A 110,076-nucleotide genomic window follows, 5' to 3' on the forward strand; every position below is an offset into this window, starting at 1 on the left:
CCCAGGGCCAGGAGTCTGTGGATACCTTTTGCTAGGCCACTTCATCAGAGGCCAGTTACACGTCAGTGGTCAGTGTGTCGTGAGTAAGTCCTCCCCAGGCTGTTATACTCTGGTGTGCAGCTCTGAGAAGCTGGAGAATCCCACCTTTGAACCTGGTCTTCCAGGTCACTGAAAGGTATATTCATAAAGGAATGAAGACAGGATCTTTTTTTAAAAATATGTTTTTAGTTGAAGATAAACACAATATCTTTATTTTACTTATTTTTACGTGGTGCTGAGAGTCGAACCCAGTGCCTCATATGTGCTAGGCAAGTGCTCTACCACTGAGCCCCAGCCACAGCCCCAGCCCCAGGATCATTTCATCTTTGTTTTTGTGGTACAGGAAATCAGTCCCAAGAACATTCTACCACATAGTCTTGCTAAGCTGCCCTGGCTGACCAACTTGCAATCCTCCTGGCTCAGCCTGCCAAGTCTGGGATTACAGTATACACCATCAACCTGGCCAAGCAGAATGTTTTGTCTATTAGCTTGACATATAACATACATTTATATTCACAGCATGCGAGCCTTATTTGTACTTTGAACCCATTGCAAATGTTAGTACTATATTAAGAATATTCTCTGCCAGTGCACAGTGGCACACACCTATAATCCCAAAGATTTGGGAGGCTGATGCAGAAGGACTGCAAGTTTGAGGCCAGCCTCACCAACTGACTAAGCAACTCAAGGACACCCTGTCATGAGCCATCCATGGGCTGTATGTAGGCTGCCTGTGCATTGAAGCCTATTGAATAGGAGAATCTGGTGTCTGGGAATGACCAGTGGACCTTTCCTCTGGTTGACCACCCTGACTCATTGTGATCCCTATTCAAGCTCTGCAACAGGTTCCACGCAAGCACTGGAGAGGGGGTGACCTGCTGTAGCCACCCAGCCCCTCTGAGAAGGGTATGACCTGCCAAGGTGCCAGTCAGCCTTCTGACTGTAAGACATCATGAAGCAAGACTCGGCCCTTGAAGCCTCGTCCCTGCCTTTGATGTTCCCCCTTAAATAAACCACAGAGCCACCTTCTTTGTCTAGCTCCAGCTCTTGTGTGGACGGTGTCTACCAGGGGCTCTGCTTTTGAAAGTGTATTTCTGGCTCTCTGTCTTTTGTTCTTCACTGATTATTCCAGACTTTAATTTCTCAGGTGGCTTATACCCTCCTCAGCAGGAAGAAGAATCCCCCATTGAGACACTGGCCGTCACCCCATAAGACCCTGCTCAAAATTTTAAAAATGAAAAGGCTTGGGACTATAATGCAGTGGTAAAGTGCCACTGGGGCCAACCCCCAGTGACCCCCCCAAAAAAGGTTCTCTACCCCCAAGGGGCGTGTCCAGTGCCTCACATTCTCTCACAGTCCGCCCTCCAGCGCGTCAGAACAGCCCTTCCCAGTGTGGGCTCCTCAGGGTGACTGAGCAGCAGGGGCCAGTGGAGAGAGGGAGAAGTGGGCAGGGCGGTGGGACAGGTGGGCCCTGAGGCCAACTGCAGGGCTTTGAGTCAGCCCAGTGGCCCTGAGCAACCTGGGCCCCAGGTGCCCCTCTATCTAAAGCAGGGATGGTGCTGACCACAGACATGCTTTCTGGGGCTGCTGTGAGGACTGGAGGCCGAAGAATGGGTGAAATGGTGAACAGAGGAGTCTTCAGTCGGGGAGGCCTAGCAGGGGGCGGAATGATGTTTTCTTTCTTTATCTGGGTAAGGAGAAATGGTACCCCATTAGGAGCCCAGGGCTGTGGAGATTCAGAATGGTGCCTCACCAGCAGCCTCTGGAGGCCAGGAGCCTTGGGGGACTCTCTCAGAAGGAAGCAGGTAACCAGGGCTGGGTAAGCAGGTCAGAGGTCTGGTCAAGATGGTTTCCGACTCAGGTGTTTGGATGCCCGAGCAGTTCAACCTACACACAGGAGCTTTGGAACATCAGCTCCTTAGGGACCAGGACTCCGTTCTGCTGGATGCCCTACTTGGTTTTCCCAAGATTAGCCTGTGACAGCAGGCAGTGTGGTTGGTGTGACGGTGAAGAGTCCATGCTTTAGAGACAGAGCCTGGGTCAGGGTCCCCACTCTGCCACATCCCAGATGTACAATCCACATACACATCCTCAGTGGGCCACGCTGGGTCAGATTCCTCATCTACAAAATAGGGGTGTAACTGCTGCCTACTACTTGGGATTCCTGTCAAGTTTAAAGACATTGTACGCAAAGCATTTAATTAGGTGCCTGGAGTACAGTGAGCCATCGCCAAATGTTGACTTTTAAAAGGTGACATTAGAGGCTTGGTGTGCAGTTCAGTGGTAGGACACCTGCCTAGTGTGGGAGACCCAGTAATGCATGATGGAAAAAAAAGGAAGAGTAATATACGTGGCATGAAACGGTTAATTCCCAACAAAGGCAGAAAATCAGCACCAATTCCTTTTGCCCAGAGTTCTTCCTTCCAGGGTCCATGATCTGTCCACTGGCTTCTCCTCTGGAATGGTGCTATTTTTACCTGCTTCTTAAAGTCCACAGCAGGAGCCAGGTCTGGTGGTGCACACCTGTAATCCCATTAGCTGGGGAGGGTGAGGCAGTAGGATCGAGAGTTCAAAGCCAGCCTCAGCAACTTAAGGAGGCCCTAACCAACTCAGTGAGACCCTGTCTCTAAATAAAACACAAAATAGGGCTGGGGTTGGGGCTCAGTGGTCAAGTGCGCAAGTTCAATCCCTGGTGCCCCCTAACAAGAACAACAAAAAAACCCAAAACAGCAGGAGAAAATCAATATGCAATTATTTAAGCTCAAAATCACTCAGCTAAAACGTTTACTAGAACACATGGATATTGCTTTCTATCCTTTTCTTTTTTTGTAGTGCTGGGAATCGAACCCAGGGCCTCGTATTTGCTAGGTAAGTGCTCTACCACTGAGCTAAAATCTAACCTCCTGGGTATTTTCTTTCTCTCTCTTTTTTTTTTTTGGTACCAAGGATTGAACCCAAGGGCACCCTACCACTGAGCTACATCCCCAGCCCTTTTTATTTTGAGACAGGGTCTTGCTAAGTTGCTGAGGCTGGCTTTGAACTTGTGATTCTCCCTGCCTCAGCCTCCTAAGCCACTGGGATTACTCATGTGTATTTAAAAAAAAAAGTTGTTGTAGATGGACAGCATGCCATTATTTATTTATTTAATTTTTATGTGGTGCTAAGGATTCAACCCAGTGCCTCTCGTGCTCTACCACTGAGCCCCGAGCCCCATCCCCATCCCCTCGTGTGTCTTTTTGCACCGGGATTGAACTCAGGGGCACTCGACCACTGAGCCACATCCCCAGCCCTATTGTGTATTTTATTTAGAGACAGGGTCTCACTGAGTTGCCATTGCTGAAGCTGGCTTTGGACTTGCGTAACACCCGTGGCCTCTATTCACTAGATACCATAGTCATTTCCATCTCAGTTGCGACAACCAAAAATGTCCCAGGACATTGCCACGTCCCATTTGTCCTGAGCCGCCGGGATTACAGGCATGTGCCGCCGTGCCTGGCTTCATGTGTATTTCTTAATCAAGATAAATTCTTTAAGCAAACTTGAATTAGGTTTATGAAGGGAAGATTGCAAAAGCTTTAAGCAAGGACTGGCAGTTTCTAGGAGATGGAAATTGACTCATATAAAAAATATCTTCAAGGGCTCAATCTTCAGTTGAGCACTAGACAACGGCAGCTTGCGTCAGGAGACAGGCACTTTTTACAATACTAAAATCACTTTTGGCAGAATCCTTCACATTCCTTCTCCTCCTTCTTTTGCTGTGGACATTCCAGGAACAATTTAGATTCCGTTTATTTTCTTTTGTCCTTTTCCTTTCCCTCCTACCCTCTATACTTTCCGTGTGTGTGGGGGCTTGATGAGGATGAACCTCATCCTTGGGCATGCTGTGAGCATCTGTCCCATCACAGAGCTACACCCCAGCTCTCCGCAAACTTCTGAAATTCAAAAGCAGGCATACTACACGTTTGTCAAATTCAATGAACCATCCTGGTCTTCTGAAGAAATAAAATTTTGTCTGAAACATATTCTAGTTTGTTGCCAAGGTACAAATGCCGTCTAATACTGATTCACCTTTCAAAATGCTAAATTGGCAGTTTCTTAAACAAGGCGGAGCTGGCCCTTTCTTACCCAGAAATCCTGGGATAGTCTCCTTCAAAAGATGGCTAAGCAGATCTTTTTTTTTTTTTTTTTTTTTTTTAATAGGTAAGTCAAAGAAAGCAGGAAGTACCTGCCACAGACTGACTCTGGGCCCACCTCTGCTGCCAAGCTGAACACAGCCTTCTGTAAGGGTTTAGCCTGTTTAGTTCAGGGTTTCTCAGCCTCTGCACCCTGACATTTGGCTCTAGAAATTCCTTGCTTGGGGGTTGTTTAGTAGCATCTGTGGCCCCTACCCACTAGATTAAAAACCACTGTTGTTGGCAGCAGGTTGAAGAACACTGCTCTAAACAAAACCCTGGCAATGCCTGCTCTAAAGACAGGGACTCTCTGCTGACCCTCCCAGGAGGGAGAACTTTTGTTCTTCACTAACATACCTGGAGAACAGTCCAGCAGAAATGAGCAGTTTTCCTTCAAGGAATTAATAAAGATGACAATCAGTTGCAACAGTGGATTTTTTTTTCTTTTTTTGGTACTAGGGATTGAACCCAGGGGCACTCAACCACCGACCCACACCTCCATCTGTTTTTTATTTTTTATTTAGAGACTGGTTCTCACTATACTGCTTTGGGCCTTGCTAAATTGCTGAGTCTGATTTTGAACTTGCGATCCCCTTGCCTCAGCCTCCTGAGCCACTGGGATTACATGCGTGGGCCATCGCACCTGGCAACAGTGGAATATTTTAAGTACAATAATGATTTACATATATATTTTTACATATATATATTTGGAATATTTTGGAAAGAATGAGTTCTGAATTCTAAGGCAGACAATCTGAGCCTTGATTTTACTGTCCTTATCTGTGTGAACCACAGAATTGCTCATCAGGGCCCTGCTGGCTCCCGTGCCAGGCTGCTGTCATCCACCTTCATGCCAGTGGAGGGGTCTGTTCTCGTGGACACCAAACAAACACTGGTCAAACTAACTAATAAAGTGGATTCAAGCCATGACGGGGTTTTCTACCTCTTTTTTTTTTTTTTAATGAAAATTAAGACCCACAATTAATATTCTCCCATTAATAATTACATTTGTTAAACACACAGGCCAAATTTTACCTCCACCTGAAAACTACAAGCTTGTATCACCCATGAGGTCAGACTCAAGCTAATCCAAAACTGTGGTTTGGTGTATATTTTTAATCACTACATTAAAAACAGGTTTACTTTTTAAAACTTTATTGATTTACCACCTGATCAAAGCATGGGATATTTTAACAGTATTATACATAATATTTTTACATAGAAAACTTTACATAGCATTTCATATTATATAATTCTGCTTTATCTTTCAAAAATGTATACATCCACTGGGCAAGGAATGCTTTTCATTAAATTACCAATATTAAATGCACTTAATCATTGTGTATAGATTAACCAAAGTAGCTATTAACTAACTTTTAGGCATTTTAAGGAGGTAAAACATACATTTTGCACATAAAGAAATATTTGATGTAAATATGCAGATAATTTTTTTAAAAAAATTAGAATACTGAGAAAACTACACCTTTGATGAGTGTCATTTTTTTGAGAGCAAGGATTTCCAGATATAGTCATTCTTTTAAAATAATTCAGTTTTGGTTTCTTTGTTTTCCAAACTGCAAAGCTGCTGGTAGCAGAACTCCAGGGTTTCGTGTGAGTTCAAGCTGTGTCTACCTTAACAAAGGTACTAAAACAGAATTCAGAAGGAACCAGCTTTTATTGAAACCAATACCTGTTTGCATCATAACAACAAACGTCTGGATGTGAGGGCCATACTTGCATTTATTAGCAGATCACTGAAATAACTATAAAGACTATTAAACGTAGAGCCGTAATCACCACAGAATAACAAAAAAGGTTCGTTTTTTTTATTTGTTTGTTTTTGCATTTTGTACAAAAGTTACCTATCAGAGGAAAATGTTGTTTCCAGATAATATTATACAATTTTTATAATGTATATTCTTTGGTTGTACATGAAGAGTACAAGGAAAAGGTATACTTGACATTAAAGGTGCATATTAGAAATAAAATTTACCATCCACCGTTTGTCGTTAAGATGCCAAAGCTGGTGATTTCCCTAACAGACAATGAAGAAAAACAAAATTGCTCAAGCAGCAGTATTATAACAAAAACTTTTCTCTAGAAACCCAGCACAAATAACCAACACTTAATAAAGCATTCTGAGAAAGAAATAAGGCCTTGGAAATGCTTTGCTCTCCTCAGTGACTTTTTAAATACTAAATAGCATCCTGGCCGATGCTGCTGACTGCACACGCCCTTTTCACTAGTGTTTGTGTGGCCCAAGCCACATTCACCACGAGAGGACAGACTTATTCACAGAAAGGAACTTAGGCTGAATGGCTTGTTACTGGAGGTAAGGGATTTCCTCTGTTTGTCATTGTCCAGTGACAAGAAAAATTACCCTGAATGGTTTTACATCTAGTCTTTAAAAGGTCCATTGCTGGTACAATTTAAAGGATTCGTTCTGAAAATTAATTTTTTTTCTTGTGGTGCTGGGGATTTGAACCCAGGGCCTTGTGCACGCAAGGCAAGCACTCTAACAAGTGAGCTGTATCCCCAGCCCCCAAATCTTTTAAATTAAAAGAAATGCAAGCCTAAACGTTTCAGCAAGTCATAAAACACAATGACATATTTCCAACCTGTGAGAGGCAAAAGTTAAAGAGAAGGCAGGAGGACCCTGGAGAAATTCTGACAAACAAAATGCCACCTGAGAGCCTCAGAAGGAAAGGAAAGCCACCTGTCGGGGTGGAGCTGTGGGCAGGACACAGTGACGAGCAAACACACAGGTTCCCACCTACACCTCAGCACAAACGTCAGTGGGGACAAGTGACTCGCGGAGGTTGTGACGAGCCACACCGCCTGGCGCAGGTTTCCAGTGCAGCATCAAGATGCAGCGGATCCCAGGACCAGTCAGTGCGCGGCTCAGCCTCCCGCACAGGAAAACCTCCCGCAGTCCCTCCCTGCTCCACTGCTCAGCTTCTCCTGCCTTCGGACGAAAATAAGGTGAAAACCTAAGCCTGCTTTTGTTCTTTGGTAGAGAAATCAAAACACTTTTTGGGAAAGAAAAAAGTAGGTAAGAGTACTGCCGGCCAAAGTCAGGACATTTCTCAAGGCTGTTAAAAACAACAACAAGAAACTTAAGAAATCGGTCTCTCAGTAATAAGCAAAAGCACCAGAAATCCTTCTCTAGAAAGAAAAAACATCTGATTTTACAGATAAGATTCCCAAACAACTAACTTCTAAGGCACCAGAGTTGACATCGACACACCCCGATCTTCAGGACTAGAGTGCAGGTGGAAGCCTGAATGTCCCCCGCCACACTGGAGACCCTTCTGCACTCCGCGCTGCCCAGGCGGAGAGTGAGCAGAGTTCTCTTCTCACAGTGCAGCCGCTGCCCCTGCCACGGCGCTGCGCAGAACCCCCTCGCCAGGCCGCGCACAGAGGAGCTGGAAGCTCTCCTTGCCAAGGCATGCAGCTCCTCACCGAGAGCAGCCAGTGCCAGGCGCCTGCCGCCTGCGGCCACTGTCCCAGTTCACCTGTGCTGGCCCCAGCTGTTCTGGTTCCACCGTGATGTCAGCTGAGGAAGCTCATGGCAGCAACCCTTCTCATGCACTGTTACTGTCCCTCTGTCTCAAGGTCCCTCTGATGAGGACCGTGCAAGGCAGCAACACGAACCATCAGTACACTCACTCTCCTGAGGTAAAAATCAAAGGTTTACTCAAAGATAAATGAACTCTGGGTCAATTACGACTTCATATATTAGATTTCAGTGTGTGTGAGATGAACAATGTATTCTGGAAACTTTAACTGAACACCCATCCACAAATACTTACACCAAGGAAGGTCCACCATTTCATTAAATTGTTCACTTTTTCCCTAAAGACTTTTTCTCCCCACGTTACTAAAACAGAGAGCCACGAGGCACTACATTTTTTTTAACCTTGCAAGCTCTTAATTCTAAATAAACTCTGCCTTCAATCAAATCTTCAATAATATCTCTTTGTAAAATACTTTAAAAAATCACTCAGACACAAAACAAAACATAAAAACAACCCTCCTCTCCTACCTTTCCCCAGACTAAGCTAACGACAGCTGACTGGCACTGACAAGAGCACTCAGACTTATCTGACACACTCAAACGACAACAAAGAACCCAGCGTATTTTAGGTGGCCGTTAGCCGTTACAAGAAATTTTATTAATATACTCTCTAATAGTCACGAACCTATACAGCTATGTTCAGTATTTTCAAGGAGAGTGACTTCCTCTGACAAAACATTGACAGCCAGTCATGGGACTTGGCTAGGAAATAATGGCATTTGCAGTGACAGATTTGACAGTTTGATCAGTAAAATGGAATGACCCACGAAACAGAATCCCCACCAACTGTGCTACCTGGGTATACAACAAAGTAATGAAATGCCACAAGCCTTAGTTGGGGACTTTGATAGGGCCAGCAGAGAGGCCATCCTTATCCAGGCCATCTGAGACCCAAGGCGGCAGCTCCTTGTTTCCGTGTGACTCTTCACAAGCTGTGCCAGTCAGAGGTGGCTTGACGGATGTTCTGCAGAGCTGCAGCAGTGGCCTGCAGGGATCAGGGCTACCACACTGGTGACAGTGTCGGTGCTACCTGCGATGGCTCTTCTGGGATCCATATTTTATACACGACACCTATCCGTAGGAAGAACTTTCGCAGAACTGCTCGGAGCTCAGGGATCAGGTCAAACTGCATAATCTCACACAAGTAGGGATAGTACATTGAAGCATGTGCTTTGAACTTGAGGTGGGAGAGAAGAGAGAAAATTAGACATAGGGCCTTTTTCTTTTTTTGCACCAAAGATGTAAAAGTACTCTAATAACACTAATATAACAATCATTATTATTATTAGTTTGTGGTACTGGGGATTGAATCCAGGGATGCTCTGCTCTACCACTGAGTGCATTATTAAATTTTAACTATTGGGTATCCTTTTTTGGTACCAGGAATTGAACCCAGGGGCACTCAACTACTCACATCCCCAGCCCTTTTTCATATTTTATTTTGAGACAGGTCTCACTGAGTTGTTTAGGGCCTCAGTAAGTTGCTGAGGCTGGCTTTGAAGCCATAATCCTCCTGCCTCAGTCTCCTGAGCCACTGAGATTACAGGCTGCACCACCATGCCTGGCTTTTTATTTTGAGACAGAGCCTCACTAAATTGCCCCGACTGGTCTCAAACCTGTGATCCTCCTATCTCAACCTCCCAAATTGCTGGGATTACAGGTTGCACCACCATGCTCACTTATAATTAACTTCTTTTAATTATATTAGGATACTTTTGCTACCAAAAGTCAACAGCCCTGTCATTTTGTAAAGCAGGTTCCTAGGTTTAAACCAAGATCTCACAATCTGAACCCTCTCTTCCTGCACTGAGAATCACTGTGCTGTTACAACAGCCACACGTGTGACTTGAACCTTAGCCTTTCTAAACTGGGGTTCTTTCAGAGAAAAAGCCCTTCTGTCTGAAGGCATCAGTGGTTTGTAATGAGTTAATTTCCCCTCAGTGCATCTAGAATGGTGTTGGTTATGTAGCCATTACTGGGAGAATTCAGAAAATAGCAACTTCAATTCAGAATGAAAAGCCACCCAGCCAGGTACAGTGGTGCACACCCATAACCCCAGACGCTTGGGAGGCTGAGGCAGGAGGATGGCAAGTTTGAGGCCAGCAGCAGCAACTCAGTGAGACCCTGTCTCAAAATAAAAAGGCCTGTGGATGAGGCTCAGTAGTAAAGTGGCCCTAGGTTCAATCCCCAGTACCACACAAAACAAAACAAAAAAAACCCCAAAGCCTCCCAGACTTCCCATCCTAGAGGAGCTATCAGAGTTCACTTGTTTATTGTACCTTTTCATCATTTATTTTGAGGGTCTTAGTTAGAAGTAACAACAGGAGGCTTGTCCAGGCCTCCCGATGGCTTTCAGAATTCACCGTGATGAAATAGGCCAGCGCTTCGCTGCACACACTGGAGTGAGAAAGGAGAGGCACACCTGGTTAGCATCTCACGGCTGGGAGGACCCCCCAGTGCCTGCAATGAGTGTTCCCTGAGCACCCACTCTGGCTGTGCCCTCAGGGGCAAATCACTGAGTCCTAGTTTCTTCAGCTGCAAACTGGGAGAAAGTGACTGTACCAAACCCAAGGGATTGCTGCAGGGATGAACAGATACCTGTCAAGAAACAGCTCAGCTCTGGCTGGCACCCGGTAAGGGCTGGGATCCGGCAATGCTTGTAGCGCAATAAGCACAAGAACTGATTATTCCTAGTTTATTACATGATTGTCTTTCCTCTCAAAGCACATACAGTTTTTTGTTTTTTGTTTTTTTTTTAGCATGTTAGAGGTAGAAAACCCCGTCATGGCTTGAATTCACTTTATTAGTTAGTTTGACCAGTGTTTGGTGTCCATGAGAACAGACCCCCTCTTTTTTTTTTATGAAAATTAAGACCCTTTATCTCCTTTAGGGAAACTTTTATGAGCCTATATAGGTAATTCTCTTTTGGATTTGATTTAAGAAATGAACCAATAGTGTTTTCTTTAATTAATTCTTTTTTCGGCAATAGCTTATTAGTTGGTACTCTCATTGTAAGACAATTGGGAAATGCATAAAGTTAGACAGGAGCAAAAAATTATAAAACAGAAAAAAAGTTCTGTCATTCTAAGGGATATATGACAATATTTTGGCATACTTCTGTTTGTTTGTTTTTTCCCTTGGGTCTGGTGCTAGGGATCGAACCTAGGGCCTCATGCATGCTGGGCAAGTGCTCTACCACTGAGCTCCTTCCCTAGACCTGAGAAATTTCACTTTTACTGGCTGTAAGTATCCCATCAGAGGTTATACTGTAATTTAGTTATTCATTCCACTGTTTAAATTTTTTTACTAAATTACACCTACAGTAAGTATTCTCTGTGGGAATCCTGGTTCATATTTCTAAAATAAAGAGATTCTATAATAATAGAACTACTGAATCAAGGAGAGTAAACATTTTAGGGCTCTTGGTATATAATCCCACTGCTTTTCAGAAAGATCATGTCACTGTGCACCCCCACCAGCTGTGCATGGGACTGTGGGCATCACCGACCCTGTGGTTCCAGTGCTTCACGTCATCATTTTTAAATCTTAAAGAGGCAAAGCGAGGCTGCGAGCCAGGGGGTGTCTGGCAGTGGAGTATGCTTTGCATGCACAAGGCCTTGGGTTCAAAGAGGCGCAGACATCATTATTTTGCTGATGGACAGGAAGTGGGTTACAAAACTGTACTTTTCTGTCTGGGCTTTTTTCTCTGGGGTGCCACTGTCTCCCCACATGTGCATATCTACATTGAACGACTAGGCATCTCCTGGTATCCATGTGATTCATTTTTCTTGGAAAGGAGGAATAATGGGATGTGGACTGACAACAACTCTAAAGAGGACCTAGTCCCAAGAGGGCACTGACCTGGCCAAAGCTAAAGGGCTACAGCCAGAGTCGGGAACTCATTCCTGCCTGCAGACTCAGGCTGCAGAGCTTCTTGTTGCTCATGATTCTGTGCCTGAGGGAGGTCTGTGAGTGAAACAGAGGAGGCCCTGACCTCTCTTCAGGACACCAACAGGACAGAGTGTGGGAACACCAGCCTATAGGTATCTTTCCCCTGCTCTTCAATTCACAGTGCTGTGTCATGTGTTCTGTACATGACAGATACAAATGCAATGGGAAACCAATCTTCTTACGTTAAAAGTCGCTGCTGTATTTCACCCCAGGAATCCCTGCGGTTTTCATCGACATACATCCGAAACAGGATCCTCAGACAACAGGCCAGGCTGCTGGTTTCTTGTTTGAGAAGGTTAGGTTTTGATTTGCCCTTAAAACCTAGAGATCAGACAGTCATATAAGCAGTGCAAAAAAAAGGCAATGCTGAGAATCCTGTGAGCGCCCGTCAGCTATTCCCTTTAGGAAACACTGGAGCATCCCACGGCCTCAGTGTAGCTCAGGTGTGATCTTGGATGAAAGCAGTCACGACTCTCCAGAAGTTGTCCTCTGTAGGAATGCCCTGCCTTGTTTATTTGATTGTAAAACCATTGGCTACTTCTTCAGGTGTTAACAGCTTGGAAGAACTCTAGCATTTTTCTAAGTTGCAAGATTCACGCCCCTGCCCCCGCCCCACTAAAGCACATATAAGAAGAGTTTTCTAGGGCTGGGGCTGTGGCTCAGAGAAAGAGCGCTCGCATAGCATGTGTGAGGCACTGGGTTCGATCCTCAGCACCGAATAAAAATAAAATAAAGGTATTGTGTCTACCCACAACTAAAAGACAAAAATGTTTAAAAAACCCCCCAAAACAGTTTTCTAAACAAAGTAATACCAATCTGCCAAAGAGACATGTGCACACCAGTCTTAAAAGCAAAACCTCATTACAGACTAAGACATAAAACACCTGCATATTTTAGAATGACACTCCTTATTTGTGGATTAAAATAGGCATTTGGGGAAATTTTAAGTAATGGTAATATTACTAAAAAAAGTGTCACTTTTGTGCAAATAATGAGACTATTCAAAAAAATGAGAATCTCACCATGGGGGGGGCAATGGGTTTAATATATATATTTAGGGGCTGGGGCTTGGTGGTAGTGCACTTGCCTGGCATGTGTGAGGTACTGAGTTCGATTCTCAGCACCACATATAAATATATAAATAAAATAAAAGTCTATCAACAAATTATATATATATATATATATATATATATATATATATATATATATATATATATATATTATTTTACCCTGGGATTTATGCATTTATTTTTGGAAGCAAGATTTAGAGAGAAACTCTAAAGCCTCAGAAAACTGTATGAATACTGTTTCTTAAGACACCACACTTTTCATATCATAACTATTTAAAAAAATTTTTTTTGTTGTTGTAAATGGACAGAATGCCTTTATTTTATTTGTTTATTTTTATGTGGTGCTGAGGATCAAACCCAGTACCTAATGCATGCTAGGCAAGTGCTCTGCCACTGAGCTACAGCCCCAGCCCATGTCATAATTAACTTTTAATGTAAAATTTATGACCACCAAGAGAATTAAATTCTCCAACTTTCATTTTGCTTTTCCATCAAATACTTCCTGAGAATCTATCATGTGCCAGGCAGTGTTTTGGTACTGGGATGAAATCTACCCAAAGTCAAACATAAAAATGTCTAAATTATTTGAGCTACATTTAAAATACCAGAAATATCTGGAAGGCTTTAATGTTTTAGTTTGGTAACCAGCGTGGCCTCACCTGCTCGCCACAAGACAGTCCGCTGCTCATAGTTGGAGTTGAAGGCCTTTGAGAATGAATGGGACTCCTGCAAGCAGTCCAAGAGCTTGAAGAGGTGCTGGGAAGACATGTACTTGTACATGCCCTGATCCTCCGTGGCGATGTGGATATCTGCATCCAGTGTGTCTTGCTGAAGAAAGATGACAGAAGAACTCAGTGAAGTCATGCAGTGATTCTGGACACAGTGAGAGTGGACAAAGGCAGTGGGGACTGTCCAAAGGTGATCTTCTTGCAGGATGCCCTCTAGTCCTCAATGCCCCAACCATTTCCATCTGGAGCTTGCTCACAGGTAGGCGAAGGCATGTCCTGTGCTACTGAGTGATGGGTGAAAGGCTGGCCAATTTTTTGGTTTTGTCAGTACTGCCTTTATTGAATGACCAGCGGTGTTGTGTCTCTGGATATTTCACTACAGTGTTGTATTTTTTCATTGCATGAAGAAAGTGAAAAATAAGAAAATAAAAGTGTAATAAATATACAAAAAGGCTTGCGTTTCAAAGCACAGTAACCAAAAGATAGAAACTGGTAAGCAAATCTAAGGGACATCCTGACCTTCAGTCAGATGATATATAACCAGTAAGCTCAATGACTGTATTTTTCAACTGTGAAAGAAAAAACTACAAAACATGGATGAAATGCTCAAAAATTTTATTGAACATGTTGCCTAAAATCTGAGACATAATTAGGGTGTTTTTTTTTTTAAATTTCTTGATATTTCCAGAAACAAACCCATCTTCCTTATAAGCCAGGAGTCACAAAAATGGACTGTGTAATACTTCCCAAATTGATCTGTTAAGTTCAATGTAATCCTTATCAAGATCCCAGATGATTCCATTGCAGACACTGACAAGCTGATTCTAAAATTCATATGAAAGTGCAAGTGACCCAGCATAGCCAAAACAATCTTGAAAAAGACCACCACCACACGAGAGCTCACATTCCCCAACCTGCAAACTCACTTGGAAGCAACAGCAATCAGGACAGTATGGTACTGGCATACAGACAGAGATGCACCCACAAAACAGATGGAGAGGCCAGGAGCAAAACCTTACAGTTTATAGATCAAGTGGTTTCTAACCCAAGTGCCAAGAAAATTCACTGGGGAAAGAACAGACATTTCAATAAATGGTGTTGAGACAACTGAACATCACAGATGAAGAAAGCTGGATCCCTGCCGTGATTAGCAAGGATGAGCTAAATGCATCAGAGATCTAAAAGAGCCAAAGTTGTAAAAGTCTTAGAACACAGCCTCAAGTGTGACTCTGATTAGGCAATGCTTTCTTAGAACTGACACCAAAGCACAAGGGACTAAAGAAAAATAGATAAGGTAAAAGACTTTTGTGCTTCAAAGGACACCAGAAATTGAAAAGACAACACATGAAATGGGAGAAAATAGTTGCAAATCACACACCTGACAAGGGACTATTATGTTAGCATATATAAAAACTTAAAATCAACAGGAGGTAAGTTTAAAAATGAGCAAAGGATTTGAGTAGATATTTTCAAAGATACAGAGATGACCAGTAACCACATAAGTTGCCCGACATCATTAGTCATTAGTGCAATGCCAATCATCCACAATGAGACACCATTCCACATGCACCAGGACGGCTCTGGTCATAACTTTTTTTTTTTTTTTTTTAAAGAGAGAGAAAAAGAGAGAGAGAGAATTTTTAATATTTATTTTTTAGTTTTCGGCGGACACAACATCTTTGTTTGTATGTGGTGCTGAGGATTGAACCCGGGCCGCACGCATGCCAGGTGAGCGCGCTACCACTTGAGCCACACCCCCAGCCCCTGGTCATAACTTTAAAAGGGCAACACCACTACCGAGGGGATGTGGAAAAACAGACCCTCACACACTGCTGGCGGTGATGTAAACGGTGTGGTTGCCGGCACAGCAAACTGGCAATTTCTCAAAAAGGCAAAGAACATGGCCAGACACCTGCACTCAGGATATACCTAAGACACACGTGTCCTATGAGAACTTGTGCACAGTGCTCGTGATGGTACCATTTGCAACAACCACAATGGAATCCACCCAGAGGTCTATTAACTGATGAGTCGATGAGCAAAAGGTGGCTAAAGGGTTGGTGTCCAGCCAGACATAAAAGAATGAGGTGCTGATACATGGACACTGTGTAACGTGAATGAACCCAGAAACATTCTGCCAAGTAGGAAGCCAGACACAGATTGTATGGTTCCGAAAGTCCAGAAGAGGCAAATTCATCGAGACAGAAAGCAGCCAAGCAGGGGCTGGAAGGAGAGGGACTGGCCAGGACTGCTGGTGTGCACAGCATCTCTTCTTACAGCGATCAAAATATCCTCAAATCAGACAATGGCAACGTCTGTACAACTTGCAAATATGCAAAAAACATGGGATTACACACCTAAAAAAGGGCCGACCTGGGTGTGGAGGGCCTGTGGTACAAGCAGCTGCCCCCTCCTCTGTGGCAACAGGGCAGACCGGGAGGTGGCTGCTGCTCTGCCTGGTCTAGGAAGTTGTGTTGCCCACTGTCTCCACCCTGCCCACCTCCCCAGTCACAGGGTCTACTGCCCCCAAGGACGTTAAGGTATAATGTCCCATGGCATGAGGTTACTGTCCAACTTCTGGACTCTCCTCCTGTTTCAAGAGTCCCTTCTATAGAGAAAGCTGCATATACAAAACAGAAACACACTTTCTGAAGGAAAAACTGGGATCTTTATGTACAAATCTTCCCTCTCAATTATTTATGGTGAAACTGTATATCAAAGGTACAGAATAATGACAAGTAACACTTTTCCTGTAAGCACCTAAGTAGGGGTGGCAACTAGGCAGAGATATGCTGGTAAATAGGCTTTAGGGGCATAAAAAAAGAAGTGTTTGCTGGTATCTGTGGTGTCAATAAGTTCCATTGTGGCCAATTTCAAGCGACCAATAGGACATTTTTGAATGTAGGCCTGGAAAGAGATGAGGGGTATGGGGGTGGGAGGGCTGATGGATAGCCAGCCAGGCTGCTCCAGCATGCCACTGCCCCTGAGCAACCCCAGGGACAGTGTGCCCAGGGCCGCGGTGTTACCTGGGCAGCGACCATGTGCTCGGCGTCCTCCTTCTTGCTGGTGGCGGGGTAGAACACAATGTTGTCAATGGTCTGAATCAGTTCCAGCTGGACCACACACTTGATGAGGAGACTGGCAAACAGCTTCTGATCTACATCAGATAGTGAAGAGTAATAAAGACCCAGCCCAAACCACACGAGCGAGCAGTCAGCGCGGCAGTCCCACCATGTGCCTGGCACAATTCTTGAGGTGGTGGCCAGCAATGAATGAAGTGGACAAACCCCCAGCTCCCATGGCACTGACTGACAGGTAAGATTTAAGGTGAAAAAGAGTATCAAATGATACTATGAGGGAGAGGCGATAGGAAGCAGCAGGGCCAGGCTGCAAGTTTAAATAAGCAGAAGTTTCAATAGCTTCAAATCTCCCTCTAAGACGTGGTCCCTGAGCAAAGACCTGAAGAAGAGGAGGGAATTAGCTCTGCAGGCTGTGTGTACTCCAGCAAGTTTCTATCACCCCGGGGCCACCCCTATGAGCAGCTCTGGATTGTGCCCTGATCACATGGGTTTCAGGTCCCTGCAGTGACTAGCCTCTTTTGAGGACAAAACCTCAGCTCTGCACAGGTACGGGGACAGCTCTTCTGAGTTTTCACTTTCTGTCCAACTAGAAGCAGGAGCAGCTTTTCCTGCACTTTCTATTTATTTTTTTGGTGGGGGAGGTGGTTACCAGGGTTTGAACTCAGGGGCCCTTGACCACTGAGCCACACCCCCAGCCCTATTTTGTTTTTAGAGACAGGGTCTCACTGAGTTGCTTAGGGCCTTGCCGCTGTTGAGGGTGGCTTTGAACTCGTGATCCCCCTGAGCTGCTGGGATCACGGTGTGTGTGGCTGCACTTTCTACTTCTGTATACTTCACAACTTTTACCACCTGGAGTGGTTAGCAACCTTGACTAGTCAATAATTCTCCATTCTGAATCTCCCCTGTTCAAATCACAGTGCAGTTTCTGCCTACTGACTAGACTCTGACCACCCATCTTTGCCTTCTCGATTGCCTGGGGATCAAGGGTATCCTATGTAGAGATCTTCCCAAGTGTTGGTTGACTTGACTACAGTAAAAGCAGGGGTTCCTTGTGACTTATTGTTATAGAATCAGAGTATGGAAAAAGTTTACGTGAAAGAAAACAAGATGGCTAAGCTGTCTTCAAGTTTTTGACAGTGATTATGAAATTACTTAAACATAACAATTCTCCCTGCAGAATGTTTTAACTTCTGAGAGGCTGGGGATGTAGCTCAGTGGTATAGTGCTTGCCTAGCATGTACAAGGCACTAGTTCAATCTCTAATAGTGTAAAAGAAAATAACAACAACAAAAACGTGGGTATTTTTTTTTTTTTTTTTTTTTTTGGTATTGGCTATTGAACTCAGGGGCGCTTTACCTCTGAGCTACATCCTCAACCCTTTTTTCTTTTGAAATGGGGTCTCACGAAGTTGCTGAGGATCTCATTAAATTGTGAGGCTGGCTTTGAACCTGTGATCCTCCTGCCTTAGCCTCCCAAATTGCTGGGATTACAGGTAAGTGCCACTGTACCTGGCTTAAGGGAAAAATGTTTTAACTTTATTTATATATATGTGTGTGTGTACACACACACACACACACACACACACATATATGGTGAAACTGCAGATGTTAAAAAGGAAGAAAATATGAACAGTGCAAAATTTCACCTACCTGAGCTCACACCCAGAAGGGAGCCTGAGATGGGAGTGAGAACAAAATGCCCATTCCCTGCACAGGAGGTGGGAATTGAGTCTCAGCCCCGCCCCCCAACACGTGCAGGCATCTTGCTGCATTGACAATGGCTGTCCTGTGAAAGACAGGCCCACCTGGCTCCACCCAAAAACTCACCACTTCATCTGGAGCTGACCATGAGACATGCCATCCACCACTGGACCCCGGAGGGGACTGCTATGAAGCAGTTCCTAAGTGACAGTACTACCATCCCAACAAGGTGCCTTTTAAATGGTTTTCAAAGGTGACTACTTTACTCTGAAGGAAAACCTTAGAAGAGAACAGTGACCACATGCTGCTTTTGTATTGTGTGCTGCTTCAGAAATTAACTTCAATGTCAACACCTACAGCCTGGCGTGATAAGAATGGGGAAGGACCATTATGAAGACAAAAAATGGGGCATGCAACCTCAAAAAGACCAGAAGAATGCTTTAAAAGTTCTGCTTCCTCACAATGCCAAAGGGTGTCCGAGTACTTCACGTTGGCAAGTCACATTATCTAAATCCTGGTTCACTCTTCCAAGGCTAGTGTAAGGATTAAATGAGACACACATAGGAAACAGGGCACAGTCCCCCACACACTGTCACTGTCATCAGAGCTGTTGATACTATTTTTAAAAATAAGATACAGTAAAATACATCATAAGCTGTAACATTAAGAGACAAACTGTCTAAAGTAATTTCAAAATGTGTATGCAGAAAAAGGAGTTCTGAAATATAAGTGGCTCCTCCAAACCACTAAGGATTAACAACCACTCCACTACAAAATGAGCAAAGATGAACAGAAAAAGAAATGTCTTTTTTTTTTTTTTTTTAAAGTGGTATTGGAGACTAAACCAAGGGGTGCTCTATCACTAGCCTCACACAGTTGCCCAGGCTGGCCTTGAACTTGCCACAGCCTCCTCAGCTGCTGAGACTACAGGCATGAGCCAACATGCCTGGCTAGAAGTTGTTCAAAACATATTAAAAAACCCATTCTTATTTCAATCATAATTAAAAAATTGTAAATCCAGGTATTCGCAAAGATAATGTAAGCAGGTATAGACTTAATGAATGGCAATCTAGAAATACCTATCAAAATAACAAACATGCTTATCCACTAACCCTACAATTCTAAGAATTTACTATATAAACTAATAAGCAAAGCAGTATTATTTGTAACAGAAAAAACTATAAATGAAACAATAATAATATAAATGTCCACTATTAGGGATCTAATTTAATAGACACACCTACATACCAGAATAACAACAGTAAAAACTTTTTAAGTACTGATTTTGAACGAGCTCTAAAGTATATTAAGCAAAAACAGAATAATTCATGTATTCCATGATTTATATAAGCAGGAGAGGAGAATTCAGATGGGCACCTATGGGCATGGGCCAATGTATATGTGTATATACTTTTTGGCATGTGAATAAAATGACCGCAGAAGGCACATGAGAAACTGGCAGCACTGCCAACACGGGGAAGGGCACAGGTCATCCACCATTGGACCCCAGAGGGGATTGCTATGAAGCAGTTCCTAAGTGACAGTACTGCCATCCCAACATGGTTCTTTTTAAATGGTTTTCCAAGGTGAAGGCCCAACGGGGAAAGAGGTTTACCCTGTTTAAATTTCTGAATCACACAAATGTGTTACCTGCTTAAAATAAAGAACAAATGAAAACAAACCAACATGGGAAGGGCCTTACTTGCGTATGGTCTGCCCTTCCAGCTGTCGTCAGTCGGGTTGGAGAGCTGGCTCTGGCCTCGCTCTGAGGCATTTTTATCTATGCTGCTTAAAGACTGGCGGTCCAGGTCCACGTCCTACAGGTAAACCAGAGAAAAGCACCAGGTTCACTTCTCTTCCTACCCGGGCAGATGAGTTTCTGACACTGGAGGCCTGGCCTGAATTTCAGTGCCTTCTGGACAAATGAGTTATGCTGCATGTTTCACCCAGACTCCTCAATGCTGCCAGGAGTGGGGACTCAACTGGGCCCCCTGCCACTGACGTTTCACGTTTTCCTGTTCTAATTCAGGACACTTCGCTACACACTGTGACGTAACAACGAGTGGGACAAATTTCCAATATGCTCAAATTCAAAACTTAGTGAACACTAGCTAGGTTTTGTTCTGTGTTGTGTGTTGACAGCAGAAAAGAATTTAGAAAACAGAAATATTAAAATAGTATGCTTCACTTTTAAGTCATTGCATCCTAAATGCCTTTTAAAATCTATGATTTTATAGTTATCTGGAAATAAAAGTTAATAAGTCAATTTTTTAAAAAAAAATTTAATTATCTATTTTAGTTGTTGATGGACCTTTATTCTTTATTAATATGCAGTGCTGAGAATCAAATCCAGTGCCTCACACAATCAAGGCAAGCACTCTACCACTGTGTCACAACCCCAGCCCTGTTAATTCAATTTTTACCCTCCACAACTACCCAGTAAAGCAAAATATCCTGTCTTTGTGGTCTCACACAAAAAGCAAGAACTACTATTTTCTTTGGAGGCAAGAAAAGCACTATTAATTTAGAAGGGTAATAAGCAAGGCTAGTCACACCAAGGAGCTATTTACTATTTATTTATTTAAATATTTATTTTGCAGTTGTAGATGGACACAATACCTTTATTTTATTTTATTTTTTACAAGGTGCTAAGGATCGAACTCAGGGCCTCGCACGTGCTAGGTGAGCACTCTACCGCTGAGCCACAATCCAGCCCCAAAGTGCTATTTGTAACAGTGAAACATAAGAACTTACCCAGAGTCCATCTTTTCAGGGAAAACCAAGGAATTATGTCAACATGCAGTCATTGAAAAGACTATTCTCGAAGAACATAGAAAAATGCTCCCAATGTTATTAATGTTGTGTGCCTAGTGATCCCTTGCAATTGTGTGTGGGTCTATTAGGTGTGCATAGTGCACAGACACCCAAAGATAAAACCACAAATGTAAGTTGTGCTTTTTTCAGAGTTGGGCCTTCTACATACTAGGCAAGTGCTCTACCAGTAAGCGTAACCTCAGCCCTAACCTGTACTTTTTGTTGGGTTAGAAGACTTATTTTTTAAAATACTTTCCTCTTCTTCATTTTTGAAATACGGAATACTTTATGAATTTGCATATAATCCTTGCATGGGGCCATACTGATCTCCACTGTATCATTCCAACTTTTAGTATATGTGTTGCCGGGGCGAGCACTACTTTCCTATTTTTTTAAGAAATAAGAAGAAGGAAAAGATACCAACAACAACAAAATCCTACCAAATGTTTTTCTGATGTGTCTTCCTCCATTCCTGCAGGTTTCCATGTCAGCAAACTGAAGGGAATGGAAGAGATGGAAAATGGTCAACCTCAAAGGCAATGAGGAGCTTTACGACACCAACTGAGTGTGTGAAATAAAGTGTAGCAACTGCATCAACACTTACACATGTGGGATGGTGGTTTTGAAAATATCCAACATACAGGTGCATGTTTCATCCCAGACGTCAGGACTGAATTTTTCCCCATTGGAAATTACTAAGTTTTCTAAGCAATTCGTACCTGATCGAGCCAACTGTTCATTATCTACAAAATAAACATTATCTGTCATTACACTTGAACAGAAGTTTGGATGCCAACCAGGTCACAGATGCTTTTTATAGTGAAGTAAGAGACTGTAGCTGGAGGGTTTGTAGGATTTTAATTAATGAAACAATGCTATAGAGAGCATTAAAAGTTTTATAGCTTAATTATGCTACGAAGAGATAAAATGATTTAAGCCGGGCATGATGGTACACACCTATAAACTCAGTAACTTGGGAGGCTAAAGCCCTAAGTAACTTAGCAACACCCTGTCTCAAAATAAAAAAGGGCTGGGAATGTATGTAGCCCAGTGGTTTGAATCCCCAATACTGAGGAATTGGTGGGGGGGAGGTAAAATGATTTATCATAGTTTTTTGTTTGTTTGTGTGATACTGGGGTTTGAACCCAGGGCCTCATATATGCTAACCAAGTTCTCTATCTTTGAGCTATATCCCCATCCCTTTTTGAATTTTATGTTGAGACAGGATCTTACTAGGTTGTCAGGGTTGGCTTCAAACTCACAATTCTCCTGCTTGAGACTCCCAAGTAGCTGGGATTACAGGAGTGACCATTGTGCCCAGCTTGACTTATCATAGTTTTATTGCTAGGAATAGAAGAAAGCAATCTTGTCACTTTAACTGACTCACATATGGAAAATAGTAAAAGAAAATGGAACAGCCAGGTGCAGTAGCACACACCTGCATCCCAGAGACGCAGGGGTCTGAGGCAGGAAAATAACAAGTTTGAGGCTAGCCTCAGCAACTTAGTGAGATCCTGTATCAAAATAAAAATGGGCTGGGGGAGTTATTCAATGGTAAAGTACCTTTGGGTTCAATCCCCAGTAACACACCCTTCACCATAAGATGGAACACAGTGTTTCTGAAAACTCAGTCACTTACACACTACATTTCCAATTTTTGTCATCTAAATAGTATCCATTAAATTGGGAGCAGTGGCGCATGCCTAGGTGGGCTGATGGAGGAAGACTGCAAATTCAAGGCCAGCCTCAGCAACTTGGCAAGGCCCTAACACACACACACACACACATACACAAACACACACACTCCACTGTTTTTTGTCACATATTTAAAATTTGAGTCACTTTTTGAAAGCCTTCTAAATTTAGCCTTGCCCTATACCAAAATTATCTATAGAATTCAGGTCTTCAGTGCTAAATGACCCCTTTTTATGATTTACTCAGACAAAAAAAAAAGTTTACTGATGCAGGCTGTTGATCTTGACTCCAAAGTTAAAAAGCTTCTTTAATGTGTATTTCTTCACCAGTCCTCAAGCAAATTAGTAAAATTACAAATAGAAAATCAAAACATAATCATCATATTATACAAGATATTTCATTTTCCTTCAATAACAATCTGTTTCAAAGCACTTCTTTCCAGAATGTGTAGATGCAACAAATGTGCATTTTAAAAAGTTATTTTAATACAGAAAATTTCAAACATAAAAAGCGGAGAGACTAAATACGTAAATTTAAATTTTAAATTTACTAATATGTAAATTTGCTTTTTTTTTTTTTTTTTTGGTACCAGGGTTTGAACCTAGGGATGCTTAACCACTAAACACATCCCCAGATCTTTAATTTTTTATTTTTATTTACTTATTTTTGTGGTGCTGGGGATTGAACCCAGGGCCTTGAGCATGCAAGGCAAATACTCTACCAACTGAGCTATATCTCCAGCCCTTATTTTTTTAATTTATTTTTAAAAAATATCTATTTTATTTAATTATTTTATGTGGTGCTGAGGATTGAATTCAGTGCCTCACGCATGCAAGGCAAGCGCTCAACCACTAAGCTACAACCCCAGCCCCTTATTTTTTTATTTTTGAGATAGGGTCTCGCTGAGTTGCTTAGGGTCTCGAAAAGTTGCTGAGGCTGGCTTTGAACTCATGGTCCACTTGCCCCAATCTCCCAAGCCATTGGGATTACAGGTATGCATGACCCCCACCCCTAGCTAAAGATACATTTTAAAAAACGCAATAACTACATCACATTTTAAGTGCTTTACAAACTGCTTGAGAGGACTGTTTTATGTTCTAACTAAATTTGAAAACATACATTTTCACCAAATTAAATTGTTCACTGGATTCCTTGGCATTACACCCACGCTTTTATGTACTGAAAAAAGTAACCTCTCATGAGGACTATGTAAAACGATACCTAAAGACTTAAAGAATACCTTGTTTAACACACCACTGCAATTGTGCAAATACATCAGAAAGAAGCACTTCATTCAAAGCTTCATAGAACTGGGTAAATACGTCACAAATAGCATAAAGTGCATGATTGCAGGTTGTTGTCATCCACTCAGATTTCTGGAAGAACAATAAAAAAGATAATTCTTAAAGCCACTCTCTCAACAACAAGAACGGTATTCTTGTATCCCACTGGCAAAACTACCCTGGAAAGCGATTTAGCAATACTTATCAGTAGTCTTAAAAATGTCCACATCCACTCACTTAGTAACACTGCTTCCAGGAATGCATCCTAAAGAAATAATAGCACTTGCCTCGAATGTGCAAGGCCCTGGGTGCAATCCTTGGTGCCACCAAAAAGAAACAAGAAGAAGAAGTGAAGATTTGCGGGTAAAAGTCTATGAAGAAAGGTGTTTACTGCAATGGCATCCCGAGACTGAAAACATGGTACACCTGACACCTTGCAATGTGGGCATTAAACTAAGTAGACCAACATGAAAAAATATTAAACAGTCATTCAAAATGGTAGTGTTAATGGTCAGTAAAAAGTGAACAAGAGATTATACTAAACACTTATATCTGACACCAAATATCTAAATATTAAAAATGATGCCATGAATTTACCAGAAAAATATACAGGGATATTTATGAAGTCATGGCAAAGGGAAGGGTCTCTAAGTGAGATTCCAAAAGTGGGAGCCAGAAAGGAAAAGCTGGGAGAATTGGTTATTTAAAAACTAAATTTTTTTCCAAGTAAAAAGGAAATAAGAAAAAGTGAGCAAAGTCAGTTGCAGTTTATAGAAGTATATTACGACTTCCTTAGAAACCAACCAGTGGGCGGACTCATAAAAGAAGGAGAAATAAACACTCAATGATACAAGGAGAAATATGAAGCTTGCTAACAACTAAGAAAACTTTTCAGTGTGATGTCTTGGCCTATCAGTTAACCATAATGGAACAAATGAGAAGCTGCAGTGGATGTGGAGAAATAGGAGCGCTCGACTTTGCTGGACAAGTGCAATCAGCTAGATTTATTTGGAGGTCAGTTTAGAAGAACATATCAAAAGGCTCAGTACATTCATGCCCAAACCTGGCAGTGAGGCTACCTGTCCTAAGGAAAAAGAACTAAAGAACATAAATACAAGCATTGCTGCAAAACATGTTCCTTTTAAGGGCTGGGCGTGGAGGCCTGCACTTATATCTCAGAGACTCTGAAGGATGAGGCAGGAGGATCTAAAGTTTGAGGCCAGCTTCAGTTACTTAGCAAGACCCTGTCTCAAAATAAAAAGGGCTGGGGGTATGGCTCTGAGGCCTTGGGTTAATCCCTGGCACTGCCATAAAAAGTTCATTTCAGTGCTATCTCAAAGAAAAACTAGAAACAACCTAAAAGCCATGGAATATTTATAACTTGGAATATTTTGTAGCCACAACACAGTCAGAGGGCTGGGAATGTAGCTCAGTGTGCTTTTCCAGCATGAGACCGTGGGCCCAGGGTTCAATTCCTAGTACTGTCAAAAGGAAAAAAAAGTTACAGTTGCAGGAAAACTCTCATGTATTAAGAAAGCAGAGTACACGGGTGTGCTGGGAAATTGCTTTTGTAAAAAGAAAAAGAGGTGTCTGTCTCACACAAACACAGCATCTGGAGGAGTTAATAAGGGTTGCCCACAGAAGTGGGACTGCGGGTGTTTATTTTTGTATTTTCTGATTTTTCTGTAATGAATATTATTTGTTTTATAATGGGGAAAAACTTTATATTTTAAAACTAAAGAAGATCAGCTGGGCAGTGGTGGTGCATGCCTGTAGTCTCACTGACCAGGAGGCAGAGGCAAGAGATCACAAGTTTAAGGCCAGTCTCAGCAACTTGTCGAGGTCCTAAGCAACTTAGCAAGATCCTGTCTCAAAATAAAAAATAAAAAGGGCTGGGGATGTGGCTCCCCAGTTAAGCATCCCTGAGTTCAATCTCTGATACCAAAAAAAGGAGGGGGGGTGAGATTAGAAAACTTTGTACTATGATTTCAACCATATTTTAGACCATGTAGAAGATGAAGCAAATTTGCCAAAACGTTAATTCTAGTGTCTGGATGGCAGAAGCATGAATTCTTTCATATACCCAATATTCCATGTTACGCACATACTACTTTCACATTGGGGCGAGGGAGAAAAGGTGTTCTTGAAAGAATGGTTCAGAGAGCCTTATATCTTCTCCATCTTTAAATTCATGATAAAGAGAGGGTCCAAATATACCCCCTCTCTATTGGTGGCCCAGAAGTCTGTGAAGGAACAAAACAACTAAGACAACCTGCTAGGAGCTGCTGAGCTGGCAGACAGGGTCCACAGGCCAAGTAGCAGACTGTGTGATGTCCCTCCCGGGTGGGGAGTCTCTTGCGACTAGCTGATGCTGTCCAGGAGGGCCAGGAGGGGAGGCTTCTGTTTTTAGAACCCCTTGAGAAGCCCAGTACTTCAAAGGCAGAGGACGATGCAACCCCGTGAAGGGGACAGCCCTCCAACCCTCAGTCCCCAGGCCCACAGTGCTGTCGCTGTCACCTACCTCTGACTGCTGCTCAGGCAGCTTCATGTTGTCAAAAATCCGAAACACAATTCTGAACAGGTCCTGCCACCAGTGCTTTTCAAAGGTGTGGCCATAGCTCTTCATGATCTCAAACATGACCGTGAGCCCCCTGGGGAAGCAAGCCAGGCACAGAGGATGGGCAAGAGGAGAGCAGGAGGAAACAGGGTCAGGAGGGTGGGCCAGGAGCACCTCACGCCCACTCTGGGGACCTGCTCACCTTGTCCGCACATCCAACTTGCACCTATTGATGATGCAGGAGAGCTCAAATAAGATGGGGAACCAGCCTCGGACCCAGACTCTGTCACCAGGAGCAACATTCATGTCGTCGCTTGTATATTCTTGTAGCACCTACAGTGACAGTCACATCTTAGATGTGAAGCAAGCAGGAAGAAGGAACGAAAGGGGACTGCACCAAAACTGAGGGTCCACACATTTTCCTCTCCTAGAATTTCCCACTCAGCAGGGTACCATGGGGAATTCCAGAGACAGTGACAGTCACCTGTCTGAAGGAGAAGTTTTCCCAATGAACCTATGGATCTCTGTAAGTTTTAGAACAAGTCAAGGGGGGCAGACCCCAAGACCCCTGGGGACAGAAGGTGTTTCACAGGAAGATCACTAAAGATCAAATAGTATCAGTAAAATATCCAGGATGATGCAATACTGTAGGTCTTCTGCACAGAGTTTTAAAATAATATCAGCAGGGTTGGGCGTACCCCTATAATCCCGGCAGCTTGGGAGGCTAAGACAGGAGGACCATGAGTTCAAAGCCAGCCTCAGCAACTTAGTAAGGCCCTAAGCAACTCAGTGAGACCCTGTCTCTAAATAAAATACAAAAAAAGGACTGGGGATGTGGCTCAGTGGTAAAGTGCCCTTGGGTTCAATCCGTGGTACCGGGAAAAAACAAATAAGTAAATAAAATAATAGCAGCAGTAGCTACTATTTACTAAGTGCTTGTTATGGGCCAGGAACTGCTCAAGGGCTTTTTGTGGATTAACAATTCTCAACAATCCCCAACAGGCAGATAAAAATAATGTCCCCACTTCACAGGTGACTCAACAGGGGTTCCAAAAGCTTAAGTAAGATGCCCAGGATTCTGCCACCAGGGCCTGTAGTCTTTCCACATTCTAGATGCGAATCCCTACCTTTCCCTGTCCCTGGGATTCAATCACTCTGCTCTGTAACAGTTCTTAAAATGGTATTAGAGTTTCTTTCATCCCTCTTCTTTTTCTTTTTTTCCCTCTAGTACTGGGCACTGAATCCAGGGCCTCTCGCATGCTAGGTAAATATGCTCTACCACTGAGCTACAGAACTAATCCTTTTATTTTTTATTTTGAGACAGGGTCTTGCTAATTTGCTGAGGCTGAACTCCTGCCTCAGGCCTCTGGGTTGCTGGGACCACAGGTGTGCACCACCACTGCGGCAGGTGCCACCCTTGGTCTTTAAGACAACATCTTGCTTCTGTTCTCTGGTCCCAATTTAATCACCTGTATAATGGGAACACTGGCAAAGTAATACGTAGAAGAGCATCCAAGTCCCCCAACCCTACTGCTGGGGACTGAACACCGGGATGCTCTACCACTGAGTCACATCCCAGCACTTTTTGAGAAAGGGACTAAATCAATCAACCCACAGGATGCATCCAGAATGGTGCCCGACAGGTACCAAGCACTCACCACTGCCTCTCACTGTAATCACATCTAAGCGGCTATCGGGACTGGACAGGGTGGACAGGGTGTACAGTTCTGTACAGAATTCTTAGGGGAGCTCTGCACAGGCCAGCGGAGTTCAGGTGTGTTTTCCACCCAGTCTCCTTGCTTTAGGCTGTTGCTTAAGCCAAACCATTCAGAAAGCTGAGACAGGACAGAAAAGCCCCAGACATTTTCAGGAGAAAGTGCAAGGTGATTTTTGTTGTTGTCCTCGATGTTGGGAATGGAAACCAGGACCTTGGACATGCTAAGCAGGTGCTCTGCCACTGAACCCCTGCCCCAGCCCTAAAGGCAGGAGGCTTGTTTTCTTTCAAAAGAAAGGTGAGCTTCAAAGCTATTACAAAATATAAAACTCTAAGTATTATTATCTTCTATAACTTGCAATGCTACATAAAACTTTGGTATGAATAAAATACTTTCACATACAAACTATATTGAAAGGCATAACCATGCAATGGCAGCGTTTGAAACAACACCTAGCCTAGGGCTAACACGCCTTCTAAAGCTGTCCAGGAAGCGCTCTGCCAGGAGAATGGGGTTTTCCCCGACCTGCACCCCACCCAGAAGCTAGGAGGGGACGCACTCGCGGCCTCTCAGAGACGTATTTCCCGCAGGAGCGGATGAGCCGGATGGCCTCCATGCTGGTGTCGGGGAAGGCGGCGTTGCAGGCGAACTCCGACAAGCACTTCACGGCGTCCTGGAAGGAGTCGATGGCTGCCGGGAAATGGTGTTGGAAAATGGTTGCTGGGGAGACACAAGGCACAATTGTTTTTTTAAAGAAGCACAAGGTTTAGAAATGGAAATTAAACACACACACACACACACACACACACACACACACACACACACACACAATCAGAGACTCACCTATGTAGAAATCTAAGAAAAGCATGTCAGTAACCTAGAAGACAACTTTTCTTCTTAAATTATTCAAGAATGCAGTGCTGATTCAACTTGGGTTAAACTATGTCCTGAACTGGAGCAGAGATGGAAAGGCCCAAGTAGCCACTCACTCAACACCTACTGAGCACCAACTATGCACAAAGCTGACAACAGGGCTGAATGATTTCCAAGTGAACTTTGGTAACGTGATCAAAGGCAGGCCAGGGCCTCCCGAGCAGTCCACAGTGAGTGACACTGTGACACTGCACTCACCCTCACTCGGGGCTGATTGCTGGGTGGGAGCCCTGGCTCCATCCCTTCCAGATGTGTGACTTGGGCAAGCCAGTTCTGCTTTAGTTTTCTGTGCCCTAGTTTCCTCTTTGGTAAAGTGGGGGAAACACGGTACAATTGGTCCCTGTTAGTCACAGTAGCTGTGTTCTTTACAGCTGTCATGAACACTGAATTAGAAAGTACTAACCTCTGTCCCCAGGAGAAATATGGGTTCCTCCAGGTCTCTGGTTGTATTTTCATCAACCAATCACTATACAGCTTTGTTGCAGGTGTTTCTCTTTAAAGACACCTTGCTGAATAGATGCTATTGATGCAGTAACTAAACTCACAGCCAGTGGCACCGCAGGCCTGAAGGGAGCACATCTAACGCGAGCATTCTCTCCAAGACACTGCAGCCCCTCTGTGCTCAGATCACTAGTTGGCAACCAGCACTGTTCTCAGGGGCCTATGTAAACAGTGAAATCGCCAACAAAAAGCAGGAGAATCTGGGAAACTCGCACTCAACAGACTGCAGAAAGGACCCTGGCTCCTGCGTGACCACTGAAAACAGAAGATCTTGCTCCTCCTCAGTGGGAACACGCACCGCGGGGGCTATGTCCTCTGCTGCTCTGTGTATGAATGCCTTTGGAGACGACCACAAAAGCACCATGAGCACTGGTTTTGGGGTTACTTGTACACTTTGGTGAGGTGGCAGATTCCCAAAGATGGGATCTGCCAGCAACGAGGCCTGAGTTTCCTTGCAGGGCTGCCGTGAAGCACCTAGAACACGGCCCAGCTCCCATACACCACCCAGAGGCAAAGCCGGGAAGCCCCTGCAGGTAGCAGACAGCACACTGTGGGGACCTGCAGTGGGCATCTGAGGAAGAAACAGAAGCACTCACTGACAATGTGACCTGTAGTCTGGAAAGCCAGCTCCACGATGTTCCCGTCGTGGTCGGAGGCTGCCTGGTGGAACACGGCAAAGATGTTCTTCCAACCTGAGCGGATGTTGGCTGCCTGGGAATTCACCATCTGGGCGACACAGCGGATCACCATGTCCCGAATGGTCGGAGACCTGAGGGAGGAACGGGACGGCCATGTCATCTGTGCTAAAGAAGGGGCTGTGGGAAGAGAACTGGGCACAGCTCGTCGCTCACAGGCAGCATGGGTAAAAGCACATCTGGAAGCAGATGGTGATCACACTCATTTAGGCTCTGCCCCTTTCCTCTTGCTCCATCCTGAATCCAGCAAGATGTCAGCACCAGTGCTGCTGTCCTGCCACCAGGACACACTTGATGAAAAGCCGACCCTGTGGATGGCTGAACTAAGCCTGGTTTGCAAAGGCCACCAGGGCTTAGGAACCAGAGCTGGGACTGCCCGCCTGACTTTGTGAGTCAACAGTGTACAGCCTGTGGCTGAAGCCACTATTGGTTGGGTTTTCTGGTTCAAAGCATTAAAGCTAATGTACTTAGAGTTCTGCCACCCAGAAAGAACTGTTACTAAATTCTTGGTCTCTATTCTCTAAGAATTTTTTGGGCAGGGATATCATCAACATATAAACATGGATTGGAGCACACATACATAATTTAAGATGCAATATTTTAAATTATTACCAAACAACACCTGAACATTGAAAAATGGCCCACGTTCTCAAACAGTGGCAAGTTAAACACAGTGTGGCCTGAAGACACGCCGCAGATTGGCATGTACATGTACGTTCGGGGGGGCTCTGCCATCCCACCAACAGCAAGAAGGAGCTCTGCAGAGACCTACTCCTATAGCACCAGCCTGAAAGTTCCTAGGATGGACTGGGCATCGAGTCAACTTTCCAGGAACAGCATTCCTGTCTGTGTGGTGGACCGGGTTAACTCATCACGGGAAAAGCCATTCAGAGAAGGCCCGGATGAAGTCAGAGCAGAGTCAGGAAAGTGCTGAAAGCCCACCAAGCAAACATGTCACCTGCAGATAACAGAGCACTGGCTACCTACCTCGGGAACTGCAATACGTAAATAAAACTGAATTTGTGGTTATCAAAATTGTGGAGTGATGCAACTTTTTGGCAAGAGCTCAATATATTTATTCTATTTTATTTTTGTGTGGTGCTGGAACTGAACCCAGGACTTTGCATAAGCTATGTCCCCAGCCCTTAAACTACATATGTTATACCAGATTTTGCCCACTTGTTAAAAGTGATATATGACAACAATAAGTTTTTAAATATTTATTTTTTTAGTTGTAGTTGGACATAATACCTTTATTTTATTTATTTATTTTTATGTGGTGTTAAGGATCGAGCCCAGGGCCCTGCATGTGCGAGGTGAGCGCTCTACCACTGAGCCACAACCCCAGCCTCGATAATAAGTTTTTTAAAATGCAGATAAAGTACAATAAGAATTTCCCCAACATTTTTCACAGTCAAGCAATATACCTGGCTGTGGCTTTAATACTTGAACAGTTAGGTGTTTTGTTCTTTAAAGAACTATTCTGTGTGATTCACAGTGTTTTACTGTATCTCCAACTAAGTCCTCGAGAGAGCTATGGAGGTGTGGGACTGCTGTGTCAAATGGCAAAAGATGCTAAGGTTTCTGATGCACTTTATCAAAGTGCTTTTGCAAATGCTTTAGCAAGATGCAGTCTGAGTGACAGTAGCTGGCTGCAACGTGAGATTCTAGCTCATTCTGTCCCTCTGAAAATGCTGGGTGGGCAGGAAAAGGACAAGGAAGGACGTCAGGGCACAGGGGTTCTGGAGCCAGTAGGCTAGAGCACACTGCTTAGCCATGGAGGTCTCCAGTCTCCCCAGAACTGTCTGTGTTTCCATGCAGAGAAGCATATTATTTTGTACACTTGGCCCAAACCAGGGGTGACATCAGATTCTGGAATGGGCTTGACTTGGAGTCTCTTAAAACGAGAAATAAGACAAGAACACAGACCCCATGAGAGGGACACGCCAAGGAGACTTCTGCTGTCTGAGTCACGACCCCACAGTCCCATCTGGCCTCAAACCTCCCAGCTTGTCAGCTTCCTTGTCTTTGCAGACATGCAGCATGATTTTGGGAGGAGGACAACTCAAAGGGTCATGCCCCGAGTCACCCTTGATGACTTTTCCTCCCATACTGTGCAGCCAACCCATCAGCCCGTGCTGGCGGTTCCCCTTCAAAATGCTCAGAGTCCAGTCCAAAACCACCACTGCCCTGTGCAAACCTAGAAGTCTGCGGTGGCCTCCTAATTCCCTCTGTTGCTTCTCATCTTCATGGATAAACACAGGGGGGCTTTTAAAACGTGTCACACCACTTTATATTGCTCCTTAGAATCCTCCCTCAGCTTCCGCCTCTCACCCAGAGCAAGCCAAAGTGCTTGCAAAGGTGGTCAGTTGTTACATGATGCAGGCACCCTGCTGCCCTGGGAGGGACTTCATCTTCTATGACTTCTTGCCGTGTTCACCAAGCCCTGGGTGCGCTGGCCTGCCATGGGGCGACAGCCCTAGCTCAGCACCCTGACCCCACCCTCTTGCCAAGACGGCACAGAGCCGCTCTGGGCTCGCTCCTCTCTTCCCATAGGTCCTGCCTAAGGGCCACCTTGCCAAACAGAGCAGAGCTGACTGCCCCGCAAGGAGGGCTGCACCCCGATTTCCTTGCCACCATCTAACGTTGGTCACAGCACCCGTCTCCACTGGTTTGCTAATTCCCCTGGGATGTAAACAGAAATTTGGTTTTTGATTTTATTATGGAAAATTTTAAACATGTAGGAAAATGGACAGGATAGCACATGGAACTCCTGTGTACTCACTGCGTAGCTGCAACTTTCATCAATTCAAAGCCCCCCAAACTGAGAGTTTTCACTGTTGTGTTCTCTGCACTTAATGGTACCCAGCAGAGGGCAGGCCAAGAGCATATGTAAATGACTGCTTCACAGGAACGGGGGACCTGCCCTCTCTTATCGTCTCCCTGGGGCAAAAACACCAGGTCACCTAATTCCTGAACTGCTTCCACAGTGGCTTTCTCTAAATTCTCTCAGCATTGGCCCCATAAGAGCATGTGACATATTTCTACCAGTTGTATAAGTGTCACCTATCTTTCTGGGAGGGGATACTCATAGACCTTGGTGACAAGTGGTATGAACCACAATCTGTTCAGTCAACAAGGGAGGGATTTTTGGACCCCAATGGGGAATGTAACAAAGGGTTTTCCTTAGCAATAAACATTACCTGTTCTTCTTCATAATATGCTCAAAGGGCCTCAGAAAATCTTTCTGGAAACGGAAGTTGGCTAATTCACCCTTCTCCAGAAACTTCATGGAGAGTTGCCGTAGCGAATCAACAGCAAAGATGGCCACGTCTTCATTAGGGTTGCAGCCAACCTGAGCAAGAACAGGAAGTGCAGTGAAAGAGGGACAGTGTCACAGTGGCTGTGGCTCCAAATGTCAAAGATGGATACCCTACCTGCAAAACAAGCACTCTGGGAAAAGATACCCACGGAGAAAGAAAATGCAATTTCTTGGCCACAATCTATCCTATTTTATCTAAGTACAATGATGAAAAGAAAGGCCAGCATCACACTTTCTTTTAAATAAAACTTTTTTTTTTTTTTTTTAGTTGTAGATAGCCACAATACCTTTATTTTATCTATTTATCTGTCTATGGTGCTGAGAATCAAACCCAGGGCCTCACACACGCTAGGTGAGTGCTCTTCCACTGAGCCACAGCCCCAGACCCAGAATTACACTTTGAATTAAAGTGTAATTTAATTACCGTGGTGGGCATGGTAGCTTATGCCTATAATCCCAGTGACTTGGGAGACTGAGGCAGGAGGATCCCAAGTTCAAAGCTAGCCTCAGCAAAAAGTAAGGCGCTAAACAACTCAGTGAGACCCTGTCTCTCTAAAAAAAATACAAACCCCCTGCTAGAGACTGAACCTTGATAAGCCACACCCCGCCAGGCCTTTACCTTAACCATTTCTAAAGGTCTAGTTCAGGTCTATACACATTCGGTATAAAAAATCTCTAGATTTCATCTTGCAAAATGAAATTCTGTATCTAGTTTACAACTCTCTAGGTACTATTTAATTTTACCCAAAAATATATGAGGGGGTCAAAAGACTTTACAGTGTATAGAAAGCTCCCTGTCCCATACTCCAGTACTTGGGATTGAACCAGGGATGCTCTGCCTGGGCTACATCTCTATTCCTTTTTATTTGTAGATGGTCTCACTAAGTTGCTGAGGCTGGCCTTGAACTTATGATCCTCCTGCTTCAGCCTCCCAAGTGGCTGGGATTACAGGTGTGCACCACATACCAGGCTTAGAAAGACTTGTAATACTTTCCCAGTATCTGCCACTAAAGCAAAAGACAACAAGTGAATACACCATCAGCCCTGGAAAATCCTACAGAAACACTAAGCTTTTCAATTTCCTAAGAATTATACTTATTTATGATTCACCTCCCTTTAGGGACTAGAGTTATGGGCATATAGTCAGTTGGGGTATTTCAGACTTTCCCCTTAAGAAAAATCCCTAAAAGCAGAGCAGGGCAGTGTTTCCCATCAGTTCCATGTCAAGGGATCTGGGGGCATCCTGCAGACCTGCGTGAGAAATTTTGCTAATATGTGGTCTGATCTGAACAAGGCTGTTTTTGTTTTGTGGTGCCTGATAAAATCCAGGGCCTCATGCATGCTAGGCAACTGCTGAACGACATTCCAAGCCCCTGAAAATGTTTTATTTTTTAACCAAAGTAATACAGCAACATCGTTGTTTTCCCCCGTGCTGGTAATAGAACTCAGGGGCACTCTACCACTGAGCTAAATCCCCAGCCCTTTTTATTTTTTTATTTTGAGACAGGGTCTCACAAGGTTGCCTAGGCTTGTCTTGAACTTGAGATCTTCTTTCAGCCTCTGGAGTGGCTGAGATTATAGGCCTGTGCCACCAGGCCCAGTGCAGCATATCATTTATACTCAGAAAAACTGGAAACAACAATATGAAAACCGCTACTTAATGGTATGTGCATATATGCAGACTATGTCTGGTGGTTAAGACAGTAAACTCAGCCTTAAAAAGGAAGGAAATTCTTTGCAGTCCTAGGGATCAAACCCAGGGTCTTGAACATGCTAGCCAAGCACTCTGCCACTGAGCTACATCCCCAGCCCCAAAAGGAAGAAAATTACGACATCATAATGTAGATGAAACTGAAGGACGTTATGCAGAGGGAAATAAGCCAGTTATAAAAGACAAATGTTGTCTGATTTCACTTAAGACGAGACACCTGGAATCCTGAGGACAGCCTGGTGGCCACCAGGGGGTAAGGGGAGGGGAGAATGGGGAGTTTGTGTGTAATGGGGACAGTTTCAGTCTCACAAGATGTGGAGTCCTGGAGACCTGCTGCACAACGTGAACCTCCTGAACACTACCGAACTGTGCATTTAGAGTAAAGAAACCAAGACAATGCTCTCTATGCTCCCATTAGCACACAGACATGTATGTGCATAACAATGTCTGTCTGGGGAAAGATATTTCCTGACTTGATGAGAATAATCCGCTTCAGGAAGGGCCTGCTGTGTGTGCGGGTGGTCAAAAGTATTTTCAGTTGTAACTTCTTTTAAAGGGACCACATTTTTACAATGTTCATGTAATTAGAGACTATATATAAGAATATTCTCCTCCTAAAAATTTATGTAAAACAGATGCCTTGGCACAGGCCACGCTTACTTTGCAGCTTCGCTTGGCCCAGGCTGCAGCACCTGCTGCTGTCTACTTCTGACGAAGAGCTTCACCTTGCTAAGTTACAGCTGTACTGAGAGTTAGGTTAGAGCTGTGTTCCACCACCCACATTTCTTCAGACCCATGAGAATGTTATGTGGCCTAGTTCATAGCAGGAAGCAGAACATCTTTCCAAAAAGTAGAAAAACTGAGAGTCTCTCAGTGAGGGACTGAATTTTCCATGACTTGTTTATCAGCACTGATTAGATGGAACAGACATTTATAATGAAGCTGACGACCATGAAATATCTAATTACTACCTACCAGCCTAAGTCTCAAGTTTGCCTGTAAATGGCCCTCGGGTAACCGAGAACTGCACACATGAGTCCTGACAGGTGGGAAGAGTAACTTGCTCAAAATGATGTTCTTTCCCAACAGAGTCCCAATGAAAACGATATCTAGACTTGGAGGAGTTGGGAGCATGTTCATCAACGATCTTCTGGACAGTCGTTCCTGAGAGGACAGCTGTCAGCCAAAACATCTTGTGGAATGAACGAGCAGTGTTTGTTCTGCTCAGCTGCCACCGGCCTGGACGAGGCACAGCAATGGTAATGATTCCCACTGTCTTCCTCAAGCAAGCTCACAGCTCCTCCATGGTCCAGCAGGAGCCTGTGCACCCTCAGTGAGAAAGCTGGTGCTGAGGGGCTACTACCTTAGATGCACATATTCCCTTTGACTGAAGCCATTGCTCAGGGCCACCTCCAGAGAGTGACCCAAGAACCTGACCCACTGCATGACCTGACCCTTTCCTCAGCTACTGTATCATAAAATGTGGGCCAACCCACATAGATAGAGTCCACTGCCCCAGGAGATGAGTTCTGTTACACAGAGGGGTCCTGATGTGAGCCAATAAGGAAACACAGACTGCCAAGAGTTGCTATAAAGATAAAATGGCCATAATGGACACTGGAGCAGGTGAGCAACCACCTGAGAGCGAATGGTGCCCCACTCTTCCCTATTCCGTGTAAACTGGCATTACGCTGCCAGCTTCAAATGGGCCACAGGGAGACCTTCACACCATGAAAATTGGCAGATGCTACAAATCATTTACCAGTACCCAGTGATTGTTTTAGCTATACCCCAGTGGCAGCCTACTTTGACATCCTGTCTTGAATTGCTTTTTTAAAATTTTTTTGTAGTTGTAGATGGACAGCATGCCTTTATTTTATTGGCTTATTTTTATATACGGTGCTAAGGATGGAACCCAGTGCCTCACCCATGCTAGGCAACCACTCTGCCACTGGGCTCCAGCACCAGCCCTTGAATGTTTTTTATTAAAACTATTTCCAAGCATCTGTTATAACTCTGTATTTCTAGGCCAGAAAAAATTTCAAGATCATGAAATGTGTTTTGGTAGGAAAACAGTATTATTAAGCAATTATATCTCCATTAGGAAGCAAATGACATCAAGCACACCAACACACTTAGATCCTTTTGACTGTTCCCCCTCTTAATTTTTTTATTTTGGAAAAGTATATATTTGAATTTTAAATTTCTGTATGTGCATAATGAAACCTGTAGTGGACAGAGAGTTCATTCTGGCTTACTCCCAGCAACTGTGAGTTTCAGAAGAGTTATCAATTGGTCTTTTGTGTGTTTCTGATTTAAAAACCAATGTTTGGGCTGGGGATGTGGCTCAAGCGGTAGTGCGCTTGCCTGGCATGCATGCGGCCCGGGTTCGATCCTCAGCACTACATACAAACTAAGATGTTGTGTCCGCCGAAAACTAAAAAAAAAATTAATAAATATAAAAGAAAAAAACTTAAAAAAAAAAAAAACAAACCCAATGTTAATTTTTTCCAACAAAAGTTTCAAAAGAGTAGTGGTGACAGGAGTCAGAATACAAGAAGTTGTGACATTTGAAGGTGAAACTATATGGAATATAACTCTCACATCACTAAAGAGGGATTCCAGGATTTCACAAAGCTTTCGAGTACCAAGATATTTGTCTAGCAACTTAATGCTGCCTGCCTCCATCCCAGATGTGGGATGAAAGTTACCTTATTGAAGTGATCTCCAATCACATGCCATATCCGGGACCACTGCAGTCGGATCCGATTCATGTTGTAGTAGGATATCTCCACGATCTTCTGCAGGCTGAACATGCGAGGATGGTGGGGGGAAGCCAGTTCATCCATGGACACAGCACACAGCCAGCGGACAAAGTCAACTACAGGCCAGAGCCAACAACACACGCAAAGCCTCATTAGTAACAGTGGGATGGTCACACACGAGGCTTCTGCAGTGTCACAGGCGAGTCACGTACATACCTATTGCATTTCCATCCAGTCTGGTAGAGCCAGTAAAAATTCTAGGGAGATTAAAAAAATAAATATTAGACCTGGAAGTTTCTCAAATACTTAGAGCAGGCAGAGAGAAAAGGCTTCAAATCTGGCCCTTCACCAAAAATCAGTGATGAGGAATCAAAAAGAACTGGTCAGTGAGAGAGCAGAAAAGTCTACCCCGAGTACAAGAGGAAGGGACACCTCCATAGGGCAGGGAGGTGACCTGATGGCAGTGGGGACTAGTGGAGTGAGAACCTCCCCAAAGCTGCTCTTCAGTAAGAGCAATAAGAATGCTGGCCAAAATTATCAAAATTAACTTTTCCACAGTGAAACTTTTAAAATTAACTGCAAGCTAACAAAAATCTGCGGGGTGTTTTTATTTTTGTTTTTTAAGAAAATGGTTGAATCTTGATCTGAATGGTGAGTGCTGTGGTGGCTCAGCCCCCTCCATTCCTACCCTCACCTCCCCAGCTCAACTGGAAGCCTACAACCAAAGCATCCTGCACAGCCACTGGAAGGAGCAGAACACGGTTCTCAAAAAGCTCCCATCACCTGACCCGACCTGGTCCTCACTCAGGGCAGCCAGCTCTCCCCCAGGAGGCAGCAGAACAGTCGGGACAACAAGCCCCTGGCCAAAGACTTGCAAGGCAAAGCAGGGGTGGGACGGCCACAGGAGGCTGGGAAAAGCTCCCACGGGCTGCTGGGAATGCAGACTGCCAGCATGGGTGCAGGGCTTGGCACACCCAGGAGACTATGATAAGAAGGGGCTCTCATCTGCAGGTGGCCTTGAGTCCTGCGTGAACCAGAGGCAAAAGCAAAGGCAGAGCATTTGAGGAGCGCCCCCAACATGTCCAGAGTCCTCAGCACGCAAAGGCTGGGAGACGTAACCAAGGCCCAAGGCAGCGAAGGAAATCTGAGCATTAAAGCCAACCCAGTAGAGACTTCGGAGGCCACATGTGGAAAAGAACACAGACGTTACACAGTTCAGGAAAGTCACTAAACAAATTGCACTGATGACAACAAAGCCCCTGGGCTGGGAGCTGAGCCCCAAAGTCGCCATCATGTTACTATAAATGTCCAATTTTCAACAACAAAAAAATAGGACATGCAAAGAAGCAAGAAAGGATGCTGCTCATAGGGAGAGGATCAGCTCTCAGAAAGTGCCCCTGAGGAAGCCCAGACGTAAGATTTTCTAGACAAAGTGCTTTTATTTTTGGTACCAGGAACTGAACCCAGGGTTGCTCTACCACTGAGCCACCCAGCCCTTTTTAAATTTTTGAGACAGTTGATGAGGCTGGCTTTGAACTTGTGATTCTCCTGCCTCAGCCTCCCAAGCCACTGGGATTAAAGGCATGCACCACTGTGCCAGGCCTAGAAAGATTTTTTAGGTTAGTTATTTTGACTATGTCTAAAGAGTAAGGATATTATGTCCAATTAAAGAAAGACGTAAGGACAATCTCTCACCAAATAGAGAATAGTAACAAAGACACAGGAAAAATGTTAATTAAACATTCTGGAGTTGAAAATAATAAAGCTATAATGAAAAATTCACTACAGAGGCTAAACAACAGTTTTCAGCTGGAAGAAGAAAAAAAATTAGTAAACTGGAGGACGAGTCAAATGAGACCATCTGATGTCACGAGCAGAAATAAAGAATTTAAAAACCAAACAGCTTCAGAGTCCTATAGGCCACCATCAGGCGTACCAACATGCACATAATGGAAGTTCCAGAAGAGAGGAACTAAAAGAACATGTGAAGAAATAATGGCTGAAAACTTCCCACATTTGATGAAAAATAACAATCTATACCTCTCAGAAACTAAACAAATTTCAATGAGGATAAGCCCAAAGAAAGTCACACCCAGAAATATCATAATCAAACCTCTGAGAGCCAGAGTCGGCAAGAGAATCGTGAAAGCAGCAGGGCCGCAGATCATCGCAGACAAGGCTCCCTCGAGAAGATGAACAGCTCATTTCTACAGGAGACCACAGAGGCCAAAAAGCATGGGATGTAATGGTTCAAGGGCTGAAAGAGAGATCATCAACCAAGAATCCTATATCCAGCAAGACTACCCTTCAAAAATGAAGAAGGAAGACATTCCGAGGTGGGGGGGCCTCAAAAAACACTGTGACAATTCCTCACCAGCAGACTTCCCCTGTGAGAAACACTCAAGGAAGTCCTTCACGTGGAAAGGAAACTAGAGAACAACTTAAGACCGTACGAAGAAATGAATGAAGAAAACAAAAGAAGGAGTTAAAGAGAAAACAGACAATTCAAATATTTAGAACAGGAAAATCTATATAAAATAGAGCAGTGGCCAGAGGCATGAGAAGATGAGGAGGGGGAACAGGAAGTGGGGAGCAAACGTGAATAAGCATGAGGCTTGTCTGTGGGGTGGGGTGGTAACTGGTAGGGAACTAGACAGGGGTAATGGCCGCACGACTCTGAGCACACTACAACACTCTCTAACCTGTACATTTTAAAACAACCATATCCAATGGCATGGGAGCTATGGATCAAAAAAAAAAAAAAAAAAAAGGTACAGCAGAAAAAGGTACTGAGCAAGATCTCTACTGTCAACTGTCTGGCTAAGGCAGAGAAACAGGAAAACAAATAAAGATAATGGGAAAACCCAATCTTCATCAGGTGCAGGGACATGAGCCTGTAGTCCAGCTACTTAGAGGCTGAGGGAGGAGGCTGACTGAGCCCAGGACCAGCCTGGGCAACGCAGTGAGACCCTGACTCATAAAAATTAATTTTTTTATTTTTGTTGTTGTTGTTCTGTAAGTCTAAATTGAAATAGGATTGGGGGAAAACTGTCAAAATTATGCCACAGACAATATCTTTGTTGAAAAAAAAAAAGCAAAGAAGCAACTGAAACAAGGTGATTAAAATAAGCAGGGGGCTGGGGATGTGGCTCAAGCGGTAGCGCGCTCTCCTGGCATGCGTGCGGCCTGGGTTCGATCTTCAGCACCACATACAAACAAAGATGTTGTATCCGCCGATAACTAAAAAATAAATATTAAAATTCTCTCTCTCTCTCTCTTCCCTCTCTCACTCTCTCTTTAAAAAAAAAATAAAATAAAATAAAATAAGCAGACAAAAGTTTATAGCAGAAAAAGATTATTCCAAGAATAATCCAAATTATTTAGAAAATCTGTACTGCTAACACCCCAGAACTAACTATATTTAATGTCCTGGAAGAGATCATTAAACAGGATAAGCAGTGGTTCCTTTGATATTCATTCAATGTAATTTTTAGGAGTTTGTTGATTTTAAGGAAATCCCTATTTTATTAAGCACTTGAACATCACAAGTATCTTCAAATAAGAATACCTATACCTCTCCTGGATTGTTAGGCCAAGTTTCAAGTAAACAAATAGTGAAAAGGCTTTGAGGAAGAATTCATGGAAACTCAAACTTGGGCCAATTTTCACTCATGAGTATGCTTTCAATCCCAAACTCTTCTGAGATTTTTCAAAAGTAACTTCCACTAAGAAAACATGGTAATTTAAACATCGGTATGAGCAAAAGCTCATTTATGATGTTACAATGTTAAAATTATAATTTTTTAAAAAGGCACAATGCAATTCAAGGTCAAAATTTGAAGAAAGGTGACAGTTACTGATAGTTGGGTCAAGTGCACTATCTTTTTTAAAAATATTTTTGTAGGTGTAGGGTGGACACAATATCTTTGTTTATTTTTATGTGGTTCCTGGGATGGAACCCAGTGCCTCACACATGTCAGGCAAGTGCTATACCTCTGAGCTACAACCCCAGCCCCGCCATCTTTTGTCTTTCTAGAGCCAAGAGCATAGCCAACAAATTAGGAGTCATCCTGCCCAGTCACCACACAGATGACCCCATTCAAATCACGGGGTAGTCCAGCCTTACTAAGAAGAGAATCATTACCTGTCCACGGCGACAACCACACTCTGTGAGCTGGTCTCACCCACAGACTCCTGGAAGCTGGCCATCTGTCTCTTATCCACGCCACCACTCACCAAATTGCCTGGAACACGATGCACAAAATTAGCAAACTTCAAAGAGGCACGGATTTACAACAAAGTATCCTTTGCATCAACATGCAGAGACAAGGGGCAGAAATGAAAAGGTTCCACAGGCAAAAACAAAAACCCACTGAAGACAGAATACAATCACACATGTTTTGGTATTTAAAACACGCCCTTATTACAAGCTCTCTTGTTTGGTACCAGCCACCTCCCAATCTCTACAGTATTTTACCTTTTTATAGTATTGAAGGCCCATGTTTAAGAAAACCAAATAGATTCAACGGACACTCACGCAGAGCTCCGGAACCCGCAATGGCTCCCATCTGCTGGATGCCTGCCGTGCTCTAGTGTCAGCGCAGCTACCCTCACAAGCACCCTGAGAGGTAGGTCTGTCACACCCTTGCTTCCCAAGAGCCCAGGCTTTTATCTGCTGACTTGTGCTGCTCCAACCCCTGTGCTCTGGAGCCCCAGGCAGGAGGATTGCAAGTTCAAGGCCAGCCGAAGCAGTTTAGCAAGACCCTGTCTCAAAATAAGTGGAGAGGGGCTGGGGGTGCGCTCACCTAGCATGTGTGGGTTGTTCAATCCCCAGGACTGGGAGAGGGTGAAGGTACAGTGAAGACAAATTACTCTCATCTTCTTATCAACCACACACACACAGGCTCTAGCAGCCTCTTCCCTGCATTGGGATGGCGAGGCTTGAACCCTGCCTCTGCTACTTCCTTGCCGTGTGACCTTGCTCAAGTCACTCACCCTGGGCTTCAGTTTTCTCAATCACAAAACAGGGAGGATAAGACTTCCAATGCCACTGGGTTGTTAAGAGGATTAACTGAGTTAAAATATAAACAGAGGGGCAGGGGATATAGCTCAGTTGATAGAGTGCTTGCCTCGCATGCACAAGGCCCTGAGTTCAAATCCCACCACCAAAAAAAAAAAAGAAGAAGAAGAAGTTATACACATACACACACATATATACATAGAAGCTGAGTGCTCAGAACTTGACCATCTGTTATTCTGTACATCACTGACAGAAGAATCTCTCAACCTACTGTGGAGCCAGAAATAACTCCACTTGAGCTAGCATGCTGTTTAACAAAGCCCCCAGGAACATGATGAGATGCGGGATCTACTCTCCAAGTTCTAGAGACCCACAGGTGTGGCCTCTCACACCAGAAACTGGCGTGGGCTTCAGAAAGCACGAAGGCTTCTTCCAGGGATGTCACAGGAACAAAAAGAACAGTAATGCACCCTGCAGATTTTGGTAAAATAGACACTTTACTCAACATTCAAGCACAATCAGGAGCTGAGGCAGCACGTCCACCTGCATTCACAGACGTGCTGTCAGCGGGCGCGTAAGGAAGAGACGGTTTATGGGACAGTCCTGACGAGACAAGAAGGGCTTCATGCTGGTTAGCTTGCCAGTCTGTGGCGGTCAGCCGTGGGGCTTGCTGTCTTACCGAGGCCGAGGCCCATGAACTCTTCTCCTGCCAACACGTGGCCTTTCAGGCTCCCTTCTCTTTCGCGCCCAGTCCCAGACAGGTAGCGGGTCTTCACCCCGGTTCCTATCAGCTGAGCGAGCTCCAGCTGGCTGATGCACTTCAAGATCTGAGGAAAGGGCAGTGAAGACAAGAGCTCCCACCACGCAGGGCGCAGGCTGGAAGGGCGCTGCTACCTACGCCAGCCATCCAGGCATTCTCTGAACCCAGTGCCTTCCATGTGAGAGCAAAATGAGGGCTAAGGGTGTTTCCCCTAGAGGGCAAAAGGACTGGCCAAGCAGCGGCAAGTGTCCTGAGAAGACAGACCACCAGTGTGCTACCTCTTTCTAATTATTAAAAACAAGAGACTGATGCACCAAAGTTGGTATGCTGGGATTCCACCATACTGAAGTTTATATAACTTGGCACGGATTCAACAGAGGAAACAATTTGAGTGGAGCAGAGGATTCCACCCCGTCCAGGTAGTCTGCCCCACCCCCACCCCATCCGCTGCCCTGCCATCCACAACACACCAGCCTCCCTGGCCTGCACAGGACTCTTTACCTTGCCACCGCTGGTCCCACCCAGGGCCTTTGCTCCTGCCATTCCTTACATGGAGTACCTACCCCGTGGATTCCCAGATCAGCCCCAGAGAAAGCTTCCAGCTCTCCTGACCCTGCTCCCATCACCACCCCCTGGTCCTATGTAAAGGTCTCCTGAGCACTCACCACTTCTTGGCATTGCACCCTAGTTGTTCATTCTTCCCTGTGTTAAGTGTAAGAGGGCATTATCAACCGTCTTCCTGGCTATCTTTCAGATTCATGAGGAAGTTAGGCTTGGTCTCAGGAAAAATGGAACAGACCCGGAGGAAGCAACCCTGGAAAGGCAAAAGACCCACCTCGTGCCAAGAGTTCCCGAGGTAGTTGCCATCCGTGTGAGCCACTGTAATAAGTGTCTTTATGGTGTCAATGTTTTTTTGCTTCATCTCTGTGATGCTGGAGCTGGCCGTCAGCAGGGAGAAGCGAGCCAGGGCCTGAACGTAGGCATCTCGTTCCAGCTGCAAGAAACCCAGGAGAACCCAAGTCCAGCCCAGTGCAGCCACTTTCTCGTCTGTGGGGCTGGGCTGAAGGAATGTCCACAGGCACACAGCAGGCTTTCTGCACATCAGCACACCATCCGTGCTGGTGTCCTGCTACTGGATACCCCTGAGGCTCCCTGGGCACTGCCACATGCCTGAGAACTAGCTCAATTCACCTGGCCTCAAGCACGCTGACCTGTCCTGTGTTCCAAGATTTGCTGAAGGCCAAGAGTCAATATATAAATTCTAGTATCTACAACAATCCTGTGAGGCAGTTCATTTTCTCAAGTGTACGAGTAAGGATATGAGCAATGTCTTACAAGTTAGCTGGGCCAGGGCACAGGGCCAGAGAAGCACCAGAGCTGGGTTTGAAACCATGACTGTCTGACTTCAAAGCCTGGCACAATAAAAAATCTAACTGTAAAATGAAGGGGAATAGAAGACTGGGTTTTATTTGTTTGTTTGAAACAAATGGGTAAAACAATTACTGACTTAGAAAGTAATGCAAAGGACTGACAACCTTCTGTGACAACTTCCATAACAGTTTTAGAATTGTATTTCATCTATTCATTGAACTTTTTAAGATTTCAAAAAGATTTATAGACATTCACTTTGCATTCAACTATGTTTTGCCAGAGAAAAAAATGGGAAATTATAATAAAAATGGATCTTAAGAGGAAAAAGCAATTTTGCAGGAGTTGTTGGGGCTTAAACCCAAGGTCAAATGCATACTGGCAATGCATTCTACCATTTAGCTACACCACTCAGAATAAACGTATTTTAAGTACCAAGGCAGTAAGTAAGTTAGGCATCAAGTAGTTTGGGTCCTATTCATGGTTTAAAAAAGTTTTGATCTAGGCTGGTTGTGGTGGCACACCCTGTAATCCCAATAGTTTGGGAGGCTGAGGCAGGAGGATTGTGAGTTCAAATCCAGCCTCAGTAAAAGCAAGGTGCTAAGCAACTCAGTGAGACCCTGTCTCTAAATACAATTTAAAATAGGGCTGGGGATGCGACTCAGTGGCAGAGTGCCTGAGTTCAATCCTCAGCACTGAAGAAAAAAAAAAAAGGCTTTGATCTAAATCTCCAGCATCCTCCCCTGATGGGGTTGTGGTCAACACAGAGCAATGGGAAGAAACCAGCAGTGTGCTAAGATGCTGGCTCACCGAGAAGTTTCCGACAGTGTCTGGCTTTTGCTGACTCTACAGGAACAGAGCGCACACACACTCCACTCACCTGCATCCCAAAGATGCAGGCAATTCGGATGGCACAGCGGATGCCTTCCAAACATAGGGAGGCCACTTCAGTGTCGTCACAGTTCTGCAGTCCAATGCTGTAGGCTGCCAGCAGCGGCGTCCACACCAGCTACCAGAGAAGGCAGGTTTCAATAATAGCCAGAATGTCAGCGTGGGAAGTGTTCTTGCAGGACATGTTGTAGGTTAGGGGGAGAGCTGGGGTGTCAGGTTCACTGCTATTTAGATTTCAATCTATCCCCCTCCCAAGGTAAGGCAGTCCCTCCTATCACTACAGGCTTGCTAGTTACTGAACACTCGATTTAAAAGGAAGGATGAGCACCACTGCCCCTCCTGGGTATATGGCAGACACCACTAATTAACCAAAGACCCCATTCCCTGCTGAATGTCTATGAGTTCAAGAATCCCTCCTCACACAGACACCAGCCAGCCATTACCAATGGTGCAAAATAAAACCTGCAAGAGACATATGGACTATAAACTGAGTTTACTGAAAGGCTCCCACTTCAAATTATCTAGACTTTACTTTTTTCTCCAACTTTCACATGAATTCCTTAGAAATAAGGTCATGGAAGTCCAGAATTAATTACCTAACAGGACAGTAACAGTTTTTATAAAAACTTATAAAAAATGATGTGCTATGTAGGCAGAACATGTATCTTTTAAAGATATATTTAAAATACAGATTTCATCTAGTCTTTTTCTTTCACCTAAACTCATCTGATAAACTGAGGCCACTGAGGTGAGATGTCCCAATCACACTGTCCTTTCCTCTACAGCCCAAATAACTATTCATTAATTCATTCAAGCCCCTCCCTGGCTGCCCTCACAGCAATCCTATAGGTCCCCATTTTACAGATGATGAACGGGGAGGGGGAGTCAACTGGCCAAGGCTATAGAGTGACAAAGTGACAAAGCCAGAACTCAAAGCCAGATGGTCTGATGGCAGAGTCCAGTGTGGTGCTGGAGCTTTCCCAGCATCGCCAAAGGACAACGCGAGAGACTTGCGTTAGTTCCTGCTCAGACAAGAAGCACCCCAACTGGGCCTTTCCTCCTGCCATCTCCTTAACACTGGGATCCTGCAGGTCACCTTCCAGCTGGACAAGTCCAGCACTGGATCTAGCCAGACTCGCCTAACCCCTGAGAACACTCACTTTGAACATGGGCCGGACGTGGTCCAAGTGTGTGGCACTGGTGAAGGGGGCTTTGGCGTGGCTCACGGCCTCCATCAGCGCCTTGGCCGTTTTAGCCATCTGCTCCATCTCCAAGTTGTAGAGCAGCCGCCGCTGCTTCTCACTGGCCACGTCTGCGAAGAAGCCTGAGCGTGAGCGGCAGCTGGCTGGGGACTGCCCTGCCAGGAGCCACTTAAAAGGTGCACAGCAATCGCTCCATCTCATGGCCTATGGATATTATCACCACTTTACAGTTGAGAAAAAACAAGCCAGAGAAGTTGGGAGACTTGCTCAAGGTCACAGACACCACTATTTAACCAAAGACCCCATTCTCTGCTGAATGTCTATGGAGTTCAAGAATCCCTCCTCACACAGACACCAGCCAGCATTACTGGGACTTGATCCAGCAGCACAGGTCCAAGGCCTGCACTCTCCACCCTGCACTCCACTGCCACTCAGAGAAACTGACAGCTTCACAGGTCCCTGATTAATCAAATTCTAATCAAGTATGGCACAATCACCACTAAAATTAAAGCTAAGTTTTAAGGAATATGTTTTTGGAAGGTAATTAAGTTCCCTGATTACTTCTTTTAAATTCCCTTTTGTTCCTAATCAAAACTTAGCAAGATAGTGATATTATGAAAGAACCAACATAATCATAATCATAATAATTAATCACACTTCCTACTCAGATACTTAATATGCAAATTAATTCACCACCAACCTAATTAACCACAGCCCTGACACCCCGCAGAGCTAGCGTAGGGGGCCCTGTTGCCATTGGACCTTACTCTGCTTGGTGGATTTGGTCGCCATGGTGTGCTCTTTTGTTTCTTTCATTGCAATTTTCTTGCCTTCTATCTCTTCGTAGATGCTGGAGAGATATTCTTCTGGTAGATCTTTACTATCATTAATACCCCGATTCATTTTAATATACTGTTCTTTTGTCATTTTATTTTTTACCTGAAATTTTAAAGAACATAAAGACCATTTAAAAAATATTCAGTTGTCCCCAAATAATACAAAGTCCCTCCCCGCAAAATTCCTTAGCCCAAACCTCTTCCTTATCTGCCACAGAACCCGGGCCCTTGGAGCGAGTACCTGAGGGCTGTGCAAGTCTGTCGTGAGCATGATGATGGAGTAGGCCAGGACGTACGCCGTGTCGGCACTAGCAAACAAAGTTTGCCTGCAAGGAAAGAGCCTCATGTAAAGGACAGTGGCACGGACGATTCTGGAAGGCACAGTGCTCACTGGAGGCGGCCCATGTTCCACCTGGAGCCTAGTGTGTGACAGTAGCCATGCTTTCACCATCACCGAGCATGGAAACAGCTAACTAAGGATATGTCTTAGTTAGAGTCTAGGCTTCTTTGAAGAAAGTTGCTTCAATGTTATTTTATTATTATTATTATTGTTTTTGGTATGGGGGATTGAACCTGGGAGGTCTCTGAGAACGTTTCCAGCCCCCTGCTTTTTAAATTTTAGTTGTAGATGCACACAATACTTGTATTGTATTTATTTTTATGTGGTGCTGAGAAGATCGAACCCAGTGCCTCACATGTGCTAGGCAGGCGTTCTACCACTGAGCTATGACCCCAGGCCCTCCCAGCCCTTTTTATTTTTTGTTTTGAGACAGGGTCTCACTAAGTTGCTTAGGGCCTTACTAAGTTGCTGAGGCTGGCTGTGAACTCTCACTCTTCCTGCCTCAGCCTCCTCAGCCACTGGGATTACAGGGCCACCATGCCTGGTGCAAATTAAAAAAAAAACAAACCCTTGCAGAACGTCCTGGGCCATGCTTTTTTTGCCTTACACAATAAGAGAAAGACACAAAGAAGTTGATGGGTAGCCTCATATAACATGTGGCCAGCAAAACTGGTCTGTCCTAACTGCCCCAATAGGAAAAGGAGGGGTGTCAAGGATACACAATGAGAGACAACTGGGGCACATACTTGGAGCAGGGATAACAGAGCAAGGCTTCCAGGTCCATACAGGTGTGACATCTAATTATGCCTTCACAGTAAAGTGAACCAGATGCCACCTTTGCTGCTCAGGTCATCTCCTGAGGACAGCTGGCTACACACTCAGAGGAGGGGACCAATTAACATGAAAATGGAATTGAGAGGCAAAATTATTATCAGAATGTTCCCACTGAATGATTCCTCATCATCCTCATGTAATCCAGTGTGTTCAGACGTCCACTCCAGGAGTGGTGGAAAGAGCACGCACCTCTGAGTTAGGACACACCCAGGCTCAGCCCAGCTGCTTACTAGCTGGTTAGTTTTTGACAGGTAGCTCATCTATAAAACAGGGAGGCCACCCAGGCTTGCCACTGACCAGGTGCAGGGCATGCAAGACAGCCACCCATCAAAAAGAACTCAAGATGCAATCACATACTTGTGGGGGTTGAAGTTACTCAGCCATTTCTATAGCTTGTTGATCAGTAAGCAACCAAACAAAACCAAAACCTTCAGATCTAGTCCACACATTAAATCAGGGAGCTATTCTTAATTAGAAAAGAGGCACCCAATTACCTCCTCTCAACTCACAAAATTATACTTTTTAAACTAGGGTGGCCAGTTCAGAAGGCAGGATGACCACAAGTTCGAGGCCAACCTCAACAATTTAGTGAGACCCTGTCTCAAAATAAAAATATAAAGGTGTGGCTCAGTGGTACAATGCCCTGGTACCAGTCCCTGGTACCCAAACAAGACAAAACACACACAAAAAAACAGTGAAGTAGTTAATAGCCTGGGCTTTAGCTGTGTCATCTCAGGTGAATTTCTTAACCCCCCTATTCCCCAATCTCCTTGTCAACAGAATGGGGACACGAACAAGGCTGCTGTGAGACAATCCCTGAGCACAAAGCCAGGTCTGCAGTGAACAGAAACCTCAGTTGCTTGGCACAGTTTTAGAAAGATTAAACCCACACCCCAAGCAGATCAAGACTAGTGTCCTGAGGCAAAAAGCTGAGGCGCCAGGCTGGAGGGTGGGCTCACCCCTGGTTGCACTCTATGTATCTAGCAGCAAACTTCTCCATCAGCCGGTCAATCTTCTGGGCTTCCCCAGGGAGGCGGAAACCTTCCAGGAACGTCCGCAGGGCAGAGACGAACTCCTTCTCACAGAAGTCCAGCTGGTCCACGTAGGCGTACATTACCTCCTTGTTGAACCTCGTGCTGTCTCCCAGAAAATCGCCTACCTGAGTCTGAAACACGCAGAACACACTCGCTCACTTCAAATAAGAACCCACAGCAGAGGACACTGCCCCCGGGGATCAGGGCCTGGATGTCCACAACAGGCTGAACTGCCTCCTGCTTCCAGACCCGGGCTGTTGCCGTGGAGGGAGGACGAGGAGGACGGGCAAGAGACTCAACAGTTGGGCTGGGGATGTGGCTCAAGCGGTAGCGCGCTCGCATGGTGTGCGTGCGGCCCGGTTCGATCCTCAGCACCACATACAAAAACAAAGATGTTGTGTCCGTCGAGAACTAAAAAATAAATATTAAAAAAAAAAAAAAAAAAGAGAGACTCAACAGTGCAGGGAGCCCTCACTGGGCTGCCTCACGAGAGGAGCAGGGGCAGATGGGGCCAGCTAAGGGACATTTCTGACAGTTCCACCAAATAAGCAACCGCTGCTGGGCAGCTTGTTTCCTCTCATGGCTGTGATGAGGAACATGTACGACACTGATGGAAAGTGGGCCCAGCTAGGAGGGCGCAGAAGCACAAAGCAGAAACTCCTGCAAGCACAGAGCCCCAGACTCACAGAATCCAGGCGCTCCTCCTGATGCAGGAACTGGGCGATGTCTTCCACCGTCGTTCCCAGCATGCCCTGCTCCTGGAGAAACTGGATGCCCCTCTTGGGTTTCTTGTTGAAGCTGTTTCAAGAAGAGATGGGACACAGGAGGCTTATTTCAAAACCCAGAGCACAGACAGAGCTGGTACCTGGGGTAATTACACACATCACCATGAACAAGCCATCATATATAAGTTAGCAAGGTCCTGTGCGTCCCCGTAGCTTTTCCAAACTCCAACTTCATTTCTGACTGAGCAACAACAGAGTCTGATGGCTGTCACCTCACCGCCACTCTCCCCTTCTTCACCAGTAACAGGACTCTAGCTGTTCAGTGGAAGAAAACCTGCATCTCCCTGGCTCCCTAGACATGGAACATGGAGGTTCAAGCCAGCGAGATAGAAGCAGAAATGGTGTCAGTACTTCTGGGAAGTCTCCTTAAATGAAGCTGACCAAGGCCGCTCCTTTGGCCCTTCCTCCCTTCTTCCTCTCTGGAATGTATGTGTGAAGGCTAGTGCTCCAGCAGTCATCCTTACCCATGAGGCAACCCTGAAGATGACAATCATGTGCCTCGGGTGGTAAAGCAGACACACAGAAGGAGGCTGGATCCCTCCCTGAGATTCACCGCAATAACGCAGACTGTCCACTTTGGGATTTCCTTTTCTTTGTTCTTAAGAAATATATAATCTAGGTACTGTTACTTTATGTTTCCTATTAAAGGAAGGCAAAGCTTGCTAATGTAAATTAACTTTTTACCTGGCCTTGCACTAAAGAGTGAGGTTTGTGTCAGTGCAAAGTGGCGAGTCTGAAAGACACAAAGGGGGCGCAGGCGGAGATGGCCTCAGGGCTTGTTTAGAAGGTGTGGTCCCGAGGCCTCTCTGAGGGGGATCTCTGCCTCATCTGAGGGGTCAGAGAGCCCAGCATTCCAAGGAGGGCTCGGTGGCGAAACAGATGGAGGTGTCTGAGGACCAAGAGCCCATGGTGTGGCTCAGGGGACTTAGCGGGAGTGAGGTCACCAGGAAGCCTGGTGTGATTCAGGTGGTGGTGACAAGGCTAAAGGGGGTTGCCAGAGCGGCAGCCACACTCACAGCTCGATGCCATGTTCGATGATTTCCTTCTGTTGCTTGATGACCTCGAACTGCTCTGGGTCATCCTGAACAGTTGTCTGGGTCCCAGAGGACACTGTGGACTCCATGGACGTCACACTGCTCCTTCTTGTCATGTCCAGGCCTTTGCCATCCCCCATTTCCTGATCTGTGAGCCTCTCCTGACCTGCAGTGACGTAGAAACAGAGGACACCAGGTGAGCAGGTGGGGTACAGCCATGGCCCCACAGTACTGGGCAGGATCCCCCAGCCCACGTCGAACAAGTCTCTGCTCTAGGATCACAGCACGGACCTTAGACCATCAGAAACGTTTTTCATGGAACCTGAAGAACAAATTAAAAACTTCACACAAAAAAGTAAGAGGATGTGAACAGTGAATAGAGAGCAGAACAGGGCCCGCTCCCCCAGGCATCCAGACTGACACAGCTTGGACAATTTAGAAAGCGGGCGTCCGTGCGAGAACGAACAAATTAACAGAATAGAATAGAAAGTCACAGAGACAGACACACTCACAGGAGAACCTGGCATGTCATAAAGGACCCTGGAATCACTGAGGGAAGGGAAGCTACCAGCAAAGAGGAACAAAAGCGTCACACTGCTCCTCCAACACTCCAGGCCCATGAAATAGCACGGGTGTGAGCTGCAGAGTGTGTGCCTGGTTCCAAGACCACCGACCCGACCCTGCGGGAGGAGGCAGGCGGGGCTCTCACCGAGGCTGGCCTGGTGGTTGGGATTCACGTACAGGTCCTTGCTCCACTCCACCATGCACTTGAGAATGGACACAAGGCACTCCAGACCTTTCTTCCTCAGACTCAGCTCCTACAGAACAAAAGTGACACAGCACAGAGGTGCAGGTAAGCCAAGAACAGGCGTCCAGGAGCTCACACATCAGAGAATCAGTGGTATCAGTACTGAAGGATGAAACCCAGGGAAAGGCAACAGGGTACAATACGTGTTAAGTCACATCAGCACCTGGCCTCTCCTCAGGTGTTCATTGCGAACATCCCAGTACAACACCAGCTGCGCGCTGTCCTAAGGCCAACAAAGTTTAAGAGAGAGTTCTGGGGGGTGGGAGTGGCTGGGGCTGTGGCTCAGCAGTAGTGCACTTGCTTGGCACGTGTAAGACACTGGGTTTGATTCTCAGCACCGCATATAAATAAATAATAAAGGTCTATCAACAACTAAAAGAAAAAAATCTTTAAAAAAGAAAAGAAAGTTCTCAGGGCTGGGGCTAGGGCTCAGTGGTAGAGCGCTCACCTAACACATGTGAGGCACAGGATTCAACCCTTAGCACCATATACAAATAAATAAATTGAAGTATTGTGTCCATCTACAACTAAAACATATTTGAAAAAAAATAGGAAAATTCTCATTCATTGGTTGTGGAATTAAAAGAAAAACCTGAAAACTTTAAATAACAGGGTCTTAAACCATAACCCTGAAAAGAGAGGAAAAAAACCTGGAATTATGCAGCAAGGGAGTTATTTTGAACAGAATTTATCCCCTAAAAACTTGCAGATGTGTTCTACTTTAAGGTTCACATTACAGGTAAATGAAAACACCTGTTTTTTAAAAAAAGTATTTATTTCTTAGATGTACATAATATCTTTATTTAATTCATTTATTTATATGTGGTGCTAAGGATCGAACCCAGGGCCTCGTACATGCTAGGTGAGCGCTCTACCACTGAGCTGCAACCCCAGCCCCACCCCCGGAAAACACTGATTTTTAAAAATAAATAGTATTTTTTAAATAGAAAATTACAGGTTATAGATTATCTTTTTTAAAAAAAGGCACATTTTAGATTCATAACCACATCAGAGGCAGCACAGATCTGTCAGTCTGATAAAAATTATGACTTTATTCAAGAAAAAAGCCAGAATCCTGTGCCCCATTCCAGGGTGCAAAGACCCTGTGAACCCACTGATCAGGGGCTCTAAGAACCCCTCTTTCCTCGACGGCACTCCAATAATATGGCAACTTCCTACCAACAGGCAGTCTCCTCTCCTACACATAGGCTGGGGTCCTGCTCTCCACACTACTGCTGGAAGGTGACTGGGGGTCTCAGGTCAATGTCACCTTCTCAGGGACACCACTTGATGACCCCTTCACTTATCCCAACCCCCCATGTCCAGTACTTCTTCTCGACGGTCCTGCTTATTGTTCTCTGCAGTGCTTGTCCCCTCTGGCTGACTGCCTTCCTTGCAGTAACCCCACGATAGCAGGAGCTGTGCGCGTGCTCATGTGAGCTCTGTGCTGTTCACGCCACGTCCCCCCATCTCCACGTCCCCCCACTCCCCCGCCAGTGCCTGGTGTGTGGTGGTGCTCAGTAAATGTTTCATGAAATGAGAGAATGTATCTTACCTGCAGAGGTGTCATTCCCAACTCATGGCCACTTCTTCCCTGAGCAATTTTGGATAAATCATTTACTAGACGCTCGAAAATGTTAGCAGCATTTAGGTCACAGTCATAGTTGACATAAATATCCACAACACACTGGGCATCTTGGAAAATAACATACGAGTATCAGAATTCTGATCAAAGACAAATAGCAGTTATACTTTCTTATTGTTTAAACAAGACTTCTTTGCCAAAAAATTTTCCGAGAACTGATCAGGTGGCTAAGCCTTATTCAGGAAAGACACAGCAGAAGTACTAGGACGGGGTGGTTTCAGGCCTGCCTCTACGCTAACCAAAACCTCAGCAGTTGGTCCCAGCAATCTAAGGTTGAATTTCCTCTTCAGAAAAGGAGCTACACCAGGCATGATGGCACACGCCTGTAATCCCAGTGACTCGGGAGGCTGAGGAAGGAGGCCTGCTTCAACAATTTAACAAGGCACTAATCAATTTAGCAAGTCCTGTCTCAAAATAAAAAATAAAAAGGGCAGGAAATGTGGCTCAGTGGAAAAATGCCCCCGGGTTCAGTCTCCCATAAAAAAAGCAGGGCTAATGGGGCTCAGGAAGTGGTTCAGTACCTGCCTAGAAGACGGAGGCCTTGGATTCGACCCCCAGCAGGGCAGAAACAAAAAAGGAAGGGGCTAATAACTGCCCTACCTATAACTGCCCTACCCATCCCCTAGAGTCACTATGGAGCACAGTTAGGTTAGATGGCTTAGTTTGTGCGATGCTTAGTTTGAAGTCCCATACCTAACTGCGTGGCGTAAGGCATTCCAAATTTACTTCACACCGAGTCACGGTTGGCCACACAACAACTTGCAGGTACGATGGCCAGGTGTCCCAGTGTGCCGGGATTAGGGGGTTTCTGGGACACAGGACTTGTAGTGTCAATACCAGAAAGTCCTGGGAAAATGGCCTGAGCTGGAGCTGGGGCTCAGCGGTAGAGCACTTGCCTAGCCCGTGTGAGGGCCTGGGTTCAATCCTCCACACCACATAAAAATAAATGAATAAAATAAAGCTATAAAAAAAAGTTAAAAAGAAAAGAAAAAAAAAAAAAAAAGAAAATGGACTGAGCCAGTCATTCTTTAAAAGAGGAGGAAGTGGACTCTCATCAGGCCAAAGTGGCCTTTCAGGGAACGACCTTCCCAGCACCTCTTAAAGCTCCGCAGAGCGGTCACGGTTTTCGTCTGGCTTTGGCAGATGAAAGCAAAGGAAGTGGCTCTGAGTGCTCTGAAGGAAGACGCCTTGGGGGAGCGTACCTGCACAGATCCTCGTCAGGGTCTGAATGACCATCCACCTGTGCTCAAAAGAACTTGTGGACGTTTCTAGAATGTTCAGGAAAATCTCTTTGAAAAAAACCTAAACAACACGGAGACAAAGGAGGATGCTAATTAACAGTTTGGGTTAGGAGTCAAACACCCTGATCCTGCACGGAAGGTGGCCTGCACAGAGACAAGAGGCACACACTTCCTGCTCAAGAGCCTGGGAACCCTGGCCTGACCAGGGGGCAGCTCACGGGGCCAGGCCCTGTCGGGAAGCAGCCCAATGCTAGGCTCCCGCCCAGAACTGCCACATGCAAACCCAGGACCATCTGTGTTCCTGATTTTTTGAGAGAAACCAGAAATGTGGATTTTTGTGTAAAATATGATTTCTCAATTTGGCAACTAATTCAAATTATTTCAAATGATCCCAGAACAAACAGATGGAGGGACTGAGCCCAGCACACAAGCCACACACCTTAAAATTCTGATCAAAATAGATGGTGCACAAGAGTTGGGGGCAGAACTGTTACGAGTGAAAAATATTCTCTCACTGATTCAAAAATTCCTCTCCCGAATGCCAGCAAATAGATTGTATAACTTTAGTGCTGGTGGGTTTCTCATCTGGCACAAATGTCATCAAGTAAGAAAAAATGAACTTGGAGTCCGTACCTCTATCTGCATTTTCAAGTGCATTTTAAAGTTTGAAAGAAGAGTAAGAAAAATGGCGAGAGAGAGCTCAAAGACATCAGGCACTGAAGAGACGCCGTTTTTGGACAAGGCCACACAGAGATACTGCTTGATCGCATTGATGAACATCTCGTGTGTCCTGAAGACGGGACCAGCGTTCTGCAACACGGACAAGAGCAGCTGCAGGGAAACCACCTTGGACCGCAGCTCGTGGGATCTGGCAAAGAGAGTGGAAAACAATGACAGTTTCTCTAGAAGAGAAACTGTTCCAGGCGTCTCCTGGGAGGCCCTGCCTGCTCCTCCACCGTGCACAGGACCTTGTGAGGCCTCGGGTTAAGTTAGCCACTGCACCTGAACGTCAGGAGAGGGAGGGCACAGGGCACAGGGCAGAGGTGGGGGCTCCTGGCACCTGCAGGCCCTTTGGGAACAAAAGTAGCCAATTCCTATTCTTTTGTCTCCTAACAGGGAACAGGAGCAAAGTGAGTGACCAGTGCGTCTGGAGAGCCAGCTCTGCAGCTGACGAGCCGCAGTCAGTACCTCGCATCATCTGTGAGAGGTAGAGACCTTGCCCTCCACTCTCTTCACCCCGGAGGATGCTGTTCTCTCCACCAGCCTCACAAGCCTCCTTCCACCCATCCCCTGAGATCAGGGATGGTAAGAAATGGAAGAATATGGTAAGAATGTTATGGTAAGAAATGTTCCTAACATTTGTCACCATACCAGCAGCATTCTATTTTATTTTATTTTTTTAAGTCATAACGGACCCAATACCTTTATTTATTTATTTTTATGTGCTGGGGACTGAACCCAGTGCCTGACACATGCTAGGCCAGCGCTCTACCACTGAGCCCCAGTCCCCAGAAGCATTCTTTCGTTTTGTTTTGTTTTGTTTTGGTACGAGGGATTGAACTCAAGGCACTCGACCACTGAGCCACATCCGCAGCCCTATTTTGTATTTTATTTAGAGACAGGGTATCACTGAGTTGCTTAAAGCCTCACTTTTGCTGAGGCTGGCTTTGAATTTGCAATCCTCCTGCCTCAGCCTCCCCAGCTGCTGGGATTACAGGCATGTGCCACAGCACCCAGCCAGCAGCATTCATAATAAAAGAACTGAGGATTATTAATGAGCAGTACTAATAACAGCAGTAATAACAGTGACTATAAAGTGCCTAAGGGCCTGTGCTCAGGGCAACACCCATCTCATTTCACTTAATCAATCCTGCAGGCTGATTCTTGGTTTGTAACTTAAAAATAGTTGGTATATAGAAGATGTACCTTCTTTTTTACTTGCTAATAGATTAGAGCGGGGGTCCTGGGAATTGAGCCTAGTCCGCCACTCCTATGGAGGAGCTCTCTCTGGCCAGCCTCTGCACCCTTCACCTCTCAGCAGGCACGCCCTAAGGCTTGTGTATTCACTACAGAGAAGCATTTGGCTTCCCTGGGTTGAATCTGGTGCTTAAATCTTTATCCATGAAACACAAGTTTCCAAACAGGGCAGGGCACATATTCTACAAGCACTCTGTTCCTCCATATCCCCATCAGAAGATTAAATTAGGCCAGGTGTGGTGCACACCTGTAATCTATAACACTGGCAATTCAGGAGGCTGAGGCAGGAGGATTCTATTCAAAAGCCAGCCTTAGCACCTTGGTGAGACCCTGTCTCAAAATAAAAAAGGACTGGGGACTTAGCTCAGTGGCAAAGCACTCCTAGGTTCAATTTCCAGTACCTGCTCCCCCCCAATCTATTAGTAAGTTAAAAAGAAGGTATATCTTCTATATACTAATTGGGTTTTTTTAATATTTATTTTTTAGTTGTAGGTGGACGCAATACCTTTATTTTCATGTGGTGCTGAGGATCGAACCGAGTGCCCCATACATGCCAAGCGAGCACTCTACTTCTGAGCCACAACCTCAGCCCCAATATACTGATTGTTTTAAAGAATAAAAACCAAGAAAAGAAAAACTAGGCAAAATCTTGGTTAGTGGAGACACACGATTCAACAGGAAAGGAGGGCAGGGCGGCAGGGCCTAAAGAGCTGCGGAGCAATGGACTTGTGGGAAGTCAGGAAGGACAGGCACAGAGCCTGCGCTCCTGGACCCCAGGCACCGACATGGACAACTGCTGTGCACTTACTTGGGGTCTGGGGGGCCTTCCCCAAGGGGCTTCATGGACAGCTTGCACAGGGACCGAAACACCAAGAAGGCGTCCTTCTGTAGGATGTGAGAGAACCTGGCGGCCACATGGTGCCCTTGCACATCTGCCTCCTAAGGTGGAATCAAGAAAAGAAAGGGAGAATGAAACTGTCGCATGAAAATTTAAACTCCTATATTATTCAAAAGGGAGGTGAAGGGGTGTTAGGGGAGGTTAAAATATGGCAAAATAGGTGCTGGGGGAGTCATCGGAGCAGCTCTAAACCTTGTTTCTTATCCTTTGAAAAGTTGACATGGATGGTTAAAAAGAAGTGATCAAAAGTTTATCAAAAAATCTAAAATATAGTCAATATTAGCTTGGGTGAGAAAAGTTTCCTAATAGTGTTGCAAGATAAATAGAAAAATCATATGGTATTTTAACAAACTATCAAAAAGAGTAAGCTACATTTACAAATTAAAAGTAGACATATATAATAAGGATTAGTATCTTTCACATATAAAAGCTCTTCAAATTTCTTTAAGGAAATATGCAAACACTCCTCTCAAATGCAAAGCATTCAAAACCAAAACAAATCAAAACACAAACATGCAAATTTACCAAGAAATGCAAATGATAAATGAACCTAAACAACTTTACTACCAATATCAAGGCAGGATTTTTCTCCTATCAAACCAGTAAAGATGTGCACAAATGTTATAGCTCGGTTTTAATAAAAGAATGAGAAAATGGGTATGGATAAGTAGGGATTTGAGTAGTATCTTCCCAGAAGACTAATTTGGTGGTAAGTATCAAAAGCCTTAGTTCCTATCGCTTGAGCTGGGGATGTGGTCAGTGGTAGAGCATTTGCCGAGCATGCGTGAAGCCCTGGGTTTCATCCTCAATACCACATACATACAAAGAGGTTTCTAATTTTCTTTTATTTATTCTTTTTATTTTATTTTATTTAGTTGTAGTTGGACACAACACCTTTATTTTATTTATTCATTTGTTAGTGATGCTGAGGATCGAACCCAGTGCCTTGCATGTGGTAGGCGAGCGCTCTACCGCTGAGCCACAACCCCAGCCCCTCATTTATTCTTTATTTTACTCACTCATTCATTCATTTTTGTGGTGCTAGAAATCATACACAGGGCCTTGCACATGGCAGACAAGTGCTCTACCACTGAACTATACCTCCAGCCCCAAAGTTTCCTGTTCTTAACCCAGACATATGCTATAGCAATTTGTCCTTAAAAAAGACATATGGATATGCACAAAATTTACCTATAAGGATGTTTATTATGAACTGTTCTATGGTGAAACCTAAATACTCTAATAACTTACTATCCATATAGACTTTACATGGCCATTAAAAAATTTAGTGAGATCTACTGCTTCTTGTCCTTTTGGAAAAAACTCAGGTAGACCTCTGTGTACTGATACAGAAAGACGTCCATGATGGAGAGCTGAAAGAACAAAGCAAGTCAAGCTAGTGTATCAGAGACGAGGTCCTGTGTGGGATTTATGTGTGTCCTTGAGGGCATTCATGGGAAATGATACACTCCAAGGGGAAAGATTGGTCCTGGGGGGAGGGTGAAAATGTACAGTACACACAGGCATCCAACTTACTGACTGCATCAAAATTTCATAGTGGGGGATAATGATTAGGAGAAATATCTAAGAAGGTTCCTAGGGGCAGGAAGGGTGCAATTACGAAAACAATTGAGAAACAATGGTGCAAAGAACAGAAAAGCTCATAGCATATCACTTCCTGTTCTGGATGTTTACATACACGAATTTTAAGGGGAAAATGATGCTATTTAAAAGTAATGGTAATGTGGTAGACACATCGATGGGCCTGAAAGGACCTTCAAAACATACTTTAAGTTTTTAGCAAGTTACCATGTAGCATTTTGTGGTCGAGGACAAGCCTAGCAAGAAGGAGGCGCTAGGTTTGATTCCAGCATGAAAAAAGGAAACAAAAGCAGATCAAAAAATAGCACAGGGCTGGGCTGTGGCTCAGAGGTACAGCGCTTGCCTAGCACGTGTGAGGCACTGGGCTCGATGCTCAGCACCACATAAAAATGAAATAAAGGTATTGTGTTCACCTGTAACTAAAAAATAAAAAATGTTTTAAAAATAGCATGTATACTATATCATTCTCTTTAAGCAGGAAAATAAAATGCAAGAGGGAGAAAAATCTAGGATACTGACTTGCCCAGTCCTTCTAACACAGAGAGGAAAAAACAGAGGGAACTATATTCTTCTCTGTATTTTCTTTTCTTTTTCCCTACAACAAATGTGTATTATTTTGAGAAAGAAGAAAAATGGCAGGAGGGCTGGGGTTGTGACTCAGTGGTAGAGTGCTTGCCTAGCATGCGCGAAGCACTGGGTTCGATCCTTGGCACCACATAAATGTAAAATAAAGATATTGTGGGCCGGGGCTGTAGCTCAGTGGTTGAGCACTTGCCTCGCATGCATGAGGCACTGGATTCGATCCTCGGCACCACATACAAAAAATAAATAAAATAAAGATTAAAAACGAAAATTAAAAAAAAAATATTATGTCCACCTAAAACTTAAAAATAAATATTCAAAAAAAAAAGAAAGAAAGAAAAATGGCAGGAAATTTAAGGTCTTAAAAGTATGAGTAAAAAAGTTTAAGAACAATGTCATAAAGAACAAACATTAACACATCCCAAGAACTGAATCTACAAATAAGAAGAGTATCAGACTAATAACTGAATAGAGCTTGCTTATTTTACGTGTGTGTGCGTGCGTGCACGTGCGTGCGTGCATGGCAGGGGTATTGGGGATTGATTAAACCAGGGGTGCTCTACCACTGAGCTACATCCCCAGCCTTTCGTTGTTCTTTCTGTTTTGAGACAAAGTCTCACTAGGTTGCTGAGACTGGCTTTGAACTTGCAAGCCTCCTGCCTCAGCCTCCAGGGTCACTGGGATCACAGGTGTGCACCATGGTGCCCAGCTGCTTGCTTCTTTCACAGAAAAAAAAAAAAAAAAAAAGACTGAAAATGGACATGCAAACTGGGCAGGGGAGCGTGTACCTACAGTCTCCCCAGTCCGCAGCAGACAGAGGCAGGAAGATGGCTTGAGCTCAGGGGCAACAGTTGCCCTTTTAAATAACTAATGAATAAACAAACGGACAAAACGGAAACCTTTGAACAGGTTGACAGCCGACGTACCAGGTTATCCGCTGACGACAAGGACTGTCTGTCATCTGCTATGCCATTGGTCTGTGAGTTTTCATCAACTGCAGGGGGGATGGCACATTCCTGGCACTCCAGTTCACCCAGGACCCTGTCGGGGTCTGTCAGACCATGCTTTTCTGCTGCTTCTTAAAAGACAAGTGCAAAAGTCATTGCCAATCAGCAGGTACCCCAAAAGGCTGCCTGCACCAGATACACACTCCCTCAGATGCTGCGTTTGTCCTGTGCCTCTCCTGCTAGCTCTGATGGCAGGGCACTGGGCCCGGGAGGTTGCCAGTCTGTCCTCCACAGCCTCACCGCCAGGGCTACAGCAACACATGATGCACTGGCTCAGTATCAAAACCCACCGGTGGAGCCTGTGAAATTGTACCCACCCTGCCCACTTCTGAAAAAGACTAGAAAGAGCTAAACATAAAAAGCAAAGATTTTTTTAAAAATATTTCATCAGTCATTGGTGGACCTTTATTGATTTTTATGTGGTGCTGAGAATCAAACCCAGTGCCTCACACATGCCAGACAAGTGCTCCACCACTGAGCCACAACCCCAGCCCCCAAAAGCAAAGATTTTTTTAAAAAGACTATTAATACAGGAATCAGAGAAGAAAGCCTTACAAAGAAAAACACAGGCCTAAACTTCCTGGCAGCCATATGAAATCAGAAAGAATTAAAAAGATTTCATCATTTACTCAAGGAAAGTATATCTGGTGAATAGCAAAACAATGAAACTAAGAGGAATGAATCATTTGGCTTTTTATACATATGAGAAACACTAAAGAACTTAATAAGCAAGTCTTCAGTAACTGTTTTCCAAGCATATATTCATTCAACAAATATTTATCATGTGCCTATTGGGTGAATTGGGCTGTGGCATGGGTTGGGGGATATAGCAATGAATGAGAACAAATCCTGATTACATGATGACTTCCTGTGCAGACCCAGAAACAAATCTAAGGGTATGAAATAAAACAGTGCTATTTTAAAGATATTTCCACAGGAGTTAAATGAATATGGAATCTATAAATAGCTTTGTGGCACCCTAACTTAATAAAAGGATAGGGCTTAGACAAGTGGATTCCAAATCATGACCAAAGCATGGGGTGTGGCTCTGGGGTACAGCACTTGCTTAGCATGTATGGGGCCCTGGGTTGCATGTGCCACTGCGCCCAGCACTGCTAAATAAATAAGTAAAAACAGGACATTAATTTTTAAAACTGAGTCCCAATGCAGATATATGCACATAAATAACCAAAACACAGTACATGAAACAATACTCAGCATCACTACCCTGGGTGTACTCACACCATCTCTGCTCTATTTTTTTTCTTTCACTTAAAAAAATGCTGATTGCAACCCACTAAAATGTTTTTATTTCTTATCCAACTAGTGGTTTATTGTCATTGCAATCAAGTCAACACATACCAATAAACCTGAGATTTGGGGCAAAAAACAAAACAAAAACCTGTCATTCTGAATTATGCATAGGTAACACCACTGAAACCGGACCCGAGACAGAGAATGCTGAAGGGAACCTAACAACATGGCACACTCAGTACCCACTGACATGTGGGCTGTCCCCTGGACACATCAATTCTATCTGAGAAAATTTAGCAGCAAAGGACAGGGATTGTGGGCTCACAACCCTAGGCCAGAAGAGCCTGGGCACATGGCTTAGTAGGCACAGGGAGTGCTGCTCTGTGTGTCCAGTGGAGCAGGGACTCTAGCACGATCAGATGGCGTTCTCTGAACCCCGTGCAAGTGTGAGCAGAACCAAGCTACTCCACGGAGACCAAGCCACTCGAGAACCCCATGTGAGAGGCAGGCGGGCGGGCGGCGGGTGGCTAGCATTCCCAAAGTTCCGTGAGTTTTCTGGACAGGGAAGAGCAACCACCACCCTGAAGCACTGGCCCGCAGACCTCCAGGAGGAATTAGGTACTAGGAAGGGCGGATGCTCCTTGGTTCTTACCTTTCACAGCAGAGGTGACTACATCTTCTAAGATGTCCTTTACCACCTCCTGGGCTCCATCTTCAGTCCCTACACACGCCCAAACACACAAGCACAGGCGAGGGTGTTTCCAGAGAAAAGAAAGGAAGGGAGAAAGGAGATTACAGCAATGTTCCTCTAAAGTCACCAGGCAAAGGGCGCTAGTGAATTCTGCCGAGGGCCTGATCCCACTACGGCGAGGCACACATCCCCTCCAGTTCCAAAATCCTCAGCAGCATCTGCTCTGCTTCCAAGTTTCGCTTCCTGGAATGCTGAGACCCCTGCCCGTACGCTCTTCCTTCCTGAGTCCCAGCTGTCGGCCAGGGCCTCCCTATCACCCCCAAACAGAGCCTTCACCTTGGCTCCCGACAGTCTTGGTAAGTCACACACCTTCTGCTGCTGGGCCGTCCACATACGTAAGCCCAGAATGTAGCATGAGATTTTCAAGACAAGAGTTGAGGATTTGCTAAATTGTAAAAAAATCATTCTGTACAATGTTAACTATTTAAGTGGAAGAAGTTTGGCACCTCTTTTCACCCCCATATTTTTTAATTGGTCCATTGTAGTTGTACATAATGAGTGGGGTCTCTTGTTAAATATTCATACATGCACACAATGTAATATAATGTGGTCAAGAGCTTTTTTTTGAAAATTAGTCTTGGGAAACAGTTTATGAAGCAAACCACTTTGTCTAGACTTTCAGAAGTCCATGTAACTGGGGCAGGGATGTGGCTCAGGGTACAGCGCTGGCCTGCCATGTACGAGGCCCTTGGCTGAAACCCCAGCACCACAAAAAAGAAAAAAGTGAATATTACTGATTTACAAAATATCCCGCTGACGAGAAAGGCCACCACCTTAAACAGACAAAACCAAAACAACCTTTTACAATCGGCCTGGAGGAGGATTTTCAGTCCAGCTACCATTTCAGAGAGTTGTGCTGGTCCACCAGGCCCTGGAGGGCGGCGTCAGGGTCTTCTCTTCAACAGAGCGTTCCCCGGCCACCTCAGTGGCCGAGCGCACCGCGGGGGTGCCGATGTCGCACGCCTTTCTTAGGGGGCACTAAGAACTGAAAAGAAACAGGGGAACCCCCCCACACCCTGACCACAGCCGCAGCCACACTAAGACTGGACTAGCATTCCCCGAACTCCAGTCCCTCTCATGCCACCCCGTGTTCTTGCCACATTCACTCACACCACTTAAGATTTTTTTTTGGATGTGAGGGTACAGAGGATTGAACTTAGAGGCACTTGACCACTGAGCCACATCCCCAGACCTATTTTGTATTTTATTTAGAGACAGCAACAGAGTTGCTTAGCTTTTGCTGAGGCTGGCTTTGAACTTTCGATCCTCCTGCCTCAGCCTCCTGAACTGCTCAGATTACAAGCATGTGCCACTGCGCCTGGCACCAAGCACCACTGAGGTTCATATAATAGCGCTCTTCAAATTAATGCACCTAATGCAAAAAAAATCCACAAAGTAACAGTTTGATGTACTAATCACAGTTTCCAAATGCAGGTTTAAATAAACATGTAACTATTAAAACCTGTGAACCACCTAAAACCATCTCACCCTACACCATGATTTGGTAAACACATGACTAAGTTCCTTTCCAGTTCCAATATCCTCTGATACTATGATTTAATAAAGGCTGTTTTTTAATTTGTATTCTCCTTCTCAAAGCAGCTTCTACATGGCACCTTGCTTCCATGCAGCATCAAAAACATCGATTCCTTTTATGAGAGGTGCTAGCAAGTGAGACCGGGGCCATTAAGTGGTGGCTGGTGGGCACACCTGGCTTGCAGGCCTCAGGAGGGGCCTTTCTGGATGCTAAGAAGTCCACTGTGTTTAAGTTTTAAGCATGCTATGACAGTGTTTGACAACCAAATCAATTCAAATTCTTGAAAGGTGCAGAGAGTACACTTAAAAAACACTGGTTCTGCTGGTTCCCTGGGGAAGTCACCACCTTGCCACTGCTGATTAGGCACCATGTGTTTCACACACTGTGTCCAAGCAAAACAGGACCGTCACCTTGAACAGGTTTGGGTGAGAGACACCCTGGGTGCCATTCCCTCTCTAGCCAGCAGGGGCAACCCCCGCGGCCGGCACTCCAGTTACCTAAGCCCACCCTTCCTAACCAACAGGTCCTCATCTTATTTTGGAAAGAAATGTGACTATATTTCCCAGCCTTCCTTTCAGGAAAGGATGGTCATACGACCAAGTCCTGGCCACTGAGGAGATAGCGTAAGTTCTTGGGAACGATCCTGGCTTCCAAGCAGGCCTCTCTTTAGGAAAGGGGACGATTCGGCTAAAGGAATCCTCTAGTCCTTCCCTCTTCCTTCTCCCTGCCAGAATAAAATGGCAACATGCTGAACCATAAAGACAGAGGTCACATGCTAAGAACAGGACAAACCCAGAAGGCATCTGAGAGGAGGCCTTCCCGCTCCCAGCTCTGTTCAGCTAGGCAGGGAGCAGGTGGGCGGGCCGGGGTGGCACTCCCACCTCCGTCCACAAGCTGAGGGCCTGTGGCCTGGCCCTGCCCCAAGCATATGGAGCACATCACTGTCTCCAAACAGACTGTATCCGAGGTGCCGACAGCCAGGCTGAGGGAAAGGTCAGTTTTATCACGGGCTACAGTGCCAGGAGAAGATGGGGAGGGGAAGAAAGATGGAGACTCAAAGGGCAGCTGTGAACATATGGGGACATCAAGTGTGACATGCCCGCTTCCTAGAAACTGGGACTAGGCTGTGTCCAATGTCCAAGCACTTAGTAAATGAAAGAATAAGGAAGGAAACACGCTGGCAGCGAAGCTGTCCTCTGCCACCTCCACCACACAGCAGTATGGTTCTGTGACAGGAGAACGGCTGCTGACCGCCAGTGCAGGTCCACTACAGCGAGGGGACGCCCATTGAGGGGACGCCAACGCAGCTGACTCCTGTGAGGCGACTGTCGGCACCAGTGCAAAGATGTGGGGTGCACTTGGCTACTTTTGTCGAGCGTCTGCCTGAGACTTCTTCCTTTTTTGGCCGACAAAACATAAAATTCCTACAGCAAAAGATCTCACATGAGCACGCAAAGGAGCCAGGCTCATTTTATCCTACCGCATCATCTCTACCACCTTCTCACCTGGTTACCATCTGAAATATTTACTATTTTTCTTTAAACCAACTCATTTTTTAAGCTGAAATGAATTTATGTAATTATTTATTTTGGTATTAGGGATTGAATCTAGGGGTGCTTAATCACTGAGCCACATCCCCAGGGTCTAAGTTGCATAGGCGCCATTTAGTTGCTGAGGCTGGCTTTGAAATTGTAATCCTCCTGCCTCAGCCTCCCAAGCCTCTGGGATTACAGGTGTACTTCACAGCACCTGGCTAAGATGAAATTTATTTAAAAGATAATCATAAACTGGACATGGTGGCATATGACTGTATTCCCACCACTTGGGAAGCTGAGGCAGGAGGATCACTTGAGTCCAGGAATTTGAGACTAGCCTAGGCAACAAAGGGAGACTTCTCAAGGAAAGAGAAGAAGAAAAGAATAAAAGACTTACATAGTCCTAAGTGCCACGCCCTGCCCTTATTTAATCTCACAAACTTGTAAATATTAGCTGTATCCCCATTTTAAGATGGGAAAACTGAGGCCCAAGGGTCACATAGTTACTAACAAGAGTCATGATCCCACAGAGGCTGCCTGATCAGGCCTCTGTATTGGCTGAGGGAAGATAAGTCTTCTCTGTTTCTAGAACTTAAGAGTGGGTTGTTTTTCCTCTAAAGAATGAGATGTAATAAGAAAAGGTGAGCTAAGAAATTCAGAAACACACAGGCAAGTCTGCACACTGTCTGTATGGCGCTACTGTCCAATTCTGGGAGTGACAAGTGGAAGAGGAAGTGCTGAGGGACACAGGGTTTCTTCGGGGAGTGATGAAAACGTCCTGAGACTGACTGTGGCCACTGCTATCCGCCTGTGGCTCGAGCCAGCAGCACTGACTCGCACACTGTCAAGGGTGAGTCGATGGCGTGTGGATTCCATCCCAAGAAAGCTGCTTTCTTTTTTTTTTTTAAATATTTATTTTTTAGTTCTCAGTGGAAAGGGGTGTGATGCTGAGGCTTGAACCCGGGCCGCATGCATGCCAGGCGAGCGCGCTACTGCTTGAGCCACATCCCCAGCCCCAAGAAAGCTGCTTTCTAAAGGACGGACAAGAACAGCTGGGAAACCAGGAGGGTGGTGAGGAGGTAAATGGCATGGCTACCCTAGGGGAGTCCAGATGGCCAGGCCCCCAAGTTCACATGGGCAGGCAGGAGTCTTGAACTCAAAAATCTCATTTTGTGAATTTACAAAGAGCAATCTGACCCACTTCTTGGATGGGCAGTTGAAATGGACAAATCAACTACTGATTTATTAATGTAGAATAAAAAATTAACTGCTAAAGGGGAAACTGCTCAGTCTATTGGTGTCATCTCTCCACCTACGCACGGTACCCGGGGAAGCAAACGACCCGGGAAGGCCGTGGGAAGGTCCTGGTTCATCAACAGGAGAGTGTGGCGAGTGCTAGGTCCGCAAGCACAGGGCCTGGCAGTGAGTGGCCAGAGGGGACTGGCTGCAGGAGGGCTGTATGTGACTATCTCTATCAGAGAGGCACTCGAGTTGACCCCTGGACACCAGCTCCCCGGGGCAACACCCCCACCATCTGCCATGGCTGTCCTTCCTCCTTGGCTTCTAGGGCTGCTCAACTAGTCTCCAAAGGACTTGTTCTTCCTTTACAACCAAATCCTGAGAACTGGAAGTGCTTCTAAAGGACACTGTGCACCTCTGTTCCGACCACTCTTCACAGGTTTGTGGTCTGACTCTCAAGACCCTGGGAAAAGCCCTCAAGTATGCCAACAAATGTCCAGCAATGACAAATTTAGAACCATCAACTTACACTTACAGTAGTTTCAATAATAAGCTTTATGTTACAGATGTTTACCACAATAAAAACTGTTTGACATAAAAAACCCACAGCATCTATTAACCTACAAATCATTATCTTTGTTAGAACTTCAAGTTGCCCTATTCAGCAACCTGAAACTTAATTCTAGAATTCACATTTTTTTGGCATTATTAAAAGCTACGTACTGAGTGTGCGCCAGGCCTGCCCAGGTGTGGGTGATACAGTGCTGAACACGGCATCCTACAAGTGACCACAGCACTTCAGTAAGGACAAGGCGACAGAGAGGACAGGGAGCCACAGGGGTGATGAGGAAGCTTCCTGCAGTCTGAACCAAGAGGCCTGAAGGAACAGAGGAGAGGGACTGAGGAGGGGACATTAAGCAAAAGGTACTGGCAGGAGAAGTACAGAACCTTCTGGAACCAGAAAAACACCTAGGCACTGGGCAGTAAAGAGGATGTAAGAAGGGGACAGAGAAGCGAGGGCCAATCACACGGAACTTGGCACACGGTGGGGCAGGCAGGCGTGGGCCTCACTCTGAAGGGGATGCGATGAGGGGCGCTGAGCGGAGGAGGGGGTGGGGCTGTGATCTAATTCATGCTTTTGAGATCACTTTGGCTGCTGTAAAATGAGCCAGAGAGGAAGCACTTTCACACAGCACAGAACTGCTCTTCTATCTGCACGGCTGTGCTTACCACAGTGCATTTAAGTATTAATATTTGTAGATTAACCACAGTTCGATAAGAATTACAGTAAACCCTGGTCCTCACCCTGACAGTTATCAAGGCAAGAACAGTGACCTGGCTGGGGTTCCTCAGCGCCTCCCTTAGGATATATGGGAACAAGAGTGAGTGCTCAGCACACACAGCTCCTGTAGCAACTTCTCTTCTGTCCTTCCTTGAGTAAACGGATACAGAACAACATGCCAGCAGACACATATTCTATTCCAGCACATTCCAAGCACTCTAGAAAACTTTTAGAAAGGAACAAAAGCTGCTCAAATATATACACTCTAGCCGGGAGCAGTGGCCCACACCTGTAATCTCAGAGGCTCAGGAGGCTGAAGGCAAGAGGATCGCAAGTTCAAAGCCAGCCTCAGCAAATTAACAAGGCCCTAAGCAACTCAGTGATACGCTGTCTCTAAATAAAATACAAAATAGGGCTGGGGATGTGGCTCAGTGGTCGAGTGCCCCTGAGTTCAATCCCTGGTACCCCCCTCCAAAATATGCACACTCTAGAGGGGAAGACACTACCAGCAGACATCATTACTAGTCGTGTGACCCAAGAAGGAAAAGAGGTCAGTCGCAGAGAAGGTCAGACACTGTGGACAACAACCAGCCTGAGTGAAGAACTATTTGACAAAGCACTAGGTAAACACTAAGAAAACATAAGACCTTTAGGTCTGGTTCCTACAAACCCAGGATGAAGACACAAACATTCAAAAGTAATCTCAGGACAACTAAATCCAAGATTTCAGGCTTACTATTTCATTTACTTTAAGACTATAACTAGATGCGGGATAATCTTGTGTTTAAAAAGCAACAAAAACAAGTGATGCATCTGGTGAACAGAGGAAGGAAAAACGCAACCTGCCTCTGCCGTCCACTCTCCCCGCCTGCCTGCAGGCCCACCCACCCTCCCAGGGCTCCTGCTGCTCCACACAGGTCCGAGTGGCTCAGAACCACCAGGCTCTGGGCAAGGAGCTGAGGCAGGGTAGGTGAGGCCCCCACCCGCTCAGGGCAGATCACCTGATGAGCCCCCAGTGGAAACAGTGCCCCAAGCTAAGCCCACTATAAAGATGCAGCCAGACACATTCCAGGAACCACTTAGGACTGACGCATAGCTCCAAGGGGTGGTAGCATGGAACCTCACGCCTGTGCTCCTGAGAGCAAAGTCGGGAAGGCCCAGAAACGGACAAGCTGCTGCAGGGGCTTCCTCTACATTAGCAGAACCTCCTTTACTTGTCCCCAGCCACTGGATGATGCTCTCTCACCGTGTGGCTCAGCCGTACCTGAGAGTGATGGGCCTCTTTCTCTGGGTGCGTCTCCATTCTCTCTGCCAGGCCCACCTCTGGCCTGCTCGCCGTTGGGCAGGTCTGTTTTTTCAGGAGTTGTTGGTTTGCTTTGTGCCTGGCTCTGCTTTAAACGACTGAACTTTGGGGATACTGCTGCAGCTTGAATCACAGGGGACTGGGGTTTTGACTGAATTGGTTTTTCCAATTCTCTGGCTTCCTGCAACTAGAAGGCACCAGAAAAGAAATCAACCTGTATGGTCAGAACATATTGGCAAGAAACAATTATATTAGCCTATGGCTTGAACAGTTTCCAACCAGCAGGATTACATATTTACTTATTTGGTACCAGGGATTGATCCCAGAGGCACTCAACCACTGAGCCACACCCCCAGCCCTTTTTTATATTTTTATTTATAGACAGGACCTCGCTAAGTTGCTGAGGCTGACTTTGAACTCACAATCCTCCTGCCTCAGCCTCCCAAGGATCATAGGTGTATGCCACCATACCTGGCCAGGACAAAATTTTAAAGGAAATAAATTCAAAGTCAACTCTGAATGTGACAAACTCAAAGCAAATTCTGAATTCAAACTTAAAGACTCGCACTAGAGCCTCTCTGATTTTAAAATGAGAACAAAAATGCAGTACAGAGAATTTGTGGGAAGAAGGGATGTACTTTCAAGTGCTAGTGACCTTCAGGGCCCTGAGGTTCACATGAGGAGCTCACATGTGAGCTAGCAGTTGGCAGTGCCACTCACCACTTGGTTTTCCATGCGGGTGAAGATGACATTCAGCATCTGGGTGAGCGTGGCCTTGGCAGTGGTTTGATTGATGAGATTTTTGCTGGCCAAATAGATGTTGTAACATGTCCTCACTGTCTGCAGGATGGTGCCCTCATGGATTTCAATGTGTGGGGAAGTCACCGCAGTCAAAAGAGCCTGAAATGTAGACCCCAACCATCAATTTCATGAATACCCACCTCCCTGTGCCTTCCCCAACCCCCAGCCAGACTTTTCTAGAAGAGTTGGCTTTGGTTTTTCTTTTCTTTTTTAATTTTTTTATTAGTTGCTCAAAACATTACAATGATCTTGATATATCATACATTTGATTTAACTGGGGTACGTAATCTTATTTTTCCACATGTACAGATTGCAGGATCACATTGGTTATACAGCCACGTTTATACATAAGGCCATACTAGTGTCTATTGTATTCTAGTACCCTTCCTATCCCCAGCTCCCCTCTCCTCCCCTCCCATCACCTCTTTCTACCCAGTTGACTGAACAACTGGAAAACCTAAAGATTACATTTCTCTCTCTTTTTTTTCTTCCCCCTCACACCATCTTATATGTAATTTTGCATAATAATGAGGGTCTCCTACCATCTTCCGTGCAATTCCCCTTCTCTCTCCCATTCCCACGCACCTCTCTTCCCTATTTAATGGTGATCTTCTTCTCATGCTCTTCCTCCCTGCTCTGTTTTGAGTCACCCCCCCTTATATCAAAGAAGACATTCTGCATTTGTTTTTTAGGGATTGGCTAGCTTCACTTAGCATAATCTACTCTAAAGCCATCCATTTCCCTGCAAATGCCATGATTTTGTTATTTTTTAGTGCTGAGTAATATTCCATTGTGTATAAATGCCACATTTTTTTATCCATTCATCTATTGAAGGGCATCTGGGTTGATTCCACAGTCTTGCCACAATAGCAAGACAATTGTGTTGCTATGAACATTGATGTAGCTGTGTCCCTGTTGTATGCTCTTTTAAGGTCTTTTGGGTATAGTCCGAGAAGGGGAATAGCTGGGTCAAATGGTGGTTCCATTCCCAGCTTTCCAAGGAATCTCCATACTGCTTTCCAAATTGGCTGAACCAATCTGCAGTCCCTCCAGCAATGTACAAGTGTACCCATTTCCCCACATCCTCGCCAGCACTTGTTATTGTTTAATGGCTGCCATTCTTACTGGAGTGAGATGGTATCTTAGGGTGGTTTTAATTTGCATTTCTCTGACTGCTAGAGATGGTGAGCATTTTTTCGTGTATTTGATGATTGATTGTATATTCTCCTCTGAGAAGTGTCTGTTCAGATCCTTGGCCCATTTGTTGATTGGGTTATTTGTTTTCTGTTTAAATTTTTTGAGTTCTTTGTATACTCTGGAGATTAGGGCTCTATCTGAAGTGTGAGGGGTAAATATTTGTTCCAAGGATGTAGGCTCCCTATTTACCTCTCTTATTGTTTCTCTTGCTGAGAAAAAACTTTTTAGTTTGAATACGTCACATTTGTTGATTCTTGATTTTAACTCTTGTGCTATAGGTGTCCTATTAAGGAATTTGGAGCGCGACCCCACGAGATGGAGATAGGGTCAACTTTTTCTTCTATTAGACGCAGAGTTTCTGGTTTGATTCCTAGCTCCTTGATCCATTTTGAGTTAACTTTTGTGCATGGTGAGAGAAAGGGATTCAGATTCATTTTGTTGCACATGGATTTCCAGTTCTCCCAGCACCATTTGTTGAAGATGCTCTCCTTTCTCCATTGCATGCTTTTGGCACCTTTGTCTAATATAAGGTAGCTATAATTTTGTGGATTGGTCTCTGTGTCCTCTATTCTGTATCACTGGTCTACCCACCTGTTTTGGTACCAGTACCATGCTGTTGGCTTTGGTTTTTCTTATTTGCTTGGCTTGTTTTGCTTTTTAGTTCTAAGATGGCTCTGCAAACTAAAGTTGCCAAGAGCCAACTTTCTATTATTGTGAAGAGTTTAAAAGCAATTACTAACTCCATAAAATCCAAATTTTCTGAAGTAGGCTTCTACTGGTTTACTTTCTAAAAAGCCAAACTTCTGAATGTTAATGTTGACTGAACAACTGGAAAACCCAGAGTAAAGATTACAGACACTTGATCTCACCCACACCAATCCCAAATCATACGTCTCAATAGGCAGCTGGCCTCCCCGTTCCCGATGGGTTTCAAGAGGACTTTAAGAAAGTTGTGGCTGACACCGATACTTGTCACAAAGCCACAGCATCAGGGACCTAAGTCCTGGAAGGCTGGCCACACCTATCCTGTGCCCGTTTCCTGAGAAGCAGTTGGCACCATCCCATGCCAAGCTACTCCTGGCAGCAGACACAGAACAGAGAAGCGGAACGGGGAACCAGGGGAAGACCAGTGGGTGACATGAGTCTTGATGAAGATCTGCTGACAAGTGGCAGTCTGGGAACTCAGAATTTCATGGGGAAAGGCTAGAGGATTTCAGACCCATTTAATTCACAAGCAATTTACAGTTATATCAGCAGAATGTTTACTTTGGAAACACCTGGTTCTACTCTCCTTGTCTCAGTCCATGCTAAGAAATGCTGACACTTGACAAAAGATCTAAGTGATGCTTAAATTTTTCTGTTCCAGCTCAGCACCACCTGAGACAACTAACACATGGTAAATTAGAAACCCAAATTCCCAAAGGGGACTAATCCTCTAATTGAAAATCCAGACAGGGTAACAGGAAATACCTTAATTATTTGTAACTGAACCCCTTCATCCGTCTGAGGGCCCTGAAAACAATTGCAAATGGTTTCCACAATCCTGTCAATCAGCCGCTTCCCGGGGGCTCCACTGTCGGGGGCATTGCCAGTGATGTGCCCGTAGGCGATGAGTTTCTAAACACAGAAAGAACAGAGATTAGACGGTTCTGCCTGGCCAGGACTGAGGCTGCCCTCGACAGCAAAAGAAAGGCAGTGAGCACGGCCCGTCCTGCTGCTTCCTACAGACACCTCTGTCCGAGCAGGCAGGCAAGACCACTGCCATGCGGCCTTTATCCCATGTCTGGACAGCAGGTCCAGGGACAGTGACACACTTTCAATGCCAGCAGCAAGGCCAGAATACTCCTTGGCACACCATCATCTGTGCAAAATACTGAGGGATTAAAAAGCACACTTACCAAAAGCAGTGGATCAGCAGCGACCTAGAGCTCAGGTCAGAGGGTGGCCGGAGGGACGTGGGAGTAATGCTAGTAAGTCTGAAGTTTTTGAGGTTTTTTAAAAAAAAAAGTCTAGGGCTGGGGCTGGGGCTTATTGGTAGAGCTCCCACCTCACACATGTGAGGTACTGGGTTCGATCCTCAGCACCACATAAAAATAAGTAAATAAAATAAAGGCACTGATTGTGTCCAACTACACCTGAAAAAAATGTTTGAAAAAAAAAGGTCTATTACACTGTGGTGACTGCACACCTCTGTAGATACACTAAAAATCACTGACTTGTACACCTTAAATGGGTTAATCCTATGCTAATTGTATCTCAATAAAGCTGTTAAACATGTTATGTATTTTTTAATTTAAATGTTAAGATATCTAAGAAACTAAGGATGACATGTTTTACTTAAAGAAAGAACTAATAGCTGAGGCCGGGATAAGACTAAGGCACTTCTTCTCATTTTCTGGGACTATTGAATCATGTCAGTATATTCTCTATTCCAAAAATTAAAGTAAGAACAGAGGCAATATTCTGTACCTACATTGTCAAACAAGATGTGTCACTCACATGGCTGGAGAGACCACCTCACCCCAGCCTGGATCTCCGCATGGAGAACCTGAGGGCTGAGGGAACCTCAGGGGTCAGGGTGCCTTACAAGCCCAGGTGAAATTCAGGATCACCTGAGGGAGCTCATTAAAAACAGACTCCTGGACCCCAGCCCAGACCTAAAGAACTAGAAATTCTGGGGTAAAGCCCAGGATCTTCCAACTACGAAGGTTATTCTGACGGCTGGCCATATAAAGGACAGGGGACTTCTCAAGTGCTCGATGCTTCCAGCGAGGTCCTAAACATGCTGCTCTGTTCTTGATCCTTCCAGGCTGTCGCTGGCCACACTCCTGCCTCTGCCTGCACAAAGTAGACCCAAGCTACTGAGGCCATCTAGAAGGCTACCACTGTCACGTAAGGAAAATGGGCCACCCTGCAGAGGCCCGACGTCACTTCTCAATGGCTTTCCCCTATCACCAACTACAAAGCACCGCCATTCAATAAGCAGAAACCCAAACTCAGAGTGGTCGAGTCGAAACACAGCAGCGCTGTACTGCGTGATCAAGGAGCAGTCTGCACGCTCTGCCGCTCAGGAACAACCCTGGGCCCACATAGGGGTGCGAAGCTGTCGCCCCCACCTCACTGCTCACCTGCAGGCTTCCTAAAACGCAGGGCTGGCTGCTTGGGAGTACTGTCTCTTTTGTTTTGTTTTGGTGCTGGGGATTGAAGCCAGGGCCTTGTGCAGGCAGAAGTGAGCACTCTACCAACTGAGTCCGTGAGTTCTGTCTCTGAGGCTGCCTGCTCTTCCTCCTAACAAGTTTGTTGTGAGCACTGTGATATAAGGATGATGTACAGACTCCTGAGAAGTGAATGTTGAACAGCAGGTTCCCAGGGGCTGAGGATGTATGTGGCTCATGGTAGTCTGCGAGCTTAGGAAGCACCAGGCCCTGGGTTCCATCCTAAGCACCAAAAATAGAAAAGAAAAGTAGATTCCCGCCAGGTGCAGTGGCGCACACCCGTAATCCCAGCTACTCAGGAGGCTAAGGCAGGAGGATCGCGAGTTCAAAGCCAGCTTCAGCAAAAGTGATGTGCTAAGCAACTCAGTGAGACCCTGTCTCTAAATAAAATGCAAAATAGGGCAGGGGATGTAGCTCAGTGGTTGAGTGCCCCTGAGTTTAATCCTGGTGCAACCTCCCTACCCGCCTCCCCCCGCAAAAAAAGTAGTTCCCTATAACCAAATACAGATGCTGCAAAGCAAAAATGGAGATGAGGTACTTTATACTTAATTAAAGTACAAAAAAGGACCAGACAGGTTCGCCCCGCTCAGATTCCTCAAAGGGCAATACCTTCCAACCTGAAAAGGGTTTTCAGTATGATTTTACCCCTTGCCTGTACAGGGAGACAGGACCACAAGAAAGCAGAGAGCCTGCATTCTGGGAGTCTTTCTGGCTCTGCTATCTAATCCTTTTCTGTGCCAGACACTGTCCCAGGCACTGGCGATACAACAGCAAGTAATACAGACATGACTCCGTTTCTCATAGTTTATATTCTTGGCAGGGTATGACGGGGAGGCTCACACCAAATCCTGAATTGACTGGGACTTGCAGGGCTCTGGGTGATTTGCAGACATACGGTCGATGTTCTTGCCTTAGTCTTTGCGTCTTTGCTGATACAATGGGTATCAGCAAGTGTCAGTCTGGTACAGTGGGGCCACTGAGGCTCATGTGTAAGGGGTTCACAGAGGCAGGTGCTGGCATGGAGGGAACACTGTGGAATGTAAAAAGCAAGCTGTAGCGAAATTTGTAAAGGTGATAGTATTTACAGAAAAAGGAAAAAAGATGAAAGAAAATCACACATCTACGTAAGCAACTGGTTTTAAGACTGGTGACCAGAGGAACTTCAGCCTTATCTGTAAAGTTCTAAAAACTTTTAGAGATCGATGTTACATTCAACCGATATAACTAAAAATTCATTTTAAGTGGGCATTTAAAAATCCAAAGTATTCTAGCAATAAGAGCTAAAAGCTAACTTTTGAGGAATGAATAGGAGAGCTCAGACCAACGGTCCCTACAACTATCACTGGTGTAGGAAAAAAACATTATTCTATTTGTAACTGATATTTATCTTGTCCTTTTAAAAGTTCTGTTTTTGTATGTTTAATAACGTATAAACAGTAATATACGTACATAATTTTAAATTCAAGAAACATATAACCAGGAAAACGTCAGCTTAGGCAGGACTGGCCACAACCCTCCTTACCCAGCCCTGGTCATGGGGAATGTGTAGCAGACCAGGTGCTAAAGGAAAGGGACAGGCACTTCTTAAGGCTTGACAGAAGCCAGCAGTGGGGGAAGTCCCCAGGCCTCTCCCAGTGGGAAAGAGGACGTGACTACCCATGCGCACAGCAAACCAGGTCCCAAAGCACAGTGCCCTCAGCACTTCTCCATACTAAAAAAATGACCAGACACAGCACAGATGTGTCTGCAACTGATGTCAACTCTGCCAAAACCAGTCTTCAGCCCTTGACACCAGCCTTCCATTTCTAAGACAGAGGTTTCTTCCCGTATGCTGGGAAATTCCAGTCCAACAGGCTGGGCAAGTAGGCTGCCAAGGGGAAGTGCACTTTTCATTCAGAGTCCACAGTGCACCTAGTCACCTTCTAGTACCATAAAAGGATGACACATTTTGCATCTTATACCAAAGAAATCCCAATATACTTATTAAATTCCAGAGAACTGCATTCTACATAGAGAACCATATACCATCAGCCTCAAGACTAGCAGCGGCTGAAGGCAGGCAGGACACCAGCATGTCCATTTGAAATCACCACACACACAGACACACCAAGCTCCAAAACCAAACGATTCCTGTTATTACAAAGGCCAGAACCAAAGGGTGATAGTTAATAGCAAAGGTCAGCAGTCTTTTTCTGTAAAGGACTACATTCTAGGGCTGGGGGGGTAGCCCAGTGATAGAGCACTTGCCTAACATGGGCAAAGCCCTACGTTCCGCTGCCAGTACCATATATTCCTGCCCGTGCACAAAAAGACCACATGCTAACTGTTGGACTGTGGGTCACGAGGTCCCTTCAACCATTCACCTGGGCTCCAGTAGTGGACAGCAACAACAGGTAATGCATGAATGAAGGAACACAGCTGCTGCTATGGACTGAACATAGGCCCCATCCCCATCCACAGGATGAAGTCCTAATCCCAAGGGGATTAGTTAGGCCTTTGGGAGATAACTAGATAAGTCACTAGGGTAAGGTCCTCTTGATGGGATCAGTGTTCCCTAGGAAGAGACCAGAGAGCTAGCATGCGTGCACGCTCTCTAGAACACGAGGAAACACCAAGAGTCCTCAACAAGAACCAAAATCAGTTAAGACCTTGATCTTGTACCACTCAGCCTCTACAACTGTGAAAATTAAATGTCTGATGTTTAAGTCACTCAGTCTATGGTATTATGTTATAGCGCCCAAACTAAGATAGCTGTGTTTCAATAAAATCTTATTTACAAAAGCAGGCAGCAGACCAGATTTGGCTTATGGAATGCAGTTAACAACCCCTGGTTCAGAACACAAACGTGGCCAGGTGCTGTAATCCCAGCAACTTGGGAGGCTGAAATAGGAGGATCACAAATTAGAGGCTAGTCTCAAACTTGGACTTTGTCTCAAAACATTAAAAAAAAAGGGCTGGGGCCACAGCTCAATGGTAGAGTACCTCTAGGTTCAATCCCCAGCACTGTCCCCCCCACAGCCCCCAAAAAACCCAAACACCATACATGGGGGTTCTGTGGGGTTAGAAAGTCCTAGATACCCACCTAATTTCATCACTCCCTGGCTACGGGAACTTGGACTGAGTTGGTAACTTTGTTGTCTAAGCCTTGGTTCCCTTGATTCTAAAATGAGGACACCTCAGAGGGCTGTGGTGGAGATTATAATAGTAAAGAGTTGGACGCGCTTAGGGCCTGGCGCAGGACAGGAGCTCAATGTGCTGTGGCCATCACCTCAGCCCTCAGTGCTGCTGATGGTCAGCACCAGCCCGAACCAGACCTTCTCACAGGGAAACAACCAAGATTAAAGCTACGCTACATTTCCTCAGAAACAGTCACGGCATCAACTATTTTAGGATAGAAGCAGGACTTGGCCTGCCATTTAAGAATCCTTGGCTCATTAAATGTTCCACATAGGACAATCTGTACAGAATTATCTTGAATGAGAAAAATGTTTTTTTCATTTGGGAAAGCTGCTTCTGTGAAAAAACTGTTGTCAATTCTCAGATATATATATCAAAGAAGGGAGATTAATAGAGTAAATATTAGGCGAGGGGTGCCAAGACTGTGGCATGCCCACTGCCACTTTGCAGTCCTGCCCCAGCAGACATAACCAATCAGCGAAGGCGCTCCTTCTCCAGCTCTGTATGAAGCTGCACGTGCCGCGTAACGCAGCTCGCTAAGTGATTGTCAAGTAAAATCTAGTCCCCCTTTTTGTTCTAGAAAATACTGGTAAACTGTGAATCCCTTTAGTATATTTGAAAGACTTCAATAAAATGGTTTTCATTATTGTGTGTTGCCCACTGAGGTCCAGAATAAATATTCTTTAAGGTAATCAGAAACTTCAGGACTAAGTCTTCAGAAAAATACAAGAATGTGGACCAGGGAAAAGAAACGAGCCACAGTTCTGCTTCTGTCTTTCACCTCCTGCACCTCCCTGGACACGTCGCCCTGACTTCATTACTCCTGCTTCTTCGTCAGTAAAGGGTGGCGGGTAATGAGGTTCCCTGCAGCTCTACCTACAGCCAGTGCTCATTATTTAGATTCTGTATCGCAGATGCACCTACTCCCTACATTTGGAAGCCCCAAGTCAGTACTTGTGTCTCCCGTGGTCATGCACAGCGCAGGGAGACCTGGACTGGCTGGGTGCTCGCCTTCCAGCTGCATGAAGAGGGCGACACCTGGCCTTCTTGTTTCAGTTCTCCCAATCGCTGGGTACGTGGTGCCACATCTTTCACACTCCTGTCCTCTCTGCTCTTTAAGATGGTCCCTGAGTGTGTGCTGGAGAACCTTCTCAGGTTTAAGAGCAAGAAGGCAGTGATGTGCCTGGCACAGAAATCAGAGTTCGATAAGCTTTGTTCAAGTGTGTGCTGCAGTGCTGCTGGCAGTGAACGAGACGCCAAGGAATCAACCACGCATTTTAAATGAGGTGCATACGAACAGAATCACGCCAAGAACAAAGTCATATACTAACCAACTCACTCAAGAACGGCAGGAAGCTGACATAGGAGGAAAGGTTCAGCATTCACTTATTTCTACCAATATTACGAACTGTTTCTACAATATTATGAATAAATGTCATCAAGAAGAGGTTTCCTGGGCTGGGGTGTGGCTCAGTGGCAGAGAGCTTGCCTCGCATGTGTGAGGCACTGGGTTCAATCCTCAGCACCACATAAAAATAAATAGGTAGATAAAAGTATTGTGTCCATCTTCAACTAAAATAAAAATACAAATAAAGAACGGGTTTCCCGTGCCAGGCATTCCACGCTCGCACTCCTCCCCTCCTTCCTGCGACTCAGAGAATAAGCTGCGCTGCTCCTCTCTCCCCACACCCTGAAAGCCTCCCCAGCATCAGGGCCGTCACTAGCACAGCTCCAGGTAAGGAACACCTGTGGGGGGAGGGGACCCTTTAGACCATCAAGTTGAAACGTGGTACCTGCAAGCAGTCAAGGGACGTGCTGACCACCCGGGGGGACTTGGACTGGCAAGCCAGCTCGAAGGGAAGGAAATACTTGTCGGCTTCGATGAAGCTTGCCTTTGGCGGTGCTGCGGTGCCAAGCCTAGGGAGAGAGCGGGGCAGAGAGGTGAGAACGGGCAGCCCACTGTCCCTGCGCCTCACTCGGACTTCCCACTCCATTTGCTTCCATTTATTTAATTAAAAAGTCCGGCTAGCTGTGTCTTGGGGCCAGCCAATTAAATGCTGAACACATGTGACTTTGGGGAAAAAAAATCTAGTGCCACATGCAGACAGAGAGATCTCTGACAGCGAGGTGCATCCAGGGCACCCAGACTGAAGCCTGGCGGCAGCTATATCAAAGCTCCATTTCTAAATGTGACTAACTGGCTTCATTACCATGAAGATCAGGAGTGGCCACTTCCAGGGCCAGCTGTCCTTATGCTTAAGCCAACCAAACAAGAGACAATGGCTCTGCTCTTCTCTCAGGACAAGGTCTGATGGCATTATCTTGACCTTTCCTCCACATACCCAAGTACTCAGGTGGTCACCTGTTGACCTAGCCCTGGTTCAGACACACAAAGCTCTGCCGTGTGCCCAGGACTGTGCTAGCAGCACGTCGTCCCTGTGATTAGAAATGGATGGCCACACTGCTACCACCCCCTGTGCTGCAGGTCCAGCCAGGAGAAGATGCGTTGCTTACCTCTGCTTCTCTATTTCTGCTTTGATTTCATCTGGTGGGGAAGAAGGAAAAGCACGTTAGGGCCATGCAGCGTTTATGGAGAAGACAGCTTCACCACGTGGTATTCAGAACCATTAAGAAGGATGTCTAGGGGCTGGGGTTGTGGCTCAGAGGTAGAGCACTCGCCTAGCACGTGCGAGGCCTAGGTTCGATCCTCAGCACCACATAAAAATAAACAAACAAAATAAGGGTATTGTGTACAACTAAAAAATAAATAAATAAAAGAGGATGTCTAGGAGGCTTTACACCCTCAAGTTCTGACATGAGGACAGGAGAACAGCAAAGGCTCCCGTGTCAGGCAGTCGGCGCCAGGCTTCCTGCTCTACTTGCTGAACTCACTTAACGCTCACAAGCCTGTGAGGCTCCACCTTACCATGGCAGGGTTTCTTAGCCTAGGCGTTGCTGACATTTGGGGACATCTAGTTCTTTACTACAAGGCGTCCTGTGCATGGCAGGTTGCTGAGCAGCTTCCCTGGCCTCCACCCACCGGATGCCAGTAACTCCCACCTCCCTGCAGTCTTCAATGCCAAACACACCTCCAGCATGCCAAGTGTCCCCTGAGCAAAACTCCCTCTGATGAGAACCAATGGTTTCGATGAGGAAAACAAGGCAGAAGACAAGTAGGTAACTTGCCCTCTGTTACATTAAGATCTGGAAGCCAGTGCGGTGGCATACACCTGTAACCCAGCAACTTGCAGGCTGAGGAAGGAGAACTGCAAGTTCAAGGCCAGCCTGGGCAAATTAGCAAGACCCTGTCTCAAAAAAAGGCAGGGAGGACTGGGGATGTAGCTCAGTGGTAGAGCACTTGCCTGGCATGTGTGAGGCACTGGGTTTGATCCCCAGCACCACATAAAAATAAATAAAGTAAAGGTACTGTGCTCATCTACAACTAAAAAAAAAAAAATTATTTTAAGAAGGGGGGAACCATAATTTGAACCCAGGCATTTTGGCTCTGTAGTCCCTGCCAACTGACTTCCCCACTCAGCATAACATATATTAGTGACAGCTGACACAGTATCATGGTACTATAGCAACAGACCCAAGAAAAAAAATAACAAAACACTGAAAGTCACCTAAGTAGTAGTTGGTGGTTTTCCCTTCTTTTTTCACATTTTCTATGATAAGCATATACACTTTTAAAAACAATTGTGGTGAAATATACATAACCTAAAATGTACCGTTTTAACCATTTTAAAATGTGCAGTTCAGTGTTGTGCTAAACCATATTATTCTAATGAGTTAAAATAAATCTTAAAAATCTTTATCATGGAGGTTACAAGAACTACACAAAGTTAAGGAAATAAAATGTCATGATTGAGAAACACAGATGAGACCGTCTCGTTTCCAGGAGAGTAAGGCTTGGTGCCTCTGGAGCAACACCCCCATGTCCACTTAGTCGGTCGGCCGACTGTCTCCCTGTGTGGTGCCACTGGCTCCAGGTGCCTGCACACAGGTGAGGGGAGAAGGGACACCCAAGGCTGGCACTCGGCCTCTTGCCCAGACTCCTGAGAGCCTGTGGTCTGGACATGGTCGTCAGTTACCCTAACAGCCTCAGGACACGGTTCTGGAGGTGACAAGCTTCCTTTTCTTGGGCTCTAAGACCACCTCTGTTGGGAAGACCGCTGCTGCCGACCCACTCCGATGACGCCATCACAGGATGGCTACCTGCCACCCAGGTAAGGCTCCAAGAGTAAGAAAACCACATGCAGAGGTCACTCGCTCAAAGGACTACGAGGGCCAGGAAGGAGACACCAAGGAGAACTGCAGCAAGCGGGTCCCTGGACCAACAGGGCAGGGGTGCAGCCGCTCCTCAGCCCCGGCTGACTGGTACTGGCACCCCCAGAGACCCTCAGTCAGGAGGGGTCCATCATTCTGATTCTTCCAATGGTTAAAATCCAGATTTTAGGTGAAAACTCAAGCTTGCGATTAAAAACAACTTCACCCATTTTTAAAAATATTATGGCTCAAGTAAGAGCAGTCTGCAGGCTGCCCTGGCCCTGAGCCTACTAGTTTATCACTTTTGTTTTAAGGGACAGGGAAGAGCCTGGCAGAGGTGCTTCACGGATGCACAAAAGGCACTGTAGGGGATAACAGTGGCTTTTGAAGACTACGGCCAGCACTGTGAAGACAAAGCATCAAGTTTCAACCAAGCCAGATGTCACTCAGGCAAAGAGCAACCAAGGAGCAAGAGGACCAGAGTCCAAGGCCAAACAGACACAGGACCGAGGGGTTACCAGGTGGAGCTGGGACTTGAGCCTAGAAAACCAGACTCAGATTATTTGCTCAGAACCTCTTGGGTCTCTGACTCTCGAAAAAGCACACAGAATTAACTTGTAAACTACAATGCAGAGCCATATCAATCTGTGGTTTTGCTACCACTTGTGCAAACCATGAGCGCTGCAGCTGCCTGCAGCCCAAAGTGCCAGTGCTCTTCACTCTCCATGAGAGCTGCCGGCAGGGAAGGTTGCCAGTTGCAGACACCTGGGTTTGGAATCTCCTGATCCTCCTTTCTGGCCTGCTGTGGCATGACCACACAAAGGTGCACCCTGGGTAGCCGATTTCTTTTATAAAAAAGTTGCAGTGCTGGGGATGGAATCGCTGGTCTCCCACATGCTAGGGAAGGGCCCCCCCACCCAGGGGCTACATCCCAGCTTCACCTGGCTTCTGAGTGGGAATGAGCAAGGACAACTAGCAGAGTGGCAGGACAGGGCGACTGCTGAGAACAGCCCTCCCAGGAGCTACCAGGGAGTTCAGGAAACCACAGCTGCAGATTTTCTGTTGTTTTCTTACTTTACCTTAACTATTCACGAAGAATTCAGAATTGTTGCACTTTTAAATTATTTGAAGAAAAAAAAATCTCTAAAATCCTCTCGGTGGACACAGCAGAGGTCTGGGTGTTCCAGCACCTTTGTATAAAGCAAGGGAGGAGCCCCAGAGGGCCTCGAGGGAGCGCTGACCCCACCTGACCCCTGAACAGCTCACTCTGGCTGCTGCTGTGTGGAGAGGAGAGGGCCAGGACAGGGGCAGGAAGCCATCAAGGAGCACCTGTTAATCGCCCGCCAGCAGGATCGAGGGCTGGCCCAGGTGAGCTGTGCAGGCAGAGAAGCGCCAGTCTGAAGCCAACGCGGGAACCATGTTGACAGGCTGGGAGCGATCAAAGAGTAGCACTGGTGTCATACGGCCCCACTAGCAGGCTCCCGATATGCTGGTAACACAATGCTTTCCCCGCTAAATGGAGGGAGGAGATGAGCCTGAGGAGGGGGTGCGCGGCCTGGTAAGGGGGTAAGCGGGGACGAGGCGTGGCCGGACAGCTGGGCTCCAGGCCTGGCGCGGACGCCTCCTGGCTGAACAGGACAGTTAAACTTTGCTGAACCTCAACTTCCTACGCTAAAGACAATGGAATGGCAAACAGCAGCCCGCATGGTGCAGAGACCATAGGTGGATCTGGGGACAGCCCGAGAGAAGCCTTGTCAGAACAAGAGCAGGGCCACCAGACAGGAGTCAGCGAAGGCAAAACCTCTAGGCCATCACGGAGCCAGCTGAGGGAAGAAGGAAAACGAGAGGAACCGCCATCACCAGCACCGCTGTCACTTGTGACTGACCCAGGGCTCAGCCCGTCCTCACTGCGACCCAGGGTGGCGAGAAGATGGCCGTCATCCGTCACATCCCCACCATGGCACAGATGAGGAAAGTGAGCACAGAGAGGTCAAGGCACCAGCCGCCAGGCACCCCAGCCCAGCAGGCAGAGCCCCACCCTGCAGGAGGGGAGAGGAGCAGCTGGCGGGCCACCTGCCGCACTTCACAGCTGCACATCTTAGCAGGAGCTGCTCTCCCAGCGGCCACCCGGGCAGTCAGCAGCAATAAAGGAGCAGGCTGCAGGGAGAAGAGGGAGCCGGCTGGGTGGGGCCAGACAGCTGCAGCTGGAAAGCCACAGGCTTCTCAAGAAACCATCCTGAGCGTCACATCACCTGCAGGAACCCCCACACACTCCTCAACAGCTCACTCTGTCCCTTCCACTCCCAACGATGACATCACCATCCTCCCACCCGACCCTGCCCAACCATCCAGAAAGGCCAGTGCCCCCAACACCACAGATTGTCCCTTCAAACACCTGACAGCCACACCTCTCCCTACTCTGCAGAGCGGAGGGGTCCTTCAACTCTCCCTCCTCCACAGCCTCCTCCACCCCAAGCCAGCCTATGGGGCCGGCCACACCCTGAATCTGGTCCCCATGTGGGGCTGAGCTGGGTCTCCCAGCTCCCTCCTGTCCTCTGCCCACGACCTCCCTTCCTTCACACAGACCCTCTCCAATGCTCACAGCCAGGCGTTTCTTTGGTGTGAAACCTCGCCCCGGCCAGCACGCCTCTCCTCTCCCTGCGCTTGCCAGGGCGGCCATCGGCAGGACTGCTGTCAGGATGACAGGATCAATAGCCGGGCCTCTCTGACCTTTGGTCTTGACTTCTGGCAAAATCCCAAACTCTGCATGTACTACTATCCTCCTGTGACCTGTCTCCACCCGAGCAGAGGTGGCAGGCAGCCTGGCCACCCCTGAGGCTGTCACTGCCAACTGTGGGTACCAACTAGGGATGTTTCCCTCCTCACAGCCCCCCTCCTGTCACCTTCACGGCTCCTTCCTCACAATCCATGGCACAGCCTCCTGCGTCCCTCAGAAGTTAGAGGCTGCCTCCAGGGGACTCCCTCAACTTCCTGTTCACAGACCTAGAAGTCGCCTACTTTGGAGCCACCCTCGGCTCTCACCTGCTCCGAGAGCTGCGTCCACCCTCCACCTCCACAGTCCCGGGTCTTGGAACTCCCTGCTCTCTGGACTATGCACAATCTGACACCGCTCACCATTAGGCCACCACCAGGGCCCACCCACCTGGACCATGACAACAGCCTCAAGTGTCTCGCTGTCCCCCTCTTCCCTGCCTCAGACCACCCCACAGCAGCCGGAGGGATTCCTCTGAAAGGGAAATGAGAATATATCACTCCCTGCCGACACCCCACACTCCCTGTCTCACCACCCGAATCCAGCCCTGTCAGCAGCCCCGGCTGGCCCTGGCTCCCCTTCCTCTGGCCCAAGATCCCCAGGCCTGACCCCCTTCAGTTCGGCTCGGTGTCACCCTTCAGAGGCCTTCCTGACCTCTGCAAACAGCACCTCTCCCCTCCCGGCGCTCTGTCTCCTGGACACCTCTGCTTTTCATTTCACTGTTAGTTTCTGATCTTTCTCCAGAGCACTTACCACCGTGACCTACTGCATGCCAGCTAACCTACCATCTGTCTTCAGCCCAAATCCACAAGCCCCCACCTCTGCCGGGTCCCAAGTCCCACTCATATCTGTTAAAGACGCGAGTCAATCCTTCCTCTTTCCTGCATTATTTAACCTCTCTCCCTCAACGGGCTCCCTTTCAAGTGACATTTAAACCAGTCCAAGTATCTTCTACCTTTCAAAACAGGACAGACAAACAGAGGTCCCTGAGCCTCACCTCTCCCCCATGGGCTGCTGAGTGGGATGAGGCTGCCTGCACCCCCTCCTCACCTCCCACGCACACCCCAGCCCACCAGGGTCTGCCTTTCACCTGCCTCACGCCACCAAATAGCTTGAGCGACAGCCACCAGTGACCTACACGTGTGACTTGAGCCTGCATGTGGGACCTCCCTGGCTCTGTGCGCCTCCACACTCCTCCGCACTCTGCTCTGTGCTCAGCCACCTCCGCCAGCCAGGGCCCGGGGCCCTCTACCGCCACTAGCCCTCCTCCAGCCCAGCCCAGGCCTCCGTGCACATCAGGCTCAGGGATCGGGCAACTTCCCGCCCACACGCCCACCTGGACGCTCACAGGCAGCTCCAAACCCTGACCCAGATGGCCTCCTCGCCTGGCCGGGCCCATATGGCTCTCTTGCCACTCCCACCTCCAGAACACGCATCCCGCACTGGGTGGCCGGCCACTCCTGTCAGCTCTCCCCCAGTTGTCACCAGGTTCCCTAGCTTTCCCCCAACCCGACTGCGAACCCACTCAGTTTGCTCTTTCTGTTAGTACCATGAGAGACCACCAGTGGCTTCCTCTGAGATTCAGCTCCGGACACAGCGGCCTAAGTGATCTTTTCAAAACACAAACCCAGCCACCCTGTCACCTTCCCCGTTTCAAACCCGTCAACATCACCCGCTGCTTCTGACCCGAAAATTCAAACTCCTCACGATGACCTCAAGGGCTCTGTGTGGAAGAGCTCGACCTACCTCTCCCCGGGAACCTCCTAGCGCTCCCCCATGTCCCTCTGACCACACGGTGGCCTCTTTTAGTCCTCCTGCCACAGGGCTCCTGCTCAGGATGTTCCCTTGGCTGAAATACCTCTCCTCCACCCTATTCCCTCCTTCTCCTCAGTCAGGTCTCACAACCTCCTCTGGGAGTCTTCCCCACTCCTTTCCAAGGCCCTTGCAGGACTAGGTTTCTCTCCAGGACCTGCCAAGTGGAGAGGTGACGCAGAGCTACGGGCACCTCAACAACACCGATCCCCCAGCAGATGGCAACTCCATCAGAACAGGGCTGTCGGTTCTGTGCCCCTGCTACACGGCACCGGGAGTGACACTCCAACCTTCAGGGTGAGGGTGGGCCTGTGCAGTCAGCGACAAGGACTACATACCAACAACCAGCAGCACGCCAACCGCTCCCAGGACTGAGGGGAAACTCATGTCCCAGCAAAAGAAGGCTGTTCCCCCCACAAAACTGTAAACCTATTAAAATATCAAGCTAAAACGCTTATTTACAACCAAGACAGTAAACCAAAGCAAGCCTCTTTCAGGAAGATTACAGGGATGAATCAGCAAACATAAACCTATTTTCCAAGACAACTTCACCGAAAACGTAAGTAATTTCCTGGCAGCCCGCGAGCCGGACAGGGTGAGCACACACACAGCTCTGAGCTATTCACACAGAAGGCTCCGTGTCCTTGTGATGGAGTGCACGTTTTCACAAGCTCACTCTCTTCCACACAGAAGGGCTTGCTGTTCTCCCCAGCTCTGCTTCAGAGCCTCCCCCGAGACTGACAGGTGCAGGCAGGGCTCTCCATTCCTTCATCCAACCCCCAGCTGCACGAGGCCTCAAAAAGCCATAAGCCAACTCCTACATGGAGGCAGAGAGGCCGCGCCCTCCACTCCTTCCCCTGTAAGGAAAGTAACCAAGGCCTCTAAATGTTACTCAGCAGCCACTGAGGTGCAGGTCTGCCGGTCCTTCTCTGCACTGCACCTAACGTTCGTGACCACCCCGTGATCAGCCCTGTTATTTCTCAAAACTTTTATGAGGTCAGCACTTGTAGACAAATGTCTCATCAAAACACCAGAACTCGCTAAAATTAAACGCTTTATTATAAACAGTATTTAAATTTAAAACCTTATTTTTTTGATATGTCAATTTACAGATATTTTTAAAAATTTTAAAATTTCACACTTAAGGTTCTTCCTCATTTTAAGAGGGGTGTGTGTGTGTGTGTTTTGTGTGTGTGTGTGTGCGCGCGTGCGTGCTCTGGAGATAGGAATTAAGTTCTTTTGAACACAACAAAATAGAACAACAACAAAAGTAATATATGGAGAAGAAAGCGATTTGTCACATAGAGTGGACGTGTAAATGATGGTGTGGTTCTAGGACGGAACGCAGGGCCTGGGGGTGCAGGCACATGCTGCCCTACACCCAGCCCTAGACGCTGAAATTTTTTTTTATTATTTATTTTTTAGTTGTAGATGGACACAACACCTTTATTTTATTTATTTATTTTTATGTGGTGCTGAGGATCGAACCCAGGCCTTGCACGTGCTAGGCAAGCGCTCTACGCTGAGCCCCAGCCCCAGCCCCTCCATGCTGAATTTGGAAGTACCTCACTACACAACGCAGGTGCATGACATGCTCCATAACCAGCTCTTCTCAGTGACAGCTAGCCAGTGTGTGTGGGGGGGGCCTAGGTGGACTGCAGCCTTCACTGATTTTACGTGGTGCTAAGGATCAGACCCAGTACCTCACACAGGCTATGGAGCCCCAGCGCCACAAGCTAAAGTCTTTTTTACCTTTAAACAAACGTGTCCCTCCACATCACAACACAGATGAGCCTGGAAAGAGCTGCCTGCGCTCACCATTTCCTTACCTCCCGCTCCTGCCTCAGCCTGCGCCAGGCTGCCCTTCAAACCGCAAGGCCACAAGACAGCTCAAGGGAAGCCAACAAGATCCCATCTCTAAACCCTGAATGTCAACAGAGCAGCGGGCCTCAGACAGGACCTCAGGCAGGCAGACACTGACATGTGGCTCCCCACCTGGACACGCGATGTGGGCAAGTTACCCCCGAGCCTGGGTTCCAGCTGTGGGATGCACCCCAGACAGAATCCCAGTGAAGGAGAGGAAGCTGCCTGCCGCTGCCGATCTGCCAAAATCAGAAAACTCAAGTGGAATGCAGCTCTGTGAAGCCAGTTCTGCAGCCTCATTTCTTTCTTCTCAGTTCCCAAATTAAAGTAAACCGAGGACATATGCAGCAAAAAGCTGTGATCTTTTTGAGAAGAGGCTTTCAAATATATCTCAAAATTCAGCTTCAGAAAACATGGTCTCTAGCTGAAGCCACACGGCAGTCTAACGGCTGCTGTCAAAGGCTCACTGAGCATTTCACCTGCGAGAGGTAGGAAGGGGAGGGTCATGGACCGCGCTGTCACCCCAGCCCACTCACTTCACTTCTCAGGGATTCGATGGGGATAATGATAAGAACAACTTAACTCAAGCAAGTGGCATTGTGCCTGGAACTATGTCACAGACACACAACTGCCATTAGAAAGTCACCTGATTCCACACGAACATATGAAATATACACATCTGTACTACTCGCGCCCTTAACACTTCAGGCATGTTAATTACGTAACAAGACACTATATCTACTATATCTCTAACTACACACACACAAAAAGCGGATTGTTAGCATGATTCAACTAAATTTTATTTTCCTGAAGTAATGGGGACTGAACCCAGTGGTGCTACATCAAGGAGCTGCAGTCCCAACCCCCACCCTCCTGACCCTGCTTTTAATTTTGGGGGGGCAACAGGGGTGGGTGCTGCAGATTGAACTCAGAGGCATTCAACTCCTGAGCCCCATCCCCAGCTTTTTTTTGTAAAAGCAGTGATAATCAGGACTAAACAGGTCTGCAGGAATCTCAGCGATTCATCTGGGTCTCATGCAGTTGCTTAGCACCTCACTGTTGCTGAGGCTGGCTTTGAACTCACGATCCTCCTGCCTCAGTCTCCACTGAGCCCCTGGGATTACACACACGCACCATCACTCCTGGCCCTGCTTTGAAGACAAGGTCTCACTAAGTTGCTGAGGCTGGCCTGGAACTAGCAATCCTCCTGTCTCAGCCTCCCAATGTGCTAGGATTACAGGCATGTGCCACCGCTCCTGGCCCAATTCAGCGGACAAATTTTTCTATATTGAATTTAAAAACACTTAAGATTTTTTTGTCAAGCTTCCAAATTCCATATTAAGAGCAGACATATAATTTAAAGAGACATCACAGGGGGAAAAAAAGGGGTCTTAAATAAGACAATTATAAAAGGGAGATTTTAAGAATGTAATTATCATCCCCAAAAGAAGGCTCAAAGTTTGAAGATCATTAAGATATATCAAGGTGAGGCACACCAATGCCCAGGGGGCGATGAATACTTTCACAGGTTCTCTTGATCTCTTCTGATAAAGGTAGAAAGCCATGGTCCCCTGCCTGGACAGTCCCTATCTGTACATTTGGTATTTCGACCAGATGAATCACTGAGATTGCTGCAGACCTGTTTCATCCTGATTATCAGTGTTTTCACAAGGAACAGCTCCTGTGCCCACTGAGCCCAGCAAGTTCACACTACAGGAAACATGGCCCTTTGGTCATGTAATTACCTTCTTATTTACCACATCTACAAACCAAACAGAGGAATAGGTCATTCCAAAAGAACAACTGAGGTTAAGAATACCAAGTCAGAGCACCTGTACTTTCTGTGTTTTGTCACAGCTTAAAATAATCATCGCAGCAGCCTCTACTAAGTGTCTGATACACACCAAGTTCTTTGTATATTAATGAACTTAATCTTTACAGTAACCCTGTGAGGAAGGTCTGAGATTAGGCAACCTGCCCATGATCCTAAACACGCAAGTGGAAGGCAGGGGATTAACCTGAGTCCCAGAGGCCAAGCTCCTATCCTCTAGTGTCCCAGAATCTGGCCCCTGCCGCCTTGATCCCTCCCTGATTCTGAGGAACCATTTTCTGAGAAATCTAACAGAAAAAACGTTCCCTGTGAAATACTCTCTATCATCCAAGCCTTTCAACCCCAAGTGGTCACCTTCAGTTCCTCTAATCCAAATTAAGACAATGTACAAATAAGTAATCTCCAAAAATACTACCACATCACAATATGTTTTACATACTGGCTTACTTTAGCTATTTTTCCAAATTTCTTCTCTTAAATGGGACGACTGGACACAAGACTGGGCCTCAAGAAATCAAGTGAGGACGGGGGCTGTGGCTCAGTGGTAGAGCACTTGCCTAGCAAGTGTGAAGCACTGGGTTCAATTCTCAGGACCACATATAAATAAATGAATAAAAATAAAGGTTCATCGATGTTTTTAAAATTTATATACATTATACACACACGTACACACATACACATACACACACACACATATATATATAAAGGAAAAGAAATCAAGTGAAATATCACCAGGTACTCTGATATTCTCCATTGTTTATAAGGCAGTCGTTTTTTTTTCTCTCTCCCCTTCCCCTTTTTTTCCCAATGCTGGGGATTAAACCCACAGCCTCACACTGCATGCCAGGCAAGCACTCTACACTGAGCCACATCCCCAGTCCCTACGGTGGTCATTTCTGTCAACAGCAGTGACATGTGATTACTCTGTTAAATGACCACCTTAAATCAACACTATGTACAGATTCCCTGTGACCGTTCCTCTTCCCCAGTGGAGTGCTGGCTTGTGACCATTAGCGGTTAAGGACAAGCCTCCACTCCAATTTGCTAGTCCTATAACCTGTAGCCAGATTACTTCTATCTAGGCCATTTCCTATAATTTAGTACTTAAAACATGCATCTACCATTTTTGTAGAGAAAATCTAAATTTCGAAACAAAAAACTACGATCCAAAAATATCTAATAAACTCTCAATGTTATGGCCCTTTAAGGTCTGCAAGACAATTTTGTAAGTAGGTTCCGAAATGTGACATACAATTTTGTTAAGAAGATATCTGAAGGAGAAATGAAATTTTTTTCTGCCAAATAACTATTTTGAAATGTTCACAACACTCTTAAAGTGATGTTGAAAGGGCAAAGTCCAGGCAAATTCATTGTGGAATCATAAATACCAGACCTCCACCTAAGAAACACATGCTCTGTCATGCTCATCCTACATTCTTGATACCTGATAAAATAATATCCAACAGTTAGCCTTAGTTATTGGAACAGTAAAGCCCCACCAACACCTCAAGTACTGGGGATTGAAGTCAGGGACACTTTACCTCTGAGCTATATCCCCAGCCCTTTTTATTGGAGACAGGGTCTTGCCCAGGCTGGCCTCAAAACTGAGTTCCTTTTGCCTCAGTCTCCCGAGCTGCTGGGATTACAGACATGTGCCACTGTGCCCAGCTGGAAACAGAAAAGCTTTAAAAGTCTTAGTAAATTCCTTCCACTGATCATGAATTTCATGAGTCCAGCAACTCTATCCGGATTATCTAAGCAACAATGACCTCCACATCAATTGGTTTTGATCCTTGAGGGAGTCTTAGATCCTTCTGATGAAAGCTGGGGACCTTCTTCCCAGAGTTGTTGCAAAGTTCACAAGCCAATCTCCAGGCCCTAGAGAAGAAATGTGTTCTTTACCTTGCACCAAATGAAAGAAGAAACATGATGGCAATCTAAAACTCTGACAGAAAATCAACCTTTCCATTTACTCAATTTGTTAGGAAAAACAAGCCTCTTTACAGATTCTAAACCAAAGGCATTAGGGTGGTATATTCGTTTGAAGGCAGCTCTGATCAAATGTATTGATCCTCTGCACCCAGAACTCTTTCTCCTGAAACTTCACATAGTGGATTCTTCTTGCCTTTCAATATTCAGCTCAAATGTCATGTCCTCTGAAAAAAATTACTATCATGACCATTCTATCTAAAGCAATCCTCAGACCCTTTTAAAACACTTCTTGCTTTTTTACTTTCACTGTAGTACTTATTAGCATTTAAGAATGTCTCATTTATCTTATTAACTTATTTTGACTGTTCTGTTAAGAGTATAACTCCACAAGAGCAAGGACTTTGTCTTGTTCCCCATTGAATCCTAAGTGCCTGGCACAGTGCCTGGCACACAGTGGGCATTTGATAAATAAAAGGGAGACCAATGCTAGTGTCAACTATAGATCTTTTAACTAGTTAGATTTCTTTTTCCCTTTCCATAGTCTTCAGGTCCATTCAACCAGCAAATATTTATCAAGCACCTACTGTGTGTCAGACACTGTTGCAGGTGCAAGGAATACAGCAGTGAATTTCGGACAAATATCTTTGCTCTGTAGACCCTATGTTTTAGGAGACCGCCCAGAATAAGCAGATGTCTTGCACACTACTGTGACACATCACCATCCACACACCTTCCTGAGGGAAAGAGCTAAGCGGAATCCCAAATATGGGGAAAACATTCTCCAACTGGGCACTTCCAAAGCAAGTCTCAGGGGCTTCCCAACTGGGACGCTCTTCCCACCTGTTCTGCTCACGTGGGGGAACCCCAAACAGCAGAGTCCAGGTAAAGGAAAAACTTAGGGCAAGGACAACTGCTTCTGAGGACTTGGAGGTGGTGAGGGCAGGAACCAGGAAACAGAACGCCAAGAGTCGTGGCGAAAGCCCCGAGCATGGAGGCTGCAGAACCAGCCCTAGCTGTCACCAACTTGCTAGGTGACCTTGGGCCAGTCCCACGTTGTCCGGGCATCCGTTCCCCCGGGGGGCACCAGGGGAAGAGGCCGGGAGGGTGGGATTTGGGGTGGGGGTGGGGGAAGCGGAGGCCAGGAGGCCGGGCTGGTAACGGCCGGCGCGGGGCCGGGCCGGGGCGGCTCACCCACCGAGCGCCACCTGGCAGGCCCTGCGCAGCTGGGAGTGCTGGGGCCGCTTCACCTCCTTGTCGGCTAGGATCTTCTCCAGGGCCCGGGACACGAACATGCTCTTGGTCTGGCTCTCCTGCATGGCCCCGGCCCGGCGGGGGCTGGCAGCCCCGCGGGCGGGCGGCGCGAGCGAGCGGACCAGAGAAGCTGCGGGCCCGGCGTCCCGGCCGGCACCGGCCGCGTCCGTGCGCGCCGCCCCGTCAGGAAGCGACGCCGCGGCCCCACGGCGTCGCCATGTTGGAGCGCGTCACGTGATCACGTGACTGGCGGGGCCGCTGCGGCCGCTGCGCGTCCGTCGACCCCGTGACCCGAAGGGGCGTGGTCTACGCGGGGCGGGGCCAGGGAGGCGGGGCGAGCACGTGGGTGAAGGGAAGCGGGACCTAGGGGCCCGGCGAAGGCAGGTGGGAGGGTCGAGGCGAGGTTCGGGCTGACAGAGGAGCGGGACCGAGCGGCGACTGGAGCGGAGTGGAGATGAGGGAGGGAGGGGCGGGAAGAAGATCCGAGTGATGGGGCAGAGGCGGGGCTGAGGGCGGGGGAGATTGGAGGAGGTCGACGGGGAGGAAGAGGAGGGAGAGGAGTGGCGGGGGACAGGAGGGAAGAGGAAAGGGGACGAGACAGGTGAGAGCCAGAGAGAGGCGCGGAGGGGAAGAGTGACGAGTGGAGAAGGTGAGGACGCAGGAAGGGACGATGGGGCGGAGGGAGGAGCGGGGAAGTGGGGACGGTGCGGAGGGGCCGAGCGGAGGTCTTGGGAAGGACGCGCCAGGACGGGGAGAGCCGAAGGCCGAGGGGCGCTTCACGGGACATGCACCGGCCACGCAGCTCTCCTGTCGCCACGGTGTCGCCCGCTCGGGCAGCCAGCGCAGGAGTGTCCGGCCCGTGGGCCGCGCTGCCGGGAAGGACTTGCCCCTCTGCAGTTTCTGGTCTGTTTTCTGCACCTGTGCTTCCTCGCCCTGCGGTGGGCAGGAGAGGCGGCTTTGGTGCACTTGACAGGGGAAGAAACTGACCCCAAAGACTAGCGAGTAAGAAACAGTGGCCCTGGGGCCACTTCCACTCAACCCCCAAACAGAGTTGCTGTCACGGCAGCCAGAGTGCTGTCCCCAGACCCCTTCCTCTCACACCACCTGCCTCCCCGTGCGCAGCCTTGCTACTGAGGGTCACTCAAGGACAGATGTCATTCTTGGACATCATGGGAAATTCTCTCATAGGCGTGTGCAGATGCTAGGGCCTCCCTTCCAGTGTCTTTTGGCGGCCCTCCCCAGCCGCCTTGCCTTCCCTGGTTGGTGTTTTTCATGGTATTTACTGACCTTTTGTTTGTGGAGTCACTAGAGTGAGCCTTCAGAGGGGGCTGCTGGGTCCCCAGGGCCTGATCTAGAGCCAAGTGGAAGGTTTTATGGCCATGAATGCCCTAAGTTCCATTGACTTTTAATGTGCATTGTTGCTCCTCCCAACAAGGGGTGGAGTCCTCCTTAATCCCCTGGCCCTGGGCTAGCCTGTGACTTGCTTGACCAGCAGTGAGCTGCTTGTGCACCAGAGCCTGGGCATCGAGAGGCCTGGCCCACTCCTCCTCTCTCTCCTTTCCCACTCCTCCTCCGAAACGGTCCTAGAAGAAAACCCACATGGACATAACCCAATTTCCCCAGCTCCTCCAGTCAGGTCCAGTCCCCAGCCAACATACAGCTGAACACAGCAGCATGAGAGACCCAGGGAGATGAGTAGAACTTGCTGGACAACTCATAGAATAGTGGACAACAACAAATCATTACTTTAAGACAATGCACTTTGGGGTAGCTTGTTACACAGCAGATCACAGACAACCCCCACCCGACCACCACCAACATATCCTTGTGTAGTGAATGAGTGGATGAGTGAGTGTGTGTGATTCTCAGAATTACCCTGCAGTCTACCTAGTGGGTAAACAAGTTTTGAACGTTGGCCTACAGCAAGGTCGGACCAACTCGTTCCCCTGCTAAACACCCAACAGTGATTTTCCATTGACCTTGGGACCGAGTCTAAGTGACAGTCCAGCAAGGAGAGGTTGGGGTCCTGCTGATTTCTCCCACCTCATCCCCTCCCTTCCCCCTCCTCAGGACCCTTGGGCCACTTTAAATTTCTCTTTGTCCCTTCCAGGATTTGGCTTACATCCTCTGTGCCTCTGGTTCAGCGCTTCTCCATGAAGACAGTCCCACCCCAGGGACATTTTGAAATTTTATGGCAAGACTATTTTATTGGCATAACGGGGAGCAGGGATGCTAGACAGCACCCCACATACAGCTGGACAATCCCATCTAGCAAAAAGGCAAGCCTGTGGGTGACTGCCCAGCCCAGTCCCTGAAACCACTTGGCACATAAACAAAGAATCAGCCAGGCACAGTGTGCATGCCTGTAATCCCAGCAGCTCCAGAGGCTAAGGCAGGAGGATCGAGAGTTCAAAGCCAGCTTCAGCAACTTAGTGAATTTATACACACACACACACGCACACACATATGTATGGCTGGGGATATGGCTCAGTGCCCCTGGGTTCAATCATCCCTGGTGCCAAAATAAATAAAAAAAACAAACACAAAGAATCTTTGCACTGTTTTAATGTTACTAAGTTTCACCAGACCCAGCAGGGCTCACCTATAATCCTAGTGACTTAAGAGGCTGAGGCAGGAGTATCTCAAGTTGAGGCCATCCCCAAAAACAGTGAGACCCTGTTTCAAAGTAAAAAATAAAAAGATCTGGGGGTGTAGCTTAGTGGCAGATTGCCCATGGTTCAATTCCCAGTACCTAAAACAAACAAACCCCCCTATTTTCCAGAAATGTGACTGTCATAGTAACTCAAGGAAAAATGCACTCGGGCTGGGCGTGGTGACACCTGCCTGTAATCCCAGTCGCTTGGGAGGCTGAGGCAGGAGGATCACAAATGCTAAGCCAGCCTCATAAATGGCGAGGCACTAAGCAATTCAGTGAGACCCTGTCTCTAAAATACAAAATAGGGCTGGGGATGTGGCTCAGGGACCAAGTGCCCCAGTGCCCATCCCCCCAAATGCACTCTGTGCTGGGAGCTTTCCAAACACGCCCATTTGAAGACCACAGTACCCACGCTCTTGCAGCGTCTGAGCGGCCACATGGCTGTTCTGCTCAGTGTGCACTGCAGCTGTCGCCCGTGAGGGGGCTCCCCTGTTGTTCTAGGGGGACATGCGTGAGCGTTGTCTATTGAAATAAAATTAGCAAATTATACATCGCTTTCCTTTTTGTTCTCTTTGTTTTCTTAGGTTATTATCTTTTATTAAACCTGTGTGTGGGAAGGTTTTATTATCTGCATTTCATTTTAGATAGTTACCAAAGGCGTTTATTTATTTTTAAAAGGGGAGGGTGTGGTGCCTATGAGGTTGGTGAACACACTGGCCGTCCCCTTCTCACTAACGCTGCTCTTGGTTCAATATCCCTAAAAGAGGGTCCTCGCCAATCTGCTGTCCTCTCCCTCCTGCCCCACCTCCTCCTTCCACACATCTTGATTTATTTCTTAACTGCACTAAACTTAATTTGGAAGCGTGGTGTTATTTATCTGTGTATCCGTTCCCTATTGCCTCGTAACAAATGACTCAATCATCAGCTGGTTCAAGTCAAGCATTTATTGTTTCCGTTTCTGAGGGTCAGGAATTGGAAAGCAATGTGTACTGGGGGAGGGGGGTCTGGCACAGGGTCTCCTCAGTGTGTACTCTGGGGCTGCCAGGACCTGAGGCTCCACTGGGGCCACAGGATCGGCTTCAGAGAGGCTGCTCATGGCGTTGGTGGGAGGTCTTCATCCCTCCCATGTCCACAGAGTGCGTGAGTGTGATCAGATGTGGCAGGCTGATTTTTTCATAGTGAGTGATGGGGCAGAGAGAGAGGGGGAGGGAGGAGGGGACTGGCTATAGGAAGCAGAAGTGGGTTTGTGTGTGTGTGTGTGTGTGTGTGTGTGTGTGTTTATCTCCAGAGGTTCACCATGAAGACTGATCAGAAGCGCTGATTTGGCAGCTCAAATGCCATGGTAGGTTGGTGCTGGGGTAGTGAACGGTATTTCATAAAAGTTCTGCCCTTTGCCCAGATGGCCACATGGGTAAGCAGTAGTGAGTAGGTCGGGTCCTCACTCAGGAGGAGAAACACAGGTTTTAGATGGACAGGAATGTCCCGCGATGTGTTGGTCACACACCACCTTGCCTTCCCAGGTGGAGCGGGGTTCCCTGAGGGCAGAGACCGGCTGTCTTGTTCACAGCTCTGTGTTCAGAACACACAGTAGGTGCTAGGTGATGGATGGAGAGGCTCCGGTGAGCTCTAGAGAATTAAATACTGAATCAGCAGGTTTGGGGGGGCAACTTCTGGTCCATGGTAGGCACAACAGTGGTCCCCTCAGATGCCACAGCTCCAAGGAACCTATCACCCTTCTAGCAAAAAGGTTGAAGAGACCACGTCAGTACTCCTCTTCCTGAGTAACAGAAACTCCAATTTTCTGCTGGATACATGACAACCTAGAATAAAGACCACATTTATCAGCCTCTCTTGGGGGGCTCTGTGGCGTGTGACTAAGTTCTAGCTGATTGGATGCAAGCTCTAGGAAGTACCTATTATCTCCTCTTCCTTGGTTCTACTGGCTGGAATGCAGATTAAATGGCTGGAGCTCCAGCAGCAATTTTTGCTGTAAAACTTTGCCCTCTTCTTGCTGCTCCCCAACTCTAGCATGGGTGGACTTTAGGCTGTGTGTAGATACTGACCTCTCTGGTTTTGAAGGCCTGCTCCCATCTGGCCCGTGGCTGGGTCTGCCTTCCTCTATCTTGGTCAGGCCACTCCCATTTCAACTCTCCTTGTCTCTGTCCCAGGACAGCGTGTGGTCTCCGACTCTTCTCCTCCTTCTGCCTCTTCTGTTCCTGCTGCGTGTGCTGTGACCCTGTCTGTGGTCTGTCTACCTCTCCCTCATTCTGTTTCTGCTTTGATCCTATTTCTTTCTCTGCGTTCTCTTTTCTTGTGTCCCTGTCCCTGTGGCCCTATGTCCCCGGTCCCTGTTTCTCTCTCTCCCTCAGTTATGGTGACCATATGTAGAATATAAAAATACAGGATGTTGGTTAAATCCTAATTTCAGACAAGCCACCAACACATTTTGTTAGTATAACTGTGTCCCATGCAGAACTGGGGACACAGTTGCACTAACACAGCGTTTCGTCGTTTGCCTAAAATCCAAATATAGCTGGATGTGTCACAGCATGTATCTGGCAACCTACTGCCCGTCCTCTGTAGGCAGCAGCTCCGCTGGGCTCATGAGTCTGAAACACAATGGCTGTCATCAGAGGCGAGAGAGGAGGCCCCTGAGTCCCTGCTGTTCCCAGCGCCTCCCCGACCCTGGTGCCCGCCTGTCCACTGCTACTGGGTCAGAAGTGCACACCTCTCCTCAGTCCTCTGTCCCTGGCCACTGACCCGAGTCTTAGGTGACGCAGTTGGCCCCCAGCAGGGTCTGCTCTGACTCCTGCTTTCCCCTGGGTAATGCCTCCATGTGGCGACCAGAGCCGGTCATCAGGGCCTGGTGGGGCTGTGGCCACCTTGCTGGCTGCCTGTCTGGTTTCTCCCGCTGCACAAGGCCCTCTTTATCCTCGGGCTGTGCTGGAGGCCTGCCCTCCTCCTGGGCCCCACCCTGGCCCTCGCAGTGCATTTTCCTTGGGCACTGAAGGTGACATTCAAGTGCAGCCCTGGCTTCCCCTCAGTCGGGGCTGAAGCACCCCTTTCTGGGCCTCGATTCAGGAAGAGCGTCGAATGAGGACTTGTGAGGTTCTCACCAAGGGAGGACCTACCAGTCCCTCTCCGTCCGTCTGCTGTCTCTCCACCCGTCCATCTCTCTCAGTGGTGATCTGCTCACCTCCAGAGGCACCGAGTCGTGTTGCTGGGTTCAGCGCGAGTGGAGACATCTCCACTGGACCTGGCCTGCGTCTTTGGGCTCCCCAGGAAGAGGACCTTGAAGAAGCATGGAGTGTGGTGGGGACATGCTGGTGCCCCAGGACACATGGCAGAGGCCTGGGGATGGAGGCAGGGAGGGAAGCAGCCAGTAGCTGCAGGATGGCTGGCCAGTGACCTCCCAGGGTGACCAGGGTTCCTGGCAGTGGGGAACGCGGGAGCCAGGGAAGACCTGCCACAGAGCCGCTCCAGGAGAGGGAGCCGAGCCGGCTGCGCTCCCTGCACCCCTCTGTCGTGGCCTCGGGGCTGCTTGTGGGTGTTATCCCTGACTCTGTCCTCTGCCCAGGCTGACAAGCCCCGGGGCCCAACACCGCAGGTGCCCACAGGAAGTGGCCTCCTCCAGCCAGGGGGTGAGGGCCGAGGGGGTGGCTGGGCACAGTGGCATCTGCTGCACATGGTTGTACCCTTGTTGTTTTTCAATATGCCAGACTCTGTGCGAGGCCCTCATAGGCTGCAGACGTGCTCCGCGAGCCCAGGGAGGACAGAAGTGCCACTGTCGGCACCAGGGGACCGCTGAACCTGCAGGACAGGCAGCCATGCAGGGTCTCTGCCCAGTCCCCCAGAGGTCCGAGGACCATGCCCTGCCAGGCTCCTGTCCCCATTATTGCATGGGACTCAGTTATACTAACACAACATGTTTGTGGCTTATCTCACTCCCCCGCTCTCTGCTGGTGCTTTCTGGAAGCTCCTCTCAAATAAAGCCCTTGTGCCCAAATATTTGTCTGAGGGTGTTGTTCTTAAGGATTTCCACTGTGGCAGGATAACAGACCCCAAAGATGCCCTAGGCACATGCTTCTTTGCCCTTTCCTCCTCTCCTGGCCAGAATGTGGGCGCAATGACTAGAACTGGAGCAACTCTTTTAGACCATAAGGCAAAGCACTAAATGGAACCAGAGAATCAAGACTAATCAGAAAACTGAGATAGGAGGCCACGAAGCATTGGAGAGACTGGATATCACAGCGAAGCACATTCTGGAAAGGCTGCGGATGCTGTGTCGGCTGGCGCTGCACCCCTTCTCGCCTTGTCTACTTGCTGGTGGTGCCACCCTGGGTACCCCACTTGGCCATCTGTGCAGTGGGGCAGTGACAGAGCCGGCCTTGGGCTCTGTTAGTGAGGACATGTGTTGATGCATATAAAGCACCTGGAGTATTCCCTGCACACAGTAGGTGCTTTGTATTGCCTTCTCTCCAGCACTAGATGGTTCTCGAGCCCTGGTCACTGCAGTTATCAAAGCACTTTATTCTCATCAAGCTCAATTTCCAGTGTGGGGAAGAGGACAAGAGATGGTTATGTTAGGGGACAGGCAGATAAGGATGGGAACCCGAGGTTAAGGGAATAAATCTGTAAAGTGGGCCCCTGTGCTGACACCCACATCTTTCTTTTCCTAGAAGCAATTTACCTGCCCCCTGCCCAGCCTCAGTGGACAGGACATGTCACATTCCTCAGCCAACTACCTGTTCACTGCAGGGGAAATGCTGGCCCAAGTTACCCTGAAGGTAACCAGATCCTGAAACACTGGGAGAGAGATAAGGATAGCTCCTCCGAATCAGAAAATCTGTAAGAATGTGTGATAAAGAATCCAGTTAGCACCAGTCAGCTTGGGCCAAGGTGACCTCAACTTGTCATGGCAGTGGGGACTTGAAGTCTGATGTCACCCTGCTGTCAGTCAAAAGTCAAAAGGTGGGCTTGGGTGGGGGTCTCTGGAAACGTCTCTGGGATCCCCAGTAAAGCTGGAGTTTGGCAGAGGCAGGCTGACCCTCTCCTCTGGGAGAGGACCCCTCTCTCCCTTGAGATGCCCTCTTTCCCTAGCCCTTCAAGAGACTCATGCCGTCCCTCTGAGCACGTGTCTGGAAGCTTTCTGACTTCCTTGTAAGAATCGGGGTTTGCAGGGGGGTCTTCAGCTGACTCAGAGGCCCCCGCTCTGTAGCAGTCACAGCCTCATTGTATCCAACTTTGGGGTTTCATCAGGAATTAGTTGTGGTCATTTAAGAATATGTCTACGAATTTGTTGGTGCTTCTCCTGCGGCTGGGTGAGCTGGAGGCTGAAAAGCGTGAGGCGGAAGAGGGCTGCTGGGTGACTTCTAAGGTTGGTTTGTAGGAGCTGGTTCACTCTCCCTGAGCCGAGCGGCCCCTTAGCCAGGTCAGTGGCCCGGAGTCCACCATGCTGTGAGGAAGCCCAAGTCACCCGCCCAGGGAGGCACACAGAGAAAGGAAGAAGCCTGCTGCCCCCAGGGCCCCAGGCCCCGCTGACTGCTACCACGTGAGAAGTCCCCAGCCAGAAGGGCCAGCTGCGGCCTCCCTGAATTCCTGTCCCACAGAAACTAGCAGAAGAAATGATTTTTTGTTGTTTTAAGCCCCCTAATTTGGGGGTTTGTTATACAGTAAGAGAGTCCAGAACAGTCATTTAATCGAAGCGATTTGAAAACCACAGAAGGGCTCCCACTGGTAGGTGGCTCTGAGAGAGCTCCTCAGAGCTCCAAGCCCTGGGGAAGCTTCCAGCATCGCTGGGGCGAGGGGGGGGGGGGCGGCTTGGACCAGGACTGCTGCCAGGGAGGGAAGAGCAGGCAGGTTCAGACAAGTGTGGACATTTAAATGAACAGGAGGATGCGAGGACAAAGCCCGGGAGGGAGTTTAGGGTGACCCCAAGTTTCTTGCTTGGGAAACACGATGGGTGGTAGGACGTTTCCCAAGACAGGGGAAAGCTGCTCTTGGGAGAAGAATGGTCCAAGAGTCCACCTCGCAATGCACACTCCTCCTGAGCAGCAGCCTCCCACCGCGGCCATGGGAGCAGGAAGGAAGAGGCCCCCAACCCATTTCCTTAACCCTGATGCCTTTTGTGTCTCGGCCACCAGAGGGCGCCAACGTTGGGCGGTTCTGTCCACTCCGGCTGCTCCTGCGTCACTCTGAGAAAGTGGGACGTCTGGCTCCTCGTGCCTCTGAGCTCCCCGAGGCCCCCACGAGGTCTGACCACTACCCCAGGCGCCAGAAAAGGGCTGCTGTTGGCTTAGTTGACCCCTCAGTGCTGACCAGAAAGTCTCCTCCCCACAACTCCCCACCCGAGCCCCCACACCCCGCACTCCTGGGGATGTCCTTTATTTAGTTTGCACGGCCAGCCTTCGGTGACAAACCAGAAAAGTTCGCCTCTGATATTCGGGCACTCCACCTTGCTCTCCTCAGTGACCGCAGTCACCTGCGCCCCTCTCTGTTGGTCCCTCTCCTGGCGGTACTTCAGCTGGGACTGGCCCTTGCCTGTTCACGGGAGAGCACAGGGAGCTGTCTCCTGGGGCTGTCCCCTCCCGGCCTAGGTCTTCCTTCACGTGACTCCAGGCCTGGAGCTGGCTTCCTCACACCTGTGCCTGGGGCTGACTTCCAAGCTGGATCCTCCAAGGCCGGGAGTCCCAGAGCTCCAGGGCCTGGGAGCAGAGGGGACCAAGGCTCCAGGGTGTCCGTGAATGTCCCATGGGGGAGAGATGATTTGGCAATAGAATCCGTCTGTTCCTAAAAGAACCAAGACCTAGAAGTCGCAGACCCCTCGGCCCTGGTGAAGGTGGTTCCCAGACTGTGGGCGCTCTGCTTCCTCCCCGCCCAGGGCTTTGCTACCCCCTGGTTTTCCCAGGGTCACAACTGGCTCCTGTTGCCGGTCCCTCCGGCTCAACCCTTGATTGAATGAAGCGTTTTCCTGGTTTGGGTCTGTATTGTTGTTCCTTGTTGTTCTTTTCATAGCCTGAAGACTCCTTAGGGCAAGAACCACTTTTTATCCATCCTGAGTTCCTTAGAGCCAGGCCACCCACCCTTCCCAGCCTCCCCACCCTCCCCGGTACAACCAGCCACAGTGCAGCACGCGGGCACACACACACACACGCACGCACGCACACACGCACACACGCGCGCGCACGCACACACACACATGCACACACACATACGCGCACACACACGCACGCACACACACATGGCCTCACTCAACTGGAGGCTCACAAAAAGAGGTTGTGTTTGCTTATTTTACCAATTCATGGCACTTTTGGGGGAAACAGCAATATAACCAAGTTTTCATGAACAAGTGCTGTTTATTCTAAAAATCTCCTTTCTTGGGGGGGGGTACAACGTTCTTTTTTTGTGTTAAGTAATGGTGAAAATATTTATTTAGTGTTATTTTAGCTAAAGATCTTTACTGGGCAATGTAAAGAGTAGACCATCTGATGTTGGTCACCCGATCATTGGTTTTTAAGAATTTTACTGGGTTCGAGAAACCCCGGAGACTGGGGGCCATGGTCTCACCACACCTAGCACAGCCCCTAAAGTAGAGCCAGAAAACCCTGAGCTGCCCAGTGACACAGTTTCACTTCTAGGTACAGACCCAGGAGAATTGAAAGCAAGATTCAAAAACCCCATACAGGACCGTCCAGTGCAGCATCATTCACAATCACGAAACAGTGTCAATGACCCAAATGTGCATCACAGGACGAACGGACAAGCGATAATATCCCACGCAATGGCATGGTACTTGGCCTTGGAGAAGAAGGATGTGTGACACACGTCATGGGTAGACCTCGGGACTGTCACACAGAAGGCCCTCCAGTGCACTCACATGAATTCCCAGCGTGGGCCAACCTCCAGAAACAAGGCAGATGGTAGGTGGCCGGGGCTGGGGACGGCGTCTTTTTTTTTTTTTTTTTTTTTTTAAGAGAGAGAGAGAGAGAGAGAGAGAGAGAGAGAGAGAGAATTTTTTAATATTTACTTTTTAGTTGTAGGTGGACACAACATCTTTATTTTTGTGTGGTGCTGAGGATGGAACCCAGCGCCCCGCGCATGCCAGGCGAGCACGCTACCGCTTGAGCCACATCCCCAGTCCTGGGGACAGGGTCTTGATGATGACCACCCACAGGTACAGGTTTGGAGATGATAAAAATGCTCTGAAACGGATTGTGGTGATCGTTGCCCGACTCCGCGACTGTCCTAGAGACCGTCGACTTACGAGTTTTTAAAGGGTGAATGACAGCGTAGGTGAATTATATCTCAGTTAAAAAGCAAAACACAGCTCCGGGTTCCCAGGTCAGTGACAGTCACCTTCTCTAAGGGTCTCACCACCAGGGGGCCGTGCTGGGCAGCTGCCTGGGTGACAGAGGTCCCGACCACGGCTGCAGTATCTGCGGGGCACATGGCTGGGGACAGGAGGGCCCTTCTTAGAGCGGCTCTGGAGTTCCGAGGCCTGCGCACAACCAGGCTGATAACTATGCATTGGACGTTCTGAGCGCCCGCCCTGCGCGAGCCGGGAGCCGCGGAAGGCTCAGCCCTGACCTGACATTGGGTTCTAACAGGACCCTTCTGATGGTGAGTGAACACTGTGGGGACAGAGGGACTGGGAGTGAGACGTACCCAGTGGCGGGTACTGGTGGAGGAGGTGGGGAGGGGTCGGATCTGGGAGCATTTGCTGATGGCAGGTGCCGTGGAACACTCCCGTCATCCCAGCGGCTCGGGGAGGCTGAGGCAGGAGGATCATGAGTTCAGAGCCAGCCTCAGCAATGGCGAGGTGCTAAGCAACCCAGTGAGACCTTGTGTCTCTAAATAAAATCAAAATAGGGCTGGGGAGGTGGCTCAGTGTTGAGTGCCCTGAGTTTAATCCCTGGTAACCCCCCCAAAAAAATGTATTGGTGGCATGAAGAGGGTGGAGAGGGGGTTCCCGGAGGATTCCAGGGTGGTGGCCAGTGTGAGGGGAGGCAGGAGGGTGGCACTTGCTGAGGAACAGTGTGCAGGGACACAGGGCTGGAGGGCAAAGGCCCTGATGGACAGCGCAGCGTGGTGTTGGGGGCAGCTGGACATCCAGCCCGGAGTCCAGGGGAAGGCCCAGCGGTGGCTGTGGAGTCCCCAGAGTCTAGAGGGTGCAGTCACCAGGAGTGGGTGTGGGTAGAGCCAACAAAGGGCCGGGACTGGGGTCCCCTGGGTGCCTCGTACCTGGCATCTGGGGACAGGAGCAGGAAGGGCTGGGCAGGGGAGCCGAGGCCTGGCCCAGGAGGCCACCGGCAGCTCGGGGTGTCCTGGGAGTTGAGGAGGAAGGTGGTTTCAGGAGGGAGGGCGTCACCAGCCCCACTCGGAGGCGAGGACACCTGCGTCCCCACAAAGTCGCCTGTGGACACTGTCAGCAGCACGCTCACGGCTGCCCAAAAGTGGACACAACCCAAATGTCCACTCCCAGGTGAATGGACGAGCAGAACGAGGACCAAGACTCTCACAGGGCGTTCTTCAGCCAGGGGCGGGGCTCTGACGCACTGTGACGCGGGGAGCCTCCATGACGTCTTGCTGCGTGAAAGGGGCCACACCCCGGGTGCCATGGGCTGTCTGGTTCCACCTGTGGATCATCCAGCCTTCGCACCTGTGTTGACACAGCAGCTGACCGGAGGTCACGGGGCCTGCGGGGGCACTGGGGGCCGCTGCCTGGCAGAGGCAGAATTTTATTGTGGGAAAATGGAAGGGCCCTGGAGGTGGGTGGTGGGGCTGGTCACTCAACCAGGTGCATGTCCTGATGTCACTCAGCTGTGCGCTTGAAAGTGGCTAAAAGGCAGGTTTCGTGTTATAGATGATTTTCCACAATTGTCTAGAAGGGAGAGAATGACCTTATCTTGGTGGCCACAGTTATTGGCTCAGAAAGGGTTGTGTGACCCAAGCTGACTCAATGCAAATCCTGCTTGGGACTTTGGCTGGAAATACTGAGAGACGGGGCTCTCTCTCTCCTGAAGTTGTTGGGCTGGTGGAGTAGAGGCCTGCAGGTGGTGGAATCATCCTTTCCCACTTCTTTGGAAGAGCCTGCTTAAGTGAAGCTTGTGCACCTGGAGATATGCACATCCTGACAAAAGCACTGGAGTCCCTGGATCAAACTGTGCCTGAAGCCACCACATTTTTAGACTTAAACCAATAAATTCCTTTATGCTGCTTTAAACATTTGGGTTGGGTTTTGTGTCACTTGCAATGATGAGAGTCCTGGCTATTACGTCTATGAAGCGTAATATTTCTATAGTAAGGAGATATGGTCCATGTACCACCAAGAGCTCAATGTTCTGATCTCTAAGTACCTAGGCAACCAGGTGGCAGTCAAGTGTCCAATCAGAGAAGCAGCGACCCCTCCAGGCTTGCAACCCGCCAGCAGGTCTGTTCTGCCACCTGGGTTGTCAGGGCTATAGAAGCAGAAACCCGACCACTCATCAGGCCGCCTGGTGAGGAGCCTTGGCGGGAAGATGCCGCCCCTGTGGGGGGAGGAGCAAAGAGAGGGGTTGGTGTTACCGACCAGACAGCGGAAGCCGGCCACCTGCAGGAGCCAGCGCCTCCGCTGACCCCAGGAGCCGGAGCCAGGCCCGGAGGGTCTGCAGATAGGAGGGGACCTGCCCTGCGCCCCGAGGTCTAGTTCTCCTTCCCCCTCCCTTCCCCTGCAGTGGCACTCATAGGCCCAGTCACCAGAAACCAGAGAGGTGACCAAGCACCATCCTCCCCTAGGGCCGTGTTGGTCGAATTTGAAGAAAAGCCAGAGGCCGGTTTCTGCTCTCTGTCCTGCCGATGAGGAATCAGGGCCGGGCAGGCCAAGGCTGGACTCTCAGGGGGTGATTTACCCCCAGGAGGCACTTGGCCATGCGGTCACACCAGCTGTCACACCACAGGGAAGGGGCTGCTGCCAGCACAGCGCCCTCGGCAGACTCATCTGGCTCTAAATGTCAACAGTGACCAGTCACTTTAGGGACCTGCCCTGAACCCCAGGATCCGAAGGTCTGTCTGGGGGCCTTGCCTATCCAGGCCCCCAGGCTGCTCCCGCCCAGGCCTGGTCCCCAGCAGGGGACCCAAGCACCTCGGGCTGCGGCAGGGGAGCAGCTTGCTTCCTTCCCCCAGTGCCTTCTTGCCCTGGCCCAGCTCAGGCACCACTTTCAATTCCCACGGGCTGCTGGGAAGGCTCTTCCTATTTATAGAGTCCGCTGGGCCCTCCCAGCGCTCAGCCGGCCTGGCCCTCTGCAGGGAGCCGTTAAGGTGAACTTGAGCCTTACAGAGGAGAGGAGGCTCCCTCCTGCGGCCTGGGAGGGTCAGGCTAGGAGCCCCGGGCTGGGGTCTAGAGGCTGCAGTGAGCCCCCTTGCCAGGGACTTCCAACGCTGAGACCCTTCAGGAGACAGAGAAGCACAAACGGGACAGTCAGGGCCAAACCCAGCAGCTCAGCTGAGGATGCTCAGGGCAGCCAAGGGAGGAGCCCAGGGAGGAGCGGGGTTAGATGTGCACAGGGAGCTGGGAGCGTGGGGGAGTGGGTCCTGGGGTGCAGGACGGGTGGGGTGCAGGGAGGAAGCACTGTGTCCCCCAGGGCCATTCACGTTTGGGAAGCAGGGTTCAACACCCGGCAAATCCCCAGGACAGGGTGCTCACAGGCTCCTAGGAGGGTGGCCTGGGGAACTCTGGCTGGGACCATGATGGACGTGGCAGAGGTGCCCCTGCAGACCGTGGAGCAGGACAGCAAAAACCCCCACCCCAGCAGGTCTCTTCTGCCACGGGCCCAGACGATGCTGCACTTGTCAAACCCAGAAGAGATACCTGGGGGACAGTGTCAGGGGCGGCTGGTGGTGGGAGATGCTGCTTCAGACCGTGTGGTGGCTGAGAGCCGATCGGTTTCCTTCCCTGGTATCAGCAGGTGCTGGGTGTCTGAGAATCCTTAGCAAAGAGAGTCAGCTGATGGGGACTTCTTCATAGTGCTGCCTTTCCCCGGTGTCTGGGGTTTTTCCTGTACAAGTAGCGGCATAACCTGCCTTCTGACCCCCACCCAAGTTAATAGCCTTTAGAAAAACTTTAGAAACACTCCCAGACCTGCCCCCACACTCCAGAGCAGGGCTGTGCTGGCCTGGCTCTCAGATCCCTTCTGAGGGCTGCTCCGTGTGCCTCCAGCTTGTGGTCACCATGAGCAAAGGGCTCCCCTGC

At 47.3% G+C, this 110,076-nt stretch overlaps 1 protein-coding gene and 1 non-coding gene across 3 annotated transcripts; both read right to left on the bottom strand.

Moving 5' to 3' along the window:
- Positions 1–5,349: 5,349 nt before the first annotated feature.
- Arfgef2 (ARF guanine nucleotide exchange factor 2) lies at positions 5,350–95,406 on the bottom strand. Of its 2 annotated transcripts, none has more exons than XM_076851981.1 (39): positions 95,139–95,406; positions 81,978–82,008; positions 81,257–81,380; positions 74,542–74,688; positions 71,794–71,973; positions 71,035–71,260; positions 64,079–64,147; positions 62,092–62,243; positions 58,892–59,022; positions 56,740–56,974; positions 56,068–56,167; positions 54,776–54,915; positions 53,122–53,230; positions 52,395–52,578; positions 51,280–51,391; positions 50,519–50,724; positions 48,627–48,711; positions 48,317–48,488; positions 47,508–47,659; positions 46,337–46,465; positions 44,924–45,082; positions 44,008–44,155; positions 42,453–42,552; positions 38,525–38,565; positions 38,255–38,424; positions 33,714–33,865; positions 30,412–30,584; positions 28,941–29,101; positions 26,869–26,999; positions 26,631–26,760; positions 24,067–24,202; positions 21,736–21,874; positions 21,572–21,626; positions 20,020–20,134; positions 16,564–16,694; positions 13,469–13,637; positions 11,922–12,060; positions 10,068–10,185; positions 5,350–8,965 (listed from the first exon to the last, which is right to left on the bottom strand). In XM_076851981.1, the coding sequence occupies exons 1-39, from the start codon at positions 95,257–95,259 to the stop codon at positions 8,789–8,791; spliced, it is 5,349 nt and encodes a 1,782-aa protein (XP_076708096.1). In that variant the 5' UTR covers positions 95,260–95,406; the 3' UTR covers positions 5,350–8,788. The 2 variants fall into 2 exon arrangements, with proteins under 2 accessions (XP_076708096.1, XP_076708095.1); XM_076851980.1 differs by having other exon boundaries at positions 47,508–47,671.
- On the bottom strand, positions 21,402–21,508 carry LOC143396046 (U6 spliceosomal RNA). The gene has a single exon (XR_013090937.1). It is a non-coding gene; the product is annotated as a U6 spliceosomal RNA (small nuclear RNA).
- Positions 95,407–110,076: the final 14,670 nt, after the last annotated feature.

The sequence above is a fragment of the Callospermophilus lateralis genome, chromosome 3 (assembly GCF_048772815.1).
Source record: "Callospermophilus lateralis isolate mCalLat2 chromosome 3, mCalLat2.hap1, whole genome shotgun sequence".
Classification (NCBI taxonomy): domain Eukaryota; kingdom Metazoa; phylum Chordata; class Mammalia; order Rodentia; family Sciuridae; genus Callospermophilus; species Callospermophilus lateralis.

Coding starts and splice junctions, on each gene's coding strand:
- Arfgef2 (XM_076851980.1), bottom strand. CDS start 95,259: ATGCAGGAGAGCCAGACCAAGAGCATGTTCGTGTCCCGGGCCCTGGAG. Junction 53,231..54,775: donor TGGGAATGACACCTCTGCAG/GTAAGATACATT, acceptor TTTGTTCTGTAG/GAGCTGAGTCTGAGGAAGAA. Junction 8,966..10,067: donor TCAAAATAAATGATGAAAAG/GTACAATAAACA, acceptor TCCCACCTCAAG/TTCAAAGCACATGCTTCAAT.